At 28.4% G+C, this 144,179-nt stretch overlaps 3 protein-coding genes and 1 long non-coding RNA gene across 4 annotated transcripts; 1 reads left to right on the top strand and 3 right to left on the bottom strand.

Annotated features, from left to right (window-relative positions):
* Positions 1–68,606: 68,606 nt before the first annotated feature.
* On the bottom strand, positions 68,607–74,278 carry Alg2 (alpha-1,3/1,6-mannosyltransferase Alg2). Its single transcript, XM_016063115.4, has 3 exons — positions 73,611–74,278; positions 71,128–71,325; positions 68,607–70,099 (listed from the first exon to the last, which is right to left on the bottom strand). Exons 1-3 carry the CDS (start codon positions 74,101–74,103, stop codon positions 69,600–69,602), a joined length of 1,191 nt encoding a protein of 396 aa, XP_015918601.1. The 5' UTR covers positions 74,104–74,278; the 3' UTR covers positions 68,607–69,599.
* A 100-nt stretch (positions 74,279–74,378) lies between these two features.
* Positions 74,379–121,050, top strand: Ltn1 (E3 ubiquitin-protein ligase listerin). The gene is made up of 31 exons (XM_087159152.1): positions 74,379–74,654; positions 75,086–75,298; positions 75,836–75,934; positions 76,042–76,272; positions 77,727–77,779; positions 79,981–80,161; positions 80,306–80,479; positions 81,894–82,081; positions 82,563–82,710; positions 84,410–85,129; positions 85,912–86,140; positions 88,137–88,294; positions 90,545–90,611; positions 102,283–102,433; positions 105,487–105,658; positions 107,052–107,300; positions 108,113–108,216; positions 108,304–108,423; positions 108,976–109,103; positions 109,437–109,545; positions 112,580–112,724; positions 113,679–113,868; positions 114,848–115,070; positions 115,153–115,245; positions 115,748–115,928; positions 116,002–116,182; positions 117,173–117,302; positions 117,840–117,927; positions 119,634–119,828; positions 119,913–120,080; positions 120,853–121,050. The coding sequence occupies exons 1-31, from the start codon at positions 74,610–74,612 to the stop codon at positions 120,931–120,933; spliced, it is 5,214 nt and encodes a 1,737-aa protein (XP_087015278.1). The 5' UTR covers positions 74,379–74,609; the 3' UTR covers positions 120,934–121,050.
* On the bottom strand, positions 98,729–98,997 carry LOC147813762 (uncharacterized). The gene is made up of 2 exons (XR_015432509.1): positions 98,879–98,997; positions 98,729–98,778 (listed from the first exon to the last, which is right to left on the bottom strand). It is a non-coding gene; the product is annotated as an uncharacterized LOC147813762 (long non-coding RNA).
* A 4,838-nt stretch (positions 121,051–125,888) lies between the features above and the next one.
* On the bottom strand, positions 125,889–137,060 carry Dlish (Dachs ligand with SH3s). The gene is made up of 3 exons (XM_016063114.4): positions 136,717–137,060; positions 134,179–134,895; positions 125,889–129,186 (listed from the first exon to the last, which is right to left on the bottom strand). Exons 1-3 carry the CDS (start codon positions 136,763–136,765, stop codon positions 128,882–128,884), a joined length of 1,071 nt encoding a protein of 356 aa, XP_015918600.1. The 5' UTR covers positions 136,766–137,060; the 3' UTR covers positions 125,889–128,881.
* Between the last annotated feature and the right edge of the window lie 7,119 nt (positions 137,061–144,179).

Genomic DNA, 144,179 nt, shown 5'->3' with positions numbered 1-144,179 from the left:
AATAAGTTTACTTAAAGAATAACGCCATAAAACGGAAAATACTATTGATTTACGATATTAAAGTTTTAATACCGGCTAGCACCATTTTGCTGCATTGATTTTACGAATGATTACATTATTTTAAAGCTTTTTGAGAAAAATCAATTTTTTTACAACTATTTTCATTTGGGTTAAAAAAACTGCTTATCCATGAAAAGAAATAGTGTAAATAATTTTAACTGAAAAATATCGCAATATAACATGAATATCGTTATTTACTCCGATATATCATGATATTCAAATTTAAATATCGCTAAGCGCTATTCTGGAATATTGCTTTTCTAGTGGCGTATTCTATTAGAAATTATAGGAAAACTTTTTTAAAAAGATCAACTTTAGTTCTATTGTTTTCCTACCTACATTCTTTTGAAGTAATGTGTATGCAAAATCGAGCTTTTCGGCAGCTTCTTTATTTTTTCTTAGACAAAATAAACAACTCTAAAAGTTTCATAAGATTTGTGATGAGTTCTTAAAAAAGTGATGAGATCTCATTCTCTTAAAAAGACTTTTTTCTACTATTTTTCTACTTATTTTTATTTTCAGCTTAGCATTAAATGCAAGATGGCACTCGGCTTATTACTCATTTAATTTAAGATTATGTAAAACACAATAAGTTCCTTTAAATTATAAATCCGTTTCAGCATTTTACTAATAATACTGAACCATTTTTGATTAGTGATCAAAATTATTGTGGGTGAATGATGGATTATTAATCATTGTGGATTATTAATCATTGTAGATTATTAAACATTGTGGGTGAAAGAAGGACTAGAATATAATTTATGAATATTACTAGTACTTTGTTCAAGCAAAATTTTACCTCTAAGAAAATTCTGCCCCACAATATTTAGTCGGCATGAAATCCTTTCCAACGATGCTTTTGCTTGAATGAGATTTGATCAGATAACTCACGGTTTTTCTTATTTTCTTTTATATTTCTAATTATGATAATTTCTTTGTTGATTTAACAAAAGGAAATTAAATAACGCCAAGTACAAGTGAAGATTTATGAACATAATAATAGATAAAAAAAAATACATATAACAGTTTAAACATAAAGAAGTAGGAATTTTTGTACACTTTGAGCAGCATTCATGAACGGATAAAGCGTCACACGCTTCCACAAGAACTAAAATTTTACTGCATTCGCACCATCAACTTTCAAAATGAATTTAGAAATTTACTAGCATTTTCACTATCAACTAAGATAATATTTATTGTTACCATATTAATACACGTAAGCATATAATATTACATCCTTAAATTAGAATTTTATAAATAACATTAAACTAATTTTAAGAATAATTCTGAAATTTAAGGCTGAATAAGCTATTGGTAAAGGAATGGATAAGCGAAGGCTTGATTGAATTAGTATCAAGAACAAATTTTTTGATTCGCTAAAAAAGTTTTCGAGATATGACAAAATTCACCAAAACTCAAAATTAACACTAACCCTTTGACGCAGAATTTTTAATTAAGCACATTCGTCATACTTTTTTCATTATTTATTTTAATTCAGATCAAAATAATTTAAACAAATTTATATTCAGTAATTTAATAATTTATGGTTATGAAATACAGCATGGAACACCGGTGCCTTTTTCTGCATAAAGGTAAAATCTTCCGAAGACGGCTCACTTCCAAACAATATTCAATTAGCAGTCATTTAGATCTAAGAGAAACAGTTATTCATAATAGTAATTTTTTATACTTACAAAATCAATTATTGATAAATTTTTAAACATGTAAGAAAAATAATTCAAACTACTTTCTTTTTACTTTTATATTTTAGTATATATATAATTCTGATAATCTTGCAAATTTTTTAGTAACTATTAGACTGTTTTTTTATAATAAAATAATGCTAAAATATATTTTTGCTTGTAGTTAGAGCTTCAGAAAAAAATATATAAAAGGGACACCTCTGTTCCATCTGCATCAAGGGGTTAAGGGGTACGAACTTTCAACAGTTCTCCTGACCAAATTATTAGAGCCATTGCGGCTACCACAAACATTTCAAGAGTCAAGAATCCGAATCCCTTGATTTGATTTGATTTGATTTGTTCATTTACGTCGCACTAGAGCTGCGCAATGGGCTATTGGCGACGGTCTGGGAAACATCCCTGAGGATGATCTGAAGACATGCCATCACAATTTTGATCCTCCGCAGAGGGGATGGCATCCCCGCTTCAGTAGCCCGACGACCTGCACGCGAAGTCGAGCACTTTACGGTAGACCAGCTTAACGAGGACCAATACCGCACACTCTCGGTCCCTACGCAGACTGATCCAAGTGGTCACCCACCCGCACACTGACAGCAGCCAGTGATGCTTGACTTCGGTGATCTGCTGGGAACCGTGTCTTAACGATCAGTCCACTGCGGGACCCGAATCCCTTGAAAATGGGTATGTTAAATCAGAGAAAACACGTTTTTATGTCTGATTTCACAACTTAAAATATCACCTGCACTTATTAACATATTTTCGATCAGATCCTAGAACTATTAATATTTAGTCCCTTTACGTGAAAAACCGATCATTAGATCAAAACTTATTCTGAGTGTTTCGTTCCATATTTTGTACAATATATAGGGATACTTCAAGCATTTGAAGATACTTCTCTAGACTGGATTTTTATTTCTAACGTTTAACTTCTTTCATTATACTTAACTTTTGATAAAGTCATACTAAGCAATATTCCCAACATATTTTAAATATTTGTTGACTAAATAATAGGTACATCAGGAAACCACTGATCACAGACTTTGATTGTCCTAGATATGTTACTAAGGACCAGACTGAGAACAAAACATTATAAGGACATGAAAATCCATTCCGATAATACTAGATCATATATCAACTGCAGGAACAACCAAGATTGCCAACTATCATTAAAACACATCATTGAATGTCCACTTTTTACTGCAAATGTTTTAAAGCTCGGTATACTGCCAATTCAGGAACCACTTCAGAAGATCCTTTATAGCTCCGAAGCACTAGAGCTGACGGCTGCAGTTAACCGCTCCTTTAATAACACCTAGTTTACAACCTTCCTCCATGGACATGACAACAACAACATTTTAAATATTCATTTTCAATATAAACTTATATAAGTGTATTGTTATACTAAATTTTCTAGGTCATAAATTATCTGCGTGCTAAAACTTTATTTTAATAAATCAAATGCTCTCTTCATCATCTAAGATCCTATTTAACTTAACAATTTCCTTTATCGTACAAATCAACTTCTTCCAGTCGTATTTTACTACATAATAATTTCAATCCCTATTAAATCAAAAATCACTCTTTACTCCGGTATCATTATGCACCTTCATATGTCACTGTAGAGAACAGTTTTGTGACAGGTAATCAATTCTCGAGAACTGCTGTTCTTGTGACATCGGAAGAATATAATTTCACCATTTCTCAAATTTAATATCTAGAAACATAGTTTAAGGACAGTCTTTATCTAATCTGCAGTACCATACGTTGATCACAGTAATCAAGGTTGAGATGTTCGCCTTATTTCTAATTCGCTCTCAAATAAGTTACTGAAATTTTATCATTATTCATTAATTATGTCAAAAGAATTAAATATACCTCATTGTAATTGATAAATTAATCCAAGCTTTTTTTTAAATTTTCAAAAATATATTTTATTAAATAGCTCAAAGTTGGCATTTTTTTTCCTTCAATAAGAGTTTTTTTGTAAAATCGGACTTTAAAAAAAATCACTATTTTTCAGAAAATGTATGATACCTTAAAATTGGACAGACGCTTCAAAATCAATTCCACACGAAGAAAAGAAATTCTGGTAAAATTTACTTACTGTAAGGTAATAATGTTTCTGTTACAAAAAAATTTATAACGCTTCTGGCTTAAAAAAAAATTAATTTAGTAATTAAATCCAAAATATAGGGAATTTAGACCATTCATTTGGTAATTTTTTCGTTCATCTGATAACGGTATGGAAAGTCTAGTTTTCGAAATTATAGTTCTTATTACCACGCATTCAGCAAGAAATACAACACTAAAATTTTAACTTAACTCAATAAATGGTTTTTACGCCATGCTGTAATTTATCGTGATAAAGTTACCACATTTACAAATTTTTATCACATATTATAAGACCATATTTCCTAGTTAATTTTACTAAAATTATTAGCAAGGTGCTTTGGTAGAAATTACTGAACTTTGTGTTTTCATAAAGCTAGAAACACGGTAAATTTTACCATATTCTGACAATTGTGGCTGTATATTTTTTTCTATGCATCATTTGCACTAATTTAATTTAATTTTACAAATTGATCAAAAACCTTTTATTTTTAAAATTGACAAAGAAAAAGATATTAACTTACTAATGTTTGAATTTCATATCGCTATGACAGGTAAAATATAGAAACATTTTTAATCAGTGAATTTTTGCTCACCAAGTTGTAATATCAGTTACGTCAACGAGTACTCAAGATTAGGAAAAATTTTAATTATTTATTTTTATAATTACCATAATTTGTAGCTGCAACGTCAACTCCGAGAGCAAGTCATAAGTGCAGTTTTTTAGTCATAAGTGCACTGAGAAAAAAGTATAGTCAAAATTACCAGATTATGTTAAAATTTCCAACGTTTCCGGCCCTATAGGAACGCCACAAAGAGCAAGATACCTTAAAGCATGACATAAAAATAATTTATTCGTTTAAATTCATTTTTAAGATTAGTATCTTTACAAAATGTAAAAAATACAAACAAAAAAAAATTCCAATTGAATGGTTTAAATATCGTATAATTTGGTTTTATTAACCAGAATTATGGGTTTTTTCTACCAGAAATGTCATTACCCTACAGTACTATATTCCAAAACTTTTTCCACCACGTGCCATCTATTGTTGAATTTAATAACTAATTATAAAATTCGGAAATTAAATCTAGTTTCCTAAGCAAAATAGAGCAAACTCAGCATTTCGATGCCTTTTTATTTTTTAACTAGTTTTCAAATTGTGTTTAAAGTGCTTATTTCATAATAACATTATTTATTAAATATTTGATAAAAGTATGATACTTAAGTTTTGATATATTTGAAACGTATTCTAAGTTCAAAATGGTGTTTATGTTTAAGAAATAATTTTTATTAACAGTCATTAAAATGGGGAAAAGAGATTTTTTCACAATTAAGAAATCATGTTTCGTTACAGTAAATAAAGACTTAGATATAAACCAACTTTCAGCTACATAAAAATGAAAAACTGTTTTAAATATTTTTCCAAGCACAAATATGCGCCAAATTAATTCCCTGGAATTTGCTTTATTTTTAAAAAAATGAAGTTATAACTATGCTATAAAAATAGAAACGAACAAAGGACATAAACTTGGCCATAAATTTAATGCCATAATTTTAGAATTAGCATGGAATAAATTGAGTTTTACGCAAGAGAAAGATAAATATTTTTTGAACGTTTAATTAATAACAGTACATGGTAAATGTGAAAATGCTTGAAATGAAAGCAATAATATTTTTCATTTGTTATTGCACAAAATACCTCCTCATTGTTAAAAATAAAGAACTTTTTTCTTTTGTTAAGAAAAGAAAATATTTTGAAAGGGGAAATAAAACATTATTTTAACGTAAAAAAGAAGAGCTTGTTTCTTCTATAATCTTTTTACCGTAACCCCTCTTTAAATAATTAAATTCGGAAGTAATTATCTTCCTAATTAGTAAAATTCTCTGAGACTTTAAAAAAATATTCTCCTTATGCATTTAAATTTAAATTGTCTAAGATTCTGATTATGTTTTTAAAAGAACAAAAGGGGTAATCAAAACTCAATGAAATAGAAATATTAGCAAAATAAGACGTATAATAATTAAATATTCAAAATTTATCTTGTTTATAGTTTCGGAAAAGTTTTAAAGATAAAGAGAAAGTTAAAATGGTTAAATGGTAGCGGAATAAAATTTTTATTTGGATAATCAATGTTAAGCGTTTTATTTTGGACACAGCTTGATACGCGTGTCCAATCAAATAGACACCGATAAAAATGCTGTTGTAAAAAAATGGACACATAAAAAATGTGCTTTTCAATTTTCAATCCAAATTTAACAACAAAAGGAGAAATTTCGTACTTATTTTTTTAACACTAAACATACCAAATCTTTAGAATGCAACACAATATAATAAAATGCAACATATAATGACCAGCTTTTTTACCCGTTATGGTATGCTTAGTCTAAACACTAAGCATAATCATAACGAAGTGAATTTCCGGATTTCGGGATTGGGGTATTATTACAGAAGTAACTTTAGAGGCATCTTTTCACATTCAAAACACAAAACAGTAATGATATGATTTTTAAAAATCCATGTTTGTTCAACAAATATCACTACTAAGAATTTATATGGTCCGTGACAACTTTGTAAAAAGAATTATTGGCTTTTAATATATTTTCAAAAAAAAGCTAACTTAAAAAAATTTGCTGAATGACTTATGCTAGGGGGTGACATCACATTATGAATTTATTTTGATCTATTAATTTATTCTTAAAAAAATCAATTTTCATAAAAGAAATTCTTAAAAATGGAATAAAATGCTATCTCCTTTCGCTTAAATAACTACTCTCATTTTCTTAAACCATCCATTGCATCCTTTATTTTAAACATGCATTTTGAGCTGTGCCAATTTTCTTAAATACGCATTCCATACTGTGTCTATTTTCTTCAGTACCCCTTTTGAGCTGCATCTATTTTATTAAACACGCATTTTGAGTTATTTTCATTTTTTTAGGCACTTATTTTTAACTTTGTCCTGAATAAAAACTTGACCGACCCAATGCATCTTCATTATATGTTATTTACATAATTACAACAAGTAAACGAGCAAATTTAAGTAATAAAATTATTAAACCAATTCAACGTCTGGAACGTTAGCTACACCAAGAGTTCCTATATCTAAGCAAAGTTAAGAGAGTAAATATGTGATTCGATGAAAGTTAAAATTTATGAAAAAGAAACAAAAATGTCCCCATAAAACTACTATCTACGAAGATTTTTTTTTCTTTTTTGCTGGAATCTAAGGATTACATGTAAAATAAATATTATATTTTTGCATTGCCAATGAGAGCATAGAAAGCCATGCACACTACTTTCTATGAAATCTTAAATAGGTTAAAAGTTATATTAAAAAAGTTATTAAAGCAGTAGCAAGAGATAATATTTGACACATTTTTAAATAAAAAACTTTACCAAAAAAGGATAGAAAATATTCCAAAAACGGAGTTCCACACTCTTAATATAATATTTAAAAATGAAATAATATAATTATTTGATTAGGTTGTATTCCATTAGAAGAAACCGTTATAGCAAAAATTTAAAAATGGCTAGATTAATGAGTCAGAATAATACCCTTTAGTTAATCCTTTAAAACACAATTTTCAATCAAATTTGCCTGCTTTTAGTTTTGACAAATCCGAGATCTGTAGTTTCCTCGCTTTCTAAAAGAGTTAGTATCTCAAAAAATTTCAATTCAGCAATTCAAAGATCTTGAGTTTTGACAATTTAATAAAACTTTTTCCTCGGTGTAGCAGGGGAAAGTCGATATTAGTTCACAATTTTTGTCCTTATGAGTTTTTCACGACTTTCTTTTTCCGTAAAATACGATAACTTCATTTCTTTTGCTACGAGCATTTCAAATTTTGGTCAGCTTCGTTTTGTGTGTAAAAGTATGCAAAGAGAAAAATTACGATCGATTAGTGTGCTATTTATTTTGAATTTTTTTAAAGAATTTGCTAACTCGCTGTGCATTTTCAACTGACTTTCTTTTAAAATCAATTATTTAGCTATTTCGTTATCTTAACCTTACAAATATATTGTATATTAATTGCATTTCACTCAACAATGAGAAACAAATTGCGGCAAAAAAATACATTTGTATCGTAAAGTCATTTCGGATTTTTTTTAAAGAAAGAGAGAGAATTTTAAAAAAACACAAAAGTTTACGGCATTCAAACTATTTAATTGATGATATTTCTGTTATTATAATAAAAGTTTGTCGGAAATTCTGGTTTTTAAATTTATAGTTCTCATTATACACACATTTAGTACAAATACTACACTGAAAAGCAAATTTTACAGAAAAAAAACTAGTTTTTACACCATAATTGGAAAAACAGTGATAAAATTCAGAACGTACTATCAATTATACCATTTGTTTTGTAATTTTAAAATTTTGATGGCAATAGCTTTTACAAAATAGAATGATTATATATCTTATAATCTGCTTACCGCGTTTCTTGGTGAGATCTATATATAATGCGTCACAATTTAATATGAGTTAAATTATATCGTCCAATTTTTTTTTCTTGTATTATACATGAGACGATAAAATAAGTACCAATCATGCTTGGGGAATGGGGTTTCTGCGTTCGGCTGACCACCCTACCGGAACATCTCTGCACCTCAGAGCCCTAGGTCAAGAAAGTTGGGATAGACACAATAGGCCTTGGCCCTTCATGGACTGTCGCTCCATTGAGCTAGAATTAAATATAGTAAACTTATGTGGTCGTGATTTTAGGTTAAGGTAATTGTATTTACAATTTCTGTATAGTTTCACTTGGACACAGCAAAATGAAACTTAACAGCATGGAAATGGTCCCAAGCGTGTAAGAAAACATTGATATCAAATAAACTTTTATTACATCAATTTTATTTTGAAGTACTGACTTTGAATATACTGTTTATTTTTAAAGAAATTCAATATTTTCTAAATTATTCGACCTCCTCAAAAAAATCATGCTATATTTAGTAGGAAGGAAAAAATTACACCCAACGAAACACCCAGTGGTGTTGATAGATTTTTCATTCGCAAAGTTGCCGGTTAAAACCAGGAAATTGTCATAATTTTTATGTAGAGCTTTTTTTCCCTTTGAGTCTTCTATTATTTTTGATTTTTATTAGGTTTTTCTTGAATTTGAATGCTTTAACAATTTTATTTTGTGTATTTCCTTATTTTTTTTCTTCTGAGCAGGGAATAATTTTAATATTGATAATGGAAAATATTTTTCTGCAATTCATGTAAAGTCATTTGTAATGTTTTCTTCGATTTGGGATTGATATAAAGTAATTTTTGATGCCATATATTTGACTTTTGACATCTCTATATTTGCGACAATTACCTTTTTGAAATGAATACAGAATTTTTAACAGTATTTTGAAAATTATTTGAGTGATCCCTATCATATTCTTATTTCTTAAAAGCTTGTCTAGTAAATGAGTTTCTTTATCTATATAATGAAAAATGGTTAATGGTGAACATAAAATAATTTTACTACAATTCTTCTTTTCATATGGGCTGTCATTTAAATGAAATAATTTGATATTTTTATAGTTTTGATATAACATTAACCATTTTTTTTCAAAAAAAATCAAATTGGTTGAAAAAAAGGTAAATAAAAGTATAGATAAAAAAAACTTTTAGGTTACATATATCAGGAAAAAAAACTATCGTTGTCTTGACCACAAAACAACGGAAACATACCCGAATCTCTCACTGGTTGGTTGGTAGGTGTCGTGTCATGGACAGAAAATAATTTTAAATGTGATCAAAGGTCCTATATACAACATCTACAACCAAACTGGTAGTTTTGACTAAATTTAGTTTAAAACCATCGACCAGTAATGGTAGCACATTTTCCTATTTATTGTCCAGTAAGGCAGTTAACAAATTTATCAGTTTTATTGCCGAAGGCCAGGTAATAAAATCATATTTTATTGGTAATAATTTTAACCTGAGTGATTATTAATGTGCTTCAGTAAAAATTACTGTACTTTTGGTTCCCTCGATGAACCAGATAACACGGTAAATTTAACCATATTTAGGTAGTTTAGACCAAACTTTTTCATCAGTGTGGATTTAATAAAATATCTAACGTTTTTCAATCAAACTTTTTTAGTTAAAATGGTAATTTTTTCTCAAATTTTATCTTTTATGACCCTATAATTTCGAAAAAAGAAATTTTAAAAAAATTTAGTTACTCCAAAAATGTGAAATCACCATAAAGAATAATCTATAGATATGATCAACATAAAAATATAACATATTTTGATATTCTTTTCGGCATATGATAACCTTATATGATAATCTTTGAAAGTGAATACTTCTTTATTTTATTTTCAATTCCCATTCAATCTCTCGTAAATTATTAAATTGCTCATATAAATGCCAAGCACCAGACAATTTCATTCAATTTACGAAGAAATAAAATCTACAAAAGTATATTCTGTATTCTCAAAAGACCACCTGCAAGCGTACATTCTGATCGAATAATATTAAGTGCAACAGAATAGTGATACACAGTTGCAGTTAACAAAGAATCCAGAACCATCTTTCTTCATAAATCCTGACCCCGAACTGCTGACTGTGAACTTTTCTTTCCCCAACATCCAAAAGCTTTCAATCTCTGAATGAAAAAGCAAAACAATCGCAAAAGTAATAAAAGCTTTGTTGACATTGTCGTTATTGTTATTAATGTGTGCTTGGTCAGCTAAAATGAGTGAATGTGAGTTAAACATGGAATGTAATGTTCATTTTGTACCTTACCTTTAGAGAAGGTCATGTTTTGAAGGACAAGATTAGTATCAAAGAATGTTTCTAAACAAGTATGTTTAGAATTCATTTTTATATTATAATATAATAACAAATTTTAATTCTAATTAATTTTACGAACAAAAATTAAGCAAAATATTGGAATTCAAATAGATAACAGAAATTTTTTATCGGTATATTTTTTTCCTTTTAAAAATCTTTTTTGGCGACGCATAGTCAACAGTTTTTAACTTTTAAAGAGCGATTCTTACTATAACATCATTTCTCATTTAAACTTTTTCTCACACTATAACTGCATTGATACATTAGAATTACCGCTTTACTATCGACTTACTATATTAATGAACTAGAACTATTAAAAAAAAATGCTTACTTCTAAAGTAAATCAAAATAACTTTAATTATGAATGAGTAAAACGTTTTATCATTGGTTCAGAACAGGTTTTGAGTACAAGGGAAAATACTATAATATTCCTTAAAAAATTATAGTAGCTTCTCATCGATATTTTATTTATTTTATCACATTGTGATTCTGAACCGAACACAGAAGACAAGGAGGCTTCTGGTTCAAATAATCGGGAAAAATTCTCTTTATACAAACTTTTTGAAAGAATTTGGCCATATTTGCGATACAAAGGAAGAGAAACTGAGAAAACCTCCCTCAGGGAGTTCAATTTCAATGGATTCTAACTCATAATATGTCTACCATTGGGAATGTTGAAAGTCAGCATTGTGGTCAGTTTGAGTTGTGAGAATACCCCAGCCTTAATCATTGTTATTAAAACTGCACTAATTTCCAAAATACCTTCTGTAAATATTGCCAAAATCAACGAAGCGTCATCTGCGAATGGCGATTTTCCACGGTTCCCCTTAAAGAATAGATACCTTTATTCCATAAATTTTGCTTTTTAGTAAGCAGCTTAATTTTTTATTTCAATTAATACATACTACGAACATTTAATTAAACAACATTGGTCTCAATAATTTGTCTACCACTTATATGTCTACCGCAAATATAGTGATTTTTATGTTTCCTTTAAACGAGTTAATACTGCTTTTCCAACAATTTTGCCCTTTAATACCTAACTAATTTTTCGCATTTCTATTACCTTTTATTTAAAATTATTGACTTATATATAAACACATTTTGAAGGAATTACTATAAGCAAAATAAACACGTGGTATCAGATAACTTCAACAATACTAATTTGGAGACGTAATCCCCGCAAGTTACCACGTTAATATTGCATAATGAATTTATCTGACATAAGGAATAAATAATTATTAAATATTAAGGTACGTGCGATAAACTCCTTCTTTATCAAATAGAGCTATGAGCTAGCAAATATCACTGCTATCTTTACAATATTTGTTAAAACAGAATCGGTTGGTTTTCAATCAGAAAACTCCAATTCGTTTTTCACTCTCTTTTTTCGTAATAGAATGTTCTGATATCGACGATGACCTACCCCGTGCTTCAAACTATCAATATGCCAAGTTTTATCATTCTCGTTTGGATGGTTTAGATGTCTGTAAAAGACAAACAGACATTCTTTTATATATCTATAGATTAACATATATAAATATTCATGCGAAACAACATAAATAAATCTATTTAGAATAAGTGATAAATGACCAAGTACGTACATTAAATGAAAAAATTAATTCAGTTGAATATTTATTGAACGCAAATGTTGTCAAAATTTAAAACATGCTTCAATTAATAATTCACGCAATAAATTATGCGAAAGCTATAATAACAGCAATGTTACAACTACAGCAATGTTAAATTTTAGAATTAATACCACGATCATTGAAATTTCTTTATTGTAATTTTATTTCTTCTAGTTGCATACAATTTTTAACACCAAGCAATAAATCATACTTACCTTCTACATTGTTGAAGACGTAAATAAATGTATTTTATGTTAGAGAACAAAATATCGACTATGATTAATGAAAGCTCTAAAACAAAAAGTTTTATAAGCATATCCGACTGTTTAAATTCATTGAAAATATTTACATATGGATTTGACGCAAATTGAAACAAACCATCTCTCAAATTTCTGTAAACGTTTAAGGATGAAAAAAGTGGTTAAGCTTATCATTTATCAAAAAAAAACAGTTAGAAATAAGCTTTTTAAAAATAATCTGATCAAATAACTGAAAATTGGAATATATGTATTAATTTAGTCTTCCTTTCAAACTTCATTAATTTTATTAAGTTACATTATTGCAAATTCAAGTTCATAAAAATGATTATTGTCATAAGAAAATTAATAAATCTGTCATTAGCTGAACCTTTGACTTTGTCAAATCTTGTGTTAAGCAAATATATTAATATCCATTTCAGAAAGCATTCCCAATTGATAATAAGAAAAACATACCCATAAAATCAGACTTTTCTTAATTTCTCAAAAGTAGACGAAATTCTTGTTCTGTGATATTGCTCGGTTTGCTTATGCTCTCTTTTTAGAGTGTTTTTAAGTCAATTTCGAATCATTTTTTTTAATTTTTAAAGCATTTATTTAATATATATTTAAATGAATGTAAAACATTGAAATAATTGTTACTTATGTTTAGATTCATAAACCTATAAAAATATATAAAACTAATACTTTATTCTATTAATTTTTTTGGCAGGGGTTGCAAAAAATGAACCTTTCCATGTTCTAGAAAATAAAAACATTTCAGGGAATTTCGAATAATTTTTTAATTAGGAGTCAGTTTCACATTAGTTCATTCCTCTTATTAATTCATTAATGCACTCATTTAATAAAAACTCCTTAAAATACATGACGAAACTTGAACAGATATAGTACTATTTAATCAAAATTTTGCTTAAAAAAAATATTAATTAATGCTCCTGATAAAGAAAAAAACTTCATTTTCTCTAAAACTTAAAACACAAAGCAACTCTATTTATAGATTCTTTAAATGTACTTTCTGTTAGCATATATATTAACAAAGATTCGATTAACATTTTAAAAGAAATAGATGACTTCGATTTAAAATAAAAAGCTTTTATTTTCTTCTAATATTCTAAAGATTATTCGATTTTTCTATCCATTGAAAGATTATGCGCATGCTGGACTTGACACATCCTTTTCTGAGCTGCAGGCTAAAACACAACTTACAACATAGATATAGGAAAAGAATTTCGTTAAAGTTGTTTACTGGAGATAGATTTTTGAAAGAAAAGCATTCTACCATAAAGGAATTTTTGAAAAGGATCACGACAATCTATTTAAGCGTAAACTAATATAATCTTTAAGTGGCTTTTCAAAGCATAATTTTTTAAAACAAAACATCCCGTTTGCACAATGCAATTTTATAGTTTCATAGATTTTGTAAAAGAAAAATAATAATTGAGACTGTAATTTTTTCAATAAATTTTAAAATGTATTCCATTGTTTGTTATACAGGGTGTTTATAAAGTCCCGGACCCATGTTGATGTTTAATAACTCATAAAATAATAAAGATTGATTAAAATTAATAACATAAATGGTTAAATAGACTCAAAAAGTTTCATGGCCCTTGTCAATGAACTTCCACGTGTTATACTAGATCATGAATTTTATACTAGAGATAAAGGGCTATTCCATTTCAATCAATTATTCTTATCCTTCAGGTAAGGGACAAATTATGTCGTTTGCATAAAGCAGTTTTTTAGCTTCACAGATTTTGTAAAAAAAATTTTACTTACTTTTTTTCAGACAGAACTTTTTTAATAAATTTGCTTACAATTTCTGACAATATTCTTGTCATCAAAGTAATGAAGACCGTGGTTACTCAGGTGATACAGCACTCGTTTCCAAATCAGATGACCTGGGTTCGAATCTCAGCAACAGCTGGTCGAATAGAATTCTACGCCCTGTACAGTGCTGACTTAAAATATCCTCAGTGTTAGACAGATCATGGGTTAGAGACCCCTTGCCTTCTGGCTAACTGTAGAGGGTTTTCATCTCCATGTAGAGCAAATGCGGGAGTGGTCTTTTGTAACCTTGGCCATTGGAAATAAAAAATAAAAAAGTTGAGTCAAAAACTAACTGAGACACATTTTTCCAAAAACTTATGAATTTCAGTTTTGCTAACATTCTTACCATCTTCCATACTTCATACAAAAAATAAAGGGTGATTCCGTCTCATTTACCACACCAGCAGCTACATTTCATGCGCTTCTCAATTTTTCTTTGTAGCATAATTTTTAATGACTTATGTCTAGTTATTTTTCATTTTATCTAATATGTACTATAATATTTACCTGAATTTCACTGTGTCGTGTTTACTTTTTTCGTGTCATGTAGTATAATATGCTGTACGATAAAGAATTTAAAGAAAGATATTCTTTTTATTCAATGGATATCCCGTAAAAATATTTATTTAGATGATAAAAATTTATTTGGTAATTTCTTGGATGCCAACTATTCATTTTAGTTATTTATCATTATTTTTAAAATTAGATTTTTAATTTTGGATGGACTTTTTTTATATGAAATTTACAGCACAATATTAGAAATACTATCCATAAGTCTCCCTCTTATATGACATTTAATTTAGACATCTCAGTGAATATTTCATCTTTTATCTACCATTTTATCATTAAACTTCTTTTACTCATATGGAATTCCATCGCATAAACTTGAATCATAAAAATGTTCATCACATAAATTAAATCGCTGACAGTTTAATCGATTTTAAAATAAATCATATAATTGCAAACATTGATCTTTTGATATATTTTTTTATACAATGCTTTGTTGAAGCAATTAAAACGTTCACTTACCTTTTAGAAGAACATTAAAAATAATCATAGTTCGAAAATATATTTAATTGCTACGTAATCTTAAGATATAATTTATAACTTTTGACGTTTTTGCTCTAGTCAAAATAAGAAAAAAACACACACCCTCCCTTGGAACCAGCAAATGAGAAATTCATATAAAAGAATAAAACCTTACTTATTCAACCTTTATTTCCTGTCTTTTTCTAAAAGTTAATTATTAGCAAAGTAAATTCATTACAAAATAAATAAAAACGAAGCGACGTGTTGAAATTTTATGTTATGAAAGAATTAATCACGGTTTATCAGATTGACACAATTCCTATTTTGAGACTCCGTTTAATATTTTATATTTGTTTAAATGCTTAAACAAATATTTTAATTTTTTTTTTTTTTGCTCCTCATGTAACAATTTAGGTAAGGGATTTATGAATTGAAGATTTAAATTATATTATCTGCAATTTCAGTAAACGCATATTTAAGAAAGTAATAAAAAAATTAATATGCAGTTAAATTAAATAATATTTCATTTATTGGTTTATAAATTACGTAAGTAAAGCTTTATGTAAGTAAATAATATCATAACAGCTTAAAAGCTCATGACAAGATGAGCTTTTACTTTTTTGTCAACATACTTTTATAGTTACTGATCAAAAAAGTTAATAATAAAAAGTAACTTATATTTTTTTTTAATTAGCCACTAATTTTCTCAGAAAATTAATGTTATTTTTATCCAATTGCTAGAATGACAGAAAAAGCATTTGACATGTAATATGAACGATTAACATGAGATCGTATTAATAATTTTTTTTGAAAATTATTAAATCATTTAGTTATAAAGGCTAAAATTAAATTTGCAAAAGTTATATTAGTGTGAAAGAGTAAGAATGGACCTGTTTCATCACACGGAGCTTGTGGAGCCCGCTCCAAATTTCTTAAAGCTTTGAGAAATTTACTGTTTAACGATTAACAGTTTTCAATCATTTAACAGCTTTATTATCAATATTTCATTAATATTTTAAATATTTTATTTCAGAAAATTAAACTAAAATAAAAAAGTGAAAATTTAAAAGAATAATAAATTAAATTTGAAGAGTTTTACAATCTTAGGGAACATTCCCACTGACTGCGGTTTGATCGTTCTACTTTAAATGCACCAATCAAATTCTCGATTTCCAAACGCTTATTTTATATAAATTTTTATTTTGATAAATAAGTGCAAAAAGAATATTATCGTTGTATCTTTGGAGAATATTTTGTTTTGAAATGAAAACTTGTTTTCAAAACATTTCAAAGCATCGCTTTTTAACCAAACGAGAAGGAGAGAATATCTCCGCTCTTCTCTGAAGATAAAAACAGATTAAATTTTCGAACGGCATCGTCAGGACAGTGGGCTCCAAACGCTCCCGTTGTTGAACCGATCCAATTTGTGATTAATAATTATTTATCTCATAGATAAACTCTTAGTTGGGCACTGAGTCTTGCTTTCTATCAACTATTAAAAATTAACTGCATCCATCTTAAACTTTATTACAGGATTATATGGTTAGACTTAAACTAATTGTTGCAATCTTGGTACATTATCAAACCAAAAGTATCCGGATTCCTTTTGGAATGAACTCGAAAAGTCCTACAGTATATTTTAATTTGATGTTGGTCACACTTTTGCATTGATTGAACTCTGCACACGTTCGGGAATACTTTCTATCAGTTTTAATCGTTTACTTTGTGACTCCTTTATCCACCAATGGCTTAGGGTAACAACTGTAACTACAAAAGAACTATGCTTACTTATGCAAATCCTTCAGGTGCCGAGATGTTTGAAAGAGAGCTATATATCAAGCTTACCACATTTAAACTTTAATCCTCTTCTATCCATCAGTGTTCTATTGTGTTAACAATAATTATACTAGATCTACACTATCTAGCCATTAATGACCGGACACCCCTTGAACGGCAGGTGGACTCGTCCTGGCGGAATAAATACGGAACCTGGGGTGGGGGAAAGACCACTCGCAAGCAGGCGACGGCCATACGAGCGTTAACAGAGAAAATGAGTGGACGACGAGAGCTGAATGAGGCGGAAAGGGGCATGATCATAGGCGCCCACCGATTTGGTCATTCCATACGTGCCATCTCCGACAAGTTTCAGGTACCACAGTCAACAGTTGGTGACGTCGTGTTGAAATGGGAACGAGAGGGAGTGATAAAACCGCAGTCCCGACCCGGCAAGCCCAAAATAATGTCCGACAGGGATCGACGATCTCTTCAACGTGTAGTGAAGGCAAACCGACAAATGTCGTTGGACACTGTCGCTACCAACTTCCGGGCTGCATCTGGTAGTGTTACCAGTGCACGTACCATTCATCGGGAGCTGATTGCACAAGGATTCCATGGACGAGCAGCAGCACATAAGCCAAACATCTCTCCATCAAACGCCCGCCACCGATTTCAGTGGTGCAGAGCACGTCGCCAGTGGACAGTGGAGCAATGGAAAAGCTTTATGTGGAGTGATGAGTCACGCTACATGTTGTGGCACTCTGATGGACGAGTTTGGACCTGGCGAATGCCCGGAAAATGGTACCTACCGGAGTGCATTGTCCCCATTGTGAAGTTCGGCGGTGGAGGAATTATGGTTTGGTCCTGTTTCTCATGGTTTGGCCTTGGAGCCTTGGTGTTAGTGCGTGGAACCTTGAACGCAGAAGGGTATAGAGACATCCTTAACAATTCGGCGCTTCCCACCCTGTTGCAACAGTTCGGTAATGGCCCGTTTGTGTTTCAACACGATAACGCTGCCATTCATAAAGCACATACCATCACGGACTGGTTTGATGAAATGGAGGTGCAAGAGCTTGACTGGCCATCCCAAAGTCCCGACATCAATCCAATTGAGCATCTCTGGGATGAATTGAAGCGCCGGTTGAGGGCCAGACCACAATGCCCCTAAACCACCACTCAACTCTTCGCCATGTTACAGGAGGAATGGCGGGCAATACCTGCCACCGTGTACCAACACCTAGTGGATAGCCTTCCTAGAAGGGTTAAAGCTGTGATTTGGGCACGTGGCGGCCCTACGCCCTACTGACTTGATACTAGCACCTCATGTATCCGAAATGAGGGTTGTCCGGTCATTAATGGCCAGATAGTGTAGACTGACTCTCAATGATCATCCGGCAGCGATGAAGACTAGAAATGATCTACATACCAAATCGATATTGACTCTATGATGACTACATACAAACTCCAAATTCTCTGTTCTATTCCTCAGGGCTCTACGGGACAAATTACTATTGCCTCTGATCTAACTCTACTTATTCCTGAAGACTACATAAAAACTTCAATCTTATAATTTTGAGACTTTTTTACTTATTACAGCTCCAGTTGCAGCAAATATTATGACTAACCTAAGCTTGTATATGCAAATTATTCATCTGTGGTGAAATCTATGAGATAATATAGATAAACTAAAGTCAGATAAGTCACTTTGCGTAAACGTTTCGTTGAAGTTTAGACTTTTTTATTAAAGCTTTTCCTGATCATCCTTACTCCTGTTATAAGAAGCTTTGCTCATTTATTAACAATATTTGAACTGATCATCTTTCAATCTTCCCAGAAATCAATGTGGTTCTGTTTCCTCACTGGAAATATTGTAAATCAAACAATTATCAATTTTCCTTTTTCGTGTTGAACATCATTTTATTTTATTAAATTTTTCCATTTTACTTTTTAATATCACTTAAAGTAATATTATTTTCATTTTTATCATTATAAATTGTTATTGATGTATTACAAATCTTTAATGTTGATTTGGAGACTTATCAGATCATCTATACTTCTGTAAATTACCATATTACGTAGTTATTAACAGTAACATGGGTGCACTTTGGGTCCTTAGTTTTCCCTGGATGTGCCCTGCAGGAGATGGTCAGGGTTAAGCTTCGCTTTCCATCAGTTTTTGATAGGTTGCCATAGAAACCTATTTTAAGACGTTGATCACAGCTGAAATGAGTGCTGGCATTGAGGATGGTCAAATTAACTGGCTACCGTCTACTACCGTCCCAAAACCGTTCTATGGAATTTTAATGGTGGTCTAGATTTTTAACCCCCATTTCGTCAAATCAAAGCTTTGTAAATCTTAATGTGTGAATGAAGTTATCTTCCCGTTCGAGAAACGGGACTTCCCTGAAATATTGTCATCGAGTTAGGAAAACAGCTTTGTCCTGAATGTCCACAAATGCATCTCGTAGTTCATTTTTGCCAACCATAGGAACTAAGAGACCTAGCCTCCACACCACGCTTATTTAGGTGAGTTCCCGGGAACTTTGTCTAGATGTGTAAGAAGTTATACCATATTTCCATGAATATTACTCATTTACCTCATGAATCTATATTTATAATGAATATTTCTCCCACTTGATAATATAATGCTATGGTTCAACTGCAATGTTCTCCTTCAAATGTCTGTTGTCCAAAGTCAGCCTTCTTAAGATTTTTCAGAGTACTTTCCCCGCAATTCCAGAACACTATACACTATTTTAAATAACATTATATCGATGGAAATTTGCTATTTTTCTGTTCTAATCATTGCTGGATTCTACATATATTCACTTAAGAGTCGAGACTTATGCAAACGTCATAAAATAATAACGAAAATAATAATAAAATATTGAAAACATTTTAAAACTGAAAGCTTTGAATTTAACTGAAACTTTGAAGAACGTTATAAAAATTTATAGTTACTGAAAACTGACAAAGACGGGAATTCTTATCATTTTAACGGCTTGAAAAAATAGCACGACTTCACATTAGCACCTTTATTTCTTTTAAAGTTTGAAAGAACTCTTCGCTACACTCATCATTTACTTCAAGAAACTGAAAATAAAAGAACCAAAAAAACTTTCAATTTTATTGACTTTGACCATTGATTTCTAACTACCAAAAAAGTGAGAATTCTTTGTTTAATACATTTTTCAAACTCTTTCAAAAAGTTATTCCGCAACTATAGATTAGATTTTATAGGTGTTGTTAAAGGAAAAAAAAGACTTACAATGAAGAAAAATATTATTTTTTCATTTTAGGTTCAGAGTTGGCTTCCAGAAAAATATTTAATGTAATATAAATGTAATCAATGAAAATTCGTAAACATTTCTACTTATGAATAAAATTTGCAACATTGAATACTATAATAGAATAACATTCCTCAATCATATCATTTAAACTGGTATTTTAATCTTAGAATTTGGCAAAATAATTTTATAAGTTCTATGCTAATTTTTTAATGTAAACAAATTATATGTATTAAATTTTTGATTAATTTAACAAATGTTTAATTTATCAGATGACTGCAATGCCGAAGTGCTTCGGTAGGGTACTAAATAAGTTGTCGTTAGTCGTAATTTGCAGCTAAAAATTTAAGTTGGACGCCTAGAAAATTACACCCAGTCGACACTTCTGACGCTTAACTTTTAAAATACCTTTGCTCCCCTTATTCAACTCCTGATTAGCCGACCGAGATGTTGCGAATATGTCGTAACCCACTCCGACTATCAACGTCCAGACCTGTCCTGTGTCCAGACCAGAAGTTATAACATTCGAATTCGAGATTTTTTAAGGCATGCGATTCGCGATGATTCGATCGTAATTTCACGTCCTTTAATGGTAGTTTTTAGGAAAGTTATTTATTACTGTTGGGTACTTTTCACTTGGTTTTTCAAAATTCGGATATTTTCAAAGAGATGTTATAACAACGAGTGAATTTCGAATTTGAGTTATCACTTTTTGATGCGTTCGACTCGTCATGATGATTCCATCGTTATTTCAATAACGAAAAATTTTTTTATAATATTTGTTTAATGGTAGTTTTTTAGAAGTTATTTTTCATTTTTTAACCCCTTTCACATGGTTTTTCAAATTCCAATAATTTTAATGCTGTGATCGAATTTGAGTTATCACTTTTTGGCGCGTTCGATTCGTGATGATTCCATCATAGTTTCACGTCGTTAAATGATAATTTTTTCGGCATTATGTATCATTTTTCGTCCTTTTTCACATGATTCTTTAAATTCTTACATTCTTAGTGTAATGTTATTACAGTCTTGAAATTTGAGTAATCATTTTTTGACCCGTCCGATTCATGACTATTCCATCATAAATTGCTTCAAAGTTTTTTTCTGCTCTTATTAGCTCTTATTAACAAATAAATTTCATAGAATAACTGCTACAAATTATTGCAAAATACGATAGATTAGAAAAGTTTCTCCTTCCTTTGTTTTCGAGTTTTTGGAGTATGTTGAACCATAATATAATTCAAATTTACAACCTTCATATGATACTAAGTTGAAACGTATTATCATACTTATTAGATTAGACTGTGTGATACAATAGTTCAAATTGAATGTGAACTAAGCTTAATTACCTTTAAAAAGTTGTAGAAGATTTGCACACTGTTATGATTAAAGGAACCGATATTATGGCAAAATTGAACAGACTCTTTTGCAAAAAAGACAGTAGATGAAAATTAAAATCAATTTCATAGAATAACAACTACAAATTCTTGCATTGTACGATAAATCTGAAAAGTTCCCATTTTTATTCTAAACTGTTGGAAATTTTGGAGCGGTTTTTTTCTTAAGATTCAAACGTCATATAACGTCGTTAAGATCCTATAACCGTCATATGACTCTAAAGTTGCACCATCTTAACGTACTTCTTAGAGTATATTATATTATATTACGGTTCAATTGATACCATTCAACTGTTACAATGTTCAGTTTAATACCTTAAAGTTGCAGCAAATTTGCACTGCGTTACAGTTAAAGGCAGAGTCTTAATTCCATAGCGTTGCTTGAATCGAGTGAGCCAACCAGATGAAGCAATAAAATCTCCTTCTAATCCTAGTGCTTCATGAAAAAATCTCGTTTTTTCGGAACACATGGCACCCGAAGTAGGTATACCTTCTGCTCTTTTTCTAATTAAACCACTGTAGTAAAACAGAATCTAGATCTTTGTATGTTGACGTTTTCAGACTTTTCCGTTTCGAAAGTGCAGATTTGTCATCACAATCTCTGGTGAAGGTAATGAGTTTTTCTTTGTTCTTCTTTATATCACGTACAGTTTGTACTCCAATTTCATAATCCTTGGCTAATTTGTTAGCTGATTCCCCATTATCAAGTTTTTGAAAGATTTCTAATTTTTATTTAACATTTAACTGAGATTCTATGCAAGTTAAAAAAATTATTGTACTTTAATATATTTTAAAATTCATACATAAATTAGTTTATGCATTTTAATTTGCATAATATATTTCTTCTACATAGAAGAAAAGCCTTAAAAAGTTCATTTCATAATTATGGGAAAATTTAATTTAAATAACAACCAACCATTGTAGATTGTTTCAAATGCAGAACTAACGGAAATTGGTACAAATGATGAATTATCCTTTCAAAGTATTCAAGGTATCTAGAGAAGGGAAAATTGGATTCACCTTTGGTAACTAATTAGTTGGCAAATAGAAATCGCCCGTAGAATATTTCTCAATAATTAATTTCAGAACATTCAACTATCATTGAGTTCATGAAACATTAAACTTAATCAAACCAATGCAATTAAAGAGAAAAGAGTCCACATCCAGAATTTTCGAATTGAGATGTGGAGAATCATTCAAGTGTATTCATTCGTTGGGATCATCATATTCATAATGTAAGTCCTCCAAATTTTGATTCATTTTCAAAACTTTTGATTGTATTGTTCAGAATAAAGGCTACGCTATGATACGTTTTAAATGCAAATTATTAATTATTGTAGTCTTTTCTAAAATTAATTCACAACGTTTATGAGAGTTTACTTACCAACAAATAGAGCTATCATAAATGCTTTTAATTTACATAACTTAAAATCGAGAACATATATTAAAAACATTTTTGTTAACTTTTACTTTCTTAGAAAAGAAAGCCGTTTTCAGTTATTGCATACTCTAAAAGTATATCTTTCTCTTAGGACATTTATAAGCTATTCAAGCACATTCTGTATGAGGGCAAGGCATTCGAAACGTATTTTTCTTAACCACGCTTGCGAGATTTTAGCCATTAATTTTCCGAATACTGTTGAATTGATTAACTTTTCCGAGTAGGAATTTTTTTGTAAATGTTAACTCATTTTTTCTCGAATTTTATAAAAAAAAAAGCTTGTTTTGGTCAAAATGGAAAATATATAAATGTAAAAATCGACAATTTTTTCAATAGCAATCCTGAGTAGAATTTAAAAAAAATTTGAACAATTTTATAATATCATCTCTGCAGGTTGAGAAAATATGGAGAGAAAAATAAATTTTTGTCTTGGTAAAGTTATAGTCACTGTACATAAAGATTATAACTGACAAAAAAGACAATTCCGGTTATTGAAAAACAATCTTGAAAAGCAAAATTTCCTTGTATGGTCCAAGCATGACCCAAGATTTGAAAAATTGATTAGAGATAATTTAAATGTGATTATGAGTGATTTGCAGAGTTCTGTTTAGAAAGCTGGGTAAATCATTCACATTAAAGATCAAATTTTAGTTACAAGACTTTTCAACAGATGGCTCTGATAACTGGAAAACTGTAACTGTTTTCTGCTGCACTTCTAACTATTCCAACTTAAATGTTTGCCTTCGCTTCTTTTAATTTTCTCTTAAAACTGCCCACATTTTTATTCGAATTGTGGCTATTGATAAAACACTATGTAATAGTTTTTTATACGTAGATGAACTTTGTAACTAATTTAGAAATTCGGAGAAAATAAATTTTCTGGCTCCCTAAGCAGAAGGCAGAACGTCGTACTTTAAAAAATTGATTTTTCAAATCATCGACCAATATAAAGAAGCCTGATGATATTCATTTTAAAAATTCCTCATACATACTGAGAACGCATTAAATTAAATCAACTCAGTGAAAATGACTATTATTTTTTGCTGCTTCAAAAGAAGCAACTCTAACCAATCTCTATTTTCTTGATGCTCGCTTTCTTTGGTCTAAAATCTTAGAATTGCTTCGCAGTCATCCTGAGTAAAATCAGTACTGCCTCAAGATTTCCAACTGCGTACAAAAATCGTCCAGATACAAAAATTGTAAGTTAAGAAATCATTTATTCCATACGTTTCTCTATTTGTGAGTGGTGAGGTTTCGCCTTCTATTTCTCGCTCCCGTGCAATTTCCGGGCTGGAGTGTTCAGTAGTGACTCGCCAATAAGAATAAAACTAATTAAGTTCTTTTGCCCGGAAAACATTTTATTGCTCATTTTACACTCCAGATGGCAGTACTAATCAAATACGTGTATAATACACGTGTATAAGAAATGGGCACTTTCATGACCGATTTCTGGAAAATTAACCGATCTTTAAGGGGTTAAATAAAATGACATCAATACTCAAAACCCTCACATTGTTACTCAGAAAACGAATTTCGAAATCACTTTTAGTGTAAACCAACCAAAATTATTTATAATATCACTATTTGATTATTATTTAACGTTTATTAATTATTAAACGCTTATAAATTACACTGGGGAACAGATTTATTTTTGTGTTCTGTTGGATGAGATTTTTCAACGGATCTTGGATATTTTCAAGTCGATTGGATCACTCACGTTGTGATTTCTCTTCCAAGCTACAGTTTTTATTTTATTTTTGTGATGACATTTTTAGTCTATACTTGTCGAAATGTACAGCGCACCAAACAAAACGAATTATCCTGAATAACTTTTGATTTAATGATCATAGCTTCACGTTTTAAGACACAAACTTAATGGTTCGAAGGGGTGACCTCAAATAAGCTAATTAATTAGTGCAGACGATATTTTAAGTCAAAAAATTAGACACAAGAACATACTTTCTCTTAATAAACGTACCTTTTTTTCAACGGATTCCTGATCCCCAAAATATAGAGGGTAGCTTCAATCTGGGAAATATGATTCCTGTAGTTTGGTTAGGTGTGCTACCCTAAATTTGTACCCATGTTAATTTCATTTTTTGTGCATTTCGTAATATCTCGAGAACTTTTAAAGTGAAATTGAAAATTTTTGCATACAATTAATAAATTCGCTTATCCAAAGATAGTTCATTGCAAAATTAAATTTTAGTAAATAATTTTTAACTTTTTATTATTTTATTTAATAATAGTAGAAAATATTTTGAATAGTATGGTATGCAATTTTCTTACATAATTTTAAAGTATGTAAATTTAAAAGGAAAAATACATAATTTTAACGAAATTGGTTGAATATTTCCTTTGAAATGGAATTTTCAAAAAAGTACATTTAAAAATTGATTTCTCAGGAACAATTTTACTGATTTGGCTCAAATTTTGCATTTTACATGTAAAATTACATATTTTAAAATCATGTCAAAAATTGTATACCTAACAATTCAAAATATTTTCAACTGTTATTAAATAAAATAATAAATATTTACTAAAATTTATTTTTTGCATGGAATAATCTTTGGATAAACGATTTTTACAATTGTGTGCAAAACTTTTCAATTCACTTTTAAAGTTCTCTTGATATTGCAAAATACGCGAAAAATTAAATTAACATTATGAGTTCCACACTTTGGCTAACTCCCTTGACCAAACTATTGTGATCATATTTTCCAGATTGCGGCTACACCCTATATTTTGGAGATCAGAAATCCGAATGCGTTGGAAACAAAAGCATGTTTATTCAGAGAAAGTACGTTTTTGTGACTGATTTAGTAACTTAAAATAAAGTCTGCATTAATTAGTTAGTATAATTAAGATCACCTTCTCAAACCAGTAAGTTTGGCTCTTAGAACATGAAGATCCAATTATTAGATCAAAAGTTATTGAGGGTGGTCCATTTTTTCCCCATTTTGTTATGTATTACAGGGGGTCAGGGAGTTGCGACAAAATTCTAGGGTAGTAAGGGCACAACATCCGGACTAAAATCCTATAGGATCCCTTGCCCGTAAATGTCGTATTTTCACTTTTGAAATCCCCATATCCAAATTAGACAAAGAAAGTATTTGCATAAATGCAACAAAGAAAAATTTCCCCAGGATTGTTATGCATTTCAGTATTATCTATTAAAACACCGGCACACACGCAGCAGAAAAAATATAGATTTACAGTGATGTGAGGAAAATAAAACAAGTTAATCAAACTGTTATTCATTTAGCTGTCCGTCAATTACGAACTGTTAAACAATTGTCTAACTGTAAGACAAATTATAACGAAAGTTAGTTATGAGCCACAATAAAATTCTATTACGAATTATATAATTATAATTTAAAATGTTTTTAAGGATGAAAAAAAATTTAATAAGCATTTTTCTATATTCTAATAATAAAATAATTCTTTGAAATAATTAAATATTATTATTAAAATATTATTAATAAAATATTATTGGGCTATTCCACGGTAACTTACGTTACATTCACATAAACTTTATTGCATTGAGAACTTAGAAGCAAACAAATAATATGAATACACATATTAAAATAAAGTGATTTCTTAAAATTACAATCAAAACCAAAAGAAACCTAATTAAAATAATTATTATTTTTCAATTTAAGCAGTGTAAAAGCCTAAAATTAGTGTGGTAACTTACGTTACTGAAAAAGGAATGGCATAAATTTGCAATATACTTGAAGGCAAAATTCTGTTCTTATACAAAAGTTTCATGATTAAGATTATATGTATCCTTTTTCTGACATGTTTAAATATTTCTTATGCCTAGATTTAAGATTTTATTTCAAAAGTTAAATTAAATATAATTTTTTAAGTGGGTAACTTACGTTACGAAATTCCCTTTGTATCAAACTTTTATCAAATAATGTACAAATGCAAATTAAGTTATTTAAACAGTATAGTGCAAGGGAGAAAAAGTGTTCATGAAGTAAATTGAGATACTTTTGATTCACACATAACTGCAAACTTATTAAGTCCTCTGTTATTAACTAGTACAGGGGGCTCAACTCTTTTCACCATGCTTTCTTTCTGGTAGAATATTTCATCTCTTTTTTCTGGCCATTTACAATTTATTCCCACAGCAGCCATTACATTGACTTTAAATTCTTGCTCTGCAACAAACATTACCACACCAGGATATAACATGTCCTCCTATCTAACCATATATCAACCCCCAGCATTTATCTTGGATTCATCATTTTCTTTTTCAACATCTTTCACTAAAAAAACTCTTCTGGTATGCCTTCTTGTACTCTTAAATGGTGGATCTGCTTAATGTTTTTAATCTGTGGAGATTTTGAGAATAGACTAGACACTCCACTCATCTGTTCTAGAGACTCGCACTCAGCTGTTTTTTCTAAACATAAAATAAATTTCTAAAGAATTTCGTAAGATGGAACATTATAAATTTTGCTGAAGGCTTCCTTAGTCAATCCGAACTTTTCATGATGCTTACAAACACAAACATTGCCTGGAAGTTTGCTACTAAGCAAGACATGCTTTGGATGGAGCTCAAAGAATTTAGTTTTTCCAATTTTGCATTCTGGATTTTCTTCCATAAACATTTGGTGCATTTCTCGAACTGAATGATGAAGATGCCGGTTCCTGTCGAAAGATTTCGCTCAACTTTGAAAACATATGAACGCCAACACCCAAATTAATGACTTAAAGCAAAGAGTTTCATTGAAATTAATATCTTAAGGCAGTGATAATTTATTTAAACTTTAGTATTGTAACTGGATACATCTTATTTAGTTTGTATGCTAATTTTCAAGAGGAATAAACTCATTTCACATTGGTAACTTACATTGCATGCATGTCAGTAACTTACGTTACACATATTGAATGGGGCACAAAGCCATAAATAAGTAATATTTGAAAAGAAAACTATTGCTGCTTATTTAGTGATAGCCTCTAAGGAAGAAAAAATATTATTCTTACTTTTGTATCACTTGTTCTTTTTTACACACAAAAACTTTTTCTAGTTTTCGGTAACTTACGTTACATGCATTAATGTTTAGTTGAAATTTATATAATTAAGTGAATTTAACAACAAAAACTTATTTTAGCACTGCACAATATTTCTATTAAGTGTAATAAACAATATTTATTCTTTGGAACATTTTGAAAGTAAAATAATGTTAACTTACTGATTTTCAAAAACTGACCATGTTCTTCACCCAAATCAGAACAAGTAAATGCCAATGTTCAATGGGTTACCAACACTAAAAAACTAAATTCTCAAAAAAAATAATTATAAATTATCAAACTTCAAACCTTTCTAATTCAGAAAACATCCAAAATGATAACATTATTCTTATTTGAATTTTCCAATGCTTTTCCCCTTTTTCATGGAATTGCCCTATTAATAAAATATTAATAATAAAATATCGTTATTAAAATATTATTAATAAAATATTAGTAAAAAAATATTATTATTAAAATATTAGTAAAAAAATATTATTATTAAAATATTATTAATAAAATGTTAATAATAAAATATCGTTATTGAAATATTATTAATAAAATATTAGTAAAAAAATATTATTAATAAAATATTAGTAAAAAAATATTATTATCAAAATATTAGTAAAAAAATATTATTATTAAAATATTATTAATAAAATGTTAGTAATAAAATATTATTATTTTTATAATTAATGTCTTTAACCTGCATAAACTGCCATTTTAAGATAAATTCTTATAAAATATCACAAATTCATTTTTTTTTCTTTTCTGAAAAATAAATGTAAGGAAAGCTGAGCATTTAAATTATTTTTCGATTTCACTTGAGTCAATACACCAACCATATTTATTTCTTACATTTATTCGAAAGTATACAGGCCTGAGATTAACATTGAAAACTTTTTATTTTTATTTTAAAAGAACGTAACAGTCTGCCAATCCCCTCATTTTATTCGCAATATCGATTTCTCGGATGTTTTTATTCCTTCTTAAATGCATTTTTTAACTTCTTCAAACTTTTCAGATAACTCAACCTCGTCTGGCTGGTTTATGAAGTTGGAGCTCCCTTATTGATTCTGAAATTCGAAAAAGTTTCATGCACGGTTGATTGGAATTCTAGATCAAGTAGCTCCATTTCTTATTCTTTTGCTTTCTTTTCTGTTTTCGAATTATATTTTTTGGATTGAATGACGACTTGTAGTTGCTTATTTTATGATAAAACTTTTCTGAAATGGCATTATTTTAAATGCGGCGTTACATTCCCATAATTTCAACTCTTGCATCATGTATTTTAAATTTAGATCACCATCATAAATAGTAGCTTTTAATAATTACTTTGTTAAATATTGTTTAAAAAGGTTATGATATCTTTAATACATAATACTCTAAATTCAAAGTTATTGAAGTAATATAAAGTCATTACATTACTGAGTTATTGTCCACAAAATTAAAAAATTTTACCGGTTTTATGTGGTTTAGGTTTTGTTTTTTCCACGCTTGAATAAATTAAGTAAATCCAAAAATCAACCCTAGCACGATATTAAAACCTTAAGATTTTTATTTTTCTTTAGTTAACGCAAAACGGCATTTAAAGTCTTTAATTTTGTTAAATTTCTTTTTAAACATTAGAAAAATCAGTATCAATGAAATATATTTCTCAAATTACTTGAAAGAGGGTCATGATTAAAGTAATCTAAGTGAATAATGATCGTTCCTTAATTGAATTTAAAAAAATTTTGGTAGTACACTGTAAGAAATTTCAGCGCATTTCATGAACATTTTCATTCATGAAATTACTTGAAAGTGTCATGTTTGTAGTACACTTGATTAATAGAAAAAAATTTCGTGTTTACATTAAAAAATTGTGTTAGTACACTGCGAGAAATTTTGGAGTATTTTGTTAGCATTTTAATTCATAAAATTTCTTGTAAGAGTCATGTTTGAAGTACTCTAAATTAATTAAAAAAAATTATTGCATTTGCATTCAAGCATTGCCACAAAACACTGTAAGAACTTTTGTAATTCAAAGTTAAAACTTCACGGAAACGTTGAACAATATTATCATACAAATTAATTCCTTTTAAAATTGGTTACACGGTAATTGCGGTTCAACATAGATGAGGAAAGGGCCTAATTTAACAATTTATTAAGGGTGAAGTAAATTTAAATAATATTATAGTTCAAACTACCGACACAATGAATAACTGACGTACGTTGAACCAAATTAGTTCTGAGAATATAAATTTTGTAATTAGATGACACCAGACGGAGCACTACAAGCACTTTTTTAAAAATTTATTTCAGGAGTGTTATGAGCAACCTGCAAAGGTGTTTTTTACTATTTAAAAAAAAGAACAAAATATAGCAGGCTGTATATCAAATAAAATGGAATAAACACGTGTAATCATACCCTCATATTGAACTTAAAACTTTTTACTAATACAGTAAAAAACCGTTTAGTTCTTCACAAAACAACTGTTGAAAGAACAAAAAGTATTGTAAAAACCAGCCGAAGTACCTGACTTATTGCGAGTATGTTTATTATAAACATGACAAATTTTGAATATAATGATTTTATCGTTTATATCTAGCAAATATGAGAGATTTGTTAACATGAAGCAAAAATACATTAGTAATTAATGCGAGAACTGGTTCTTTGCTTCAAATGCAATCAATATGGAATTAGAGAACAATCTTTATTTTTACATGCTTCGAAAGCTGGGAAATAAATATACTCCTGAAAACAGTCAATTGTTGACCAAGTTCATAAAGCTTAAAGAATGGGGGTAACTCACTTCTTTTTTAAACACAATTTAAATAAACATTTATTTTCCCACTGCGAGTATGCCATTTATGATATCGTTTGCTTTATAACCTTACCAACGAAATTGAAACTTTTCACTAAAAATATTTCAAAACAATACCCAAAAAAAATATTTCTAAAATAACATAGTAGAAAGGTTTGTGAGAGCTTTAAAGTAAGTATTTTGGTTTGGTGAGCTTGTTGAAACTTGTAATTTACAAAAAAAAAAATGTCACAGTATTTTATGAATAAAAACAAATATTTATTTAATAAAGAAGTATTAAAGTATTTTTCTATTTTTCTTCGTTATTGATTTCTTTTTAAATCTTTCTTAAAATTTAAAAAAAAAACTAGTTGTAAAATTCGTTTGTTTAAGAAGAAAAAAAACAAAGTAACATGGCTTTACGTTGACTAAAAAAACTAATAAAAAAAGGAGAAAAAGTCTTGTCTTAACCATTTCATTGAATAAGCAAGCTAAGCTTGACGTGAATCAATGTTCAGATAAAAATACAATTTAAGAAAAACTTATTATTCTCAACAAAAAAAAAACGTTACCGTTGACAGAAGATTAGTTTGAAATCAACGGTCTACTTTAATTATTTCGTCACCGTTCACTTCAGTTCTATTTTTATCTGAACTACTATCGCTTAAAATTTATTTTAACTTATTAAAAAGATGAAAATTAAAAATATTTTATGAAAAAATTCCGACAGTAAAAAAAATTTTTAAAGACTTAATTCTTTATTGGCATTAAGAAAAGACAACAGTTTCAAATCCTGGTTTAAAAACAACCGTTACAATAAAAATCAAGAAAATTTCAAAATAAAAAAGTGTCAGTTTAAAACTTTAAAGACTTGATTTTTTATTAATGTTAAGAAGAGGCTTTTAAAAATTGAGAAAAAACATTTTTTAGAAATTTTTAAAACGAAAAATTGACGATGACCGTTGTGATTTATACAATATACTTATGAATCATTCAGAAATATTTTAATATATGTACAATATCTAAATGCATAAAAATGTAAGCCTGCCTGCCTGCCTGCCTGCCTGCCATGTGTTAAAAAGCAAAGTTAAGGAAGAAAAGGTTAATAGGAAATTCGCTAAGGAAAACCGTAGAAAATCGCCATTCGCAGAAGATGCTTAATTATTGTGTACTACTAATGGTAATATGCACTACTGGTAATATAGTAGTTCATGCAGTTTAAACAAGAATTCTACAACTAGTCTTTCGTAGTTTCAGAAAATATTATTTTCAATGATAACAAAAATAGTGTATTAATATTGTGATGAATTAGAATTAAAAAGAAAAACTTTGTTCCACCACTACTTATAATTATTTTAACAATAAATTAAAGCTCGGATAGAGAAATGATCATGATCCAAACTCCTTATCAAATTTTAATAAGAATTATTTTCTTTTAACAAAAAATGATTTTAGTTGGCTTTCACTGAACGTATTTTTCACTAAACTCAAAAGATGAAGGGTTAATGTTATAAATATCAAATATACTAGCATAGGTATAAAATATTATGGTGATAGTGTTGGTGATTATAAAAACAGCACAAATCCTAAATAGTTTTAATGCCGATACTTTGGAAATAATTGTTTTACGGCCCTTCGAAAGGGATATGTACCGGAGAAATTTCCTTGATAGTGGTAAATTTTGACTATTATGCGTTGTCCGCGATCAATAGCATCATACCAAGTGAGACTAAACAAGTCTTATCTTTATTTTAATAAAATGAACTACAAAATACGAATCTTGCTCACTTCAATAATGTAAAGACACCGGAAAGGGCAACAAATAATATTAAATTTTAAAAAAAATTTAAATTATTTTAGCTATATTAATTGGAAAACGCAACAGAAGAACCAGGTAAGTGATATTTTCAGAACGATAAAAACAGTTGTATCCGAACAACTTTATTACCTATTTATTAGAAGGCGAGACTAATAATTCTTTGCTTTATTTTATTTACCACTGCCTAATTTGAAATACAGATGTGATCAGTTATATTAATATTAAAGTGAAGGCAAAAACATTCCTGTTTCATTAAAAATATCCATATTGATGAAATCATTTTTTGTTACTTTCTGCTGTTGTGATAGTTTCCTTAGTTTGGCGCTTTAGCTATTTCAGTAAGAGAGATCATTGTTTTTTGGTATTTAATTATTGCAATTTGAAGCTTTGATGATTTCAGTACTTATATTTCTGTTCCTTTTGTTACTTCTGTTTCTTTGTTTAATTTTTGATGATTTTGTGTTTATTATTGCAAAAATTCTATTGCTTATGTTGAGTATCAAGGAATATAAACATTGTACACGAAGTTTTGCAGTTATGCAAAATGACAAAAATGTTTTTCCCCCTCAAAAAAATTTAACTGATTTTTTCTGAATTTTCCTATATTCTTTGACCAATCCTGCACATGAAAATAATTATTATTTGCAATTTTAAAAATGAGGAGGGAAATGTAGAAACGATAGGTAAACAGACCACTCTACATAACTTTTTATCTAGTGACTGGATCTTCACGTACTAGGATTCCTTCTTAATGATTCAGAAAGAGGTAACCTCAAATATGCTAATTAATTAACACAGGTGAATAATTAAAAATACGACTTTTTATAAAATTCGATTTCTCAGAAACTATTCGACCGATTCCTCTCAAAGTTTGAATTTTGCCAATTAAAATTACCTTCTTTAAAATGATTTTTTAAAAAAAACTGTATACCTTGCAATTCAAAACTTTTTTTCGTCAGCAAATTAAAAAATAGAAATAATAAATATCTATTCAAATTAATATTTATCAAGGAATTGTCTTCGGATAAACGAATTTTATAATTGCGTGCAAACATTTTTCAATTCACTTTAAAAATTCTCGAGATTGGTGAAATGCATAAAAAATAAGCATTAAAATTAATATCAAAATTAACATTGCCATTTACATTAAAAAAATATGAACAACATTGGAATAAAATTAACATTAAGGAGTCCAAACATTGGTCCACTCTCCTGACCAAACTATTGATTTCCTAGATTGTCCTATACTTGTTGTATATTTCCTAGATTGCGACTACTCCCTATATTTTGAGAATCATAAATCTGAATCCGTTGAAAAAACATTTGTGTTTATTTAGAAAAAGTACACTTTGTGTCTGATTTCGTAGCTTAAAATGTCATCTGCATATTTGATGTCACCTTTTCGAACCATTAACATTGAGTCCTTGAAAGGGAAAAATCAATCATTAGATCAAAAGTTATTTAGCGTGGACCATTTATTTATTTTTTTCTCGAGCACTGTACATTAAATTAGTTTTAAGAAAACTAAATATTTGAATATAAAACAAAAATCTCTTTCATCAAACTAGAGAAAACAATTTAGAAAGAGAATAAAAATAATTATTTAAACAGTTGAACATAAAAATTTTGTTTAAGATCCCAAAGGTATTCTAATTACTACAAGAATCTAATTTCTGCACACAAAAATATTGATTCAATTTTTAAACTTGAAATCTCGCTTATTCCATGAATAAAGGTGTATTATGGCAAGGTTTCATTAAAGAATAAATTGCTTCAAGGTTGGCTAATCACTTTAGATGCGAAAACTAACCTGCTAGTCTATAAAATGGCTGGACATTTGCTTTGTCTCCGCTTTGACCACATTTTCGAAACAACATTCCTCAAATATTTACGGTGTTATCTTTTCAAGCGCAAATCATTACACGCCATACAACTCCAAATTATCTCTATAAAGAAAACTTGCTACGATTCAAAATATAAATTTTTAAACACAGCAAATAAATATCTTGATGTATTTCTTCTTTTTGCTTAAAAAAAGTATATCTTATTCAGTCAATGCTCTCTTTTTTTTTTCTTTTACTGTTGAAAAAGTCTATTCTAAACCATTAATTTATAATGTATTGATTTGTAAAGTAAAAAAAAAACTATTTTTGCTTTGCCATTTTAGTATTTCAAACAATGTCTGAGTGAAGAGTACGATTCATTGAATAAATTAGAGCCACTCTCATTTAAATTTCTTTTCTAATATTTTTTATAAGAAATAATTTTATTTTATCCAATTAAGTTGAAAGGTAGTAATCTTTGCAGTAAAAAAAATTTCTAGATTGTGTGCTGCCAAAAAAAAAAAGAAAAAAAAAGACGATCGGTAAAAGGAGGTTCTCAGTAATGTCGTGAAATACAGTGCATTGCCTTATGTTTTTTTTTACATATAAGTTCCTGACAGTTTAAACCAATCATTTTCATCGAATTTGACACCCTATTCCCCTAGACTTAACAGCTAATACTTAAAAGGAAAAATTTCTACGTTAATTTCTTTTTCAAAAAAAATGTTCTAGATTTCTTCCGTAATATAACCCAAGCCTCTTCACTGCTAATGGAATGAAAAAAGAAGAAAAGAAAAACAGAACTTCCCATCATTTGCATCAGTTTCTTCAATAAAATCCACTACTTTTTTTTCACTTGTTAAAATTTTGTCTCCGAAGAGCAGTCTAGGTCACTGAAGACCATTATTTCTGTACTTTTCAGCAGTTTCGTTCCCACAGAATAAAAAAAAACGCAGTTTGTCTTATCTCAACAGCAGCAATCAATGAAAGTTACTTGAAAAAGCTTTTAGCTCACCACTTGCTGATGGAATAGCCAGGCTTTATATATAAAACTTAGGCCGGTTTCAAATGGTTCATTTGATAACTTCTCTTTGCCTCTTAATGATTCTCTCCAAGACTAATAAAGAGAGTAGATAGCATTATGGATAAGTTAGGTTTATTAGTTGCATGTAAGTTAAGAGACATTAATATGTATTTAGGGGACATGAGACTTTTAAAGTGAGAGATTTAGAATATTTTGAATTTCTACTGATAGGAAATTTCTTAATAAATGTTAAGAATTCTTTGGCTCAATTTTGAAATATATGGCAATTTAACAGAATTTTTACTAAAAAATACAACGAAATTTTATTTAAGTATTCACTGATAGAAAGTTTTCAGGAAAAATAGTTAAATAGCAATTTATTTAATTTTTATTTTTCAACATTCAACCAAAACAGTCATATAACCGTAAAAAAGATAGTATTCAAGATTTTTTTAACAGCAACAAAAATCACTCATTGACTGTTTTCTCTTGATACAGTTAAACAACCATAATTTTATCCGTGGCTACTATGTCCACCTGATGATGCCACTTAGCTCCTGGTGGTTGGATAAATGCTGTGGCTGAGAAGGCTAATCTGTCAGTCTCATGACCGGCTAGCGGGTGTTTGAATCCCAACGTTGACACCACAATATTTCTTCTACTCCTTCCACACATGAACACATGACAACTCTCTTATTGGTGACCCAAGACTATTAGAATACGAAACACTCATTCACTGTTAGATGACAGCAGTACAAAGCTGCTTAACTCACTCGTGCAGTATTTTCCATCTCTCACGATAGATGGTTATACCAGATATAATTAAGCCACTACCAGATATAATTGAGCCACATTCCACGTTTTATTTGACAAAACATAGCTCAGTGATAACCTAAATCCAATGAACATTAGATAACGAATAACCAAATATAACCTAACCCCAATATCTAGTTAAATTTCATTTTTTGAAACCCTAACAGTTGTGAATGGTTACAAAGCCGAAAACGTTAGTATTCACGGTTTATTTAACCAATCAGTTTAAAACCGGAAAGGTAAATAAATGTTCTGAACCGTAACTTCATGGTTACTTAGATGAACAGACTGCTGCGGGTTATTTTACCGTAATTTTAGAATGAAATTTCTAACAGTATAACAAAAGAAAATATACAAAAAAACATCCTTTGTGTCTCATAAGACATTTAAATTTTTTCAGTGTTCACTTTATAGAAACATAAATCAACAAAAGGATTGGTTTTTTTACTGACTTAAGAAGTTTTTAAGGAAAATTAAAAACTGTAACTCTTGAAGCAATTTTTTCGAAAATTATACGTTTCGATACATTTGCACCAAAACAAAAGGTTTTGCACAATAAATATTTTTTTTTAAATTTAGAGATCCTTAAAATTATTCTATGGATTTTCGTACAAAATCTGTCATTTTCATGTCTTACTCCCGTTATATGACTTACACATATTTTTTTGGTAAGAAAAGTGCCTATTAGAATGCATTTTCTCAAATAATTAAAATAAGATTACTATTTTTACTCTTTGTTTATTCTATATTCACCATGGATTAAGATTTCGAGAAGAAATTCGAAACTCACTCGTTTCGTTTATTTATTCAGTGTCAATCAAACGTGAAAGAAACTTTCACTCTCAGAAATAAGCCTCTCATTTTTGACGATTGAGAAATCCTTGGGCTATATTTCATTAGTTTCGAGAATAATCTTGTCACGAAATCACGTAATTTGTGACGAAACGCGAATTCTCAAATGTATGAAGAAAATGTTTCCTCAACTGCGAACCTCATCGTTGTGCGTTGTGGGATTACATTGTTAATTGATGAAACTAGAATGAAGACTAGACGATGGAAAATAAGGTGACAAAGCCAGCCGATTGCCTGTATGGTGGTCAAGGGGTTGGCTTCGTATCAAGAAGACGTCGGGATGGAATCTCGCTTCTCGCATGGGTGTAATTTACCTCGATCTACTATCAACACTTCTTGTGTTATGTGGGTGATATTGATCCTCCTATATGGTGTCCATGATAAAATGACAATTATAAAAGTCAAATACGTAAAGCACTACAAGTTGTTGCTTATTTTTATTTATTTGCTTATTTATTTATTTATTTTTTTGTAAAAAGTAGATAACTAAAAAAAAAATTTATGGAAGTGACGATACCATTTTGACGAAAAATTCACTCGGAGTATATACCAGGAAACAGTTTCGTCAAAAGTAAAGAAAGTTTCATGATATTTGAGTATTTATTTTTTACAGTGTTCTAATTACAAATCAAGAGAAAGATTGTTACAAAATATGTTATTAAACGTGATTATCTATTAATCTATTAGAAAAACTAGATAATTAAGAAGATATATAAAAAATATTGATACGAAAAAACATTATAAAATAGAATAACTGGGCATATTTATAACAAATTTATAATCAATACCTTAAATATGTAAAATGTATCACAAGGGAGTAGGGAGGTGAGTAGCAAAAGTTAAAATGTAAGGAGAAACAAACAAAAAATATTGATATAACAATTATTATTATAACTGTTTGCTCTTATTATACACGAAAAAAAAATTATTCTAACATTAGAAATATTAGAAATATTATTAAATATTTGCTAAATATTATGAAACATAATTAATTATGCACGTTTATAACAAATTTATAATCAATATCTTAAATAAGTAAACTCTTTCACTGGGGAGATGAGCAATAAAAATTAAAATGTCCCTGTCTAAGTTATGATGGTAAAAAAGAAAAATTACTATAGACTACAAAACAGGCTATTTTAAGCATTAACATTTTAAAACAAATCAGTAAAAGAAAAAAATATTGTTCGAAAAGTACATATAGTTCTAAAGATTAAAAATTGTTTTACTAACCATTAATTGCCGACCAATTTTTTATTTAAATTAAGAAAATTCCCTTCTTTAAATTCACATGGGTCTAATTATCATTTTCCCAGAGATGTTGATAAATAATTTTTTTCTCATTCATTATTATAAAAAAAGTTTAGATTAACCTAAGTTTTTTTTACTTCTGGATAAGAGGAGATGGGGTAATAAAACACAATTATAATGGGAAACATTTATTTCGATGAGTTTATTTCTTTCAAAAAAAACTGAGAATATCTGAAAAAAATATATTTTTATAACTTACATCTTAAAAGGCGCAAAAATAAATTAACAATATCTCTTTATATTAAAAAAATCGAAAAGGCAGCCAACATTGTTTTGGGTTTTCAACTTAACGTCGCATTTTATTTTGCAGCACAAAAAATATAAATAAAACTTAGAAACTTGAAATTATTATGTGTCATGACGGTGATTGTTTTAAATTAATTAATGGATTTATACAGGTAACATTATTTGACTTTTTGGCAGTCACGCATGCATCTGAATTTGGATGTAATGTAATGATACTTATCTCAAAGAAATTAATAAAATCGTTTAAGTAAAAATTTGATTTATTAAACAAATATTACCAGATTAAAAATGGCCATATTTAAAATATAAAAATAATAAAGAAAAGAAATCCCTTAAAGGGATTAAGATAACATTCTGTACATCAAGAATTTTCAGTTGAGAATGATATTTAACGGTTGGGACTGGGAGGCCCAAAAGGGCACCCCCAATCGCCAAAAATCGGAAACTAATAGTGAATGAATTTGTTCCCAACGGACTGTTAGAAGCATGAGGAAGATATCCATGGTTGGCGGATTATCGAAATATCACATAGCCAAATATAAAGCCAGCCCCCCATAATCAATATTAGGTTTGAGAATACTTTGGCGATCGTGAATCGCCAACAAGACTGTAAGAATTAGTATAACCATGTAACTGAAAAATATTTGTGGTAATAAAATGAGAATAAAGAGTTATAAAAAGATTTTTGCTTTCGATTAGGCGTGACAGAGGATTAATAAGTCTACATTACTATTGAAATGAAAAGTTAACCGTTACATTGATAGATAAGAAAAGAAAAAAATATTTTTGGATCGCTTTTTATAAATTGTAAGAAAAATTAAATAATTGATTTAATTTAATTGATTTGATTAGGAATGATTAAAAAAATAAGTTTAAGAAATTAAAGAAATTTTAAAAGCTGGGAAATATGTAATGCCTATTGTGGCAACACATTATGGTGTGTAGGAAAATGTATAGGGAGTACAATGAAATAAAATTAACTGTTAAAAATTAACAGTATAAAAATTAACTGTTAAACTTGTAGGAAAAAAATAAAATACGAGTAGCTCTACAGACCATAGAAATGCAACAACTATTTGTTCATGAACTTAAAACAAAGTTTTTCTTTTTTTTTTTTTTTTTTTTCAAAATTTCATTTTGTTCGACGTAGTACAACGGTATAAAAAAGTAAGATTCATTAGTTAGTTCAAAAATTATCAACAGTTTAATTTGATATTAAAGATACCTTATTGAGTTACTGAAATGCAACTACAGAGCTAAAAATTTGACGTACCGCAAGAGTCATTTTTATTTGAGAACTTAGTGCGAATTTCATTTCGTCTTTCCAATATGTTCAAAAGTTTTTAAAAATTTAAGTGCTTTTTCGTGGTTTTTTTAAGGTTTTTTACTTGAAATTTTGATTATTTGTCCATTGTAGAAGAAAATTTTTTTTTCGCTCACAATATTTTTATTTCTTCATTTTATAAGCTCGCGCTAGAATAGATAGCAATAAGAAAAGAGAGATAGAGATTATGTTTTGCCAGATATAGATTTTAACATACATTTATATTGAAATTTTAAAAAATAAAAAAAGTTTCATGAAGTTTTTTTTTAACTGCGATCAAAACCACTCCCTATTTGAATTGTTTTAAGTCTTGTCAACGAATAAAATTATTTCTCACTTACTTAAACTGATTAAAATTATTTCTCACTTTCTAAAATTATTCTTACACAAAGCCATTATGTTTATATATTTTGACAACAAAATTATCCGTGTTATTGTAAAAAATATTGACACTTAAGAAAAAGAAGAAAAAAAGCAATCGTGAATGAGTAGTAATTAATGGGGTTGGCAAGCGAAGCAAGCAGGTGGTTCAACCTCCTATTTTAATAAAAAAAATCTATAACAATATATTTTACCAATAATTTAATGGAATTAATTTGTTTACACTCATAAGACATAGAGTTTTCAGATATTTTTATTAAGTGTGCTAAGCTTTTCCTTTAGAAAGAATTAGAAGGCATTTTGTCTCATTTTAACATTGTTTTTACTAGTTCATTGCATTTTAGTTTTAGACTGAAATGAATATGAAAATATATTTTAAATGAGGAGTAAGCTGTTACAAACATAGAATTATGAAATAACATAAAAAGTACTTAACTAACTATGCGGGAATTTATGGTCTTTTTCGTGAACTTTGTTATAATATTCTTTTTAAAAATTATTTTCAAAAAAATCATAATGTTCCCGTCCTGGTGCCTTAAAATATTCTCAAAGTGATAATAAAGCTTGACAATATTTGTAGAAATTTTCATTATGATATCACTTGAGTCGTAAATCAAGAGCTAATAAAATCATTTTTAAAAAATAGATGATTAAAGTTAAGAAAAATTAAATTTTCGGTAAAATTATTTTAAATATAAGTAAAGGTTTATGAACTTAAATTTAAAACAGCTTCAAAATTTCACCCAGCAATATGACTTAAGTTACCTCAATGGTTTAAGTTATAGTTAATAATTTATTTAAATTAAGCTTTCAAGTTATATACCTCAGCATAACGGTAAGTTAAAAATTAAATACAGGTGCATTCGTTTTTTTTAATAGTTATTATTATCATTATTAAATATAGAAATCAATTAAGTCACCCAAGTCTACTAAGAAAACTAAGTAAACTAAGAAAAAAGGTAAGGTCAAAGCTACCGGAATGTGGTAAAATTTATCTCGTTTCTGGCTCTATGGGAAGACCCAAAAGCTGGTTATGATTTTGTCAAAATTAACTATGAAATATATTTATAATAATAATATACGGTTCATGTTTTACAATGTTTTTAAAAATTAAATATGGTTTTATAATATGTGATAAAATTTGTTAAATGTGGTAAACTTTGGTAATTTTATCACGATACATCAGAGCATGGCGTAAAAATTATTTATTCGGTTAAATTTATTTTACAGTTTCGTATTTTTTACTAAATGTGTCGGTAATAAGAACGGTAAATAAGAACGGTAATTTTGAAAACTGAAATTTCCGGAAAACCGCTGCCATATAAACGGAAAATTTATCAAATAATTAGCCTAAACATCATATATTTTAGTTTTATTAACAAGAATCCTGGTTTGTTTTACCAGAAATTTCATTACCATAGAGTACGGTAATTTTACCAGAATTTATTTCTCTGTGTACATTTATAACTCAAAATATTGCGATGTCCTCATCTAAAATTAAATCTACTGATCTGATATGACTTTATTTTATTCGAATTCGAAGAAATGAAATGAGGGGAAAATAGGAATAATATATGTAATTATAAAGTATTTTCTCTTATCCCCAAATTTTCCTTTAACTTGAATAAACTGAGAAGACGAAATAAGTATTTCAAAATAATTCTCGAGTCTATCCCTCTCGATATAATAATACCATAAAAGACAGAAATATTTTAATTCATATTTGAAAGTGTGCTCGAACATAACATTTCTAAATCTTTCGGAAGTAATGAGAGGTTCAAAAAGCTTATTAAAATTGAATTGCGGTGACAGCAATGACTGCAAAAGAGATTCTTCAGGGAATAATGATCATGCGAGGTTAACATAAATTCTCCTCATTAGGTTAATAAATGATTTTTTTTTAATTTATTTCAAAATTCTCTGACATTAGTTTCTAGGAAAGTTTGATTAAATGTAATTCTCATGTTTATTAAAAGGATTTTATATTGATGAAAAGACATTTATATTTTTTTGTTGACATTTCCGATTAAAATTAGTACTTAAAATAAAAAAAGTAATTTAGTTTACGTGATATTAATAATATGCTTTTATGAAAAAGCGCAAAAGACATCGTGTTTCGGAATTTCTTTCTTTACAAAAACTATAGCGGGATTATTTTTAATGCAAAATGATTAATTTTAAGAACAAAAAAAAATATTATTTAAAATTGAAGCAATTTATATTGCTTTTACATTTCTTTTTCAATTTTCTTTACATTTGTTAATGGTAAATGGTAGTTTGAAAAAATAGAAATAATTAAACCTTAAAAAAAACTATATTGGTTTTCTCATGCAGAAAAGAGATTTTTTATTTTTTTTATTTATTAACTAGCTGAATAAATATCCACGGGATGAATAAAAAGTAAATAAAGAATCAATAAATCAGTACAGAGGAACACTACAAAATCATGCTCTAAACTGTAAGGCATATACCGTCACAATTAAAGAGCTTCGTGAAAGAACCAGGTAAATGAAATTTTTAGAGGAATTAATGAATCAGAGAAAATAATAAACATGGTTGCCTCAATATGGGTATGTTTAATGTAACAGAACTGTTTTTGCCTTCATTTTATTCTTAACTTAACTAATCCACATCAGTTTTTAGTGTGCTTGCAGGATTTTCATTTCAATTTAGGCAGTGGTAAATGAAATAAAGCAAAGAATTATTAGTCCCACCTTCTAATAAATTAGTAATTAACTAGTTCGGATACAACTGTTTTTTCATTCTAAAAACATCCCTTAACTGGTTCTTCTGCTGAGTTTTTCAATCAATATGGCAAAATAAATTTAAATTTTTTATTTTAATACTATTTGTTTCCCTTTTCGGTGGCTTTACGTTATTGAACTAATCAAAACTTCTTTTGTAATTCATCCTATTAGAATAAAGATAAAATGCATTTAACATCACTTGGCATGATGATATTGCTCGCGGTCAACTCATAATAATCAAAATTTCCCATTATCAAGTATTTTTTCATGTACATATTCCTTTCGAGGAGCCTTAAGACACTTATTTCGTATTAAAACTGCTTAGTACTGGCTTAGTACTGCTTAAAACTGCTTAGTATTCAGTCTCGCTTTAACCCATTATAATAATATGGCGATTTTTTACGGTTCCCCGAAGTGAATAAGTTTCTTTTTCTCCGTTATTTTTGCTTTTAGTACGTAAGTTTTTTTATTTCAATTAATACATATTACCAACATTAATTAAACAGCATTCTCGTCAGTGTACAATAGTATGACGTTTTTTTACGGCTCTTCTTGACAATAACCACAATCATTACATTACTTTAACTTTCCTGTAAATAGCTTATTCTTTTATTTCAAAATGCATAGATTAAAAAAATTAATTAAGCGTCACTGGAGTCAATAATAATATAACAATTTTTCACTTTCCTTCAAAACAAATTAGTACTACATTCCCTTTAATTTTGCTTTTAAATACATAAATAAATGCTTTAGAAACATGTTTCAAAAGAAATATTATAAATAAAATAACACGTGGTTTCAGACAACTTTAAAAGTGCAAATTTGGCTGCGTTGACTGGAGCTAAACAGTCCGCCATTATGGAGCAAACAAATTCGCTAGTTACTTAGTGTTAACATTAGCGTGAGAGTATGAAGCCCATTTAGAAACTTAAAATTATTGGTATGGGTAATTGTACAGCGATGAATTGGGCAAACAGTTTTAAAAAAAGGCTAAAATTATTGATATGAGTAATTGTAGAGCGATGAATTGGGCAAACAGTTTTAAAAAAAGGCTTTATAATGTTAAAATTTCCATTAGATCTCGAAAGAAAGAGGTAATGGGTAATCAATTTGCAAAAGATATAACTGGCAGCTTGGAAGTGGAGCTCGCTTATGTGAGGTAAATATTCATTTATTTATAATTTATTGAATCCATTTATTTATATATGTAGTATATAAATTAACTTAAGTTGTTGGAGTTTGTTTCTGAATGCGTGTTTTTGTTTGTTTCTTTAAAAATAAATAAGCGAATAACTTTTCGGGTTACTTGAATTGTTCAGTTCCAACTATGAATAAAATATAAAAATTTTCGTTGAAATTTGCTCTTATTAAGTAAATATTTATTAAAAATAGGACCTTTAAACAACATTTAATCGTTTATTTAACAGTTTTGAATGTTTGTTTGGTATAAAACCAAATAAATAAAGGCAAGAGTTTAGCTGAATAAGTATTGGCAAAACATATTTCAGAATCTCCAATTTCTGTATTTACTTTTAAGTAATTCCTTTTGTTTTGTTAGAAATAAATATTTATCTGTTTTTAATTGTACTTCATTTAAATTCATTAATATATCAGATAGTTAGTTTTTTTATCCTGACTCATTTAATTTTTTTAGTAACTTATGGTAACATATCACCTAAAGTTCAAATGGTTTGTTTACATTTATAATAAGAAATCTGTTTAATATGCGATCTTTTATGCGTTTTTAGATCTACAAATGTTATTGTTTTTCCTTTAAATTCTTACGTTCAATTGCTGAAGTAATTAGTTTCTGTAGTTTAAAAGTTAATGGAAGTATGTTTACAAAATTTAAACTTTGAATCTTTTAATGTGATTTAATTTAAGTATAAAAATATAAAACAGCATTTCACATTTTCTTTTTGGTTCATTTTGTTGAATCTCAACTTAAAGTAAATAGGAAAGATAGCAACAAAATATTAAGACCTGATACTATTCCAAGTCCTTTAAAAATTCCTCCAAAAAGATAGAAATGGATAAGTTGTCCAAAACCAGGGTTGATTGTAGATGAGCCTAAATCTAATCCAAATGTAAATTCACTGATTCTTCTCCATTTCCTTGGAAGAACCAAAAATGTGTATAAACTGTTTCTATCTAGTACTGAATAATATTTTTATTTTAAATAACAATAATAATAAATTTTTTAATGAATTTGTTCAAGTATTGAACAAAAATTCTGAAAAACAGTGTAAATCGATGTACGCCAACACGTTTTTCCTTACGAATTATCCTAGTTCAAGTTAGGTAGGTGAATATGATAAAATAACAATAAAATAATTTGTCGTTTAATCATTTTTCCGAGAAATTTCTAACAGTGTAGCAAAAGAATTATCTTAATTATAAAACAAATAATCGTGATCATAATGTAACTGAGAAGATACCGTCATTTTTTATTTATTTTAATTAATTTATCTTTTTATTTTTGAATGTGTATTGTGTAAGAACAAGTATCTTGACATTAACAAATTCATAATACTAATATAGATGTATTATATTCGTAATATTAACACAAAAATTTTATTTACAAAAAGAAAACAAGTCAAAACACTTCCAAAAACAGACATTTATAAGACTTGTCACAAAATCTATTGCTGAATGCAATAAATTGCTTACTTTTAATACTAAATCAGTGCTACATTCTAACTTCTAAACTCCCAGGATATAAAAATATTATTAAATAATATGTCTTACGAAAGTGCTACTATATCTCGACATTAACATATTCATAAAATTAATCTATATAAATTTCTCTTTTGTGGCACCACAAATTCGGAAATTTCTATTGACAACATTATACGTATCATTTACTTAACTGTTAACTGTTGCCGCGTTACGTTAACTGTTGCCGCGGGCAACAGTTAAACGTTGAAAACATTTTGTTAACATATTGTTCAAAACTAATTAAGGTGTTAGGATTGGAGAAAGGATTGAAGAGTAAGAATATTTAAATGCAGTTTTGCTGTGCATTCGGCTTGCTTACCATTGAAGTTTATACGTTATACAAGATAATTTTGATAGGGGATCCAGCTGGTTGCCAAAGGCGGCTTGTTATATTCGTAGTATTAATACAGATATATTTACTAAAGAGCAAAAACTGAAAATACTTTCAAGAACAAACATTTATAAGGCTAGCCATAAAATCTATTGGGGAATGCAATAAATTGTTTACTTTTGATACTAAATCTGTGCTACGTTCTAACTTCTAAACCCCTAGGCTACAATAATATTATTTCGTTATTTTTGTTTTTGCATGTGTCTAACGTAAGAGCAAGTAAGAGAAGAAACAAAGTTTCATTAATTGCTCTCTAAACAGGATCTTTGATGTGTGGCATTGGCGCTTCCTTTTTCTGGTTCCAAATAACGAATATTTTCTTTCTTTGTGCTGTGTTTTCTATTGTTTCTGCTGTTTTTTTATGCCAGCAATCTAATCAACTTCTATTTCGGAAGTCAACCGGAATTGTGAAAATAAGAATAGTTAGATGTATCGGAAATATTTCTGAAACAGCTTGTCGAGTTGAGTGGTTCCTTTTTTATTGATTTTTAATAATGTTTCAAGACGTCTAGATCACTTTTTGTTTTTATGATAATGCATAATAAATTATTTAATTAAGCACCATCCAAAAAATTACTTATTACCTGAAGATAGCGTTTTTTCATCCTAATATTAATTTTTCTTTGTATCTAACTACCCCTAATTTTTAATATATAACTATAAAAACGGATCAAAACAAACGTGTTTTATAACTATAAAAGCAGATTTATGCAAATATTTACATTCCAATTGAAGCTTAATTTTCTAAACTAAGAAAGTAATTCGAGGAACTGATGAAATAGCAGCCCTTTTAATGTTCATGAGAAATCATCCATGGAAAACCAGTATCAGACAATAAAAACTTTTTTTTATTTCTTTTTAGCTTGTTTTAATTTCACTTTCTCTCATGCATGCGTTGCATCTTTATTTTGTTGCTGATATTTTTATATTACACTAACTGAATACCAGTTCTTCGTTCGGGGTACATAAAAAAAAGAGAATAATCTATGAATCTAAACAATACTGCAAAATCATGCGCATAACCGAAAGGCATATACCGACACAATTAATACAGCTAAAATAACATCAATTATTTTTTTATCATCGTTTATTGCCCTTTTCGGTAACTTTACATTTCCAAATGAAGCTAAACACGTTTTTTGCAATTTTTCGCCTCAGAATAAGTAATAACTTTACTCGGTATCACTTTGCATGATGTTGCTGCTCACAGAAAACTCATAATTGTCAAAATTTACCAATATCAAGTAATTTTCTCCGGTACTTATCTCTCACCTATAGTACTTATCTCCAGTGGCGTAGTGAGCTTAACTCGCGCCCGGGGCACAATACCTTTTTAGCGCCCCCCCCCCTACTCGAAAACCATATAATATTATACGTAAAATATACTCGCAAATCTATAAATATGTATATAATCATCTAGAATTAGTTCAAAAGATACCTATTATTTATTTCATATATTTATAAAGAAATATTTTAAAAACACGCAGTTTTAAAACAATAAAAAGTAAATATTTATTATCTCTAAGGAGATACGTATTTTTAACAATAGTATGATTATAATACATTTATAAAACTAAATACTATGTATAAATTTTCCTTACTTTTGATGAAGCAAATTTATTAATAATATCATCAAAGGTGATCATTTCAAATTTTTCTCCTTCCACACTTAAAGATGCTAGGTCACTTAGGCGATCTTGTCCCATCGTTGGTCGTAGATATGTCAAAATTAATTTTAATTTGCTGAATGAACGTTTGCAGCTAACAATTGATACTGTGATAGTCAGGAGTATTTGAAGTGCCACTCTCAGGTTTGGAAAAACATCTTCTCCATACTAGATTATAAAAGTAAGAAATTCTAATGGAGTTTTGGGTTCAATTTCTTTTCTACTGCGGAGTAACATTTTGCAGTCACATATTTCGATAAAGAGTTCTATTCCATTGAAATCTGTATTATAAAATTCACTCAAATGTTTGCAATTTTTTTCAAGGTCGTTATCAACATTATCCTCGTTTAATAAATTTTCAAAGTCTAGTAGAAATCCAAATTTGAAATTAAGATCACTTTATCGTGTACATATTTCTTGTTGGAGACGATCAAGAACGCTTTTCCTAACGCGAGAAATTTCACTTTCTGCTGAAAGACCAACATCTCGAGCCAATTCTTCGGGCATTTTGCGTCGTCTTCTTACACGCATTGTTGTATCATTATCCCATTTTTCACAAAGAAACTTCGCTTTTTCGATTGCCTCTTCACAGAGCTTGTCTCGAATTTCGGCTAGTTCAGTCGTTAATGATTCAAGATCATGGAACGCTTCTCTAAAATTCAGTCTAGGATCTTGTAATCTTAGCTGCACACGATCATTCCTCCTTAAGATTTCATACCAGAAATGAACTGAAGTTATGAAACTAAAAGTTAGTACATTTTGCAACAGAATTGTAGCTTCACTGCTAGTGTCACTTGTAGTGGTAGTGTCCTCTGCTAATTTTTCAAATACTTCTACTATATTCTCTAGCCCAGTCATGTCAAATATACGGCCCGCGATCGCGATATGTCACAGAAAGGAGAATAGTGTTTTTTAGAGCTTTTAGACTTCACTCGATTCCTCTACGGAAGTTTTAAAATGTGCACACTACATTTACAAGTAATTTCAAGGGCAGCGCGTGCCTAGACAAGTGAGAGAGGTAGACAGTAACGACATTTCTTAGCAGCAAGCGGAATCATCGACTGGAATATACTTAACAGCACAACTACGGATGGCGCTACTGCCATGGCTGGCAATCATTCGGGCGTTGTAACTAAATTAAAACAGAAAACATCAGAAAATTTTGTGGGATTTCCCTGTATAATTCATCAGAAATCATTGGCATCCAAGCATTTAAAAATGGACCATGTCATGCTACCTATAATTAAAAATGTAAAATTTATAAGGAGCAGAGGACTAAATCACCGACAGTTCAGGCAGTTTTTACAAGATTTGGACGAAAAAATTTTTGATGTCCCTTATTTGCCTGAAGTTCGTTGGCTCAGTCGAAGAGTAGTGGATGGAAACTTTTTTATTGTTAAAATCAACATCTACAAACCTAACGACTTGGGACATTTATTCTCGATGAGAGATATCAGGAGTTGAATCAAACAAAAGTCTATAATATTTATTTCTTTTGATATCATTTATTAGTTGATTTCGAACTGTAGATGCCAGAAGATGAATGAATTCATTTTGAATCTGTGTTGACAAATATGAGACAGTTTTTGGATTTTCTGTGGCATGTTTAAGATGATTTGCTAGTAGCGGATCAAACTGAGCTAAGTCTAAGTAAAGATAATAGGTTTCCTACATTTGTACCATCTTGAAGTGCTAGTTTTTCAGCAAGGCCTCATTATTTGTTTTATTACTTACCAGGAATGCCTTGAACTTGAAAGGTGAACACAGTGAAATATACACTATAATTTATGCTAACATTAAACTTATAACATTTAATATTTCATAACATTTCATTTTTATTCTAAGCAGAGCGCGATGACAAGGGCGCAAAACTGAAAAATACACACACAAAATAACTTAAACGTTAATATTTCGAGTATTTCTCGAATTTGTTGCGGACTCCCGCAACCTGTCGCAAGTTGCACGGATACGTACAGCCACAGATAAAAGTATCCGGAAAGTAACAATTAGAGAATTATTTATTTTTTAATACAGATAATTCTCAGGCACACAACAAATACGGCGTTTGTGTTCTTTCCTAGAAACGACAAAACGCTGTATTTGTTCTGTGCCTGAGAAGTATCTATATTAAAAAATAGACGATCCTTCAGTTGTTATTTTCGGGATATTTTTTTCAGTGACTGTACATATAAGTACATAAGAGTGTTGTTGTTATCGTTTTAAAATAACAAGCGTAAGCTACATAGCGTTTATAGAAATAAAAATAATTAGTGTTCTGAAAGAAAGAATGTTTGTACTTTGTACACAGCAAATATTCATTATGACATATTATTTCATCAGACAAATCAAGAAAGGAGGAGATAATTTATGTAACCACACAGCGTAGATGCTATAAGGAAGTGCAGACAGACACAGGTCGAGTCAGTCCTGCCAGTAGAAAAGACGGGCCATTTCCATTATGAATATATTATTACACTTTTATTTAGACTATTAGTGTTCCTTTTTATTTACGAATTAGCATTTATTATATTACACTGGCACTAAATTTAAAATATATTTTCCAGAAATCAATTATAATAAAAATTATCCTACAATTTTTTGTTTTGCGGACCATTTGGCGCCCCTTTGCGAGTAGCGCCCGGGGCATGATGACCCCCCTTGCCCACCCCTCACTACGCCACTGCTTATCTCTTACCTATAGTCTCTTACCTTACCTGCTTATCTCTTATCCCTATCCTACTTACCGGTACAAGGAACTTATTTCCACAATATCGGTATTTAAACTGCTAAGTATTAGTACAATTTTAATAATTATCTCTTAATATAATTATCAAATATATTAAGTAATATTTTTATCAGTAGAAACAAACTAAGGCTTAAATTGTAAAAGCAATTGGATTTCTGATAAGTCAACTGTGAGGATTTTCGAGCATAACCAATATTGGAAAAAAACTCTTTTAATTATAATTCATTAAAATATTAAAGATACTATCTTTGCTACCACTGAAAAAAAAAATCTTAAACTACGGAAAATCTGTTGCAGAATTTTTATTGAAACTGCACCTATAACCATAATACCAGAAGTACATAATACGAAAACTTATTAAACGTCATCTACCTGTGACGATTTTCTGTGGTTTCCCTAAGCAAATAAATATCTTTTCTCCATTAACTCTGCTTTTTAGTACACAACTAATTTTTTATCTCAAATAGCACATAGTACAAATATTAGTTAAGCATTATTGTCAATAACAATATGAGCGGTTTTTTACGGTTTCCTAAGTTCAATAAGTATCTTATCTCCTTCAACTCTGGGTTTTAGTACATAACTCATTTTTTATTTCAATTAATACATAATACCAATATTAATTAAGCATTGCTGTGAGTAATAGGGCAATTTTTTACTGTACTCCAAATCGAATAAGTATCTTTTTTTCATTAACTCTGCTTTTTAACACCTAGCTAAATTATTCTAATAAATACATATAATACAATTAATACATATAATGCATGTAATAATTTAGTATCGTTGATGCAAATAATTGTAGTACGGTTATTATTTTACTTTTCTTTTAAACGAATTAGTAGCACTTTTTCATTAGTTTTGTTCTTCAATTCATAACTAAGTTTTTTTTTTAATTTCAATTACAGTAGATTTTATATTTCATTTCATAGAAACATGTTTTACAAGAATTATTATAAACAAAAGCATAAGCACATGGTGTCATATAGCTATAGGAATGCTAATTTGGTGACGTATTCCTCCCATGTTACCACGTGAAAGTTGCTAAATTGAATTTATCTGACACGGCGAATAAAAAATAATTAAATATTTATTAAAATATGTGCAATAAACATTTGAAAAAAGAGAATTGCCCATCAAATTTAAAAATCAATCTATCTCTATTCATATCTTGCCCAATTTTTAACAAATTTGTTACAAATTTTAAAATGATATTTTTATTATAAATTAAAAATTACTCTAAAAATTTTGTTCAATTTTGCTGAATATTTCTACAGTTATAGTAAGAAAACATAAGTTTAAAAAAAATAGTTTTTAATTAAAATGCCCATATCTCCATTAATATTTAAGCTAAGTTATCCAATTTTGGTGCAATTATTTCATATCATGATCAACGTAATTTACATGAGTCACATGTGTCTGCTACATTTCTTACCATAGGGTATTCAAAAACATTATTTTTCGTTCGTAATTTTATTTTCGATCCCTCAATCCTCTTAAGAATAGTGGCATTTATTTCCTCTAAGTATATATATATATATATATATATATATATATATATATATATATATATATATATATATATATATATATATATATATATATATATATATATATATATATATATATATATATATATATATATATATATATATATATATATATATATATATATATATACACTACCGGTCAAAAGTTTGCGAAAATTTTGAAATCTACAAAAAAAAGTTCTAAATTCAAATGTTCATAGAACTGCGAAAAATCATTCAAATGGCATGAAAATTTGATATGTTCTAATGTGAACTCTTTACAGTTAGTTACATATGATCAAATTGCAATATTTTGTTTTTTGCGAACTGAATCCACCTTTTCATCATGAGTTGTTTCTATGGTGAAAAAAGTTGTTAAGTTTGAACACTTGCCAAACTTGCAAAAAAAATTTTTTTGTACTTTCTGTTAATAGAAAATAGTTATTTGAACAGTTCTATGTAAGTCCTCAAAATTTCAAATCGATTTGATTTTTTTTGACGAAGTTATAGAATTTTGAAAAACATGTGTACTTTTCTCGATTTTTAAGCATTCCACATTTGCGGTCCTTTGGTCTATACATCTTCGACCAAAGAACTTTTTAATTTTAATGTTTTCTATATTTTCAAATAATTAATATTGATTATAAAACAAATATTCTTATTTATTATTGTAATTATTGTTACTACAAGGAACTTATTATGAATATAATTAAAACAATATCTCATAGATGTCACATTTCATCTAAAATTTGTTTGTTCTTGCAAACGATGCTCTGATATTTGAATCGAAGTCTGTTATGGGACATTTTACAACAGGAATGGAACTCTATATCACTTGAAGTGATTAATGGTTTATTAGAACGAATGCTATGCATATGTAAGGCTATAATAAAAGCAAAAGGTGGATGGTTCGAGGAATCTAAGATTTAAATGTTAATTTATTTAATTACAAAATACGAATAAGAATATGTTAAATATTTGACCTGTTGTAAATAAAATAGTTTAATAAAAATGCAAATTTTTTATACTATTGTTATTATTTTTTTAGAATTATTTATGTAATTATTGTTATAACTTTTTAATTTAATTTAATATAAAGTAAAAATATCACAACAAAACTAATACAGGTAAGCAATAAATATAAACAATAAATATAAACAATAATAATTACAATAATGAATAAGAGTATTTGTTTTATGATAAATATTAATTATTTGAAAATATAGAAACATAAAAATTAAAAAGTTCTTTGATAGAAGATGTATAGACCAGAAGACTGCATATGTGGAATGCTCAAAAATTGAGAGAAGTACACATGTTTTTCAAAATTCTATAACTTCGTCAAAAAAAATCGAATCGATTTGAAATTTTGAGGGCTTACATAGAACTGTTCAAATAACTATTTTCTATTAACAGAAAGTACAAAAAATATTTTTTGCAAGTTTGGCAAGTGTTCAAACTTAACAACTTTTTTCACCATAAAAACAATCCGTGATGAAAAGCTGGATTCAGTTCGCAAAAAACAAAGTATTGCAATTTGATCATATGTAACTAACAGTAGAGGGTTCACTTCAGAACATATCAAATTTTCATGCCATTTGAATGATTTTTCGCAGTTCTATGAACATTTGAATTTAGGCCTTTTCTTTGCAGATTTAAAAATTTTCGCAAACTTTTGGCCGGTAGTGTATATATATATATATATATATATATATATCAGGGGTCTGTCCAGGCCGAATTTACTACCGTTTAGCGGTACCTTCACAAATTCAACTTCAGGAAAAACGGTAGTTTCACAAATTCAATTTTAGGAAAAACGGTAGTTTCACAAAACACTTTTTCTTAAAATTTTAATTTTGTATCCCTTAAGAAACGATAAATCCATATTTTTGTGTTGATTTTTTAACATAATTTTTAATTTTTCACAAATTATGTCTAAATTTTCACAAAATAGGTACCTCTCAGAAAAACCTAGACAGACCCCTGTATATATATATATATATATATATATATATATATATATATATATATATATATATATATATATATATATATATATATATATATATATATATATATATATATATATATATATATATATATATATATATATATATATATATATATATATATATATATATATATATATATATATATATATATATATATATAAAACATATAAAACAAATATATATATATATATATATATAACAAGTGTTAAATGAATTCATGTAGATTTTTGTATTGGCTTATAGTTGCTTTTATGTTTTAAACAAACATCCGACACAAAAAATTTCAATGTTTAATTTGCTACCAAATTATTCACCCATTTATACAAGATATTTTATTTCATTTTATAACCATCGTTGAACAGCCGACCCAATTCAGAGTTTACGAGTACCAATAATCAACTCCAAAGCCTTTTAATTTTGAATTCAACCGAGAGGACAAGGGAACTCCTGGATCTAGCATTAGGATAACCTAGTCTTCATGGCAGACTTTTTGATGGAAGTAACCCGCATTGGCGTTGCATGGAACAGAAAACCACGAAATACTCTCACGGTTAGCCCGACGTCGAGGTTTAACCCATGATACGTATACCACTAAGAATATTTTACCTCAGCACTGTGGTACGTGCGATCAGAAAGCAGAATTAATCTCTATCAGCCACCTCTGGGATTCGAAACTGGATTACCTCATTTGGAGGCATTGACAATTTTAAAAATCGGGAGGGAAACTTTATTAGTATTGGTATTGTTTAAATTGGTGCAGCTTCTCACGGAATTTAAATGTCAGCTTTCCTCCTTCTTTCTCATGGTAAATTTAACTTTCCACAGGTATGTTCATAAATTCATTGTTTATCTACATCTTTACAAAAAATCTTAAAACATCTTCACCCAAAAATATTTGCTTCCATCATTTTTTTATTTAAAAAATTTCTTAATTTCAACAACCTCAGACGTCTTTAACAACAAACCAACTATAATTATTTTAAAAACCTTAGGAAATCAAAACTACAAAGATATCAAATAATAAAAGATGTTATATCTATTTAGTATAAATTCTGAAATGCTTACTGTCAAACAAATGCTGTGATAAGTAAGAGAAATGTTTCTAGACTTTAATACCAATTCTTCTTTCAAGAATTCAAATTAATGACCAAAGTATTTCCTTTATTCTTCACAAACAAGATTAATTAAATCCTTCAAAAATGAATTGTTCAAATAACACTTTGAAATTAACTCGAAATTTAAGACAATAGCATTATTATACCTAATGTTTTGTGGAATTCAGTATAAAATGGCTTATTTAATTGCTAAAGTTGAGAGAGAATTCCAATACGTAAGAATTTGAGAAATGAAGAAACCATTACTCGCAAATTAAGATGAAGTTAGAGGTATTTAAATTTATTCTCTAAACAAATATCGAATATTTTAATTTCTAAATCTTGAAAATTATTGCCATTTTAAAATAAATGTAAGGGAAATAACCAACTTAGATACTTTAGTAGAGACGATTTATAGTAGAGAAGATTTTAGTAGAGAAGATTTTTAGTAGAGAAGATTTAGTGGCAAAAAATAACTTGAACACATATGTTTCTAATTTATTTATTTAAATTATTAAACAACTCCTCATGCTCCACAAAGTATAACATGAGGCCTTCAGACACGCATGAAACATAATTTTAATGCTAATTAGAATATAACAACTACATTTTTCTATAAACATGCAAACTTCACTTCTTTTCAAATGCACTACAGCCAACTAAAAGACCAGGCTGTCTCAATAAGTTTACACCAAAGGATCCAATCAAGCGCTATGGTCCACCAACAATTGATTTTTAATAAGCAATACTACCTGCATAGTATTTAAAAAATTTTAATGTAGGCAAATTTGGTCTTATTGCAGAGCTATAAACGTGTGACAAAATGTTCAGTTATAGGCTACTTTTACTTTTAAAACACCATTTTTTTTCACATTTATGCGTTTTTATTCAAAATATTTTCCAAAATATTTGCTCAAATACACAGTTTAAACTTTTTTCTATTTCCTACTCTTCTATATTGAAACAAACTATGGAATATGGTTAGATTGAACTAAAAATCTGTCACACAAATAGTATTTATTACAACATTTGGTAACTTTCATCGTGTATCTGTTTAATTATTTCAAATTTCACAATATGGACGTAAAGAACAGAAACGTATGTCTTTCTAGTCTACTTATACGAGTATTTTTAATTATTTACATTCTTTTTCGCTTTAAATCAGTTTCTTATAGTTTACTTAATTAATCCTGCATTAATTTATTAGTTAATTTTATTTCATTATTAATAATTAACTAATTTAAGTACTTCCATTGTTTAATTAATTTCAATCTTGCAAGACCATACACATACATCAAAGTTTTATCTTAAATTAATAAACTAATGATAATTTGACATGAATAACTTACATTAATTACTATATTTAGTGCATAAGATCTTGAAAGAAAAATTATAGGAACGTTTTATTGAAAAGAATACAATTAAAATGACTGTCTTCAAAACTCTTCGAAATAAAATTCTCACTTTAGAAGAGTCAGCATTCCTTAAGCTATATTTCGTTTATTTTGGGGATTATTTTGTCACGAAATCACGTGATTTGTGACGAAACAGGAACTCTCAAATATCTGACGAAAACGTTTCCTCAACTCGAAACTTCATGGAGTGTATTGTGTAAGATTGAGAATAATGAGGCGAACTAAGCCGACCGGCTCGTATGGTAGTCAAGGAGTTGGCCTTCTACCAGAAACATCCCGGGTTGGAATCCCACTTTGGACATGTGTGTAATTTATGTTTCAATTCTATTTGTCTTTCTTGTGTTATTTAAGTGACATTGATCCAGCTTACGTGGTGCCCACTTTAAGTTGATTATTAGAAAAGTTAGATACATTAAGCACTACGAGGATTTTGTTTTTTATTTACTTTCCTGAAAAAACGAAAATTTGAAAAAATGGATCACGAAATATTTGTTTACTATTGGCAAAATTCGTTTCCTCGAAGAAGTGATGATAGTTAATAGTTATTTCGTCACTTTGACGAAATGCTCATTGGGAGCATGTACTATGAAACAGTTACGTCAAAAACGTAGAAAGTTTCGAGAAATTCTAGTATCCATTTTTTACAGGGAAATAATCTTGTTATTGAAACTATTGAGACTCTAAGATACCGCTTGAATCATGTATGTCTTATGTATCCATGTTTTAATTTTGTGAATGAATATTAAGAAAATGTGTAATATTAGTCTACACTTACGTGAATTTTAATTGATTACATTCATTTTCGCATTGAAAAATTTCTTTTAAATTAATTAATTTCATATTAATTAGCTAAGTAATTTTCTTTCATCCATTACATAATTTAAATTTATTTCTATTATGCATTATCTGACATAGGCGACAAAATTACTGATTTAGAAAAATTCATGATAATTTAATACCTACATCTAACATTAATTAATATGTTTTGTGTATTCTATTCTAAAACAATGTATTTTGAGAAAATATAAAATCACAACAAAGTGCAATTCAAATGAAATTCTTCAAACAATCGATTCTTCAGGTAGCACTTGATGTTAAGGAAATATCACAAGAACTAGCAGAATTCTCTCCCTAGGAAATAATTACCATAAGAACAGCTAAAAGTTTGTTTTTTTCCTCCTCCTTTTGCATCCAAGTTGGCTTTTTTTTTAACTTAAAGAACATAAAAACCAGGAAAACTAATTACTTTCTCGTTTTTTTTTTTTTTTTCGTTACGAAATTCTTCTTATTCTAACATACTATCATTAGTTCTTAAAATGAGTCTGACGTATTGATGACGTAAAAATCGTTGTTGGTAGTGAAGGATTACTGAAATTAATTTTTTCCTTTATGTATAGAAATTCTATATGAAAATACAATATGCTCTTTTGAAATATTGCTTACAAATCACACGATGTATATTAAAAAATACCAGATCAATAAAAAAAAATAATTGAATAAACAACAAAATGAATCTGGAAATTGTAAAATAAATTAATTCTATTAGTTTGAAGGAAAAGCATACGATGTATTCAGTTATATTCCTCCATACTAAAATTTAAAAAGCGAAAAAATAAGAACATAACTAAACTATGAAATTTCAAGAAATACATTACTTTTAAAAATAATAAGCATTATTTACTTCCTATTCAATCTCTCTTTTCGAGAGTTGCAACGCAGAAGTTTAAAAAATAAAATGATAAAATTTAATAGTAATTTTATATCAATCAAAAATTGTACTTTAATCATGATTTATTTTCATAATTATATGAAAAATAGTTTGTTTAAAGAAAAACATTTGTAAATAGTTGGTTAAAAACGTACAAAAAATACTCCTATTAAAAATATAAATTCTTGTTAAAACTATAAATGATAGAGTATTGAAATATGCATTTTTCAAATTCATTAAATGGATATTTAACGTTATAGGTTTATATTTTCACTTATTTGATCTTTTAGCAGGCACAATGAAACGTTTCTATGCATTGTGTAAATATTTAGTGGTAATCCCGAAAATTTGTAAGGTAATCATCTAATTATCTGGAAATGTGAACAAGATTAAGGAATAGTTACATGTTAAAAAGAGCTTTGTGTAAAGGTGGATTACTTAAAAAATATTACAATTATTAGAAAATAGAAAAATAAAATAGCGCAATTAAATTTTTAAAAACGAGAGAAAGTAACTTTAAAGATCAATAAAATTAAAAGCTAGGGAAAATATTCAAAAAGGATGTGCTTTGAAAAATTATATTGAAAAATTATACTGAATTGTAGTAAAATAAACAGAAAATCAATTTTAAAAAATAATGAAACTGCATAAATTAAAGCACATATTTTGGAAAATTTATTTTCTGATTTAGCAATTTAGTTCATAGGTAGAACCAGTCAATTCGTCATCATCAATCATGGAATAACAGCTCAGGGTGAGCCAAGGCCTTCTTAACCAGGTTTTTCCAACCACTCCTACTGATGGCTAAACTCTCCCAGTTTTAGTTTTGAGGATAAAGCAGGCTCCATCCATCTCCCCATCTAAGTTTAGATCGTCCTCTTCTGCTCGAGTTAAATGGTACAGCTGAAAAAATTTCTTTTAGAGTATTGCTGTCGTTCATGCAGATAACATGTCCAACCCAGTTATGAAAACATTGTGAGCCAAATTTTGAACATTTGGTATATTTGGTGTTTCGTCTTCTATACCAGATGCTATTTTGCTGGACTCCTCTCAAGACGCTGCTCAAGATTTTAAGTTTAAAGGTATCCAAAATCTTTCCCTCTATTACGGTCATTTTCCACGTCTATGAAGCGCAAGTCAGAACAGGACAAATGAGGGTCTTATACAGAAATAACCCCAATTCTCTAAACAAAAGATCAGATCTTAATAAATACCTTTATCTAAAGAAAACTTTATTAGCTGAAACTGTACGTCTCCTTATTTCAGGTAAGATATCATTGTTTTTATTGAACATTGATCCCAGATAAATGAATTCTGTAACTGCCTCAAATTTATAGTACCCAATCAAGAGATGAGTTGGGGGGTGAGAATTTCTAAATACAGACATATGTTTAGTTTTATCCTTGTTAATAATAATGCCCACTAGTTTAGCCGTTCCCCTAATAATTTAAAACGCTTCCACTACGCATGTTTTGCTTCTAGCCACCAAAACTATGTCATCTGCCAATGCCACCACTTGAACAGATTACTAAAATTGCTACCCCTAGTGTTTGCTCCAGACTTTATGATGATCTTTTTCAACGCGATTTTGAACAAGGGGCATGAAAGGGTATCTTTTTGTATAACTGCCTTTTCAACGAGAAAACCTCTGAAACGATATCATTGAATCAAAATTTTGCAAACATTTAGATTTCGTGTCATTATTACTAAATTTATAACCTTTATAGAAATAGAAATAACAAAATCCTGCATGACTCTAAATAATTCGTTGCAGTCAATGGAATCATACGCCGCTCTGTATTCAATAAATAAAAGATGTAAATCAGTATTAAATTCACGAGATTTCATCATGATTTGTCTAAAACCAAAAATTTGGACCACAGTGAGTTTATCTGCATAGAATTCACATTGATAGTTACCAAGAATATTATTTATATAAGGAACAAGTTTGTAATACAATAGTTTAGAAAAAATTGCAACAAATGCAGAATAAAATTATTTCTCTAAGATTTTCACAAACCTCCTTTCTTGTAGATTGGGCACAAAATGCTTGTGAGCGTCAGCAATCAAACAATCTGAATTATTCTATTGAAATATTTCAGCATTTTTTATCCTCAATTTCCTAAAAGTTCCACCTGTAAAGGATTTATTTCTGGCGCTTTGCAGTTTTTAAACTCCTTTACTGAAGATAGTATTTTTTGAAAATTCAGTGGCACTAATTCCCTGGGTTCAGTCAAGATTTGTTCTTACAATGCCAAAATAACAACGGTTTTTACAACCCTTTAATAAGTCCCTAAATTGTGCAACCCATCTTTCCAATGTATGAGATCTTTCTCTAAAGATATCAACTGCTTTATTTCTGCAAAAAAAAAATTTACTCTGGGTTTAAAGTTTCTTGGACAATAAGTGGCTCAAATGCCAAAATAACAAATTTTTTCACTACCCTTTAATAAGTCCTCAAAATGCTCAACCCATCTTTAGCAAATATGAAAGCTTTCTCTAAAGATATCACCTTCTTTATTTCCATGAAAGTTTATTCTAGGATTAAAAGTCTCTAACACAATAATTAAAATCTTGATGGAATACAGACACTCAATCCAATCAACGATCCTTTTCTGGTATTTAACATCTTTAGTCTATTTTCTTCAAAAGAACTTTTCTTGGCACTGATATTTTTTTTTCTTTCATTTTTCCGTGTTACATGGTATTTTTCAGATATATTTTCCAGTACAGTGTTACAATGTTCCTCTATCAGCTGCATATTTTTATTCATTTCCAAGCTTACATTCTTCATCAAGCCAATCTTTACTCTTTCCTCTAGCTTTAAGACTCAGAACAAACTAGTCAATTAGCATATTAAAAATGTGCCCTTCAAACCATTAAAACTACATCTAAGCACTTAGATTTCCTATCATTAAATTACAAGTTAGACAAAGCGATATTTTTTCCCAAGTTACACGCATTCCACACAAAATCTGAGAATCATAGAAGAAAGAAATTTTATTTTTCCGTATTTAGAAGTACAATTAAAATAGAAGAATAGAAGTTTAGTCAAAACACAGAAATCATTCGGCTTAACAACATACAATTTTCATAACTGTAGTTTTAAGCAAAAAAATTTTAAACTTACTATCATTATAATTAATTAAATTTAAAAGATCGCACAGTTTAAAAATTTATGTAATGTAAAACAGTCTGAATTATAAGGCACAGTGATTTTCGGTGCTTAAATTAAATAACAATTAGTTGCTACTTCTTAAGAAAAACCTAACTATCCGAACACAATCTAAAAATATTTCGGTTTCCGCCAAAATAAGAAACAATGGAAATAAACATTGTTTAAGAAAATACCTTTCAATTTGCAACAGTATTTACTTCTGAAATTCTGTATCTTTCAAACAATATATCTAAAATGCCTTTTGAATAGATCTCAAGCACTAGAAACTTTAAGTAAAATAAAAGCCACAAACAACAATCCTAAAGTCACATGTTGTCAGGATAAAGAATTTGATAGTATGAAATGTTCTTATCTTTTTAGTTTTACCGAGAGAAAAAAAGTTTTAAAAAAAACATTTACTTACTTCTTTGCTTTGAAATTTAACTGCTATAAAAAAATATCACTTAACCCACAAAAATTCAAAAACAATTTCAAAGAGTTTGGAATTTTAAAGCAATGCATGAGATGTTAAGATTAATGAGCAAAAGAATAAGATACTAAATCAAGTGATTCAATATCAATGATTTATTAACTATTAAATAAAACAGTTGCGATAATCACACAAAAATAAAAAGAATTTGAGCTAAAAATTAAAAAATATGGCTTTTTAGAATGGGAATTTTTATAAAGCAACTTGCAACAATGACAAAACCAAAATTTTTCGTTAGGATGTTAATTTATTTTAACTCTAATATGTTCAAAAGTTTTAGCTCTATAATATAAAGCGTCAATTAAACAGCGTATCCACCCTTTTAAATTTCAAACAGCTGTAATAAAAATGGTATCTAGGTACAGTAAGGTAGCTATGCGTTTCAAGATGAGATGTAAACCGGGTTAGCCTGGTTGGTGGGGCGATGGGCCATTGCCCAAGTTGTAGTGAGTTCAATCCCCACCGGCTAAAGACTCCTCGTGTAGTAAATGGCGACTGGTGCACGTTAATCCTTTTGGGTGACAAAGTCCTCCATGTTCCCATAATAAATCATACCTCTGGGTATACTGTATTGGAGATTGATCGTTCTCTGGTTCAGGTCAAAATTACGGTCTGTAAGTGAATGAATAGATGTATGAGTGGTTCCACCTAATGAACTGGCTGTGACGTGTGTATGGATGAAGTCACATTCTTGGCCATAGATGGCTTCACTGAAAAACGAGAAACGCACCCTCTGCCTTAAATTCGCTTGATTTCGCAAAGCATGCTTGTTAGTATTGGCACGTGACATTAGAAACAACAACAGATGAGATCCCCTTTAGCTAGGAGTGCAGTGAACCCATCTTAAAGTGGACACAGAATTAAACAATGCTAAACTTGAGTTAACTTACCAATCTAGTTCAACCTTCCGATAAAAATTAAAAAAATTAATTTTAAGAATATTTTTCTTAAATTCTATACTGGCAACCTGCAATGTAATCATTTCAATTTTTTTTATCAATATAGTTAATAATATATATACTTATAAATCGAATATATTTGGTAATACAATCTTTTATCAAATTAATTGTTTTCAGAAACAACGCACAAGGAGAGAACACAGAGAGAGAGAGAGAGCTCAAACAAGACTAGTCAGGTATTTACAAATGTAATTCTATCTTGAATGTTAATGAAATTGTTAATTTTATTACATAGCTGCCAACGTACAAAGGAGAGAAAAAAGCAGTGGATTCTACGAAACAATATTAATGTCATACAAACTATTGTGTAATATCAAAAATATTTCAAACACATGAATTTTTATTGTCTATAATATTCAATAACTACATTCCACTAAAAACTATGCATTTAAATTGACTGGAACGCTTTTTATTTATGCTTGACATTAAATGAACTTGGATATCGAATGCTTTTAATTATTTGAATTTATTTTTAAATTCATACATTTTAATAAAAACAGATATTAAAATCATCTTAGATGGTTATAACATCTAATTAATTTAAAACGATTCTTTTACTAACTTTTTTCGCTTGAAGTTGAGTGTGTTTTAAGTATCACATATTCATCGAAACTAGCTTAATCCATCAATTTCCCAGAAGTTACAGTCATTTAATAATCATGTATACTCTGTGTCAAAACATCACTCGCCAATGGGGCTGGTTAATTATTATTTTTAAAGACAGTAATTTAGGTTTGGAAATCATACATCAAAATTTAATTTGTCTATTTAAACATAGCAATTCAGTTAAAGGTTATTAAAAACTACTATTTTTACCTACTCCTGTTTCTTCCGGCTATCAACTGGCATCTATATCGGTCGAAAAACAAAATATGCATATAACGATGCGTTAATTGTAATTTCGCTTTTATTCCCCTCCTCATCCATTCACAGAGAATTACGTTACGAGAAAGAAGAAAAAAAAGAAGTTTTAATATTACATTACTACTTATAGCATCACATCATGGGAAACTGTGGAATTTGCTATGATGTTTCGAAAAAAGGTACAGATAATTGTAAGAAAAAAGAATTACCAAGTTGCAGATATCATCGACGCATTGTGAGCAGTTATGTCAAAAAAAAATAAAAAAAGGAAAGAAAATAAAAATAAAAACGCTCAAAACACGCATTTATTTTTTTGTAATTTCCTGCACTATCACACGACGAAATAATTTTCGAAAGGAAAAAAAAGCAACTAATTATCACAAGATATTGATTTAGAAGCTGGAAATTCTCTCAGGCAACTGAATAATTAGTTATCCAAAATAAAAGTAGCTGCTAGGTGGGGAAAAACTAAGATCCAGAGCTTTTGACAAAATAACTATATAAAATAACAACCATTTACTAAAAATCACATGAAATTAACCGCAGACAATCACCATGCTCTTTAGAAATGAGTGAAAGGCAGTTGTATTTGTGAACTTAGATTAGAAAAGTTTTGATTCTCACACTGCCAATTTTACTCCGTAGCCTTGCTTGAAGATTTATTTTCAGTAAGTTCACATCTAAATACACTATCACTCTTTTGAAATTATTAAAACACGTTTTTCATAGATCTGATGGATACAACCGGGACGCTAATTTACAATCCAGTGGCCTTTTTTTTTTCTTTTTGAAGATTTTCCTCTTGGCTGCAGTTGGTCGCTTGCATTTATAATGCAAGCTATTATTTATTTTAAAATTTGTTGCTTGAAAAAGTCCAAAGTCAAGTTTTTTTATTTTTTTAAGAAATGTTAAACAGGAGAGCGCTTCGTTTAAGGCCGTTGGGTTGGAAAATCTGAAACAGCGACTTTGTAAGTGGGACAAAATCGGGTAGTACAAAAGGCTATAAGCTAAAAGTTTGGCCTAGTCCAAATAATAGAAAAGTTGGATCCAGAACCTCAAAAAAAAATTTTAGACACAGGAAACTTGTAGGCTGAACGGAATTTTATTACGATAAACTAACTTCATTTACTAGAAGTTAGATTAAATTTAAAATTGCTCAGATTCTTTGATTTTCTAGAATTCCCGCATATTTCGCAGAAAAGAAGTGTCTAGGTATTAATTTAATGCTGAAAGCAAATATTTCAGCAGGAAGAGTACTTCTTTTTAATTGTTTCAATATAGGTTTTATTTGATCAGATTGGATAAAAACTGGCACCATACTTCAAAAAAATAATCAATTTATCCTCCAAAATATAGCTTTTTTACGCTCAATAATATTTATTTTTAGAACTGAAGGACTAATTCCTCATTCAAATAAAAATGCCAGCTAATTTATACAAATAGCTGCTCTGGAAAAAAAAGAAAGAAAGAAAGAAAACTTAAAGACCTAGTTTTGGCCAGATTCATTCTATCGTATAACTCTTTCTGCCCCCTGGTTTTACTTTTCCTTCTTAGATCGTGTCATCGCGACACTGAGTAGGAAAGCCCACAGAAACAATGCGTATTTGAAGCATTCGTTTCATAGTATTCACATGGTCTATATATACTAAATCGATGCTATTCTATAACTTTCTAAACAATTTTTTTCCCAATATCTTGGAAAAAAGATGGTGCGGTAATTGATCTCATCTTGTAGAGTGTGGCCACTATTAACTATAGCTGCAATTGTTTGAAAGTTAAGAGGGTGGATACCAACTTTAGTGAGAATCCCGTACCTGTAAATCTATATTAATCTAGCCCTCGAAGCATAAGTTAATATACTGAAATATATTACAATGATATAGGATTTTACGTTTTTTTTCCCCCAATTTTTTAATTGTTTTTGTGGTTTGTCATTATTTCACAATAAGCCCTTGAATAAAAATTTTATTTGAATCGAATAGGAATCAAACTCAAGTACGATAACATTAAGTTATTTAAATTGAAGATGATAACACAAGATGGTTCAGAAAAAACATGCCTTGCCACATTGCAAAATTGTCAAAATGCTAAAAAAAAAAAATGCAATATGCAACTAATTTGTTAACATTGTGCTGTTATTTGCTATTTACCTTATCATGATCCAATCACTGAATAGAAGATTTTTGATTGGATTTAAAAAAAATGAGAAATACTTTCTTGTATTCAAAGGAACGGTATTAGAATTACAAATTTTCATAATTAGAATAACAATAATTGTCTTAGGTTTCAGATCACCTCTAAACAGCTACTTGAAAAATAAAAACTTTTTTTAGGTCAATGAAAGTGCATTTAACTAGAAATAACAATACCAAAAAAAAATAGTATTGGTTAGTTTTATATAAATTATATAATAATAGAATTCAATATAAAAAGAAATCTATAAATCCTTTTTGGAACTTTTTTCTCATTTCTTAATATGAACATTCTTTAAATAGTTTATTGAATTAAATAAATTTTTCCACTTACGTTGAAAAATTTATGATAAAATCATTCATACAATAACAAACTTCTACAGAAATTTCTCTTGTAATCTATCTTAGAGTTGATTTTATTGTTTTTATTCAAAAATAATGAATAAATAAAAACTTTGATTAATGAAGAAATAAAAGACTGACAGAAAATGTAAGAAGACATTTTCAATTTCGGTTAAAGTCATTTTTTGTTTATAGAGTACTCTAAAAAAAAGCAAAGCAAAAAAGTGTTTTTTCTCTTTTTCTTTCTCTTAATAAAGTCTTATCCAACATAAAATAATAAATTTGAAATCTTCAATAACTTTTTTCTCAAACATTTCTTTTTCAATATAGTTCAATTAGTTTCAATATTAAACTGTTTAAGTTTTAATTTTAAATCACCAATGGTAAATTTTTAATGAATACAAATGCATTACATGTTACATTAAAAAGAATTCCAATTGTAATACTTATGGAAATAGAACAAAAAATTCTTCATTGTATGCAAAAGGGAGGTGATAAAGACTATCAAATATTCAATCAAAGATTTCATGATCATACTGTAAAATCGAATTTAGCATAAAGGTTTGGGCTTTCCTCCTTTCAACTAGAGAAGGGCTTTGCAGTAAAAAAAAAATTTAAGTGTTTTTTTTTCTTTTATCAAACAACATGAGAGGTCCAGTTAATTTTTTTTTTTTTGTCAGTTTTAATATTTTTAATTATGGGCTTAATAAGGCTCAATAAATTTTGAAATAAATATTTCCTAAATGTTTTAAAATACAAATTTTGATCATTCGATTAATCAAAAACTATAAGCATCATATAATATTTTTTTTAAAAAATGAGAACAAATGCAACTACATAATGAAAGACATGATATTTAATTTATATTGAAATTGAAGCTAATAGTTTTTGTGAGTATGAAAAATACTGTTTCGACACTTTATCATTTAAGTCACAGCAAATAGTTTTAGAAAATGTCATAATAGTTTACTAAAATATTATAATTATTACTTCTGAAAAAGTAAAAAACTTGTTTTTCTTTTTAAAGTAAACATTTCTATGCTAGATATGCTTAATTTAAAACAAAAAGTATATTGCATTTGATATCATATATTACTATTTTCATACAACTTTCAGTAGCTTAAATATCTAATTAAACATATTTAAGGTTCAACAGTCATAATACCAATCAGAATTCTCAAAGGGAACCAAAATAATTAGATTCATTTTGAATTCACATTTAAAATAAAGAAGATTTGAAAATTACATTTTATATACGAAATCAAGATGATTGATATCAAACAAATAATTTAGATACTTTTTATATGAATAAAAGTTTGTCACAAAATTTCAAAAAAATCATTAAAAATATTAAATCCCTCAGTAGTTGGAAAAAAATGTACCCTAAAATAATAAACCATTAAAAAAATCAGAAAATGGAACTTTTCCTTAGTTTTCAAAAGTCTTAATAAATAAAAATAGAGATTAAAAGAATGCATGTCTATTTTTGCATTGGCTTTTAATTGCTTGCATTTAGTAAACATTAAAAATTATAGAAACAGAACTTTTTCATAGTTTTCAACAGTCAGGATTAAAACCCATTTTGACTAACATGATAGAGAATTCTTCTTATCTGGAACAAGAGATCATCTGAGAATTCTCCTTATCTGTTTTCACATCAAGCAAGTGTTTTTTATTCTTTTCAAAAATGAAGTAGTAACTAACAGAAGAAAATATTCATTTAGTTAAAACTTATAACCACATTTATAATAAGAAATTGTTTTTTCATCGCAGCATATAAAAAATTCAGGCATTAATGGGCAAAAATTGTTAAATCCCTTTTCCAGCATATAAACAAAAGCCAACAAGATAAAAAAAAACAGTTAAACATAGAAATTATTTATTTATTATTATAATTATAAACCCAGAAACTATTCAACAATATTACAACATATATTTAACAAGAGTAATTGTGACACAAAGTAAAAAACCCTGAAAATTTCATGTGTGAACACTCGATTTCAAGATACCAATTTATGTAGTATACATATTTAATATAATTTTTTGAACTAAGATTAATAATTAAATTACCTACCAATGAAGAATATCACACTTTTATAGGAACTAATTTAAGAAAAAACTTGGTTCTTACAAGAATTGTGATACTAGATTATAAAATCATGAGAAAATGAAGCGCAATGCTGGATTTTAAGAACGTGAAAATAAAAATCACTATATTCACTCTTTAAATCGTGTCAATACGAATAGCGATACATGACTTTTAGATCTCGTGATTACAAATTACAATAAATACGAACTTTCAAATCATGTATAAATATGAAAATCAGTGTTTGATATCAGAAATGCATGAAAACAAGTAGCCACATTAGATTTTTAACTCGCGTGAATGCAATTCACAATGTGTAACTTTTAAATCAGGTAAATATGAAAATCAATGTTTGATATTAAAATCATGTGAATGGGATCATAACGGATTTCTGCATAATTTTCAAAATTAAAAATGGTATAAGTCCAATAAACCAAAAAAAAAATTCGAATTGGCTGAAATATCATAGGTATGAAAATGTCCGGTTAACGTGATTTAGCGAAAGTTTCAAAATTTAAATTTTAGATAGCAGAGCTCTTACTTTTTACTTAAATCTTATTTTAAATTGTGTGAAAATTGAGAAAACAGAATACCGCCAAATTCAAGGAAAATTCACGTTCACTGATACGAAAAACCTGGAATACAATCCCCCCTCCTGATTTAAGGAGAAATTCATATTGATGAAACAAGAGATATTTAAAATATTTCCTCAGAACATCAGTTACCTTTATACAAAAATAAATAAAATAAAATAACAATTATAAATTTTTTAAAGATTGTCAATAACAGAATTAAGTTTTGAAGCAAAAATGGGAAAAGCAAAGTGACGGCGCACATGTTCAGAGGCTATTGTACCTAATTCACGAGCTAAACTATGATCCCGTGTCAACAACGCCATTTTTTCAGCAAATGATTCAGCAGTTGGATCACATAAGTAACCAGTTTGTTCATTTAAAATAGTTTCAAGAGGGCCACCACTATTGCATGCAATCACAGGTCGACCAAGTAGCATAGCCTCAATGGGAACAATTCCAAAATGCTCATTTGATGGTGTGTATAAAACAGCAGTACAACAATGAAAAAGCATTCGTTTTGCATTGTCATTCGGAGATTTAAGGAAAGATACATTGTCTTGCAATTCAAGCAGCTCAGCATGCGTCTTCAGTTCTTCAAAGTATTCCTTATTCTCATTTACTCTCTCATCAAAACCACCAGCTATAATAAGATGAACTTTGAACTCATCAGGGGACATTAATTTTTTCAGATGCCCTATAAGAAATGAAACAAAAATATTAAATTGATTTATTTCATTGAGAAAATGTTTTTTTTTTTTTTTCTAAAAATTAGACAGCCAGTTTAAAAGAAATAATAATCCTGCTTGCATAACCTTAAAATTTTGATTAGAAGTACAACATTCTCTAAAGATATTTACATATTTTTTCTTTTGGAAATAATATGGCCAGTCAAAAAACAAATTTATAATAATATAAACTTCACAAGTCAATTTTTAAAAGAAAAATAACAATCTTGCTTGCATAACCTTAAAAAATTTTAAATCACTTCATGCAATAAATTTTTAAAACTGGAGCAGTTCTTATTTAAACAAGCACACACATTTAAATATGCTTTAAATCATATTTAAAATATACTTATTTCAGTTCCATTTAATTTAATTTATTATAAAAACACAAAAAGGAGCTAGAAAGAGTTACAATTTGAAGAAAATGCTAAAAGTTGCATCTAAAAATAAAGATCCAATTTAAATTTTATATTTTTATCACATTTTACTAAGTTGCTTAAAGTTTTTAGCAGAAATAAAATATGCAATATTGTTTAAAAAATTATTTTTACATGCATCTCATCAACTAATAAGATTTTTATACGTTTATAAACAGAATTATCAATCTCTATTTCAAAATTTGTAACTACTTCAAAACTTTTTTTAATCAATTCTACGTTAATGAGCTAATTAAAATTGAAGTAACAATGCATATTTAAAGGTAATTTATAATTTTTAAAACAACCAATTACAACTATACATATACATATTCAATTTAGTTTGATTAAAATTAAATCATTTTGTAGTTTTCAGCTTCTTCTTTAGGTTTTTGATAGTTTAAACCAATTTCCATTTATCTTTCATAGTCCTTAACTAAACACACATTTATTTGGTCCATTAGGTTCTTATAACTGGTTATGAAATCATATATATATCAAGATAAATAAAAAAAATCGGATTTTGTAAAACACCATAAATGTTAACAAAATAAATAAATATATAAAATATATTTTGATACCTAGAGCATCAATAGCCAGTGATATGTTCTTCTTTCTTTCATATCTATTGATAGATAAAAAAATAGTTGTTGCTTTGGTTTTTATTTCTAGTTCTGCATCTTGAATAGGTCTTAGAAGAGCATTCACATCAATTGTAGGATAAATGACTTTTATATTTAACTCACGTAGACTGGAAAATGTCTTCTTAAATACTTGTGCTAATTCAAAAGAAAAATATATAAAGATTAAATAAATAAATAAAAATAATACAAAATTTTTATTAGAAAATATCATGAGTAAACAGCAAAATAGTTTTTATGTTTGTGTGATTAGCTTATATTTTTGAAGTTTTTAACAACTTGCAACAAATGTTACTAAATGATACTTAAGTAAACTAGAACAAGGTACAAAATAATAGTAGACTGATAAAGAAAAAATGGAGTAATGATAGTAGACTGATAAAAAAAATGAACAGCAATGGCACAGCACTTAAGTCACAGAGCTGTCATTGAGAAAGACAATTCCAAGTAGAGACCTAATGCCAACCAGCATCAGATCAATGATAATTAGTTTTTCTGGGAAGTAAAGAAAGCTGATGCAAAATGCTTACTTCATTCCCATTTACACAAAATTCAACATTGATCACAAAATTTTGACGATCGATTCATTGATCACCTTAACCTCCATGACCCACAATGAAGTCTTGGAAAATTGCTTTATTTTTTTAAAAAAAAATTTTAAACAAAGCACTGTTAAATATCATGAAATGTCTCCTTTAAATTCAGAATTGAAACTGTGTCAAGTAAAAAATAAATAATAGATATTAAAACAAATAACAATGTATACAAACAAATAACAATCATAATAAACAATATGACAATAAAAATTCTTGTGTACTTAATCATTTAGATCAGTGATTTTCAACTGGCGGCCCGTGAAGTTTTTTTTTTTTTTTTTTTTTTTGTGGCCCGCGAACTAAAAGATATTAGTTGTCATTTTTTTTCGGACAATTCTCGTAAAATATTTTTCTTGTTACAGTAGGGAACCGATTATCCGGAACGATCGGGACCATCGCTATTCCGGATAACTGATTTTTCCGGTTTTCGGAATCGCTACAAAAAGACGTTTTTTTATTGTTAAACCCAACTAAAAAAAAAAAAAAAAATTGGAAATAATCTTAAAAAGAAGAAAAAACAATGAAGTAATACACTAATGATTATTTCCAAAATGATAGTAAGGTGAACATCTTTCAAAAAAGAAAGAAAAATCCTAAAATCTAATGAGTAAAAAAAAAATTTTTTTTTTAAATGGCGGGAAAATTTATCGAATTTCGTTCCGGTTTTTTGGTTTTCCGGTTTTCTGATTTCCGGATAACGGGTTCTGTACTGTAATAAAAACCTAATTTCTTCGTTTCTGTGAAATTTAACATACCAATGGCGCAAAAAAATTTATTTCTCAGGTTTTGCATCCAAGAAAATATTTATTCATATACAAAAATAATCACGTAAAAATAATCTGTTTGATTTCATTCTTTTGTATTTTGTGAATATAATTTAGCATGTGTGTATCAAAAATTTTCTCGAGGCGATTATCCGATTTAACTTTTTGAAACCACTCATTTTGGACGAAAATATTTACACACACATTCGTAAATTTTAAATTTAAAATGTAAATATCTATTCTCTGATGACATTTTGTGTGCTACTATGTATGTTTTATACTACCAACCTTTTTAAAGTTTTATATCTTAACAATTAGATATCTGTTGCACATTAATTGTTTAATACATAGGTGCACACTAAAGTTATTGTAGCTCACTTTTTTTAATATGCAAGTAAATATTTTTAAAAATCTACTTCTTATTTTAATTTCTAATTTATTTTTGTTTCATACTCGTACAACTTGGTAAAAATCTGACAGTAATATTTAATGTTCCTTCAAACATAAAAGAATCCAACATAAAATTTTGATAAAGTTGCGACCCGCCATTTGATTTGTGTTTTTAACTGTGGCCTCCGGCCTCATGTAAGTTGGAAACCCCTGATTTAGATGTAAATATGTCAGAAAGGGTTGTGTACATTAGGATACTGCAGAAGTCTGCTAAAAAAGTGTTATGAGCATACAATGAATCTATCAACAAGTAAGTGGGAAAGTAATTACATAAAATATGCCTATAACTCACATTTCTCAAACAAAAATAACATGAGTAATATTATAAAACCCTGGCACAAAGTAGGTATTTCCGTGTTGATTTCTGCTTGTGCCTACTAACTTCAGCAAGACACAGAACGATTTTTTAAAAAGATGAGAAAAAAAAACATTTTTCTTAATATATTGGGCTTTTCCCGGTTGTTGGCTACGAGTTTCACCGTTCGAGTTGGTCCCTTTTGTGACATTTTTGCTTCAGAGATTATCCATCTCTCATAACTTCGTGATTATTTTGGTTTGGTTACCAAAACGGAAATCCTTCGAAAGCAAATACTTTATAGAATTAACAGCTTACCAGTAAAATTGCTATTAACTAAAACGGTATCTGCTAGTCCAGTTGTCTTCTCTTCCAACCAGTCTAATGGTAATCTGTATAAGTATTTTAACCACGATTTTCTATCAGTTAACAGTTGGTCCGGAAAATGACAATAAAAAACAACCTTGATATTCTTTAACTTAAACACAGGAATGCAAGCTGAAATTATATCACAAACAACCATATCAGGGTGAAAATCACTAAAGAAAGTAAGATAAAAAGCAGCATATATCATTCGAAAATAAGCGCAAACTGCAGTGAATTTCCCAAATATATTCCTAGGAAGCCAATCACCAACAACAAAAGTCTCAAGCGATCCGTTTTTAGTTTCTTCAAAGCAATGGTTTGGATCATGATGTGTAGTGAATATACAAAGTTTATGGCCTTTGGACTTGATAGCAAGAGCTGCATCAACAATAAGTCTCTCAGCACCACCAATTCCTAAATCAGGATGCAGAACAGCAATTTTCATTGTACTGTTAAATAAAAAATATATTAAAATAGCTCTTTTGAGACGATATATTAGATTATTCGTGGAACACTTTTTTAAGATAATATTTTACATTATTCGTGTTTAGACCGGCAAAAATAATATACGTCAGCTGTCAACAATCACGCTGAGTTGTTGATATATGGTCGGTTGCCATATGGAGTTAAACTATACTAAATCTAAAAACTCTGGTAACAGGTATTTTCAGTTATAACAGATATTTAAACATACTGATTACTGCGCTACCTGCTCACAGTGATATAAAGCTTCAAAATCGTATGTTATCTCTTGTGTTGGTGTTTTACAACAACCTTTCTTTTTCTTTTTACGATATGTTTTGAAAACAATCGACGTAACATGAGTTTCACCTCAGAAAAATTTTCCACTTAATTTAAAATATTAAACTTAAATTGTTTACAATTTAAACCCAAATAATAAATAAATTTGTGACTTATTTATCATTCTAACTAATTTAACTTAATAAGAAAATGGGTAAAACAAATAAAGCTCAACGAACTAAAGGAAATACCAGAGTAAATATATATATTATTATTTATAAATAATTATGTGTCAATTAATGAATGTCATTTATCAGGAATATTGAATTCAGGTATCACATTTTATATTGATAGATATCCATGTTCCACACATGGTGATTTAGTTCCTAAATTTAATTGTCCTAATTTTGGCATAAAAATAATTTTAAATGCCAAAACAAATTTGTCTACGAAAAACCATATCAGTTATTATTTATAAAAAAAGGTAATGGTTATCAGCTGTTTCTTCATATTTAATACACAGGGATATTTTCATACCTTGATCTGCTGTGCCAAAATCATGATTGGCAAAAATAGTCAAGTTACATTTAAATCGTCTTTAATTTCAGTTTACAGAATTATGCATCTTGTATTAAATAATTTGTATTATATTATGTGATGTTTTGGATTATTTCTTCTATTTCTAGCCTTCTAGTAGCAGTCACAGTGCTCAACTTCTCTCTTTAAGCGGAAGAACAATTAATGGGTTCATAGGTTTTAGTAGTTTAGAAAAAGATAAGGCAAGTTATGTACCAGCCACAGGACAGCAGATATCAGATGCATGTGAAAGTTGTGTTGATTCTGACTTCCGTATGGTTATGAGAAAAATGCTTAAAAGGGATGCAGTAACAAGATTGAAGGTTTGTTTACAGTTACCTTTCAAAGTTACACAATTCCTCTTTGCTTTTTTATGTGACTCAATTGTTTCAGTGAGTTCAAAAAGAAAAAAAATTCTTATGTTTGTATAAATTTTAATAAATACTTACCTTTATCTAACTTCAATCCAATTGATCCATGCTAATATACTAAGACAAAATTATGAGTAGTTTCATCTTAAAAGTTGTATATAATTTGGCTTCTGTTCCAAATTTATGTACCCCTGTACAGTATTCAATTTCTCTAACAGGATTAAAAGTATATTTTTGTAACTTCTGTTGTAGAGTTTATGAGAAGATAAGAACCAAATTGCTGAAATTAGTTATGTTTTTCAAAAAGTTAATTTTATATCAATAAAAACTAAAATGGAAAGGAAATGTGCTAATAAAATACTGAATCAATAATGAAATATAAAAAATTTCTATTTTTAAATGATGTTGTTAAACTAAAGATGATATTAAGTCAAATACCAATTTTACCTTGAATCTAAATTTGATAAGGTTATGCATTTTATTTTTTAGGCATTGCAAGAATTTAAAGACTTCTGTTCTGAGAAAGACTTTGAAGTTGTAAAAAATGTTATGCCTTTTTGGCCACGATTGTTCAACAGATTAGCTTTGGTAAGAATATCTCTTCTAGGATTGCTTTTGTTTATTTGTGTTTTATTCACTATTTTTGAACTAATGAAATTGAAAGTTGTTATGTAATACCATTTCTCTTTTTATAGGACACAGATCGACGAATAAGAGAAGCAACTCATCTAGCAAATGGGGAACTTATTTCTAAAATTAAACGAGAAATTGCTCCATATCTCAAAAGCATAATGGGAGTTTGGCTCCTGAGCCAGTGTGATTTATATGCACCTGCGGCTAGTGCTGCCCAAGCCACGTTTGCTGCCACATTTCCTACTGCAAAGCAGTCTGATGCTTTACTCCATTGTAAAGCAGAAATATTTTTTGTGAGTTGTTGTTTTTTTTTTTTTGTTTTTTTTAATTTTCCTTTTACATAAATTTCATATTACTAGGTACAGTCAGTAAATAACTACAATTTCATACAGTTTTTTTAATAAAACTCAAAAAATTGTCCATAGTTTAGGTATCTAAGCTATCATGACATTATATGCAATATGTCTTGCTAAAACACTTCGTTGCTGTTAAAACCAGTTAAAGAGACACTTCTTCATTTCATCTGTTTGAAATTGTGGTCCTTGAAGTGCAGTTATGTGAAAGTCATAAAGGAATAGGGCTAGATGATTATGTGGGCGCTCAAGACTTTACAATTTAGTTTCTGTAAAAGTGTGGTATGGAAAAAAAAAAACTAGTGAGGGAAAAGTGGGTAAATCTTTTTTCTTACTTTCAGAACTTGTTTTCAACCCTATCTCCATTTTTTAAATAAATTTTTAGCTTAATAACCTCTATCTCATTATTTATCGGCTGTGCCGAATATATTCATACAGTCAAGCTGAATCTAAGTTGCTTTTTTTTTTTTATATTGAATTTTATTTTTAACCGTAATTGAGAAACATTACTCAGGAATATGATCAGGGCTGATTGTGCTCTGGAAAAAATCCGGATTACCGAAATTTTCGCTTACAGTGATCTGGAAGTTTCCGGAGATCGAAGCTCCAGACGTTTAAAAAAATAATTTATCACAGAAGTTTCCGGAAATCAAATTTTCAAAGGTGGAACTTAAAAACACAGTTTATTTTATTTGCTTGTAAGGGAGAGCCAGAGAGATACTTTATAAGCTTATATTCATGATTAATATTCATTTTTTATCAGTAAATAGTTGTTATAATCATAAACTCAAGAAAGAAAGACATATTTGTAAATTTTAATTACTTCTCCAGGTCATCATAGGTATGTGTAAATGGTATAAGTGTATGTAAAATTTTAAATATATTTTAAGTAAGGTAAGAAATATTGAGAAAAAGGAAAAAAAAACTTGTTTAAATTTTTTCAATTTAAACTGTTTTTTTTTTTTTTTAACTTAAGAAATTTCTGAAATTTTGACTTGGGCTCACAACCACCCCTGTGGTGAGAGACTAAGAGTTTTGATTTTAATAATTGCATCAATTAATGTAAGAATATTGTCTAGCAAATGGTTATGTCATAGTTGAAAAGATAACTTTTACTATTAAAAATAAAAATAAAAAATCAGTATTTTTCTTCCTATCAGCAACATTTTATAAAGAAAAATTAATTTTCTTGAAATTTTAAAATTTAACCTCTAACATATTGATATTAGTTGTTCTTTCATTCAATGACAAGATTATATTTACAAATGAAATGACTGATTTTTATCAATTTTGCAATTCAATTATTTCTTAATTTAGTTACATTGTAATTGTAAAAATTTATGTGTGCAGTTTTATTCATATATTTTACAGTATGTTATTATCCTCTCTTTCAGTATTTTAAGGATAATTTATTTGAACAAACAGCAAAGACGTTAAGCGAACCAAAGTAAGTTGAACTATTATGTTTTACCAGGAGCTCTGTCCCTCTCTCCCTATGTTCACCAATCCCAACAATTGCTGCAATCATTGTTATCACAATTACATTTTTTTTTTTTTTTTATTATAAAATTGATCCAGTTAAATTTAAAAATATGCAACTGAAAGATCCCAAAATTTTTATTTAACTTATTTACTGTTTAACAATTGTAAAACAGTTTAAATAAGTTTAGTAAATTAAATATGTTAATCTTATGAATCATAATATCATTTAGAATAATGGATCAAAAGCATAATGATAGTTAGAAAGTACCAAGAAAAGGTAATAAATAAATATTATGGGTAATTCCTTTAACGAACAAAACCAATATCTTCAAGGGAGAATGTTTTGTACCAAATGATTTTTTGCCTAATGAACATGCACTAACTACAATCAGAGTTCGTTGATTTAAATCAGCTTGATTTAAATCACGATTTAAATCATGATTTAAATCAAATGATTTTTTTAAAAAAATCATTGATTTAAATCAACTAATTTTTTTTATCTATATATATTGATTTTAAAAGTTAAAAAACACTGTTTTAAATTTTTGATACTTTTATTGTTTTCTTTTCTTAGTATTAAAATTTAATTTAAATAAATTGCTGCATTAATTAATTTTAGTTAACGAAATCACTTTCTTGGTGTGTGTTAAATTGAATATTGAAATTACATGTGAAATTACATTTTCACATTTGAAATTACATTTTTAAAAATCTTTTGATTCTTGAGATTGAAAGTACAGATTAAAGTAAACATTTAATGCTGTCTTAATATAGACTTGCATAGCTGTAGAAAGTAATCAATAAACATGAATTTCTTTCAAAAAATAATACAAATAATGTTAATTAAAATTCTACCTTTTGAATGAAAAAGCGTGAATTAAAATATACATCATATTTTATTGGTGGAAAATGCATATTTCTGAAGCTTGAGGTTATATGAAAAAGAAATTACCCTAATATGCCAAAAACAGAAAAAGAAAGAAAAAAAGGCTGATGAATTCAGATGTTTTTTTCCTAATATAGTGTCATTCTTCCTTTTCAAAGTCTATTTGACGCAGTAGGGTTATTAATTGGTATTTTTTTCTCATAATATGTTACAATATCTTTGACATTATCTGATTTTCTATAAAGAAATTTTGTGAAAAAAAAATTCCTATGAGTACATAGATTTTCTAATTTTTTTTTTTAGCTGAACTTATCTATTTTGATATAGAATTAAAATTGAATATTTTAATATAAAAATATATAGATTAAATATTTATTTATTTTTTGACGAATAACTACATTTATAAACACAGTCTGCTACATTTATTTTGTCATTTTAAAAAACAAGAGAAAAAAAAAGGAAATCACAATTTTAAATAAAGTTATGGTTTGCTAATAGAAACTTTGTTTTAATAGTTAAAGTACAGGGGTCTGTACAAGCCAAATTTACTACCGTTTAACGGCACCTTTATAAATTCAACTTTAGGAAAAATGATAGAATAATCACACAAAATACTTTTTCTTAAAATTTTATTTTTGTGTCTCGTAAGAAACAATAAATCCATATCTTTACTATATTTGTGTTGATTTTTTAATATAATTTTTAATTTTCACTAAATAGGTAACTCTTAGAAAAACCCAGACAGACCCCTGAAGTATTTTTTAAATTCTCTATTTCATCTAGTCTTTAATCATGCATTTGTTTCAAAATGATTGCTATGCATTCAAAGCCATGTATTATAATGAAAAAATATTTTAGTTAGAGCTTCTAAAATATTGTTACAATAGAGTTTTAATATTAAGTTAATTTGATTCAACATTTATAATTTTTTTAAATCATAAATTAAAGTTCTTACAGTGTATTTGAATAAAAATCAAAAAAATCTGATTTAAATCAAAAAAATCCGATTTAAATCAAAAAAATCTGATTCTTTTGATTTTTTTTAAAAAAATCACGAACCCTGACTACAATAGAAAACAGTTTTATACCATTATGTCTTTAAGTTATTTGTAGAAAGAAAGTAATTGTTTGAAGCATGGTACATATTATAAATTTAAACTTAAAAAATTATGATTTATCTTAATAGATATTTGAACTTAAAATAAACTAATAATATTAAATAATTGTTTTGTGTTTTAATTTTATAATTATAATTTTTATTGATAAATTCTTAATTGTAGCTCTGCCTCACCTGAAGACATGGAAAATAAATACATCTTGGTTATTTCTGGCACACTTCAAGCTCTGAAATTGTTTTTGAATATTGTTGAGAGAAGTGAAGTTGAAAAATTGCATGAGGATTTTTGCAGTATCATTGCCGAGAAAAGGTTTTGGAAGTTTGCAAAATGCAAGGAAGCTCAGGTGCTTTAATTATTTGTCTTGTATTAATTTATATATTTGAACATTGAATGATATTTTATGTACATTATCTCCTTTTTCTCAAAAGTTTGTTTATTTTTAGACTGCTTTAGAAGAATAATCTTCTTGTCTACCTTTCATTTTTAGATCCGTGGTTCTTGGTATGCATTAATGAGTTGCCTTTGTCAAAACATCCATGGAATATTTTCAACCATGGAAAATAAATTAGCCACCACTGTCTTCAGCTCTTTATCAGAAAGTGATCCAATAGTCGCTCCTTCTATTTGGGAAGCTGCTTTAAGTATTGTCGTCAATTTTGAGGTTAGACTAGTTTATTATTACCAACTTATTGAAATTCCCATCTTCATTAAATTTTAGCATGAAACCGTACAATATTGTAGTAAATCGAGATATTTTTTTAATCATTCTTTGTAAATAGATTTCATTTGAATTTTAAAATTATTTGCATCAGAAAAAATAGTTTTCATAACTTATGTTTTTCAAAGCTAAGAAATGAAAAAAAAAATTGAATCTACAGTCAATTTTACCTCACTACTAATGATTATTGCCTTTTTAGGGAATGAATTTAATGATAACCATTTAAAACATTGGCCCAACTATTTTGATCTTTGTCTTGAAATCAAATTTAATACAAAAGTTTTATGAAGGTTCAAGAAAAAACAATCAAATCAATCATTTTTAATGTATTTTAAATATAACAGCAAACCATAAGTTCATAGAAAAGTATTAAGACTTAAGGTTTGTCATATGTTCAGATATAGTATTTGATGTGTAAGGAAAATATTTATAAATAATTGTCCTTTTTTTATATATATATATATATATATAATATATATATATATTATATATATATATATATATTATATATATACAATATATATATATATATATATATATATATATATATATATATATATATATATATATATATATATATATATATATATATGTATTATAGTTTTTTGGACAGATTGATAAATTATTGATCTTTTAGAGACTTCTCGATTTTATGTAGTATTAGTTATTTAATAAAGTGTATTTACCATCATTTACAAATATTTTATGAATATTTAAAAAATAGCAATCAAATTAATTGTTTTTAGTGTATTTTAAATACAACCCATAAGTTCATAGAAAAGTATTAAAAAAGGTTTGTCATATGGTGTCACACAAAGTATCTGATAAGTAAAAAAAATATTAATAATTATACTTTTCCTTTAATAATATGGTAATTTTTACAGATTGATAAAATCATTAGTCTTATGGAAGCTCCTAGTCTTTTATGTAGTATTAGTTATTTTATAAAATTTATTTACCTACTCTAAGTTTTAGCTTGATAGTTAGTGTATGAAAGCTCAAATCATGTAATTGCTGTGTAGTCAGAGATTTGTATATTAAACTTATTATTTTTCATCTATTTTCTAGTAACAAGCTTATTGTTTTAAGCTATAGAATACTATAGCTTAAAACAATAAGCTTGTTACTAGAAAATAGATGAAAAATAATAAGTTTAATCTTTATTATATGTGCACTTTTACACCTTTACTGCTCCTACTCTGTCCTGTAGTGCAATAAATGCTAAATTTAAACATTCATAAACTGATACATTCATCCATTTTATAGCTATAAATTGTATTCTTATTATAGAAAATGCTAGATTTTTTATCATTATTTTTACGATTTATTTAAACATTTCTGACCTTTTTGATTATAGAACTGTTGGCAAGAAATTAATATAAACAAAGTTGTGCTTCCACAACTGTGGTCCCTACTGGAAAATGGTGGCAAAGGAAATGCTCAGGTTCTTTATCCCTGTCTTCTACCTTTCCTAAGCAAACTTCCTTCAGAAATTATAGGAAATGAAAATATTATTTTAAAGTTTTTTGATTCTCTCAAAGAAAGGTGAGAAAAATATTAACATGACTTTTTATTTTAAACTATTTACTCTGAAAAATGTAAAAAATAAAAGATGGTTTCTATTTAGCTAATAAAATTTTTAACTTGCTCTATTAATAAATGTGATAAGAAACAAGTTTTTTTCATTCTAATATTTAATTCATGCCAAACTTATCTAATAGATATTTTTCAATCGCGATTTATTTTTTCAGTCAAAAACTGTTTATCTGTCTGTATAAATCTACATGCAGGTTTTCTCTGTAGATCTGCAATTCTACATTGATTGCAGGTGTCTGCTGACCGATATGTTCATTTATTAAAGTAAAAACTATTTAAAAATTTTAATTTTATGTTTCTTAAGTAGCCTATTTAATTTTTTTGAAAAATCACAAAATCAAATGTAAATTATTTTCTTTTCTTAAAACTTATAAAGTTACAAACTGTGTACCAGGGCTTTCGAATGCATTTTTCCATTTTATTATTATAGCCTTTTTCTGGACAATGTGAAGAAGTCTCATATAGAATGTGATGCAATTTTAACTGCTTTAACAGAATGTCTACAGTATATTTGCTGTGTCCGTATAGAAAATTTGGAGCTTAGCTCATCCATATTGAAAAAAGTTCTTCGATTTCATGTAAGATATTGTGTTTTTTATTGTATCATTGTAATTTTATGTGTAAAGTCTAATTTCTTCTTTCAGAATACTTTATTATTCGAAAATAAGTGAGTTTAAAAATTCAATATTAGAATAAATCCCATAAAATTCATTATATCATTGTTGCTTAAGAGCACAAAATTTTCTTAAATATTATTAAAATCAAACGTAAATAATTGAGATATGAGATTTTTGACTTTGCTTAAGATTCAGATTAAGTTTGATTGCTAAGACATCATATTTTGCTGCTGAAAAATTTCATTTATCAATCCTATTTTTTTTTTCTCCAATGGTTGATTGATTTCAGTCTTTATTCTCCCATGTTTTATATTGGTATACTACTGATCAAAATTACTTTCATTGCTTGCTTCCATTTTTCAATGGTTCTTTTCAAATTTTGAAATAATTTTCCCTGACAATGATATTGTGGTATATATATTTTTTAATTTTGTTGTGTAAAAATTTTGTTTTAAATAAAAAAGTGAAAAATTAAAATTTAAAAAAAAAAAGGAAAATTCTGATTTTTGTGACCATTTAAATCAGTAGTTAGGAGAAGGATGATATTGCTTAATATGATCCTATATACACGCTTAATATGATCCTATATATAAGCTGTGTTTACCAACTGGCAAGTTTACCCTTAAGCATTGGGGATCTGATTTTCTTACCTCCTGTTTAAAGATACAAAATATCAAAAGGAAACTTTTTTAGATTTTCCTTATATCTGATAAGGAATGCATAATCCAAATTTGCGACTATCTAGGTGAAAATCTGTTATTTAGTGTTACTTCGAATTAGGCTAATTACCCAGATAATTGAACATCAAACCAATTTTTAGTTTTTTATTTATTTAAAAAAAAGTGTTCCGAATTTTAGTATTCTAACTAAATGGAATGGTACACAATAGGCAGAATTAAGAGTTACTGATGAGTGAGTGTTTGTTTTATATATATATATAGGATTATACATACATACATGTATAATCCTTTCTTTTTTTTTAATATTCACGTGTACTCTAATTTAACACAATGGACATGACCTCACAAGTATTTATAATTTTGTATTACTGATGAAAAAGTTAATAAAACTAAACTTTATTAAATTTAGGTATATGATAAACATAATTTCTTTTTATTTTGTTTATATCTTAGGGATTTTTTTAATTTTATTTTAGGGATTATTTATGAAATGTATAGATTTTCTTTCTTTTGTCAAACTGGATGTTAACAAAAATTTCACTTCATTTTATATTTGAATTATTCAAAATAACTTAATGATTTTGAGTATAAAGCTCTACCCAAAGTTAGCTATAGCAAGAATGGTATCAAGTGAAGGTTACATAACTATTTGTCAAGCTTTATTGTAGAAAAGGAATTATAAAAGGAAAGGGGGGGAAAACAGCAAGTTGATTATGGCTATGTAACTTACTTATTCCTTAGCTCTGAGTCTTGTGTTGGAACCATGACCTCCTTCACAATTTTTCTCCAAAGCCTTAGGGTTTTTGCTTTGATATTTTTTTTATTTTTAAGGTCTGTTTCAACCTCATCAATACATTTTTTTTCGGTTATCACCGATTCCATTGACTTGTATCATTTTTCATTAAAAGTCATTTTTGTTATTTTGTTTTCAATAGATAATAAACTTAGTACAATCTAATTTTTTCAATACTTTATTGTAGGTTGCTGATTTAATACACAAGTCTCTGAGTACTAAAGATGCACATCTTGCAACTTCTAAATTGTATCCATTAGTTGGCTCATTAATATGCAAAGTGGAATGTAAGTGTTTTACTACAAAAGAAGTTTCTGAATGTTTTTCAAAGGCCATTGAAGAGTTTTGGGAATATTTGCTACCAATATTTTATGAAGTCCTTGATTCACCATTAGAAAGTTCTAAGAGTGTGCATGCTATGTATTTGTCCTATTTTTTTAATAGTATATTAGTTCCTACAGAAGCCCTGGTAAAAGCAGAGAAACCTAAAGTTCGATTTGAAGATGAAGTTTCAGAACCTGAATCTTCTAATAACAGTTCCATCATTAGAACTATGGACCCAAACAGTGTTATTCTGTCAAATAAAAAATCTCAATCTTTTGCTCATATTCTTAAGCTTAGCAAATATTTGTGTGACCAAATTGGGGAGAAATGTGACATCTGTTATCTTAATCTTTTAATAGAAGTTTTGGCATCAGTTGCAAATGGCGAGCTTTTGTTTGAGCTTATAATGCAAACAACTGCACAGAAACAGAAAGATGTTTTCTATCAGGATACGATTGCAAGATGGTTGGAAAAAACTGATAATAATTTGCAAAAACTTAATTGCATTGCTGAACTTATTTTTATTTTATGTGCAAATTCATCTGAGGAAGAAGTTACAAAAGTTTGGAATTCAGTTTGCCAGGTAGGAATTTTGTTTTATTTTTTTCTTGGCTATATTTCCTTCTTGTCTTGTAAATGATAAACTTTTAAGCATTTAGTACAAATTATATAACTGCTATAGTGAATATAATTTGGAAGAAAGCTGTGCTTTGAGTTTAAAGACCTTGAACTGTGACTCTGCTAAGGAGCTTCAAAAAACGCCATTATGTTGTTTTAATTCTTACTTATTTTTATATTTTTTAAATAAAGTGTCATTTTTGATATAAGTGATCGCGACAAAATAATCAATATAAGTGATCGCGACAACAGTACATCAAGAATTTCCTAAAATAAATTTATTTGAATAAAATAAATCATTATATTTATTTCAAAGCATTTTGATTCATATCATCTAGATTCGCAAAATACATATCACAAATTCTATTATAATAAATATACCTCCACCATGTGATGAAATTTTCCTATGCTGGTAATAATTTTTACTTGTTCATGTAAGCATTTATGTATAATTTGAAATTTTACCAATTAAGGTTCTTTTTCTTTCTTTTGAAGATTAAAATTATAATTTTAAAAAAAATAGTAATAATTTAACCAGTAAGTGTTTGTCGATTTTTAACCAATACTCACAACACATTTGTAATTGTTAAGTCTCGTGTGACTATAGTTCTGATCCTAGGGTTATAAAATTGAAATGAACATTGTTTCAAAATCAAAATCTATTTTTCAGTGTCTTTATAAATTGTATATTATAATAGCTGTTCAAAAATTTGGAACTTTCAATTTGATTTTCACATTAACACCTAGGTACAAAATGCTGCTCTTCTACAATGTCTACTCTCTAAAGGTCTTTCCAAATATGTTGATTATCCTCTTTTCCATCAATGGATACAGGGCACAGTCTTCATTACAAATGTGGAATATCTATTGATTCAGTGTCTAGAAGATATTCTTAACAAAGATTCTATCTCTGAGAATGATCTGAATCCAGTTCTAAATGTATTTAAAATATGTATGAAAGCAAATCTATTTGAAAGTAACTATATTTTTCTACTCTTATCATTTTAAGTTCCTATTTTATTCTTTAGCAACAAATCTGTAACTTTTACCATTGAAGTTTTTTTTAGAAATTGACTAATTTGTGGTAATGTTTTAAGATAAAAAAAAAAAAAAAAAAAAAAAAAAAAAAAAAAAAAAAACATCTACTCAGAAAATTAGTTGACAGCATCATATAATTCCTATACAGTTGGACTACAAATTTAGTTGATGCTGTAATCAATATTTAATTCAATTACTCTAATAATATTCAAGAGTTTTGCTTCTTGTGGAAAAAAAATTATTACCATGCATGTGTAAAATATATTAATTACCTTACTATCACTTAAGAGCTAATTAATCACTAATTATCACTTAAGAGCATGAGATAACTTAGGATTTCTCAATATTTTAAAAAATAATTGTTATGTTAAGGGGTTAACCATCAGAGCATATAATTCCCGCACTTAAGCTAAATTATGCTCGTACGAGATTAGCTTGTAGTTGTTGGAATAATTTTTCAAAAATATCTTTTAATGTCACTGTTTATTATTTTATTTAATGCTGCATGATAAACATATTGTTATCCTGCTTTAGAGCATTCAAGAAAATGTTAAAAATATTTAATTTTTTATATATCATTTAATCATTAATATTAAAGCATACCCTTACTATTTTATGTAACTTGTATTTATGTTTATGCAGCCAATTTTACTTTTTTTAATCCTTTTCATTCTTCATTATTTTCAAATATTTAAGCACAAAAATATGTCAACTTAAAATTCTCTTTAAAAGTTGTATTGATTTAATTTTAACAAAAATTTCATTTTAAAAAGTAGATTGATACTAATGTTATACATTGCATACTGCTAAGCTGTAATAGGAAGCAAAAAGAAACTTATACTCTCTTACATGCATTACTAATCTAACATCATCATCAATGGCTCGACAGCCCACGGTGGCCTTTTCCTTCTCAAGAAGTTTTATCCAGGATAAAAAAATTTAGCTAGTGTTTTCCAATTTTTAGTTTTTAAGACCAAAAGGTCTTTCTCTAGGCCATCTATCCATCTCAAATTCAGCCTGCCTCTTTTTCGTGTGCCAACTGGTCTGGCATTGAAAACTCTTTTTGTGGTACGGTCTTCGTCCATTCTGATAATGTGGCCTGACCATTTTATCCTTTGCCGTTTAATAAAGTTACTAATATAACAATTAGACATTATATCTTTTTATTTACATATTTAGTTGAATTGTAATATAATATATAAACTTAATCAAAATCTTCAATTATTCTTTTTTAACATATTAGAATATTTATTAAGGGAGAGTGAATATTTTTTAATTATTTGCTAAAAATATTTATCCAAAGATAAATCGGAAGTCGTTATGGAAAATTCTTCAGGGGAAGGCATTAGGCTGTCTGGCCTACTATGATGATGAAAAATATTAATTAATAGTCCAAGTTTTAATGATGATTTTAATCGTAGCATAAAGTATTATTTTTCATTTTGTTTTATATAGATAAAAAAAAATGATTTAAACCAAGAGAGAAACCTGCCTTTTTGAGACAGGTTTAAAATAGTTTTTTTTTTTACCCTTGTTGTATTCTGTTTTATCAAGCTATGTCCATGCGCTTAACTTTAGTGGAAAAAAGAACTGCAGATTATTTGCCAATAAAATAATTGTAAATGAGTGAGATCAGGCATTGTAATAGATTATTTTGCAATCTTACGAGACATTCACAGAGTTACCACTAAAGGTGAACAGAAATAATCAGCGGTGTAAACAAAGTATGATTTGACTAATAACTTTAATGAATTTGTGTGAATGAAATTTTTTATGCTGTTGAGCCATCAAGTGCTTAAGTTTTTTTTAACAAAAAAAAGAAACTTTTAGTGATTGCAACTAGTTTTTAACTTCATACAGAATCTTGTGTATTATAAACTATTATGTTTTGAAATCTAATTTCTTCATTAATTCTAACAATATATTTTAATTAGGTAATAACCTTTTACATAATACACATTTGAAGCATGTCATACAATCATTGAAAGAGTTTGCTGACAAAATTCTTGCTGTATCAACAGAAAGCCCTAACTTTAAAATAGGCTTAAATTTCCTCTGTGATGTTGGAACTTCTATTGTAAAGAATTCTATGGTAAGATCACCCTAAACCTTTTTTTACATGTTTCCTGCATATTGTTTCATATTTTTAAGGTAAACAAATATATATATTCTTTTTAATGAGCATAAAGGGTAAGGCAAATTGTTTTCATTTGCTTATGAATAAAAAGTAATATTAATCTTTTTTTATCCCAGATTGCCAATTAAAGTTTAGTGCCAAAGCAGCTGGAAATATGACTTAATTTTTATTAGAGAACCATATTAAAAAGTAATTAAAAATAAAAATAATCTTTACTATGTGTAAAAAGCTTTAATAAATAGCACATAAAAAAGGAAGAAATATTTACTGGTATGTGTATAAAATCTTTAAGGCATCATAATCATTCATAGAAAACTCACAAGCTATAAAATTCACATGGTGTATAATGTAGAAAACAACATACAAAAAAGTTGGAAAGTTTAATTAGTGAAAAAACACCAAATATATTAATTCATATTTTTTGTTTCAAACATTTGATCTGAATTATTGGTTATTGACAACTTACAGAACTATCAAATATAGAATTTTTTTTTTTTTAGAAATTTAAAGTAGCATATAAAGTTCTATTAACCCTTAAGTCAGGGTTGGCAGGTTTTTGACATGTGACAGTTTAAACCATGGTTTAAACCGTCACGTCAAAAACCTCACTGTCAAAAATGTCGAAAATGTCAAAAACCTATATTCATATGTGAAATTTAATTAATACATAAAATTTATATATTTTTTAAAGGATAGTGTTTCTAAATATGTTCTAGAAAAAATAAATTTAAAATTTTGAAGAAACACTTATATTTTGAATAGTAACCAAAATCTTGTACTTTTGAAAACTCACATCTTTTGTAATATTATGTATTCATTTTCATGTGTTATTGAAAATCTGCAGTGATATTATTAAGAAATTTATTTATAACCAAATTTAGTGTATAGTATAGATTATACTAAAAATTAGACATTTTTAAAGATAAACATTAGCAGTTTTGTACATTAGACATCTTCTTTTAAAGAAAAATCTTTTTAATATTCTTTTAAATCTTCTTAATAATCTTTTTAACATAAGACAATACAAATTTAAGTGCTTTCTGTTAAATACGCAGCGTAGTTAGTGTCGATTTACAGTATATTCAGCCTATTCATTTACTATGCTGAAAATTTAGTTAATCCAAATACTTGTGAATTTCATTTTGCTGAATACTATATACATAGTTTTGTTGAATATCTAAATATTCAGCTGTTGAATAATTACTTCTTGCTTTCAAGATATGCATTATTTGTATTCTTAATACAAGTGGGGGAAACAAATTAAGAGGTAAAAATTGTTTTAAAATGATAAGTGTAATAATTATAAATAAATATAATAAACATTATGAATTATATTTATCATTATTCATAAATATAACTACTTTTAAATTCAAATTAACATACAGGATAATAAAGATATTCGGTATAACATTAAAAAAAAAAATTTTATACACTTGTATCTTATATCAAGTTTGTATTTATACAACATAACTTGTAAGTTCCTTATAAATATTAGTTATATGTTCCTTATATGTCAAAAATGCATAGTAATAAACTTTTAATTTTCTTAAGTATCAAAAAGAAAAAAAAAAATTTTAATATAAATATTTAAACAATTTTTGTGCAAAATTTTTCTGCACATGCATTTGAATATAAATTTCTGAGATTTTAAATCTGTTATTTTACCTTAATTTTAATTAAAAAATATTTTAAAACCTGCTGATTACCTATAGTATAATTAAATTTCAATATAATGCATGGCAACTGTTGGTAGTTTTGAAGTTTATATATTTTCTTGGCAAACTTCAGTTTTTGACATTTTTGACGGGTTTTTGACGGTTTAAACCAGTATTATACCCTTGTCATGTCAAAAACTACTTTTTGACATCAAAAACCCAACCCTGCCTTAAGTGTTTTTAAGTATTATATTTTTAAACTCATCCCTTTATAAAATTTTTGGTTAATACAATGTTTTTTTTTTTTTTTTAATTATTCTATGGTGCATATTTTTATTGATTTCTTATTCATTCTAAATTTTTACAAGTATTTGTTACTGCTTTTAATCACTACATATATTGATGTGTATATGTTTTCTTTGTTTATAATTTCAGATTTTAAGATAGAATTTTAGTTACTCAAACTAATTTCAATCATAAATATTACTAATTATAAATGTTCTAATTTAGATTACTATATTTCAAATACATTATGTTTTATCTGTTACAGATTTGCTGGGATTTCAGAGATATAACAGAATTGATATTTGCACTTTTTCATCACAATCTAACAAACAGTGAGTAGGAAATAACTCATTTAATAGCACTATTTTAATAGTATGCATTTCAAATATTTAAAAAATATATATATCAGTGGTTTAGTAAAATTAAATTGATTGGGCTCAGAGACTCTTAGCCATAGTCATACTAAAGGGATCAGAATTAAACTTCAAATGTATATGTATAGATAATGCTGTCATGGTTTTGAAAGAAATAAATGTATATATAGATTGTATATATAGTACAATAAATAGATTAAAATTTTACCAAGTAGCAGCATTGCAACAAAGTAAAAAAAAAATTTCAAAACTTGTGCATACCTTGTTGGTGAGCATTATTCTGAAACCATACTTCCCTGTTATCAGTTATTATGTATGTGTATAATTTTAGCAGTACAGACTCATGTAATAGAAAATTTCAAAACTATTTTTTTCTATCACAAACCTTGACCGGGTGTTCTATATCAGTGTTCCCCAACCCCCGGTCCGCGGACCGGTACCGGTCCGTGGATCAAATGGTACAGGGCCGCCCATTTCATTAAAACTAAATTTAAATTCCTAGGTTTATACCCCAAATTAAATATATCTGTCTTCCTTTAAACTTTTATTTATTTTAAAAAGGGGGCCCCCGAAGGTAGTGACATAAATTTTTTATTGTTTGTAATGTATTATTGTCTCCAATTACCACCAGATCGAACCGTCTCATTGCAAGGAAACAAACTCAGGGTTCTCATTGATTTAACATTCTAGTAAGTTAAAATGTTAAATCACTTTATATTTATTTTTTGGCGCAACTGTATTTTATTTTGAAGGCATGTTTAAATACAATTAAATTAAAATTAATAAATCAAAATAATCTAAAACATAAGCAATCAACATCTCCCCCCCCCCCCCAGAGGGCCGCGATAAAATTATCAAACGTTGACAGGTCGACGGTGATAAAAAGGTTGGGGAACACTGTTCTAGATAACGTGTGTAGTATGGTATACTACATATTAAATAAAATCAATTGTTAATTTTAATTTAATTATCCAATTTCATTATCTAATCATCTTAATTTATTTAATCATCATCATTCATCTAATTTAATAATCATTTGCTAATTGTTAATTTGTTAATAATCTATTAAACGCTTAAATAATTGTAACTGTTAAATTTGTGATAAATTTTTAATTGTATGTTTTTTAATTTCTTCTTTTTACACTTGTAATTAATGTTATTTAGTTATCAGTATTCAATAATTCTTTGCAATATATTTCATGTAATATTTAAGTTTTAAGCCTCAATTTGTTTTGTAACCTTGGGAAAGTAATCTTTCTCTGCATGTATGTTCTTCCTTTAAAAGAAGATTCCTCCTTTTGTTACTTGCTGACAGCAAGATGTATGTCCAGTCAGCAAACCCCTATTGTTGGATGGAGAAGGAATGTCAGCAAGTCCTCTTTCCCACGTTTCGGCTTGCATCAATTGCAAAGCGCCCCTTTTGATCTTATGATGGCGCCAAGAATGTTCCAGAACATTCCACAAAATTCTTTACCAGGTGTATCACCACTTTAGACAACCCCGCTTCATGTTTGGCATGGAGCTTAACAATTAATTTCGCCAGTTGGCCAATATTTGCAGCTCTGTGATTTGCCCCTCTGATCCTTCTCCAGCCAACCGAATGGTTATTCGCAAAAGTTTAATTTTTTTGGCGAGAGTTTTCTCCCCTATCTTCATAACGAAGAAATAGTCAGTCGTTGCTTTGTTTTCAACAACGCTGTATGTTTTTCTCTGTATTCGGCTGAAGCCGATTTATTTTTTGTTGGCATGTTTGCTAACATGTCCAGTTTTTTTTTATAATGCCTTCAATTGTGAAATAAAAGTTACTTTGCATCTTAGAATATGTATCTGGTGAGTAATTGTACAGTATAAGTTGTTTTCTCTTCCTTTTTTTTTTCAGCATGCTCCTTTGTTGCGCTTACCTGAATAATTGCACCCACTTCCACTGTTAACCACTTATACATTTTCGGCCTTTACATAATTAGTATCTAAATTTTATTTAATCTTAATTTGACTTAATGTTAGTCACCCCCCCTTTTTTGATTTAGCCACACCACATAATATTTGGTGCCGTGACCAGGATCAGTTGACATGCTGAAAACTCAATGATGCACCTCTTTTCATTCGATCATTGTACTTACGTTTATTTTATATTTATTTTAAATGTTTTTATTTGAGATGCATCATTGGTGAAAAGGAAATTTTTGAATAGTTTAGATTATGTCTCCATTTTTTTATGTTTTAAGTGTGCACTTTTATGATGGTGTTTTTTATTTCATGTTTTTCATAAATTTATTTTAGGGGTAGATAATTGAAATTTTTTTTATCTAAGCATTTTTTTAATTTTTGGTATTTGAATATTTTAATTATGCCAAGGACTAGGCAAGCAGACCCTCAGAGTGAGGATATTCCAACTTCAAGAGAATATCACTTTAATATTGACCCATTTTATGGGGATCCCAGTACTTTAAACTGGTTTTTGTCCCAAGTAAGGGAACTTAAGGCACTTAACAAATGGAATAATCAGGCAGCCCTTATTTTCCTTAAGTCCAAATTAAAGGGTTCTGCACTTACCTTTTTTGCAACTTCTCCTAGTTGCCTAAGCCTCAATTCTTTTGAGGAAGCAGTAAAAATCCTTCAAAATTTTTTTTGTGCAACAAAAAATGAAGCCTCAGCTATTGCTGAATTTAATGATCTAAACATGTTTCATAATGAAACGATAAGAAATTTTGCCCATAGACTTGAGTCAGCAGCCCATCAGGCATATGCTTTTATTAATGATGCAGCTGCATTAAACAAAATTAAGTCAATTCAATTCTTAAATGCTATATCTCCTAGCATAAAGACTCAACTAGCCTTTGAGGATCCTTCAGATTTCATGGCAATTGTAAATAAGGCAGAAATAATATCTTCCTGCTCTGCACCACATACAAATGCTGCAGTTAATTTTGTTAATAAAACCCAAAATATGGACCAATGCTCTGAAATCGAAATGCTTAAAGATCAAATTAAGCAATTGACTACTATTGTTCAAGAGGCAGTAAATTTATGTCCTCTATGCAAATCTCCTGACCATTGTCTAAAAAATTGTCCTCAATTCACAACATCAACATCTAATGTGAGGAGAACCGAAAATAGCAACCCAAGACAACAAATTGTATGTCATTTTTGTGGGAGAAATGGTCATATTATGGCTCGATGTTACCAATACTTGAACTTGCAGGGGTCTAGGCAAAATCCTAATAGAAATACTGGTTCAAGTAATAACCGAAGACCACAAAATCAAGGTCGTCCCAATTTAAACTAGTGTCGGGACCACATTGTAGGCAAACTGTGGTCCCTTTTCAAACAAAACGAACCCCTGTTTCTGATCAGTCTGATCAACCTTCTGAGTATTTAAATCACACTATGGGTGATGGTAAAACAAAAATATCTGAATTCTTAAATCCAATGTCTAATGAGACAACCTTGTTTAATTTTTTTAGTGAAAACAAATGTAATTTACCACTTATTGATATAATGTTTGGTGATAAAAAGTTCACATTTTTAATTGATTCTGGTGCTTCTATTTCATTAATGCCTAAAGATATTTTTGACCAAATTAAATTAGTAACTAAAGTTAAATATTTATCTAGAAACGTAAAAATTTCTACATTAAACTCTGAACTTAATTTTTTATCGTGTGCTCAAATTTCTTTTAAAATCAGTAATAGTCAGTTTAAGCATCATTTTTTTGTATCTAAATTTAATACTTCTCATTTTCAAGGTATCATTGGATATGATATAATATCCAAATATAACATAATTATAGATTCTAAGAATAATGAATTGATTTTTGACTCTTTTAAATTACCTTTTGCTTTACCTTTGTCTGAACAGAAAAATGTTCAAAATATAATATCACATGTTCATTTAACTAATAAGGTTGTTATTGATCCTAATGAAAGTGTTTTCATCAATGTCTCTACTGATAATGACAAATTTTTAAATAATGACATTTTGTTTACTCCCCTTATTAATCATAATGATTTATTGATGCATCCAAGTGTTCATAATTTAACCCAAAGTTCATTTCATGTATTAATATATAACAAAAGTGCATCACCAATTCATTTAAATAAGTCTTGCAAAATTGGATCAATTTCTAGTGATTTTGATGTTAAAAATAATCTTGATAACCAAAATGTCAATAATGAGTATGTAAATTTGATTCAAGCTTCACCTGAAATGCTTGAAAGACGAAAATTAGAGTTGTCTATTAATGATTTTTACCTTGATAATTTAAATGAATCTCAAAAACATGTTATTGCTGATATATTATTAAATAATTATGCTTGTTTTTCAAAATCTGTTGCCACACTTGGCTGTACCGATTTAGTTGAACCTAGTATTAAGTTAAAATCCAATAACCCTATTAAAACCTTACCTTATGATATACCACAAGCTTTACAGGATATTGTACAAAATGAACTCACTGAGTTAATGAATGCTAATATTATTGAAAGAAATGTTTCTAGCTGGGCTTCGCCCATGGTTTTAGTAAAGAAAAAAGATACTGACTCCTCTAATCAAAACAAGTATAGACTTGCTTTAGACTTTAGGTTACTTAATTCCATAATAGAAAATTCAACGTACCCTCTTCCCAAGATTTCGACTCTAATTAACAATATTTCTCAATTTCAATATTATTCAAAAGTAGATTTTAAAAGTGCTTATAATCAAATAATGGTACCTGATGAACTTCAGGAGGTGTTAACATTTACTACACCTTTTGGTACATATTCTAACAAACGACTACCTTTTGGTCTCAAAACTAGTGCCAGTACCTTTCAAGCTTTCGTTGACAAAATTATTGATGAGTTAAAAGCACATGGTATTGAGCATATTTATGCCTACCAAGATGATTTTATCATCTGTGCCAATGAATTTGATGACATGATGGGTAAAGTTAAAGCTGTGTTAAACATTTTAAGTAAATATAATGTAACTCTTACTCCCTCTAAATGTAGATTTTTTGAACAAGAAATAGATTATTTAGGTTTTCGTATTGCCAAAAACATAATTTCACCTGTTGAATTTAATATTGCTAAAATCACTAATTTTGCTGCTCCAAAAACAGTAAAACAAGTTAAACGATTTCTAGGTTTATGCGGATTTTATCGCTCATTGATACCCAACTTTGCAGAATTAACTGGTGTTTTAACTGATCTTACGAAGAAGAATATTTCATTTAAATGGACCCAACAGCATCAAGATGCATTTAAATCCTTACAGGATATTTTTTTTAACAAGCCGTTTGTCAAATTACCTGACTTTTCTAAGAAATTCTTTTTAAACACTGATGCAAGTAAAATGGCAGTTTCTGCTGTGTTATTACAAGAATATGAGGATGGTTTTCATCCAGTAGGTTATTTTAGCAAATCATTAAATAAGGGTGAGAAAAATTATCCTGCTATAAAGTTGGAGTTGCTCGCCATTGTTAAGGGTATAACAGCATTCAAGTACTATTTATACAACAAATCATTCACAGTTCTATCTGATTCGAAACCCCTTAAATACTACAAAAAATCTACTTCACCTGCTGACATTATAACGCGTTGGCTTCTTTTATTAAGTGAGTACACTTTTGATTTTAAATATGTACCCGGTTCTTGTAATGTTCTAGCTGACTATTTTAGTCGATGCCAAAATCCTGATTTAAGAGAAGACTGTAATTTTAATGATTTTGATAATACTGAATCCCTAATTGTACCTTTTTCTGATCCTAAAAATAATGAGTTAGTGTGTGTTACTCAAACTGACCCTAAATTTGAAATATCTAATGAAACATTTAAGGACAATCAAACCAAAGATCAAGAACTTAATGATATCATTACTAAATTAAAGGATAATAACTTAAACACTAAATTTATTGATAAATATTTTATATCCCCTGATACTAAGCTACTCATGTTTCATAAAGAATATAATAAGAATGATTATGCTGATTTAATAGTTGTGCCCAAGTCTCTCAGACCTAAGGTTTTGGAAATTACTCATGTATCTCATACAGGTGTCAAGAAAACTTTTGAGTTATTGTCGAAAAGATTTTATTGGAAAGGCTACTATGCTGACACGTTAAACTATGTGTTATCTTGTGATGCATGTATTCGCATCAAGCATTATTCTGTCAAACCAGCCCCCTTAAAAAATGTGTACATACCTACTCGCCCTGGGGATTTTATTAGTATTGATATTGTTGGACCTATTAAAGATACTGGGCATGTGTTAACTGTTATTGATCACTTCAGTAAGTTTACTGTATTATATCATTTAAGGAACTTAACTGCTAATACTATGGTCCAACATTTGTTAAATTATATGTCATTGTTTGGTAGAGTTACCATGATTTTAAGTGATCTTGGAACTCAATTTAATTGTGAAGTGTTTCATACTATAAATTCTGAACTAGGTATTAAGGTAATACATACCACTTCAGGGCACCCTCAACTGAACTCAGTTTCAGAAAGAATAAACACTTCCTTAAAATCCTCATTGATTGCCTTGCGAGAACAAGGAATTTCTATTCAATCTGCCCTCTTAATTCACCAACAAATCTATAATAGTGCTATTCATCCTGCCACAGGATATAGCCCTAACATGCTTCATTTTGGTCGTGAAATGAGTATTTTCTTTGACACATACCAAAATTCTAACAATAAACTTATAAGTTTAGACCAAGCTTCTTATGCTTCTCAAGTTTTAAATGATCTAAATAATTATTATAGTAATGCTTATACTTCTTTAAGGCAGAATCAGACTGATCAAAACAGTAAGTTTGAAAGGAAAGCCAAACTTCGTAAATTCGAAGTAAATGATATTGTATATTTGAAATCCAAAGATTCTTTTAATCCCAAATTCAATGGTCCATACACCATCATTACAAAACATAATGATGTTAATTTTAGTATCCAATTTTTATCTAATCCTAATGCTCCTGTGTTTAAAATTCATGCAAACCGTCTAAGGTTAGCCCCACATAGAAAAACATCTCTGTGTGCTACCAGTAATAAATTACCTCAACAAAATACTAGATATTTTCTTCGTTCACATGTTTAATTCAAATAACTGTTTGTGTGATTTTGCTAATGTTTTGCTTGCTAACCCCCATAAAATTTTGGGATGTCTCTGCTACGCTGGCGTACATGTGACATCTTATCAGGCCTGACAAGATTTTTTTTGGGAATGTTGTGATCGAAACGTTTGTTTCAGAATCATTAATTAATTAATCACTTTCTTGTTAAATTTTTTATCAACTCAGGGCAATTCTTTTTACCTATTTTCTTAGTTTGTTTTCACTCAACTATTCATGTAAACATTTTGTAACTTAGGTGACCTTAATTATTACTTTGGATTTTTCCTAATACAATTAGGTTTTCCTTGTTTATTTTGGAATGTGGTACTATACAAATAACCTTTAATGCAATTTTAATACTGCATTTAATTTTAAGTAATGGTTTTATCCCAATCTTCTATTTGTCATTTTTATATGCATTTTCATGCAACCTTTTTTGGAGACATGTTCTAAACCTTGTTGGTCTAACACAAAGTCTAAATTTTTTAGTGTACATTATTCTCATTTTTTGTTTATACTTACTTGTCTATAAGTATTGTTTTTATGCATATATCTTTGTTTGAGCTAATATAAATTGTTTTCAATATTTGTATGAACATATGAGTCAGAACTTACTACAACAACACAAACTGTACTGCTCGGCTCTGTCTTCTGGTGCTACCTTGAACTGTCTTCATCCCTGATGTCTGTACCCCTCATCTGGACTTTTGCTAGTTGTCGTTGCCAGACTTTATCTGAAAGTGGTCAGTGTATCTGCTACCTTGTACTGTCTTCATCCCTGATGTTGCTATCCCTCATCTGGACTTTTGCCAGACTTTATCTGAAAGTGGTCAGTGTATCTGCTACCTTGTACTGTCTTCATCCCTGATGTTGCTATCCCTCATCTGGACTTCTGCCAGTTGTCTTTTGCCAGACCTTATCTGGAAGTGGTCAGTGTATCTGCTACCTTGTACTGTCTTCATCCCTGATGTTGCTATCCCTCATCTGGACTTTTGCCAGACTTTATCTGAAAGTGGTCAGTGTATCTGCTACCTTGTACTGTCTTCATCCCTGATGTTGCTATCCCTCATCTGGACTTCTGCCAGTTGTCTTTTGCCAGACCTTATCTGGAAGTGGTCAGTGTATCTGCTACCTCGAACTGTCTTCGTCCCTGATGTCTATATCCCGTATCTGGAGATGTCTGATGTGTGTATTGTCTACTATCGGCTCCTGAGGCATGATCCTGCCGTCTTATACTGAGGTAATCTTGGCCTCTTATTTAATGACAATGTTTCTTCGTTCACATAGTCTCATATCGTGCTCCTACTGGTTTCATTGAACTCTGTGTTTTCGTCAAATTAGTGGCAACTCAATGTCGGTGTTTCATAGTTCACCGTGCATCATATATGGTTGACTTCTGGATTCACTGAACTGTGGTATTTCGTCAAATTAATAGCAGCTAAATGGTTGGATGTGTTGTTTGAGATCAAGGTGCACAGCTACAGGAGCAGTACATATTTTTATCTGTCTTACTTGATTAGTTCTTCTTGACATGGACTCCCTCCCGAATTGTGACTTTTCACGAATTTCATTCTCAAGCACTAATACTTTTGCTTTTCAGATGAATTTTGTAAACCTTTTCCTTTTTTTGTGTATATATTTTTTTTTAGACTTTGTGTTGCCATTATTCATTGAAAACAACTTAACATCTCACCAAGTTTTTTTTTTTCAGTGTAGTGTATTTGTGTGTTGTCAATTAAGTATTTATTCAAGTTTTTTTTGTTAATTTTTGTTGGATGCAAATTTTTACCTTTTTCCCAGCTTCTGATTTTTGTCTTCCCATTATTGCATTGGATATATTAATTGTTTTGGCATTTGTTTATTTTCAGATCCTGCTGTCCTGAATTTAGTTTTTGTACAAAAAGGCTTCACCTTTTTTTCTGTATCTGGGGGGAATATATGTAGTATGGTATACTACATATTAAATAAAATCAATTGTTAATTTTAATTTAATTATCCAATTTCATTATCTAATCATCTTAATTTATTTAATCATCATCATTCATCTAATTTAATAATCATTTGCTAATTGTTAATTTGTTAATAATCTATTAAACGCTTAAATAATTGTAACTGTTAAATTTGTGATAAATTTTTAATTGTATGTTTTTTAATTTCTTCTTTTTACACTTGTAATTAATGTTATTTAGTTATCAGTATTCAATAATTCTTTGCAATATATTTCATGTAATATTTAAGTTTTAAGCCTCAATTTGTTTTGTAACCTTGGGAAAGTAATCTTTCTCTGCATGTATGTTCTTCCTTTAAAAGAAGATTCCTCCTTTTGTTACTTGCTGACAGCAAGATGTATGTCCAGTCAGCAAACCCCTATTGTTGGATGGAGAAGGAATGTCAGCAAGTCCTCTTTCCCACGTTTCGGCTTGCATCAATTGCAAAGCGCCCCTTTTGATCTTATGATGGCGCCAAGAATGTTCCAGAACATTCCACAAAATTCTTTACCAGGTGTATCACCACTTTAGACAACCCCGCTTCATGTTTGGCATGGAGCTTAACAATTAATTTCGCCAGTTGGCCAATATTTGCAGCTCTGTGATTTGCCCCTCTGATCCTTCTCCAGCCAACCGAATGGTTATTCGCAAAAGTTTAATTTTTTTGGCGAGAGTTTTCTCCCCTATCTTCATAACGAAGAAATAGTCAGTCGTTGCTTTGTTTTCAACAACGCTGTATGTTTTTCTCTGTATTCGGCTGAAGCCGATTTATTTTTTGTTGGCATGTTTGCTAACATGTCCAGTTTTTTTTTATAATGCCTTCAATTGTGAAATAAAAGTTACTTTGCATCTTAGAATATGTATCTGGTGAGTAATTGTACAGTATAAGTTGTTTTCTCTTCCTTTTTTTTTTCAGCATGCTCCTTTGTTGCGCTTACCTGAATAATTGCACCCACTTCCACTGTTAACCACTTATACATTTTCGGCCTTTACATAATTAGTATCTAAATTTTATTTAATCTTAATTTGACTTAATGTTAGTCACCCCCCCTTTTTTGATTTAGCCACACCACAACGTGTATTTACCAATCCATTCTGATCCCTTTTATAGAACTGGAGGTATGAGTCTTTCAGTATCTTAGTTCAATTTTCATCCTGTATTTCGTATCTGTGTATTGTATCAAAAACGATATCAGGGTAATAACAAACAAAAATACACATTTGATGTTATTAAAATTACCTTGCATTTTTCATTGACTGCTTGACTTTCAAAAAACACCGTATTCTATAAGCAATAAAATTTCTGCTAGGAGGTGAAATTAGTTGTTTTGCAAAAGGATCTTTTTTGCTGTTTTCCTCTATTTGTTAGACAATCATGACTTATGCTTTAAGGAAAGTATTAACTTATGCATAACTATCTCATTTTTTAAAGTTTCTTGAGGAAAGTAGATGATTTAAAAAGTTAACTTCTACAGTCCAAAAATTTCAATAGTTAGAAGTTGAGGAATGTTATAAAGCAAAACAAATAAAAGTTTTCCTAGTTTAGGAAATTTTCTTTTTTTTCTGCTGATATTTTATTTATAGTTATCTAAATTTTTTAAGTTCCTTGAGGAAAGCGGATGATTAGAAAGATAAACTTCTACAATTCAACTATTTCAATATTTGAAAATTGAGAATCGTTATTAAATAAGGCAAAAATGCAACAAATAAAAGTTTTCATGTTTTATTTATTGTTTTCAGCAAATCTGATAGTGTGGAGTTTTGTAGTTTTACTACAATTGATTTTGTGTTTTTATCTGATTTTGAAAAATGTTCAATTCCAATCAACTATACAGTACAATAGTAGTACACAGTACAACAATATACCATAGAATTTTTAATAATGAATTGGGAAATTTTCCCCTAAATTTAGTTTTAGTACAGAAATGCTAATTAGCAAATTCATTATGTTTTTGCTTAGAGATTATTGAGGTCCTACTTAAAAATTATTTTATTAAGGATGTCATGATTTTGATTACAAATTTTTAACAAAATATTGGCATGAAGAAATATTAACTAATTAATACTAATCAATTTAGAAAAATTTTGTGTGTATTAATCTCGAACTATTGTGAGTTGTTCAGTACTCCATTTATAAAGTCATATTAGAAACTGTTGAAACTTTCTATTCTAAATATAATTCTAAAATCAAATTCAAATTGGAAGAATTAATTAATTAAGAGAACTAATCTCGTAATTAATCTTAAATGGAAAGAATTAGTCTTGTAACTCTTTCTGATTAAAAAACTTTTAATTCAAGCATATTATTTATTTTTTTTAATTTATCCTTTGCCCTCTTTAAAAATAATCTGGTGTATGTTTACTGTTCCAAAAATATTCTTTTTATTCTTCTTTCTTTTCTTATTTTGCCTTGATTTTTTCTTTAGCACACTATGAGGCCTGGAAATTTCAATAACGCTTATGTTTAAAATGTGTTAATGTCCTTAGTTTTTATCATAATTTGTTTTATATACTCTCTTGTTCATATCTTTTTTTTTCTACTTTACAGAGAAATCATTAGAAAATTTGACTAACTTTTGGTGTACAGCTGTCGAATGCTATATCCAGTCTAAACCAGAAATTGTTCATGATAACAGTCTCATACTGAAAATTGCATCCGATTTGCATTCTAATATTCTGTGTTTAACTTCTCTTGATAAGTATGATTTACTTCATATTATATATATTATATACTTTATATATTATTTTTGATATACTTTGAAAGGTTTTTTCTTCAGTTGAAATGTAATTTAATTACATTACTTTTAGAAATACATTTAAAAATTGTTTCCTTTTGTCATTATATTCAAAACAAAAATTATATATTTTGAAGTGCATATGTTAGACTGCATCAAGCGCATTAAATATTTCCGTTTAACAATTTTAGAGGGGGTCCACGATGAAATCTAAATTTCAGATTTTCTTTAAAGAAGTTTTTAAATTTAGTATTTTTTATACATAGTTGCTTATGTATTTCAGTAAATCATAACTATTAGTATATTTCCTGAGTATAAGTATCAACAAATTATACAGTTTACCAGTTTGTTTAACTTAAGAATTTCATTTTAAACTTATTACTATTTTTAATTTAGTTTATCGTGCACTGTATTTCCTCTTTGTTTCATCTAATGGACACAATTTAAACTGATTTTTATTATTGGTTTAAACTGATTTCTTACTTTTGGTTTGATCGGATTTTCTACTTTTGATAATTTAAACTGATTTTTTTTTAACACAGTGACTAATTTATGCTTTTTTAACAATATAGCTATTGTACTAGATGTTATTATTCAACTTATGTTATTATACAACTAAATGTTATTATGCAACTTATTGTAACTAGACCAGGAAATGAAATTTCACCTCTAAAGGTAGTAGTCATACTAAAATTTTTGTCCGCCACTATTTTCACAAAAAAGACAAACAATTTATTAAAATATTAACAGAGTTTTTAGTGGTCACAATCACAAAAGACTGTAGAAAACTATAGCCCGAATTGTTATTATCTGCACAAAATGCTATAACTGCACAAAATTTTATTATCTTGAGCAAATTTGGGAAACTCGCAGAACACTCATCACTGTTAAACTTCTCTAACATCTGAGTTGATGTTAATGAAGCAAACATAAACTTGAATTCTCCCAGTGCAATATCCCCTTATTCATAGCAGAAATTTGGGTTTAATTCTATTAAAAATACTTATTGTTCTCAATCTCTAATTCAAGAAATTTTATTTTGAGAAAACAGTTTAAAGTCTGTTTACATAGATTTCAGTCTTCTTTGTGCATGTTTAATTAATCTCCCTCTTAAAAACAACTCTCCATTTTTAATATTTGCTCAATGCAAAAAATATAATAATTTGATTTGAAACATAAGATTTTATGAGACAAAATTTACTTGCCAGCCCTTAACATTGGGTCGCCAAAGACGAGCTGGTGAGAGGCAATTTCGATCCGGAACTGGATAGTCTGCAAATATTTTTAGTCTTGGTAGAGAGGTAACTTCTTATATTAAGAGTTATGTCCCTTATTTGAAAATCTGCACATATTATTAACAGGGTAAAACAGAAGCTAACTTCAATCAATATAAAATAACCAAATGACAAAATTATTGAGGAAACTTAAATGAAAAGAACAATAGGTTTGGCTGAAAGGAAGAAAGAGGGAGAAAGTTCAAAAAAGTTTGTTCTAACCTAATATTAAATGATATTCCCTATTTGACTGATTGTGAAAGGATTGAAACAATGGAAGTAGAAAACCCTGATTTTGAAAGATCCTCAGCAAGCACTTAATCAGAAAATGAGAATGGAAGCAAGTTTAATAGTCCTATATGATATTATAACAAGAACTTTTCTTGTTTCATTAGCCCCACACTTAAGTATGATTACAGGGTAACAGGCAGCATATACAAAAGCATTAATTACAGAATTAGGAAGTGAGACAGCTAAAATTGCTAGATCTTATGCAAAAGTAGATAAATCAAGAGGATAACTTGCAAAAACGATTTCAACTATATACTAAAAACAGTGGTACTTTTCTAAACACTCATCTCAGCACTATGATTCAAAACTTCCAAAAACACTGATCAATAAATGCAGAATGTCTCACTATTAAGGTTGAGAACATTTGCTTGCAAAAAATTCTTTGTGAATCAATAATTGCTGACTTAATATCTGAATAGCTCACATCATGGCAATGTGCACATTGTGAAAGTGGCATTAGATACTTTTTCCAATACAGGCCATATTTCTGCTACTCCTGTGTCAATTAGCAAGAGAAATTGGGACTTTGGTCAGCCTTAAGCTAGTTGAATCGCCTTTTGGATGGTTTTATAAACATCGTGTTTTTTTTTTGTTTTTTTTTAGTCAAGAATAAATGCTTTGAAATCATGAAGAAAAAAGTTGTAATAAGCAAAAAAAGAATTATTCTGGAATTGAATAATAATTAACCTAACCTTTATTTGCTGATAAAAAAAATTTTTCAATTTATCAATTATATTAATTTTTTATAGCATTCTTGCAATTTTAAAAAGAAATAATTGTTTCTTTTTGCATTGACAATCCATTATTCATTTGGTACTAAAATTCTACTGTGTTTTTCTTTCATTTCTTTTTCTTTTCACTATTAATCATATTACAATTAATTATTTTGAAGCAGTTTTGATTGTATGGAGGAAACATAATTTATTGAATTTCAATTTGCATTTTAATATTTCGACTAAAAGGATCTTCATTACCACAGAAAAATATCTCCCCTAAACTAGAAAAATTTCAATACTGATTGGAATCCCAACAAATGACAATATTTTTCTTTTCTAAAAACAAGGAGATCCTTATAAATTTCTTTTATTCTATTTACCAATATATTATTTATATACTGTATCCAAACTCATTGCCGACCGGCCTGTGTAGGGGGCAGGGAACTGTCCTTGCATCAGAAAGGTTCTGGGTTCGAATCCCGGGCAAGGCATGAATGTTTCTTTCTCTCTCTGTGTTCTATGTCCTTTCTCCTTTTTGTGTGTGAATGGTGTGGCAGAAGTCGAATTCTTGCCCATAGATGGTGCCACTGAAAAACAGGAACAATCGCACCCCCTCTGCCTAAACAGGCATACGACAACAACAAAAAATCCAAACTCATTGTGTGTCAGAAAATGTATATTTATCTGTGTATATCTATGTGACAGGATTAATATTACAGTGACTCATTTTTCATAGGTCTATGCGAGTACTCGATCATTATTTACTACTACTTTCCTCTGTGCAAGGTTCTTTAAATTGTCAAAAATCAACATTGCAATATTCAGGCTCCTTTGCATTATCTAAACTTATTGATGCAATTTTACCAACAGAAGAAGAATGGCAATTATTAAGAAAAGATCACAATTTTGTAAGTCCTTTATTTATTTTTACTATTTAAAATAACTTAAGCTGAAATATTTATCCATAATTAATTATTTTTTAAGCATTTTGATATGAAAGAGCAATTTTTAAAAAAAAGTTTTTATTTCTATTGTAACAATTTAAAAGATAATTAGTGAAAAATAAATCAAAAAATTTAAATGTAGAAAATATTTTAATAAAGAATAATGAGATGTAGTTAAAAATATATTTTAGAAGATAATTTCCCCCTATAAATTTTCAACTTTATTACCTTATTGATAGTCAATGTAAAAAATGTCTAACTGTGCTTACCTATCAACCTGTATTTTATAATTTTGTAAATCTTTTATTTAAGACTTAATGCTGATTCTTTCATGTCATTGTTGAAGTTTTAACAAAATCTTTTATGGTTGGGAAATTTAGTCAACACTCCATAGTATTGTTATACATGCACAGATACATATCGCACCCCAGCAAGAAAAATGACACAAGTGAAAAAAAAAAGCAATTTTCAGGTTATGTCTATAAAAAATATGTATTAAGTGCCCCATTAAGCTCAAAAAATGTCACATCTCTAACTCGCAATTTATCCAGCTGAGGTTACTTGTGTCAGTTTTGTGTCTAATTCAGAATAAGAGTTATAGTATTCTTTAAGTTGTTTTTTCTCAAATGCTGCATTTTAGTTGTGACACTTTTCTTTGCCGGGGTGCAATATATTGAACTGGATTTGTTAATTATTGAGAATAGTTTTCCATAAAATAGCTTAAAATTTTTTTTTTGTAATACTAGTGATGTGATTTTACTATCATGTTATGTCTTTATTTTTGATTCTATATCTGCATAAATATATTCTTACACTTTTCCTGTAAATTTGAATATTAATTAATGTTAAGTTAATTAAATACAACGTTGTATAACATGTTGAATTTGTTAAGATATAATTCTTTCCTATCTACATCTTTTATTTAACCTCGATTTATTATTTATTTATATATTTCATTGTAACTGTGATCGTTTTTGTTGTGTCCATCTGGAAACTTGCATTTTTTTTTTTTTTAATGTTTTAAGTGTTACTAATTTAGGTAGAGTAATACTCACATTTCTGGTACCACACAAGAGAAATAAATATATAGATTAAATAGGTGGTTTTCTTACTAGGTGGATCAGTATGCTACATGCATTTTAAAAATTTACTGTTAATTCTTACTTTTCCTATGAAAATTATTTATAATACCACTTACAACAAAGCCTAGTACTTCAATTAGTTACTTTAAATTAGTTAGTATTATAATTATAGTAGAAGTTAATGTTTAGTATAAATAATATTTAATTACTATATTAAATCTATTATCTTAAATATAATATTATTTAAAAACTTACTTATTTTATCTATTTTGCAGAGTACAGTTCCACTTTTCTTAGAAAAAAAATTATTTTATCCCTTACTAATGGAAGAAAGCTTTTTTCCTTCTGGAGACATTCATAAAGGATTGCTATCAGTTTATGTTGTTTCTAAAATTATTCTAAAAGAACTACAAAGAGAGGATAGTTTTGTAGATGAAAAGTTTTTAGAATCTTGTGTTATCAAGCACTTCCCCCATACGTTGTGGTTTTCAACTTTTTATGAAGAAACTAGTGCTGCTGATGTGGTGAGTTAAGACTTTTTCTTTTATTTCACGCTTTTCTTTTAAGTTTATTGTTCAGTCCTTCATCTTTAAAAATTTAATTTCAATTTACAAACCTGGGTAATTCTAATGTTTGTCATTCCTCCATTGAGCAGAAAATTTTTCGAGTAATTGTAATATTGTTCTAGATTACAGTTTCTTTGATTTAAAATTTCCTCCAAAATTAGTTTTTTTTTTTAAGCTACAATAACTTTTTTAAAATATTTTTAGAACTTATAGTTTGTGTAGCATTAAAACTTTTTTTATATTGTTTTCTTTCTAACAAAGAAAAAATTCATATATGTTTACACGATTCTTCTATAAACTAGCTTATGTTTCTATAAAATAATATAAATCAAAATATATTGAAAATTTTCATTCATGAACTTAAAGTATTCAAAATAATATATAAACTAATTGACATATAAAGTCAGTGGAATTTTTAACATAACAGAAATTTTCTCTATAGACAATGAGTTGGTTTATGCTCTATAGTTTAGGAATGTGGTTGACATCGTGCATCAGCTGTCTCTATTTTCCAGACAAGCTGGTATCCATTGGTTTAAATCTGAGTTTGCTTCAAGCGGCCATGTTAGATTGAACCCCAGTTCTTCACAATGACTGGTCAGTGCCTTTAACCACTGAGCCATCATGAGTCACAGAGTCTAATTTTAATCTTTTAATCACTATTGAAGAGTGTTTTAGAATTAAATTTGTATGTTTATGTTTTTCAATCATTGAACTTGTTGAAACTCAACTTTTAACAATAATTAATCACAATTTTTTGAAAATTTCAGTTAAATGAAGAACTCTCTAGTTTAAAAATTAGTGAAGATAGTTTCAAAATGTTAACCTTTTTGCCAAAAGGAATCAACGACATTATGAACAAAATTCTAACTGAGTGAGTACTGTTATTTGTAGCCTAACTTATGTAGTTATAAAATTTATAATTACAGGAGTTTAATAATTCTTGTTCCATACATTGCAGGACTCTCAACAATGGATGCTTTTGGGCTGTTCCTTTACACTTTCTTATGAAACATTTTAACCTTCTGCAAACTGAAAATATTCCTTTAATGATAGAAGAACGTCTGAAAGATGAAAATTTGTGAGTTAAAAAGCTAATATTTTTATCATTAGTATTATAATATATTTCCTGTTCATAATATATATGTAATTTTTTTTTTTTAACTTCAGATATTGTTTGAAAGAAATAAGCTAAATGTCAATAACAAAAACACAATTTTTTCCCTGCATTTTGTACTTGTTGGTATTTACCTAGTATCTAAATTAAATGTTTTATTTCGAAATTTTAAATGACATTTTCTTTCAGTTTGAAACGAATCCCGAATTTCATTGAGCCAATTTTCAAAATATTCTCAAATTAAAGGAAAATGACACATCTAACTTATAGTTTAACCCACTGACCTTCTCCATGTAAAAAGTCTTATTTTTACCTGTATAGCAAAACTAGTTTTTCCATGCTAATAGATAGGGGAATAGTGTATAGAGGAGAAATTTTGCCCATTTTCTAAACTGCCAGTGGGTTAATCTACAAAAAGTCTTTTGTTTTTAGCTATAAATGTAGAAGTATCACCTTTATGTATAATTTTTTTTTCCTTTTTTTATTTTAAAAAATAACTATTTTTTACTCTTTTAGGTCTGAAAATTTACATAAAAGTGTTCTTCAGCAAATAGTAATCCCTTATCTCTCTATTGAAAAGCAGCAACTTCAATTTAAATTGACATTGTATCAACTAGCTCAAATAAGAGAAATTTCCAATAAAAGTGAGCTTGCTTTCTTTTTTATTTTTTACAATATAAAAACTAAACTTGTTTCTCTAAACAAAATTTGAAAAATTAAATGTTTGTTTTAATAGTAAAAATTATAAGAGGACAATGTAATTGGTATTTATTAAAATTGGAACTACTACTGCAAAGAAATAAATTGTTCATTTATAACTATTTTTCCCTTTCTAATTAATTCCTTCTAAACAAAGCTTCATTGAATATTTTTAACTAATAAAAAATTATTGGTCTATCAATAATAACCAAACTATTTTTATCATGACTACTTGCAGAGTTATACTTTAAAAATAAATTTGTTCATTGATTCTTTAGATTTTGCTGAAAAACTGGGTGAAATATGCTGTTATTTACAAAATGAGGATTTATCTTTAAGTACAGATTTGCAAAATCTTTTGGCTGAAACTATATGCAAGGTTATCGAGTATGTGTTTAACTTACTTTCTATTTGAAAAAAAAAAAATAATAATAATGTTTCTTAAATACTTGTGTTTGAAACCTAAAATTTAATAGAGCTCTTGTACATTCCATATTTATTGTGTTTTTAAATAGTTATAATATCATAATTGGAACCTATAATTTAATAGAGCTATTGTACATTCCTTTTTTATTGTGTTTTATTTATATCATTATTTTCACTTTTCGTACATCTCCAGCATGTGGGCACCGCAGATTATTACAGCATCTGTAAATTATGTGTCATCAAAGTTTTCTTTCTGTTTTCAAAAAGTAAACAACCAAAGGGAGAAATATTGCTGAGACTCCAAACTTGTTTTGAATAAAAATTAAAAAGTTGAATTGAGGGAGCATTGCTAAGAACAAAAAGTAAAAAATTGCTTTTTTTCCCCTATTACTTGATTATAGGCTTAGCTGTTAGCATTTTTTTCAGTATCATTGTATAAAATTCATCTTAAATTTAAACAACGTTAAGTCTTTGCATTTATGCATAAAAACTTTTTTTGTTTATATATAATTTGACTTTAAGGACCTTGTGTTTTCAAATTTTACACTTAATTAAATTATCTTTAATTTTTACAATAACAATCTCTGTGAGACTGGGTTGATGTGCAGACGAATTTGGTTTTATGAAGATAGTTCTGCAGTTTCACTCTTTAAATTCTGTCAGGGATGAGATTTTTCCGCTTTTTAGCGGATTTCCGCTTTTATCTCTTGAATTTCAGCTTTTTTTTTTAATCAAAAATTCATATTTTTTAAAAATTTCACTTTTTTTTATAAGTATTCCGCTTTTTCAGAAAATTTACCGATTTTCAAAGAGAAACAGAAAATTCAAACTACATGGCTACCAATCCTTTCTCATTTTTACTTATTTTAGCTATTTTCTCCCCTTTTACACGCAGCAGATAAGATTTTCCGAATTTTTTACCCGCCCTCCAGATAGATCCGATTTTCGTAGTTCAAACGACGCTGCTTCTGTCAAGCCTTGTAGAGGTCCCAAGCCTGGAATCTGCTAATATCTCGATTCTTATTCACACGAATTTAATATCAAACATAGCTTTTCATATTTGCGTGTTGCGATTCTTATTCACGCGATTTGAATATTGTACGTTGCGATTCTTATTTACGAGATTTAAAAATCCGATATTGTGATTCGTATTTACGCCTTTTTAAAAACCTATGTAGCGATTCGTATTCACGCAAGTTTAAAATGCAATGTCTTGATTTGCTCATGCAGTTTATAATATCAAACATTGATTTTCGTATTTATACGTGATTTTAAAATAAGGCATTGGGATTCGCATTCACGCATTCTAAAAATTATGCATCATAATTCTTATTTATGCAATCTAAAAATTGCGCATCATGATTCGTATTTACGCGATCTAAAAAATATAAATCGTGATTTGTATTTACGGGTTTTAAAAATTCTACATCCCAGTTAGTATTTTCCCATTTTCAAAATCGTATATCTAGTTTCATATTCATGTGATTTCAAAATCCATAACTGTTATTCATATTCACGCAATTTTAAGATCAACTATCGCAATTCTTGTAAGAAGTAAATTTTTTTAAAATTAGTTACTATAAAGGTGACTGTTTTTCTAACGATGATTATTAGTATATGTAAGTGTTACAACATCAGAGAAACTGGAAGGGAATATATTCATACATTCTGTGCATTCATTCTATATATTCATACATTCTGTACATTCATACATTATATATAATACATTCTGTGCTTGCAAAGAAGAAAAAATAGGATTTGTCACAAGATGTTTGAAGATGGATTAACGACTAAATATAGCAAACATAAAAGATATAGCAATCACTTAAAAAGGGATTTTTTTTTTTGTGGAAAAAGAGTTAATTAACTCATCTTCAAAATTTTATTTATAATCGCTGTTATTTATGCTATAATGCAAAATTCTTATCAAATAAAAAACAATTATCTAAACAGTTGCTGATTGTTATGTAATTTTTCAAACTAAAATAGCAATTCTTGTATGTTAAGGAGTTACTATATATTTCTACTTCACTGTTGTTGATATGTTTCAGAGGGCTCTAGTTAGATTAGACTATAATATGAACATAATGATTCGGTCCATTGTTGAAGTTTATTTTTTCCTATATAATTTAAAAAGTAATATTACTGATATATTTGCTATAAATCACAAATCAATTTGCTATAAACAGTATTTATTAAAAGAAATGAAATATTAATGTATATTCTCAGTAGTTTTAATTTGCAAAACCAGGTAGTTTTTCAAGTAATAATTGTCTCTTATGTGAGCTGAGGAAAAATATAATTTCCAGCTTTATTTTTTCAATTGGTAATTTTTATTTTCACTAAATGTTAAGTATCAATGTAATCATTTATATAATAATAGATTAGTACAAAATTGTACGTCAACACATTATTTATTACCTTAAACTGTCTGGAATTTATTATTAAAGGGTTGTGATTGCTTAAAATTTACTATCGTGGAAATTCAGCTTTTTTACTTTTTGGCTAATCTCATCCCTGGCTAATGGGTTCTTTGGTAATACTGTATATTATTAAATCTAATTAATATTTGCTTAAAATTATATTTTCTGGTATAAAAAGGAACGTCATTTATCATAATATTGAATTTTTTTCAGTGTAATAAAATCAAACTTAACTCTTATTTCATATATGCTTTTAATATTTTTACGAAATTTTAATGCATGTTTTAACTTATACATTGAAATTTCAAGGCGCGATTTTTAGACATTATTCTCATATATTAAATACTTGTGCTTGAAACCTAAAATTGAACAGTGCTCTTCTGCATATCATATTAAGTATAATTAATGTTTATTAAAAATATTTCTTGATGATAAAATTTTAACATCTTGCTAATACATTTATCATAATATTGAATTCATCTCAGTTGTACCATCAAACTTAATTCTTATTGCATACTCTTATTATTTTGATAATATTTTACTTTTTTTAACTAATTCATTACAATTTCTAGGTATAATTTCCCTAATGACAATATGAAGTTTTCTTATCACTTGCAAGTAGTAGCAGTTTTATCTTCTGTTGTCAATTGTGGAGCTAACTTTTTTAATGAGACTATTTTGAATTATCTTGGATCAACTATGAAATCCTTGTCTCAGGTGTATAACGCTTTCTATCATTAATCTTATTTATGTTCTATTCTGTTGCATTTAATGTTATTTAACCCCTCAAGATCTGCAAATGGTAAAAGGACTGTTTCCCCTCGCTTGTAAAATCCAAGTTTATGCATACTTAAGAATGCATATTAATTTGTTAATTATTTATTACTAGGCAAGATTTATTTAATCATTTATTACTAGATATAATATGAGAATACCATATTAAGATCATATCCATATGATTTTAAGCCACTAGAGTCAGAAAAGGCTCATTTCATATAAGATACTGTGGGTTATGAAGGGAGAATTGTTCAATCTCATATATGTGATCGTGGTCCTGAGGGAGTTTATAAAATTTCTCTTTTTTTTTAAATCATTTATTTATTTAAATAAGAGTTGCGTTGACTTAGGCCATAAATAATCTAACTAGAATAAAAAAAAACAATTTCAACAATCACTGTCAAAACGGGTTTTTTTTTTTCGAAAATTTTTGTTTCATTCCATGTTGAAGAAAACTTATATATGTTAGACAGAATTCTAGATGTTTATTAAAGATTGTTATGAGAAACATTTGACATTGTACAATCATTAAAGCTTTATTTTAATTCTTAAACTTCTAAGTATCTAAAAATGTATGAAATCACACTGAGGAATGGAAAAGATTCCTACAATCACTGTTTCAATAATTTGGAGGGAAGAAAGAAGAGGAGAGCAATATCTATTTGTATTTTACCTGTTTTTATATTATGCAAATTTTTTTATTTTTTTTCATTACTCAAATTTTCAGTATTTTTTGCTTTCAGTGGTATTTTAAGCTATCAACTTTTTACTGTATTTTAATTTTGCCCTTCGATTTGTATTTTCATGGTTTTATTTTCTTTCATACTGATTGTTTGTTTCACTTGTTCATTTATTTTGCTGAAAAAGTAAACAATTTCTTTTTATTTTCTTAAGAAACAATTTTTGAAGAAATTTGAAAATCCTGCTGCAGTTTTGAAAGCTTATCAAACCTTTGAAGCTTTTTCCACAATGTCTATTATATGCAATGATCAGGAATCATCTAAGAAAGAAGACGTGAAGAAACAATTAGTTCTGGATGATGAGTGTTTCACAAATATAGTTTCACTTTATCTTTATGTTACAAGTAAGTGTCACATAGTGTAACTGAACTCTTTTACATGTAATATGTATGTTTTTCTTTTATTTTATATTTTCTTTTCTTCTCATTACAAGTAAAAATAACGAATTCTAAAGTTTAATTAAAATTCAGTTGTTTAACTGTGTATAATATATTATTTGAAAAATAAATGTGCGAAACAGATTTGATTAATTCCAAGAGAAATTATTCATTTATTCACAACATTATGAAAACTAAGTCCTGGTATGTTATGAAATTTAATTTAAAATTATTGTAGAATTCTGGTTTACTGAAAACTTTAGCACAAAATATTTTTGTTTAAGCAAGATTCTATTAAGCTTTCTGGAAACCAGGTAGCATTCATTTGCACTCTATTTTCCGATCATAATGAATCTTTTTAGTGATTATTATTATTTTAAATCTAGAAACTAGTAGTTATATTTGGGGTAATTCACTAATTCTTTTCATAGTATTAAGTTTGATACACCGTAAATCTTAGTCGTTTTGAAATTATGTTTCATTTTTTTAAATTCAGAGAAGCGTGTCCATAAAATGAAATTTTCTAAGCGGTGGATTATACTATATTTGTAGCTGTTTGTTTTCCCTTTATTAAAAATAGTCTAGTATGTATGTACTATTTAAAATGTCCTGGCTGCAAATCATACCAAAAAAAAGCGTGTTTGCAAGCAAATGAAGGACATTTTACTTAAACCAATTTTAGAATGACTGAGATTCTGTTGTAAGATTATAATTTCCATAGATCCAATGTATTTGTTTCTTATTTCTCAAACAGAAATTCAAATAGTTTTTAATTTTCTGAGAACATTTTTATTTAAAATATTAACTACAAAGTTGCCAAAAGGATTTATTTGTTAAAAAAAATTATTTTGGTTTATATTTTTATATTGGATCATGCTTATGCTTTAAATAATTTATGTTGGGGGAAGAAATTGTTAAGTCTATTAAATAAATTATCTATTTATAGATATGTTTAATGAAATGAAGCCACTACCTAGTATATGCTGTAACATGCTGCTGAGTGTTTCTGAAGCTATGAAGTTCCTTCCTTCCAATTCTCTTGGGAAAATGATTGATAAATCAACAGAAATTCCAAGAATTAGAGATAATACCATTTTACAGTCCCTAATATCCTCATTGACTTTTAGCAATCGACAAATCCAGTTTACTTCTCATTCACTTCTAATGAAGTAAGTTCTAAAATTTTATTAAAGACTTAACTTAATAAAACTATAATTATTTTATGGTTATTTTTTTACTATTCTCTGACAGAATTATGCGAAGTTTGCCAGACATGCTGCTCAATTCAGAAAATTTTTTGAGTGATGAAGACAAAGACGAAGATATAGAAAAAATTCCTAATTGGTAGTAATCAAATTGTTAATTATTAGTTTTAGATGATTATATTGTTTTTTTTTTATTATTATTATACTTAGTTATCTGCCAAATTAATATATTGTTTTGATTTTAACTCATAAATTCAAAATGATGACCTCAAAATTTATACTGAAATTATGTCTCTAAATTTTAAAGAAACTAATTAGTGCAAAAAAAGCTTCATTGGAAATCTATTCAAATTTTTGTAATTAGAGAATGTTTAATATTCCTTAATGATATTAAACTTTAATTACTCTATTTGGTAAATATAGTATATTTCTGCTTGCAACATGTTTCTTTTGAAAATTGGGGGAAATCGTTGCTTCCACTGAACTAACTACTGATTTTATTATTATTAATTTGGATTGTATATATTCTCTTGATTTATGAGAATTTATTTGTACCTTTGATTTTTTTTTATGTAGTTATCTCCTCAAAATTCCATTTAAAAAATAAAAACTTAACTTTATAAAACTCTGCATTTTTACAGTGCATCACCTTTAATAAAACTACTAGTTTTCTTGACTGAAATCATCGATAGTATGTTACTGGATTTTAAAATTGGGGACTTGTGCTCAGTTTTACCAGGAACTGATTCATATATATATACCATGGCTTATTTACTTTCTTGGATTGAAATGCTCGAATTTATTTCATCTTCTCCTTCTCAGGTAAATAGACTTAATATTCATCACTTTACTTCCATTGCTTGAAAAAACTCTGTTAAGAGGTAATATATTTTAGGTTCGATCAATTTATGCTGCTCACCTTGAGGAATCAAAGTTACTCTCTGAGTTGTTTTCTAATGTTTTCCGCCTTATGCCAAGCAATCCAGTTGCTTGTATTGTAAGAAGTCAAAATGTCAGTACACCAAAGAAAGAGGATCTGAAGTTGTTATTTACTCAACCTCCTGTGTTGAATTTGGGTAATCAAAATTCAGCATATTTTCACTATTATTATCTATGACATTTTTGTTTATCCTTTAATATTTTATTTTAAAATTATGTAGTTAATTATACAGAAATAATATTTTATAAATTCATTTAAAAATAATTTATAAATTAATTTATTTATGTAAATTATAATTTGTATGATATAAATATCATTTCTGAGTTTCTAGATGGGGAAAAAAAGCCCAACTGTTTTATAAGTATGTTGTATTTGATTAAAGCTTTACAAATTTCTCTTTTAAAAAAGCTCATCTTTAAAGAAAAAATAATAATAACGAGTAATTGATATTTGGATTTTTAAAAATCAAGTGAAATATTTCTATTTAGTGATTGACGATAGTTCAATTTATTAGTATAATATAATCTTTCTCATACCATATGATTTTTTTAAAATTTGTTTGCTTTTTATCTTTAAAAACATTTTATGAACAAACATATGTTAATAAAACAAAGTGAAATATTTTTCTTTAGTGATTAAAGATTACTCAAACTGTTAATATAATATAACCTTTTTCATTCCCTATGAGAAATTTTAAGTTGTTTTATTTAAATAGTTACTTATTATTGGAAAAAATGTTTTGAAGAGTATCTGTATTTAATTTTTTCTGTATACTTGATACTCTATGTTTTAACTGCATCTATTATATAAAAAAAAAAAATTTAAAAATAGCAAGTTCTTTATTTTAATCTCACTATTTATTTGCATATCATAATATTTAAAAAAATTTGGAGTTTGTTAATATTTCCTTCAAACTCATAAGATAGTCATAAAAACTTTCCAGCATACAGTTTTGTGTCAAGAATTGACCTTACTTTATCATTTACAAAATCAATGAATCTCTTATCACAAAGTTTTATAAATTTTCTTTGATATGTGTATTAAAGACAAAAAGTATGTCAAATGACATACATTTAGAATCATCTTGAATCTAAAATTTCCTGATCTATTTATGCAAATTTTACAGACTTCTCATCTTCAGAAGATATACAGAGGGTTGCAAGTTACGTTTATGCCACTGTTTTACGTAGAGTTCCTGCTTCAATTAGAACTTGGTGGAATAACCTTGACAGAAAATCTTCTGACATTGTTAATAAGTAATAACCAATTGAAAATTTCTTTCATTAGTTTAAACAACTATTTCCCTTAGTTAGAACTTTATATAAGAACACTATAAAAAGAGCTAAAAGAAGTGAAATATTGAGTAAATTTTAAGTTTAAATATAACAATAAGATGGTTTAAATCTTTTTTTTTTTTTTTTTTTTTTTTCATTTTTGCAAGCTGTTAAATGGCAAAATCTAACATTACATTCGTATAATCTGTCTGCATCATAGCATTACCAATCTTGGCATTTTAATTTCCTGCCAAAGAGCGATGATTTTTTTCTTTTTTTTTCTAAGTTACTTATTAAGGTTTGTTGCAAAATGTACTTAAAACCTTCTTGCAATCCAAAAGGAATCAGACTGTGACTTAATACCTTTATCGATTCAAATGTTTGAAATGTAACAATTTTGCAAAATAAATCGATATTTTATAATTAAATGCGATCTGCCCCTCTCATTTTTTTTAAAATACTGTTACTTAAATTTTTCTGTCACTAAACTCTTCACAACTATTATTTTTTCTACTTTAGATTTACTACAAAATACATTAGTGGACTTCTTTGTATTGAAGAAATACAAGCTGTACATGAGAGTGAGAAGAACTTTGAAAATATGGTGGTAAGTACTTTTTCTATTTAGCTTAATTTAATAGCTGCTTAATTTAGACATTATACTTCAAATCTATATTAATCCACTTTCTCTTTTTTAGAACTTTTTTTTTTAATTCAAAACCTATGGCTATTTTTTAACCTCAAGTAACTTATTAAGCAAATTGTCATAGTTTTTGTCACAATTAAATCGCTTCTAGCAGAAAAGGTTATATCCTGTTTACAACTTTCAGAAAAACTTAAACAGAATATTTTCTGCTTTCCCTATGAGTGCAAAAAAAAAATTAGGAAAAAAGTTTTTGGTCCATGCACTACATGGACCTAATTTTTTCAGACATTTTCTTTTTCTTTTATCGTATTGATTGGAAAAGCAGAAAATAGTTTTTCAAAAAGTAGTTAACAGGCCTGAAGAGTAGTTAACAGGAAAAGTAGTTAACAGGCTATGCATACAGTGATTCAATTGTAAAACTGATTTACTCTAAGGTAAAATCATGCAAAAAAAAATTATAATTAATTGCTGTAAAACCTTTTTACAACGCTTTATGAACATACTATTAAAGACATTACTATTAAGAGATATATTATTTGGTAATGAAAAAAAGTCAGTTTGGGCCCAACACAGGCTCATTAGCTAAAAGAGCTTTTGAGGCTGATATATTCTAAAGTTTACACAAATTTTATTACTACTTACAAACTAAATAAATGTACGAAAATTTGTTTAATTTAAAATTATTAAATACAAACTAACAAGTTATAATCTATATTTGATATAAATAATCTTATTTGGCTATATCTTGGGGAATGTAGGCTTTTGTTTGATAAACTAAATATTAAGCTTTGGCTAAAACAAATTTTTAAATATCATATTAATCATAGTGGGGAAAGGCTGAGTTTAAAAGTTTTCAGGCTCAATGAGGCCAGGCATAGCTCTAATAAGCTTGGCCTCTTTATGATAATAGTTAATTTTTTTTTTTTTGATACTATAAAATCCTGTATTGCAAATATGAACTTACTAATGCCAGTTGCTATAAACATGACTTATTATTATAATGTAAACAATAAAAGCTAACACAAGTATAATACCTATTACCTTCAAGTAAACTAAACTGTTGGATTCATTCCTGAGAAGATTTGCATTGGGCATACAATAACCCTTCTCGTTGAAGGAAGGAGCAAAAGTTTAAAAATCACTTGTTGGTAAATCTCTGATCCGTAAATATGGAGAAATAATTAAATTAGGCATTGCTCTTATACAAAATCTTGTTACAGGGGAAAAAATATTGATTATTATTTAAGTGTATTATTTTTCTAAAAACAAGTTTTACAAGGATTTATTGCCATATAGAAGTTATTGTTTATGGAAATAATTATTCTAATAATTTTATCTCTTTAGTACAATTCTTAGCTAATACGTAGTGACATTAAAGGCACATATTGTTAGATGTCACTTTTATCCCTGTGTTATTAAACATTCTATAAATTTAAAGTAATAACCTTTACACTGGGAGTAATTAAAAGATAATTAGATTATAAATTCTTATACAATCAAGACAGTTGTAGTTATTGAAATTAGTATTTATCTACATTTAAAAATACTAAATGTTGATTTGCTAGAATTATCTCTTATGTTTTAAGTTACTGAAGCTGTTAATTGCATATATACGTATAAATATTTAAAGCAATAAACAATTATTTGTGTGGTTTTATTTTAAATAGGTTCAAGCTCGTCCAGGGTCTAGAGAAGTTATTGCCACTTACACCATAGATGATTGTGCTATTGAACTCAGTGTCCAACTTCCTGTAAACTATCCATTAGGACCTATTTCAGCTGAAAGAAGAGGCAAAATTGTGATTGGACAGTTGGAATGGAGGCATTGGTTGATGCAATTAACCACTGTACTAAGATATCAGGTATTTAAATATATGTTTTTGGTTACTGTATATATTTCCAACTCTATTGCTTATTTTATCTGAAACTGAATCGTTATATTTTAGAATGGTTCTATACTAGATGGTCTTAATATCTGGAAGAGAAACTTAGATAAGAAATTTGAAGGAGTTGAAGAATGTATGATTTGTTACTACGTGTTACATAGCTCAACACTTAAACTTCCTAAATTATCGTGTCGTGTTTGCAAAAAGAAATTCCATTCTGCTTGTTTGGTAAGTTATGATTAAATATTTGTTTTTAAGTTATTTTTAAAACCAGGGGAAAAGGATTTGAACTATTTCTGAGAATGTTTAACTTGGAATTTCTCATCATTCCTAGTTGCTTTCTTATAACACTAATCAGTTTGTAGTATGTTTCTCTTTGTAAATTAGTACACGACAGAAAAATGTTCGTTACATATAAAGGTTTTTGGGCCTTAACTTTGCTTGTAAAGTAATGCTATACATGCGAAAATATTCTCATTTCAGTACATATGTGTTCATGAAAATTATAATTGCCCATATGCATCTCGCCAGTTCTTTTACTTGTATATATTTAAATATGTATAAAAAGAGAAATCTTGCACAGAGGTGGTATTTGGTTATGTGAAGGTGGTAACCAAACTTAATAGGTAATAAATTATACTTATTAAGTTAGTCTCCTCCTATGATGAAGTTCCTTGTGTTACAACTAATTGGTTCTCCTCAAACTTGGGGCTAACATTTTGGCACAGGTACAGATAAAGAAATCTTCTCCTGGTTGTACTTGTGAACATGGTTTTATGATACTTTTATTAAAATAAAAAAGGTGATATTTTTATGAAACATATTTGGTTTTTTGACAACATTCTAAAATACCCTATTAAATTTATAAGAGTTAATATACATTGCACATTTTCATGCTTTGTGTTAAACCAGTTATTACCCTTTAATACTCATCCTATCTAAATAGGTAAGATTACTGACTTTTTATATATGTATCATATCCTATTTCTTTTCCTTTTAGTACAAATGGTTTGACACAAGCTACAACTCTACATGCCCATTGTGCAGAAATGAATTCTTTATTCCAATGCAGAAAACATAACATTGAAATTTGTACTCATTTGAGTTCTCATATTGTAAATTATCAGTGTGTTTATAAATCAATAAATTTTTATCTAAAGCTGTATTTAAAACTTAATAAAATTGAATTCTATTGCTATGAATGTTATTTACCTTTTTGAATTTTTTTTTTAAGAATTAAGTAAGCACAATTTCAACAATAAATTTTCACAAAAAGAAAATGATATTAGTCTATTTTCTCTAGTATTTTTAACAGGGCTCGAAAAAACTCAGAAATTTCACCCGTCCCCGAGGACGACTTGTCCAACAATGCACCCGTCCTCCTTTGAAACTAACCCGTCGCTTCTAAATAAATGAAAATATAATTTTCTCTTATTTATTACAAACATTTCTATAAATTGCACAATGAATTAGTAGTTACTAGATTACAAATACTAGGATTACATTATACGGTAATAAGAGAAATACTAGGTTACTAATAATAACATAGTATTTCCTTTATGAAATAATTTAAATAATTAAGGTCAAGTTGTCTGGAATATCAATTTATCCGAGGATACTGCGTTTTTTAAATGAATCAAATATGATGATGTTCGCCAGTTCCACAATCAAGCCAATGATGTACAGAGGTTTCTGCACAGAAATCTGAAAGGGGCTTTCCATTTAGGTAGATGCTCATAATTGCGTTTAACGCTTCTTGTTTAAAACCTGTACGTAATGTGTTTTTTGTAAGCTCATTGCTGAAAAGTCCCTTTCAACCGCTGCAGTACTCCCAGATAGAGAAAACATCAATTCCACCATACGCAGTATGTTGCTGTATTTCTAGATTAGAGGGTCATTTTAGAAATGAGGCGATAGACTCTTGTCGGATTACAAAAATTGAAAATGTGTCCCGAACATTAACGGAAAAGTGGCCGTCCGCGCGGACGTCGGATTCGAGAAATTGGTTGTCCGCGGGGAATTTTTGACCACCGAGGACGGGCTGTTTTTCGAGCCCTGATTTTTAATATTTTATGTAAAAAGAAAAGTATTTAAACAATTCATGTGCCCATTTTGAAGACTTGTGCTTTATTTTGTGCAATGATTCACTATGTTATTTAGGAAGGTTTATTAATTTTAGTTAGAGAACTGTGCACTTTCCTTAGTTTTTATACTTACTGATTACTGATAAAGTGTAAAGAAATGCAGTACACTTCAGATGTATATGCTGCAGTAAATATGTTGACCCAATTTTTCATATTAACATAGAAAAAGTTAAAATGGCATAAAATTACCATTGAAAAAAAATGTTTGTTCTTGCACGGAGTGTATTTTCACTTCTGCCTGAAAACAGGATGGTTATGGGTCAGAGCAGATATAAATAAACATAGCCAATGAGTAAACTTGCCCGATTGCATTGCTTTTGTTAAACTTCATTGTGTACAATCATTTAAATAGAAAGCTTAAACTTCAAAAGATCTACAAAAAGTCTTTTTTTTTTTTTTTAAATGAGCTGTGTTAAAGAAAGAAAACACTATTATAACTTTTCTATATCTTTTTATAATTAGTGTAAATATAATTTATAAAAGTGATAATAAATACTTTTTCCACTATTCCAAAATTTATTTTTGCTCATTTTATCCACCAGCAAATGTAACAACATTGTTCAGAAGGGACTTGAACCCAGTTTTCAATTTAAAAAAATAAAACATCTGTTAGTAAAGTTAATTATGTTATCTAGGTAACTTTACCTAATAGATATTTTTACTGAAAAGGAAAAAAAAAATAGAACATATTTAAACACCATATGTAGACTCAACAAGCCTTCCATCAATCCTTTAAATTATTTCCATCTCTGTGACTGAGTAAACAGATTCTTCACTAGAAATTTAAAATTGACTAAATATCTGCATGACTAAATATCCGCAGTTGACAGTAACCAACTTTATTTTAGTCCTGTCACCATAAGGCAATGTCAATTGAATTAAAAATAAGAAAAGTAGTTCAAAAATAAAAAAAGTAGAACACATTTTATTAAAAAATCAACAAATTATTATATTGGCACATTAAATATTTTATAAAGTATTAATGTCATATTGCTGATATAAAATATCTTTGTGTAAATTCAGTTAACAAATTTAGAATATATTATTCTGGTGCTATTTCATTAACATAGTGAGATAAAAATTTGCCATATTAGGAACTTTTTCCTTAAACAAGAATATATATAAGTTTCTTTCAATTTATTTATATTAACACCAAATATTTTAAATAATTATTACTTAGATTAATTATTTTAACTGTATAATATGTGGTTGTATAACAATGCACAATGAGAAAAATTATTTCAAAAATACAAAAAATTGTTGCAACAATTATAAAATTACATTACAGAGAAATATATTGTGTTAAATTCCAGAATTAGAAGAATTCTGTGATCATTCAAAAGTTGCCCATCTTCTCCAGTGTTCTACAGCAATCAAGATAAGATAGAGTTTTAATACACTTATCAACATTGTTCAGAATGAATCTCAACTGATTCATCTCTATACTTCTGATTTGCATGGTCAATAAATCTGCTTTTTTCTTACCAAGCTGCCTGAATTCAGGAAACTTTATTTGTATTGAAAAATCAGAGTGAAAATTTTCCCCTGTTCATTCATAATAACATTCTGGTAGTTAAAGGCACTTTTTACTGACTAATAATAATTCATACCAAATGAATTTAGATAATTCCTAATGCTTTTTTTCTATTATTTTTAGGTTATTACATTTTAAAAACGAGGTTAACATTAGGCCTTTAAATAGAACAAGAAAAATAAAATGTGATATTTGGTTCTTGATATACAAGACTCTTGATAACAATCTCTCTTATCTTATTAGTAACAATTAAAAATAAATATTCGCAAATTTAATAAATTCGCTTTTCTGAATTATAAACAAATTTACTAAAAAAAATATATTAATTGCATTTTAACAAAATGCAACGCGCATACTTACAATAATCAATAAAATATAAGTTAAGAACTGATTTTTTTTTATATACAGTACAAAACCCGTTATCCGGAAATCAGAAAACCGGAAAACCAAAAAACCGGAACGAAATTCGATAAATTTTCCCGCGATTTTTTTTAAAAAGATGTTTTTTTCTTCATAAGATTTTAGGATTTTTCTTTCTTTTTTGAAGGATGTTTACCTTACCATCAGTTTAGAAATAATCATTAGTGTATTACTTCATCGTTTTTTCTTCTTTTTAAGATAATTTCCAAATATATATTTCTTTTTTTAGTTGGGTTTAACGATAAAAAAACGGCTTCTTGTAGCGATTCAGAAAACCGGAAAAATCAGTTATCCGGAATAGCGATGGTCCCGATCGTTCCGGATAATTGGTTCCCTACTGTATATGTAAAAGTAGATGTATAAATGAAACTACTATTAAAAGAGGAAACAATACTAGCTCCACTTCTACAGTTTGAACTTATACTGTTTTCATTCTCAAAAATTCAAGCATTATATAATAAAATTTTAAAAATTGTCTTAATTGTTTGAAAAAGTTTTTAAGGATTTAAATTTTACTATTTTAGAAAAAGTAAATTTTATTTAACAGTCAATAAATTAAGTTTAATGATTTTTCTTTAGGAAATATTTTATTCTATTTTTAAATAAACTAAAGATAATTCATGTCCTTCCCAATAGTCTATTAATATAGCACTAGTGTTACAATAACAACCATACTAAACACTTCTATGAATAACAAGTTTAAAATTTTTGCAAATTTTAATACTAAGAATTTTTTATTATACTATTACTCTCTATTAACTCAAAAAAATTTTGGAATTACTTTGTTAAAAGTGAAATATTTATGCAATTTTTAAATTTAACGAATTATAATTTAAATTACCATGGTGAATATCTTAAATTAACATTTATTAAAGTTACAATTAAATATACAAAAAAACACTTTTGTAAATACAAAACAGAGTTCTTGGATATTTTTGTTAACCAGCTCAATCTAGGTTTGAGCATAGCATAACTGGCCTGACAATAAATTAAAATTTTACATGTATTTAATGAAACACATTGGAGAGAGTTCAAACTTTTAAATAAATATATTAAGATTATTCTATTACAATTACTAAATCAAATTTGCAAGACTTATCTTATTTAAAAAACGCAATGTAAAAAAAAATAACACGTCTTTAAAAACTTAAAAATATGAACCCAAACCAACATTTAAAAAACTTGATAAAAGCTTTGAATATATACAAACATAAAACAAAATAAATACTATTGAAGAACATCAAATGTAATTATTGCATTGTAGAAGAGTAACAGAATTTAAGAGATTCAACAACACAATTTAAGAGATAAACTTTTAATATAATAATAACAAAGAATTACTAAATTGCCTTTTTAATTAGGCAAATGTGGGGTCTTTGATTTGAGCAAAAGAATCCTTTAATTTATCCTATTTTCTTTGTGTCTAAGACAATGGTCTCAAACTGGCAGCCCATTTGCAACTATAGAAGCTTTTTTGCATTTTTCACACTAGGTGTAATTTGATCGACGGCAACAAATGTCAACTTTTATTCATGTACAGCCGAACCTCCTCCAAAGTCAAAGAGTGACAAGAATATTTTCTGTTAACTGAAATTTACATAAATAGATAAAGTAAGAAAAAGCATTTCTGATGACCTTAAAATATAACTATCTAAATCAAAAAATTTAAATAACTGTAGATGAATACTTTATTTTTTAAGTTAATATTTTCATAAAAAATTATATTTTTCTAACATTTAACAAGCACACAAGCCCTGACTCACCTAAATACATACATGATAATTGTATATGTGCTGTAAAATCCATTTATGTATACATTTCATGTGCTAAAATATTCTTATAAATAATAAATATTTTAAAGAGAAAATGCAATAATACATCGTTCGTTATAACTTTTGTTTGAGATATTTGTTTATAAAAGAATCCACTTTTTCTGAATCATCCAAAGTTCAATGTGCATTTTCATCCTGAATGGCACAATTCAATAGAAGGCACTGAACAGAGTTTAAAGAAGCTGCACACTAAATAATTTCTACATCTGCAGGGAAAGAATGCAATTCTTTTCTCTTTCCTCAGGTTCAGCACCTAGATCTGCATCACTCACCTTGTCATCAAAGGTACACCCTGTCACGTTTTTAATTGACGCCACCAATTAGATTGATATACCAAGGACAAATGCACTATTCTCACTAGTCCAATTCAGGAACAGTGATGAATTTTTTTTCATTTGGAGCAACATTTTTGTTATTGTTATCAAATTTTAAAAATATGAAATTAAAGACAAATAATTTAGAGGTAAATGCTTAACGAATTTGATTGCAAACAAATGAATCCAGGGCTAAATTAATAAAAATAAACAGCAATAAAAATGTGAATGGAAAAGAAATCGAGGAATTAAAACATTTTACAAATCTTGATGCCAACATATCGATTGAAGGAGGGACAAGTAAAAATATCGCTGTAAGAATTAAAAAAGCACAATCCACATTCAAGATACTCAATAAAATACATCTAAACAAAGCTAAAGTTTCAAATTTAAACTCAATGTAACAGCAGTCCTACTTTATGGCTGCAGTCCTTGGAAATTGACTAAACAAGAAAATCAATTTTATACTTTTCAAACAAAATGCCTTAGAAAAATCTTACAAATAAACTGTCTATATAAAATATCCAACTCTGAATTATATGAAAAAACTTAACTGTAAACTCACAACAGGAATAGTTAAAAAAACACAAATAGACATGGCTTAAATACATTCTCAGAATATTGCCGTCAAACCCAACACAAATAGCACTGACCTGGGCATGTAAGCGAAAGAAAGGGTAATCAAAACTAACCTGGAACGAAATGATCATAAAAGAAAGAAATGCTTTCAGATGGCCAAGCTTGTGGAGTGTAAGGTAAACAATACTGAACCAGCATGGGTAACATGCCCTCCTGGTAACAACACTCTTTTTCCGTTCGAGCGTAAGGAGAATTAAGTCAAGGTGCAACATTTACTTTGTCTTAAACAGAAAAAGATATTTTTTAAATTTGTATAAAATGATGAAAATATTATTGTTTTCTAAGATAACATGATGTTGAAATTATTAATTCATGTTAAGCAAGTATTTGTATTCAACGTTTTTGTTTTAATGAGGTTCGACTGCACTTAATTTTATAACCACCTTCACTGCTTATCATCTACTAGCACAAGATAGTATCTCAGGCTCGTGAGAGATGTGCACAATTCTTTAGATCATTCTCTGCTTTTGATTTGAGACCACAAATCTAAGATATCTATAAAAAAAAGTTGAATTATAAGATTAAAAAATAAAAAAAAGATTTCATTTCTCATTGAAAATATCGCTAAAATATTGAGAAAAGTAAAATTCAAAAATCAGATCTTACAAACATTCATATAAATTTGTTCACAGTTTCAGTCATTCCATTTTCTACCTCACATACTTAAATATACAAATTATCATACACATAAAACACACATATTTACAGTTACATAAATGAGAGTGAAAGCTACAATGGTTTTGGTTAAAAATTACTAAAGTTTAAAAAAATAATTTAAAAATTTTGAAACGTTTATATAAAAGATAAACCATTTAGACTATATAAAGTAGATGCATTACAAATATTTGATAGTATCACAGAAAGGCTTCCAAGAAAAACCAAAAAGTAAGGAATGTGTTTCTTAACCCTTTAACTGATTTGCTACATACATGAATTTTAACAAAAATTTCCCTACTAAGTTCTGTATCTCCAATATGAGTAAACTGGTTTTATATGCAGTAAACCAAACACATTCCATCAAGTCCAAAGTCTACAGTTAAATGGTTAATCAACAAAATTGTTTATCGAAATAAATAGTAACATAAATCAAAGCATTACATTTTTCATAAAATGCCATGAACTATTATTAAAACTTAAATTGATAATATACTTCTAAAATAATGGTGCACAACCTAAAGTCCTTAAATGGTCGATGTGTGTTCTCTCATAACCAAAACATGTCAAAATATTTAAACTTTTAGCCATTTCTATTCAAAGAAAGTTTTCTTTAAAATATGTTTAGTGAAAAACGTCTACAAGGTTTATGTAAAAGTTAGATAAAAGTAGTTAATAAAAAATAAAAAAACAGAAAAAAGTTGAGGGTCTGATATAATAAAATTTTATGAAAGAAAACAAAACGTATAAAATAAGAAATGTCTTTTAATTCAAAATTATCACACACTTCCTCAGTCTTTCCATTTTGGAGACAAATTGATATGGTAAAAAATAATTAAGTTGTCATCAATTGAATTAAAATTCATTAAACTTGTAAATTGTTGTCACAAGAAAATTAAATTCATCACAGAGAAAGTCGAAAATCTACTATAATTTAATTTTACCAAAGACAAAATATATAAAACTTCAAAAAAAAATTTTATTCAAAATATCAAATAAATATTTGGTCCCTCAATTTTGAGAACAAATTGATATAATTCTTATTACACTAGGAAATAATTAATTTTTTATCGGTTGTTATCAAAAATCAAATTTATTTTGGTTATCAAAAATCATTTTTTTCTGCACACTTCCTAAAAAAAAAAGTTGTGCACCCTTATTTATAAATAACTTTAAAAAAAAAACTATTAAAGTCTTTTTAGTTAATGTCGGAGAAACAAATAACATAGTAGATTAAGTAGATCAGACTTAGAAAATTTAAGAAAAAAATTGATTGATAAAATACAAAAATGATAAGTGGCACTGAAGCATTAATCATGCAAAATTTTACTAACAAAGTATATATAGAACAAAATGTACAAAGATAACAAAAAATTAACAAAATAAATTATGGCAAAAATACCAAAGTTATTTGTATCAAAGACACAAAGAAACTTTTTTACACTTCGTTAACGCAACAAGTTATGCTAAAAGCTCATGATGAAAAAAAGAATCATAATGAAGTCATGGCAGGTGGTCTGGCATAGGCTTTTGGAATGAAGCCATATTTTCTAGTCTTAGGAGCATATGCCCAAAGCCAACCATCAACAGTTTGGTTATTCATATCAGCATACACCCAATCTCCTCTTCTTACACTTAAATCATCGGGTGCCTGGGCTTTATAATCGTACAACATCACTAATTCACTTCCATGAAAACGAAGATCTTCAGAGGGAGGTGTGGGGTTGTGGTGATTGTTATTTAAATTAGAAGCTTGATGGGCTTGATTACCACTTGTTATCTGAGCTCCAACATGATCTACAAACACAGTATGAAATAAAAATATTATAAAAAATATAATAAGTAAATAATTAAGTGATTACATTTTTAATTAAATAAATTTAATATTATTTAAATTATTGTGATTCAAAGATGATTAAATTAACCAAATAAAATTATTAGTTGAAGTTACATTGATAAGTCTACACAAGTTGCATTCCTCAGTACAGTCAAATAATTTGACCAACTTTGAATCACTTATGTCTATGGCAAGCATATTATAATCAGAAACAGCATTTTGTCCAGAAGAAACTGACTTTATTCCAGGATACTGGAAAAAACCAGAAGAAACTGAACCAATTGGAAAAACTAAAAATTGTCATTTTTGGAAAAAGTGTGGCTTATTACAATATTAGACTAAAGCAACTTTTTTTAAAAAATTATGGAAAAGAGTTTAACATAAATAAATGTGTCCGGATAAAAAACTGTTTTGATCTCTCTGTTCTGATCATTCTGATTCAATAGTTGCCAACCTCCTTTTCTGTATATAAACTATATTCCTTGAAAATGCTTTTGTCCTTCTTGAACACTGGTAGGTGCAAGAATGTTTTTGTGTGGGGAGATCGGTTGAGTAGTTTTAATTTCGGTAAATTTTCAATAAGGCAATAGGAATCGGAAAACTTTTAAATAAAAAACTACTTTTAAGGGTTAGGCCAAAGTTACTCGAAGATTTGGAAATAATGTTTATTTATTTATAAAAATATGCTTTGTATTAACATTAAAAGGATATATTTTGAGCAGGAAAAAAAAATCAAACTAAATAACTTTTGTTCTAATGTTTGACGAAGAGTCAAAAGGTTGATCTCAAATATTCTATTAACTGTTTTTTATAGTTTTGAAATCAGACTAAAAATGTACTTTCTCTGAAAAAGCACACCTTTTTTCAAGTCATTTTCAACTATCAAACTATAAGGGGTAGCCACAATCTGGAAAATATGGTTTCAATAGTTAAGTCAAGAGAATGGTCAGAAATTTGGCCATTTAATGTTATTTCAATTTTTGGATCTTTCATCATTATTTCAGAAATCCAATTCAAAAATGTTTGCACAGAATTTGTTTATCCCTCTAAAAAAATCTTTTTTTGATAAATAATCCATTAAATAATACAATAAATAGTTACAGAGATATAAAAAAAAAACCATGTGTTTAAATTCTTATTTCTCAGAAACCATTTAACTCATTCTTTTTCCCTTTCAAGTTTCTTATTTTTTATCTAATTGCATACCAATTTATATATTAATTGCGAGTACTTAAATATATGCAGGGTGGTCTGTTGGTCCAGATCACTAAAATTTTACTCAGACAATCAAAAAATAATTATCAATGGTCCCCTGACCTCAATTAGCCAGCCTATCTGGCCAGCATTGAAGAGTGTGATCTTATTCTTAGATGCAAAAAGGTTGGGAAATCCTGCTCTAAACTTTTTTCAAATTTACTTTTTTTTCTTTTTTTAAAAATTAAAGATCTTAATAAAATACTATGACAATGATATAATTCATTGAAAAAAAGTTAATAATTTTAATAAACAAATTCACACAAATCCTTATTTAAATTTCAACTCATCATTAAAAATTGGAATTAAAAAATTTGATTGGAAATAAACGAATTTCCTGGGTATTAAACAATGCTTACAAAAAGAAATGTCAATGTAGTTCAAAAATTTTTTAGGGTAATTGTTAATTAACAATTACCATAAAAAATTTTGAAAATTGTAAGCATTGTTTTATACAAAGGAAATTTGTTATGGATGTAACAAATAGTGATTTGGCCAAATAGCCAAATACTGATCAGCCAAAATTAAGGGCAGAATGGCAAACTTAATTCTTAAAAAAAAAATCATTAATATATGAGGGTTGCTACTTATATTTCTGGCCTTGGCAACAGTAAGTGTTGCTAGGCGACCGCAGACAATTTTAATCGAAAGTTTGATATTTTTAAACATAAATTCAGCAGACGATTTACCATTATAGCTTCATTTGTGTTGTTGAGAGTAAATTGAAAAGTTTTTCTCTTTCCAAAAATGGAGTTGAATCGTGAACATTTTCGTGCCATTATTTTTCATAACTTTCGACGTGGATTGTCAAGACAAGAGTGCTTTGATGAACATAATTCTTTATTCAGCGATAAAGCGCCATCCTACAGCACTGTAAAAAATTGGTATAACGAATTTAATCGTGGTCGATGTTCGATCCAGGACGAATCCCGTGCAGGTCGTCCAAAATCTGTTGTTGTGCCAGAAAAGATCGATGCTGTGCGTGAACTGATAAAGCAAGATCGTCATGTGACATACCGTGAGATAGAGGCGTCTTTGGACATTAGTATGACTAGCATCAATAAAATATTGCATCAACATTTGAGCGTAAAAAAAATTTGTTTGCGTTGGATCCTGCATAATCTGACAAACGCTCAAAAAAAGGCTCGATTCGATTGGTGCAAGGAAATGTTGGAAAAATACGTTCAAGGTACATCAAAGGCTGTGTATAACATCTACACAGGTGACGAATCATGGATCTATGCATATGAGCCGGAAATAAAACAGCAATCAACTGTATGGGTCTTCCAAGACGAGGCAAAACAAACAAAAGTTGTTCGAGGAAGAAGCACATCGAAACAAATGATTGCCTGTTTCTTCGGCATTAACGGTCATGTGGCAACAGTGGCGTTAGAGCAACGCAGGACGGTCAATTCTGAATGGTACACGACCATTTGTTTGCCAGAAGTCATCGGAGAAATTCGAAAAAAGCAGAAGAACAGGCGAATCATTCTTCATCATGGCAATGCGAGCTCTCACACATCGACTCAAACAAAGGCATTTCTGACGGAGCGAAAGATCGAACTGATGGGTCATCCGCCGTACAGCCCTGATTTGGCACCCAATGACTTCTTCTTATTCCCACACATCAAAAATAAATTACGTGGACAACGATTTTCGACCCCCGAAGAAGCGGTTGATGCATTCAAAACGCATGTTTTGGAGTTACCTCAATCGGACTGGAAAAAGTGCTTTGAAAATTGGTTCAAACGCATGCAAAAGTGTATTGATCATCATGGAGAATATTTTGAAAAACAATAAAACCCATTTCACTCCTACATATTTGTTATTTCATTATCAGGCCAGAAATATAAATAGCAACCCTCATATATTACTTTTTACAAATAAATAAGTTTCACAAATGAAAAATAATCACAACTTAGCTGCATTATTGGTACATGGGGATAAAGGGAAAAAACTTTAATGAAAATGTTTAAGATAATTAGATATTAAGATAATTAAAAATATTTAATATAAATTTTAAAAAACTAACAGCCATTAAAAAAAGCTAAAGTTGAAGAAAAATAGAAATAAAAAAAAAACATCTTAATTCTAAAATAAAATTTTAATGATAAAAATATTTTTCAGAAAAAAATATCCATACATTTTTGAAAGAAAAAAACTATCAGAACTCTTCAGAATGAGAATCAGAACAAATCAGAAACTCTTTTAAAAATGCAGTGCTATCATAAAAAGTCCCACAAAAAAAAGATTATATACAAAAGCAAAACAGAAAAAAAAAATCAGTCATAATTTTTGAAAGAAAATTTTAAAGCTAAACCTCTAAATTTTTCAATTACCGTATTTTGAAGAAAAAGCAAAATTTCAAGTCTAAAAGAAACAACACTGTCTGTCTTACCATGCAAGAAAAAAGTAACAATAAAAGAATTAAGTTTATTAGAAATGCTCTGTTAAAATGTGGTGTTGTAGTTAATACAGAAAAACAAGCAAAAATGAAACAATTAGACAAAAAAAAGATCTAAATTTTTAAAACATAAAGTGTTAAAAAAAGACAAAATAAACTTGACTAAATACAATTTTTTTTTAAAAATCAGCATTAAAAAACTCATTGATTCAGTACAAAGTAATCTAATTTCAATTATTCAAATTTCACTTTTCCATCTGCCTTTCAGAACATAAACTAACTAGTTAACTTAACTAGAATTTAACAAATACATGTAAAAACAATTTCTAATAATGAATAGTTCAAAATATTATTTCATAATTTATTCTTTATTAAATCTATGAGAATTTCCAGAAAAAAAAACTTTGTCGAAAAATATTTTTCTAAATAATACTTTGCTAAATACGTGGCCAAGTATTCGCCCAACCGAATAATCGACAAAAGGGTCGAAAATTAGTTACATCTCTAGTAATTTTAAAACAGATCGTTTTAAGCAAAAATTAAATCCTCTTCTATATCAGCTGAATATACTTCATCCACCAACCCTCTCCCTTATTTAGTAACAGGGCCGGATTAAGCTCAAGCGGGGCCTAGGCCATTTAAATTTTTGGGGCCCTTAGATTAAATTTTTTATCTTGTATATTTTTTATTTATTCAAATATAAAAGTATGTATATATCTTTTCATTTAAGAAAGCAAATTTAAAATAAAAATAAATAATAATAAATTAAATTTTACTTTATTTTGTTAAATTAGAACTAAAAAAATTATCGTATTTTATTGAAATTGATTTTCGTTTTAAAAAATCATTGCTTTTCTTAATTTTTGCTAAATTTATTATCAAAAAAAATTTTTTAAGGGGGCCCCTAATCATTGGGGGCCTCAGGCCATGGCCTAGTCTAGCCTAATAGGTAATCTGGCCCTGTTAGTAACATAATAAACTCAAATTTTAAAAACAGTACTACAACCATTTTCCAAGCTTATTAAGCTGCATGCAAAATAAAAGAATGGTTATAGCTGAAAAAGTAATAGTTGAACAATTAAAATGTTAAATGAACAATAAAATGCAGATTTCTTTCTTTTTTCTTTTTTTTTAATGTTAATGAAATTTAAGGTAATAAGTTTCCTGATAAAACTATTCCTTTATTGATGAAATTCTAAGGAATAAATAGAACAATTTGTTAAGTATTCACTTGCCTAAACTGAAAAATATCTGATTTCTAATTAATTTAAAAACCTTATAAAAAATATATTACCTTGAATTACGTCAGCTGGGTATACAAAGGCACTAGGTACAAATCCTTCTTGACCATCTGACCTCACAATCCAAAACCAATCATGATCTTCTCTATTCAAAACTGTAACAAATTCTCCTCTCTCTACACTCACATCATTTTCATCTCGAGCAATGAAAGTATACAGAACAATGTATCGACCCGCGGGATCTTTAAAAAATGGATGGACATCTGGGATAGAGCTTTGAGAAGATGAGCTAGGATTATTTTGATTTAAAGCCATTACATTATTGTTAGAGCTTGTTTCTGGAACAACACCGTAGCTCTCAACATCAGAATGTTGCCCACTATCAGCACTTTGAGTTCCTCTAGATGAATTTTGATCAAGTTCTTGGTCTCTCTCATTCCTCGGGAGTTTTTTATGTTTAATGTTCATTGCAAGTTCAGCAAAATGGGAGCCGTAAGATGCACAGTACGAGTGAGGAATAAAACCTTCCTGGCCACTCTCAGCAATTACATATACCCAGTCATTTTCTTGATATAACATATTTACACTTTGACCCCTTTTAACTTCAAGTTCATCATCGACACAGGGAGTAAAATCATGCAATACAATCATTTTGGAATCTGGTGACAAACCATTTTCTTTTTCTATTCCAACGCGAACTAAAGTCTCGATACTGGCACTGCCAGTGATTCTGCCTATGCTAGGTGTTCGACTTGATAATTTATCACCATCTGAAATTAAAAACTAAAATAAGTATTCAAAACTAATAAAATAGCATTTTTTATACAAATTTCCTCTTAAAATTAAATAACTTTGATAAATTTTTAAATAAAAAAAATTATTATCATACACAAATAAGTCAAAATTTGTATAGATTTTCTGAATGTCTCAATATTCTGCATAATAGAAAGAAGAAAAATCATTGCACAGAATTATGCAAACGTAAACTAAAATGACTTTCTCTACATCAACTTTTGCTTCACTACAGAGCTAGAGAAAAATCTTGTAAAGATCTGCAATGGTCGATATTATTAATTTAAGTTAGCTCTACACACAGCATATATCACAAACTTTTGACAATAATGTGCAAACTTATGCAGTACATAACATTTTTATTTTCAACTTTACAATATAAAGGTAAGACCAGTAACACCATCCATCACAGCAACGGGTGCTAAAGATGAGCATCTGCAATCATTTTTCATCAGTTTTATTTTTAAGAAGTAAACCAACAAATCGGAAAAAATTAATTAAACTACTTTATAAAACATCTCTAAACAAACTTGTTTACAATAACCATTAAAGAGCTAAATTAAGAAAATACCTCAAATCACAAAACATTAGGATTTTTTTTTTCTCTGTTACCGGTTTAAAATTACAGGTTTATCTGCATAGGGATTTGTTCTTATTTTTTTAGTATCCTTGCATAAAATTTAACTTAAATTTAAAGCTTCGAGTATAATTTTTGTGCACCTTATATTTGCAAACTTTGCTATATTAAGCTGAATTTTTACAATAATAATCTCTGGCTGAGATGAGGCTGCAGTGAGATTGCAGATAAATGTGGATATAATAAGATTTGAATTAATAAAGGTGATGATGCAGATTCAGCCCATAAATCCTTTTAGGGGTAGATAAATAAGACTATATATGGTAATTTCAAACAGCTTTTCAGAACAAAAGAGTAAAGACACCCTTTTTCATGATAATTGAATGTTATTTCTAACAGCTTTTAAGAACAACAGTGTAAAAGCACTTTTTTTTTATAATTGAATGTTATTTCGGAAAGAATAATTGAGTCAATGAGTCAAATGAGTAGTCAGAGGTTCGCCTAGAAAATTCAGCCATAATTCAGAAAGGTATTAATAATTCTGATTAACTTAAAAACTAAATGTAACTGTTTAAGAATAATACTTATTGTTTAATTAGTTTAGATAAGAGAACAAAAAAAAAAAAACTTTTATTTACACACAACTAAATCTTAAATATTATTCATATTTTAAGGTCTTTTATTTATCAGATTTTTAACAAATTATAACAGAATTAATTTTTTATCAGCCTACCAACCAAATGTATCACATTTTTATCAGAATTGCAAATTCAATGATTAAATAAAACCTGGAAAAAATGCTAAAATATAGTAATTTTAAATTCCAGATGGAAGTAGAAGAATAATTAGAAACTGAAATTAATGGTGAATTACGAAAATAACTCCAGAATTTTCAGACTTCAAGTTTAAAAAATCAAAATATTATTTTGCATAATGAGTCTTCAAAAACTAGAATACGACAAACAATTTCGTAACAGTCAATAAGTTCTTAAAACTTTAATTTGACAGAGTCACAATAATGAAAAATGTAATTCAAAATATCCATATTTCATTAATGATCATTTAGCAATTGAAATTAATCACAACTGTTTAATACATCACCAATTAGTTAACATAGATTATACGCTTAAATGAATTAGTCCATGATTAGTAAAACTAATAAATAATTAATTATAGTAATCGTTAAAGTAAAATTTAATTATCAAATTCTAAATATAATAACCTTTCTTCCGTTTGCCTCGACGTATTCTCACAGGACACAAAAACGCCATTTCAAGAAAGGTCAAGAAAATAAAAAAATTATTCTGGTTATGTTAAAATGCTTTTAAAATGCATTTTTTTCCACCGCATTCAACATAAATAAAAGATAAGTGCAATTTAGATCCAAGATAATTTAGCTTGAATCTTGTCGATTCTAAAGAATTCCAAGTAAGAAATAACAATCCTCATTTGATATATACACATTTCACGTTCATAATTGCCCATAGGCAGAAGTTAAAAAGCAAGTTCATCACCGTCAAACAAAAACAAATAAGCAAAAAAACAAAGCCAGTAACTTTTAACGTTACGGTCGTGAAAAAAGCTGTCAAATCAAAGTAGTTTTATTTTTTTTAAATAAATGTTTTCTCTTTTTTTTTAAGGTATTTGAGAGACCTCTGTTAGAAATAAGGTAAAGCTACGAAAAAGGTATTTTGCTTCTAGTTTCATAACATTTCTAATGTAAGCAGTCTTTTATAAGGCATAAAAGCAGCATGAAAATATGAGGTTTCCTGAGGAAACATTCCATTTTAATTTTACTTCGATAAAATTGTTTTTTTTTTTTTTTAAACTAGGGAGTTCTATTAATAAAACACATCTAAAAGGAAGTTCCAAGAAAATAATAATAAGTAAATAAACAAAAATAACTTTTGCTCTTTTTAAAAAATTAAAAGGACCTTACGAAGTGATCCTCATTTTTATTTTGCTCACATATTAATTGAAAAATGTAATGTGAAACATCGTCATTAAAGACATCGTGATTCCAAGAGTTCTAGGTAAATAATATTTAGTCCATTAATATATTTTGCAAAAATCGGAACAGAAAATTGTCATGCCTACAAAGTTTTTCTTTTATCATTATTTAATTCATTTACTATTTTCTTTTCAGAGCTGCTTTAATTTTCTAATATTTCAATTTAAAGGAACTAGAGGAAAATTCTTAAGCATTATTTTATTTATAAAATAACGGTAGCAAAATTTCTTATTCGAACACCTACTTCTTCATTAGAACGCTTTATATGGTAAACATAAAAAATTTAAAAAATATTTTTTAATGAATTTTTTTAGGTATGCAGTGAAAAATTTAAATTTAAATTTAGGCGCCATTCAAATCTTATAGAAAATGAATTAAAGCAAAATTTATCACAATTTATTGTAATGTCAAACTTATACTGATGAAATTTTTTAACGGAAAAGTGTCTTGTAGGCATTGTCTTTAAAAATGTAACGATATTTGTCTTGTTCGTTTCAATATCCTCAGTATGCAAAGTATATAGTTGCAACCAAACTTTTAAGGTACCATACCTAAAAAACAATTAATTTCTAAGCAATTTTTTTTCGCGGGATTTATGTAATATTTAAGGTATTGGAGAAGATTTCTGATTCAGTATTTTATTTTTGCCTAAACACAAAACAATTTTCATTTATTTCATTTTAAATAAAAAATTTTGATAAAGGTACACCTTCTAGATTTTTCGCAATGTAAGTAATGCTACTAGTCTGCTTCTGGCTGTTCATGAATCTGTGGATTACAATAGGAAACGCATGAGAGGCTAAGCCTTTTAACTATTTCATTTTCAATTTAAATATGTGTCTCAATTTTTAAAGCCTGAGAAAAGGATCAATTAACTCTGTTTCAATACATACCGAATTCTGCCTGATTATCTGTGAGAAAGAAAATCTAACTTCCTATCTAGGTGTGGAGGGTGGCTTATCTTGAACAAAAGTGAAGCAAGTAATTTCATTTTTTCCATTTGGTCCGTTAGCTATTAACTTTGCTACGTCACGCGTTTTTATAATTTTTTGTCCACCACAATATCTTTACTATTATAATTTTTTGAAAAATGCATGAAATTAGTAAAATAATTTTTTTATTTAGATGCTGTCATAAAACACTAATTTTATTTTAATTGCACTCCTGTTTCTTAAAAATTCGTTTAATTATCTTGAACAAAAGTGAAAATATTATCAGTAGATATTATTAAAAGTTAAATATTATCAGTATTATAAATTAATGCTTTTATATATATCACTCGTTTCTAGATAAATGTTTCCCTGATTCTATAAAGTATAGAACTTAAATCTGTTTGTCTTTCCTCTGACTCTCTAACCTCTTTTTATAGGATAAACAGAGAAACTAAACAAATTTATTTTCTATATTTTATAATGATCCGGGTAATTAGCTCAATTGACAATAATGCTTAATAACGCATTTTTACCAAGACAGAAATCTTAAACTTTGTCCGTGTGTTCTTAATGAGATAAATAAAAAAATAATAAAATTACAAAAACTCATTTAGATATTTCTTATTTAATTTAGGCAATTAGACTAATTGACAGCAGTGAGTATACGCACTGCTGACAATTAGTCTAATTGACAGCAGATTTTTCTAAAAATGTGACACTATTAGTGTCACATTTTTAGAAAAATCGAAATGCTAAACTTTGATCATGTGATTCTAATCTGATGAGATGTGATTCCAACAGAGAATCTGAGAGAGATGAGACGTAGCTAAATAATTGTTGTTGAAATTAAAATTCTATTAAATTTTTATTGTTTTCCGAAATGGAGGGGAGAGATTTTTCAAATTTGAGGCGGATGGACACATTTCCTCATATCTTCATCATATGGGGAAGATGGGCATCCTTGGTAATTAGCCTAATTTTCAGCAATGCTAAATTATGCATTATTATCAATCAAGATAGAAGTCTCTAACTTTAGAAATATATTCTTTTTCTGATTAAAAAAAACTGAGAAAGTTTCATTCCAATATTTGTATTCAATGGAGCAAATAGGGGTAATTAGTTTAATTGACAGTAATGCTTAATAACGCATTTTTACCATTATTGAAGTCTCAAATTTAAACTATGTACTCTTTGCGAGAAAAATTAAATAAAAAAAACTCATTTTCTTATTTTGTTGTTATCTGGGTAGGTAGTGATTGATCCTAGTTAACATTTATACAAAATAACTATTTCTCACAAAATTTCCTTATAAGTGTGAATGAGCAAAAACAATTCCAGCTTTGTGCCATTGAACCATAAAGAAGTGAATTAGTACAAATAGAAAATAAGGCAGAACAAACAAGCAATGAGCTTGTGTAGTCAAACTGACTAGCCACTTAGGGCCATTTCGAGAGAAGTTTCTAAACCTTCGTTTAGCACTTAAATACTGTTGCTGAAGACCCAGAGCGGGAAGTTCGCGCAGGTGAAAAAAATGTAGAATCATGAAGTGGTGAGTTTGTTTAGGTAGACCAGCTGATCACAGTTGGAGGTTAGATCGCACTGCATGAGGGGCAACTCTCTCTGAATCTTGTTTCTCAGCAGCATGAAAAATATCGCCAACTTGTGTATCGCTAGCCGTCGGTATATTCAACCGATGAGGATGAGCTTTTTAGATATAGTTATATTCACAGGTATGCATGTACAAATTGCATGTGGGATTCAGTGGACAATAAAGTTAAGCGTAACATGGCATGAGATATGTGTGCAATACCACTTTTAATAGTCTTTCAAATCTGGCAAATTTTGTGGATTGCGCATATACACTCTTGGTTTGAGTTATCCCCAGAACAAGAAATCCATAGTTGTAACGTTGGGTGATCGCGGAGGCCATCAAAATGGAAAATGGCGTGATGTGACACAATTGCTCATATGCTGTTCCAAGACCCTAGAAAACGACGTCTCAATATATGGAGGTACACCAGCTTGCAACCAGGTGACGTCATTCTGTGTATTGTAGCAATTGTGATAGGATGTAATTTTGCAACAAGGGTGCATAGCAATAAGCCTGTCTGGCTTATTGCTGTCCACCCACATGCTACGAGCCTCGTTGGTGCCTTTCGAACGCAGAAACTCTTTTTATGTGTCGTGCACAGCACGTCCGTTTTTTGTGTCACGCTAGGGGTTTATATGTAGGCCATTCCCACATTGATCGTTGAGACACGGTTCCCGGCAGAGCACCGAAGTCAAGCATCACTGGCTGCGGTCAGTGTGCGGGTGGGTGACCACTTGGATCAGTCTGCGTAAGGACCGAGGGTGTGCGGTATCGATCCTCGTTGAACTATTCTACCGTAAAGTGCTCGACTTCGCGCGCAGGTCGTCGGGATACCAAAGCCCCTCTTCGGAGGATCAAAATTGTGATGGCATGTCTTCGGATCATCCTCAAGGATGCTTCCCGGGCAGTCGCCAATAGCCATTTGTGCAGCTCTAGTGCGACGTAAAATAAACAAATCAAAAATCGAGCAAATCAATATGTAGGTCAAGTTTTTTTTATTACCTCCCTGCTTCAGTACTCGCCCAATGGTTCTCTTTTACAAGTCCGAATTCGCAAATGGTCTTTACAACAAATAATGGCCTATATAACGGCCTTTATAACAAATGTTCATACAAAGACTAAAGAAGCATTCTCACTAGATGCGAAAAATTTGCGTTTAAGAATTCCGCTGGGCGAATAAGAACCTGCTTACTTTAAAATATTTAAAAGTACTATTCGAATCTTCATAAAAACTGCATTTCCACTGCATGCGAATCGCATTTGCTATCACACGCTACTGCCATTCGCGCATAGGCAATCAATTTGTCTTACATGTTATTCCTAAGCATTTGTACATACGCTTAGGGCAATAGGATGCGTTGTGAATGGTGCCTAACTAAAAATCAGGAATTTTTACTTTGGCTTACATTACATAAATACTTTGGTATTATTCTGCGATATTTGCAACAATTCTTTTAACGTCGTTAAAAAGATAAGCATAACTTATCTAACTTATTGTTTAACAAATTTTTAACCGGAGGAGGCCGGAAGCAGAACTCCTACATGCTCGCATTATGACGAAGAGGGAATTTGCTCATCCTTGTCACAATTCTGACTGAATAGGAAAAATGCCGCATATGCGAATAACAACTGGATCTTTGTGTGAATGGTGCATATAGGAATTCGCATCATATATACTTCTTGCTTCCCACTCAAGGATGGCGTCAGACTTTGTCCGACAGGGGGTTTAAGTCTCCCCTATAGGGGGGCTCAAGCAAATTAATTCGAAATATATAAATTAAAACGTATTTTATACTTTACATTTTTTTCTCACGTCATTTTTTCAAGGGTGTTCCTAAGAAGCTAAAATTACTAATTTTGATACCATAATGTGCAGATTCATTTTAATATAAATTTAAATCTCATTTTGTTTCTGTTATCGATGTATTTTGTACTGTAAGGTGCAATTTACTGCACATTTTGACCTTAAAAATTATTTCTGTAATAAAGAAAAATTGTTGCCTAAGTCCCGGCTATTTCAAAAAATTTCTGATCTTCTTACTCTCATAACTCAAAATTTATTCGATAATAAAAATTTAAAATTTCATGTATATTTAACAAAACGTCTAAAGAACATTTAGATATGAAAATAATAACAGGTAATAATAGTAAATAATAATAGGAAATAATGGTAGGGAATAAATGATTCAAAAACCAATCAATGCATAGAAAAATAACCTTTTAATTTTCTCAATTTGAGAAAATGAAAATGTAATTTTTGTATGCATTAATTGGCTTTTGAATCATTTAAATGTTAAATTCAATTTTCTCTTCTATACCATGTAATAGTTCAGTTTTGCAAATGAAGTTATAAGTACATTTTTGGAAATCACGTATTTTATGCAAAGATATCATACCACCCTTTTCAAAAGCTTCGACTTGATATTATAATGCACTGTTAATATATATTAAAAATAAATCTAGAGAAACTTTTAAAATTTTTACTTCAGATGCCCTTTTTTCCCCTTTCCTTTTCTTTTTTTATTTCATTTAATTATTTATTTTGATGATGCTTTTAAAGTTAACATCTATGTTCGTCAAAATGCTAATTTCTTCATTTGAGAAAAAGAGTGTGTCTATCGGCTTAAAATATAAAATTCAAACAATATATACTTTATTTTCTGCTGGAAAAGCTGTTTTACAATTAAAGGGTGGGGTGGGATTCTTGACAGGCAGTGCGTCAACATAATTATTTCCTTTATCGTTTTCTTCATGGAGCTAGCTTACTCTCCATGGTTTTCGTCACCATTTAGAAATTTGACACGAGCGGTTAAAATGTCATTCGGAGCATCCTTTTATTTCTTCAGTTTAAAATTAACATGTAAAAGTGTTCCATGAAAGGGAGAGTTGCAAATATTACAGCATAGATTACAATTCCTACGACAATTTAATTCATAACAAACGAAACATCTGTTGAGCTCTTTTAATTTTTGTTTCTTTTCGACTGGCGTCAAATAACAATTTTCATATTCGTGTTCATCTTTACAAAACAAACAAACGCGAAGAGGGGGAATTGCAGACGATATTTTGTTTATCTTTTTTATATTCCACTGCGGTTTGGCCTTGATCGGCGTGTTATATTTATTTTCGTCAGAATTCGTATTCTTTTTCCATTTCGGCAAGAGAAATGTTCGTTCTTTTAAAACTTTCTTTAATACTTTCGTAATCATCTAGTTTTTCAGCTAGTTCGTATGGCGTCGTAAACTTTGAGTTGTTCGAATGTCTCTATTTTTAATTCTGTGATCCATTCGGTAAAATAACTAATGAGTTCTTGAGCATAATTTCTCCAAGATTTATCATTTGACTTGTGATGTCAGTAAAAACACTGTTTAAGCTTTTCACTATTTAATTTATATCGTTTTAGGATTAGACTTTTAACAAATTCATAATTATTAGCATCCTTAGGTTCTTCTCTTGCTAGTATATTTGCCGGTAAAACAGCTAAAAGGCACGCTACCCAATCCTTTTTAGGTACTTGAGCCATCTCTGCTCTTCTTTCAAAATCTATTAAATATAATCCCATTTCGTCGTGTTTTTCATCAAATTTAGTTGTTAATTGAGTTAGTTGAATTTTATGACTTATTTCAACTCTGTTTTCCGTTTCGTTTTCATGATTGAGATTTTCTTTAGACAGTTCTAATTTTTTAATTTCTAATTCGTACTGATGAGCTTCACGAATCATTCTTTCTTCTTCTCTGTCTTGCTTTTCTCGTCTAATTCGTTCTTGTTCTATCTTCCCTTTTACGTTCGTCTATAATAGTGTTTAAGTAAGAGTTCTTTACAAAAATCTTCATCGAAATTTTCATTCTTCAAGATGGCCTCTCTCAACTCAAACACTTTTAAATTACTAACATTTTCAACCCCCATTTCCGTAACCATGAATTGCAAGTCTATTTTTAAGCCTTTTCCTAAAAACGCCATGATAACAATCCCGTATCTGATACCAAACTGTAGGGTTCTTTTGATTCGAATAGGAAGAAATGATGGGGATTAATAGATAAAAATATTTATTTAGAAGAAACCAAGATAAAATACGTACAATACAATTAAATCATCATAATATAACTAGAGCGTTTACTTATGTCTGCTCATATCCGTATCCCCCGTCTATC

The sequence above is a fragment of the Parasteatoda tepidariorum genome, chromosome 3 (assembly GCF_982258835.1).
Source record: "Parasteatoda tepidariorum strain Cologne lab strain chromosome 3, Ptep-v5.0, whole genome shotgun sequence".
NCBI lineage: Eukaryota > Metazoa > Arthropoda > Arachnida > Araneae > Theridiidae > Parasteatoda > Parasteatoda tepidariorum.
The sequence above is the reverse complement of the archived record's forward strand: the minus strand, read 5'-3'. Positions and strand labels throughout refer to the sequence as shown.

Coding starts and splice junctions, on each gene's coding strand:
- Alg2 (XM_016063115.4), bottom strand. CDS start 74,103: ATGAAAATTGCTGTTCTGCATCCTGATTTAGGAATTGGTGGTGCTGAG. Junction 71,326..73,610: donor AGTTAATAGCAATTTTACTG/GTAAGCTGTTAA, acceptor CTTTTGAATTAG/CACAAGTATTTAAGAAGACA. Junction 70,100..71,127: donor ACTGGCTATTGATGCTCTAG/GTATCAAAATAT, acceptor CATTTCTTATAG/GGCATCTGAAAAAATTAATG.
- Ltn1 (XM_087159152.1), top strand. CDS start 74,610: ATGGGTAAAACAAATAAAGCTCAACGAACTAAAGGAAATACCAGA. Junction 75,299..75,835: donor ATGCAGTAACAAGATTGAAG/GTTTGTTTACAG, acceptor TTTATTTTTTAG/GCATTGCAAGAATTTAAAGA. Junction 120,081..120,852: donor AATTCCATTCTGCTTGTTTG/GTAAGTTATGAT, acceptor TTTTCCTTTTAG/TACAAATGGTTTGACACAAG.
- Dlish (XM_016063114.4), bottom strand. CDS start 136,765: ATGGCGTTTTTGTGTCCTGTGAGAATACGTCGAGGCAAACGGAAGAAA. Junction 134,896..136,716: donor TCGAGGCAAACGGAAGAAAG/GTTATTATATTT, acceptor TTTTAATTTCAG/ATGGTGATAAATTATCAAGT. Junction 129,187..134,178: donor CCCAGCTGACGTAATTCAAG/GTAATATATTTT, acceptor CTGTGTTTGTAG/ATCATGTTGGAGCTCAGATA.